This window comes from Daphnia pulicaria, chromosome 6 (assembly GCF_021234035.1).
Source record: "Daphnia pulicaria isolate SC F1-1A chromosome 6, SC_F0-13Bv2, whole genome shotgun sequence".
In the NCBI taxonomy this organism is placed as follows: Eukaryota; Metazoa; Arthropoda; class Branchiopoda; order Diplostraca; family Daphniidae; genus Daphnia; species Daphnia pulicaria.
In genome coordinates, this window is record NC_060918.1 from 15,511,343 (window position 1) to 15,653,713 (window position 142,371).

The following is a 142,371-nucleotide window of genomic DNA, read 5'->3' on the forward strand; positions in this document are numbered from 1 at the left end:
ATCGTACGAACCGCTGCATTTTGGACACGCTGAAGGCGCTTCAAGAGAGAAGATGGAAGATTAAGATAGAGAGAATTGCAGTATTCGAGGCGAGAAAGAACTAAAGCATTCACAACACATTTGACAGAGGGAAAATCGAGAAACCGACGGATCTTGTTTATCCTGCTGAGATGAAAGTTGGCGGCTCTGCTGGTCTTCTTGACTTGGGCTTCCATTGTCAGGTGAGTATCAATGATGACACCAAGGTTACAAGCCGTTGTGGACGGCTGTGCACAACGGCTTATAGAACCGCGCACAGGCCGGTTCTATAAGTGGACCAGCACTGTACTGCTATTGTGTGCGACATTATCCGCGTGTCCCCAGCAAAATCGTGTCCCCTCGACCCGATTCCAACATCGGCCCTGAAGAAAGTGCTTAGTGCCCTAGCTCCTTCGATTGCCAAAATTGCTAATCTTTCTATTTCATCCGGCCAATTCCCAGATACCATGAAGCGGGGCTTGATCACTCCTTTATTGAAGGACGACTCTCTCGATCGTGACGTTTTAGCCAACTACCGACCCGTTTCTGGCTTATCGTTCCTGTCTAAGACGTTGGAGCGGCTTGTCCTCTCCCAACTCAACGACCACATCGCTGCATTCGACCTTATCTCTCCTTGTCAATCCGCCTATAGAGCACACCATTCGACCGAGACGGCCCTTCTGTCGGTTGTTGATGACCATCTCCGAGCTTTTGGACGGTGGATGTGGAAACGCTCTTTTGTTGCTTGACCTCAGTGCCGCTTTCGACACAATTGATCATGCGACATTAGTCGATCGTCTCTCTGTATCTTTCGGTATTCGTGGGATGGCTCTCAATTGGTTTCGTTCCTACCTCAGTGGAAGAAAACAGTGTGTAGCGATCAACGGTGATTGCTCGCCTGACGTAGTGCTTACGACGGTGGTGCCGCAAGGTTCAGTGTTAGGCCCAGTCCTATTTACCACCTATGTGAATCCGGTACGAACGTTGGCTACTCCCTTTGGTGTGAAGATGCATCAGTTCTCCGACGATACTCAAGAGTACCTAAGCTTTCCAATTCTGCCTGACTTTCTTGGCCAAGTGAATGCTCTTACTGTCCCGGCCAACTGTGCTTCGTCCTCGACTGACTGGTTCACAAGGAATAAAGTAAAGCCTAACTCAAGTAAGAACCTTCTTCTCTACACATCTTCTCCTCACGCTGCGACCAAGATAGCGCCGATTCCTCTCGCCCTCGGTGACACCGTCATCTTGCCGTCCAACTCAGTTAAAAACCTGGGTGTTATTCTTGATAGCTCCATGGTGGCCCAAATTGGTCTGGTGTGCAAGATTGGCTTCTTCCAACTACGAACGATTGGAAAAATTCGGAAGTTCCTGACCACCTCAGCTGCAAAATGCCTCGTTAATGCATTGGTTTTATCGCATGTTGACTATGCCAACTCACTGCTCGTCAATCTACCAGAGAAGCTGATCGCTCGTCTTCAACGACTACAGAATGCTGCTGCTAAACTGGTCGTTGGCGCCCGCAAATTCGACCATGCAAAGCCGATCATCAGTCGCCTACGCTGGTTGCCTATTAAATTAAGAGTCCATTTCAAGCTGTGTGTCCTTACTTTCCGTTGCCTGAATGGTCTGGCCCCTGCCTATCTCTCCCGACGCATCGAACGTTCCATACCGACCAGAAACCTCCGTATATCTACATCGGGTAGGCTAGTTCAACGTACGGTTCTCGTCCATTCTCTCATGCAGCACCGGTTCTCTTGAACGGATTGCCCCAGGACATCAAGATTTCCACCGATCTCAGAACTTTTAAATTTAGACTCAGAAAACATTTACTCGATGTCGCGCTCAATGCATAATTTTTAATTTGACTATCTGTGATACTGTACCCAAAACCCAAGCGTCATTTGATCTATAATATTGAAAGTGCGCTATACAAATACAAATATAATAATAATAATAATTGCATTGTCTGAAAATTATTTTTAAGTTGTAAGGGGTAAGCTATTTTACGAGGAAAATTTTTGTTTTTTTTATTAAAATTTTATTTAATCAAGAATAACATCAATTATTTCTGTTTTAGTCAAATGATCTTTAGAGTTTAATGTAAGAAGCCAAAAAAGAAATTTAAAAAATTCAGACAAAGCCTTTTCAGAAGAATTACCTTGTTGTTTCGATTCGTTCTTTCGGTTGACGGTTCTCTATGGGAACCAAAAAACCGCCACTTTTTCATTATACAAATATTTTCAAAATGTTTATATATAAATAAGAAAAAAATATAAATAAAAAAATGTAATATGAAAACTGGTAAAACGTATTATATAAAGAATTATAATTTTCATGAAATTTTGACTTGTCTGATTCATGGCTACAAAAACATAGGTCAAAACAATATTTTATCCTTAATATAGATATACTTTAATGGGATGTGAACCATGATCCTCTTCATCATCAACCAGTGCTATAACCACTACATTAGTTCTTGTATCGTTACCGAACCTTGGCTTCACATACCCTTCCCCCACACGCAGATGATCACGAAAAACGATGTTGTTGAAAGGTGGGCTTGAACCACTTTCCTTTGTTTCACGAAGCCAGAGATATAGCTACTAAACCGACAGCAGTTTCCCTAAAGCAACCTTTGCATGAGTGCGATGGCCTCCGGCGGTAAATTTGGTTTTCACGCATAGCCTCCGGCGGTTTGTACGACAGAGTTTCACGCATGGCCTCCGGTGGTATATTTCCAGGATAGAGAACTCCCGTACACACAGTAACATGACCTTGACATGGAAAGTCTCTGTAAAAATCAAAACGAGAGAAGCTATTGTGGGAAGTGGAATTTAGACCTAAGGTGGAAAAGTTGTAGTCACAACCGCCAGATGTCACCAGTCGTTAAGCAATTATTTTAGCGGTTTTTCATTTTTTACGGGAGTACTAATTAAGAAAATTTATTTTTTTCTGGTCGCACCGCATATTTTTTGTCTAACTGTTAAGACGAAAAATCCGAAATCTGTCGTAAAACGCCCGAACTATGGAGCGTTACAGACAGACCTACCCTTCGGGCTCGCAAAAAAAACGAGCAAGCGCTTAAATAACGCTACTTAATGCGCCTCGCTCTTAATTATTATTTTTTTTTATTTAATGCGAAGAAAACGACTGCGGCTGACTGTGGCGAATGGTCAGACGAGTAACGCAAGCCTGTCCGTTTTTTCAGCGCTTATCGCTGGTCCGTCCGCTATTTAGCGCTATCGCCCGTCCACTGTTTTCGGTGGCTTATTATAAGCGAAAAATAATCCATTCAAATGTTTTGCGCTAGATCTAGCACTTTCTAAGCGCGCGTGCCGCTAATGATTGGTTTGCGATAAACTTGCGCGCGATGCGCTAAATATACATTTAGCACAATTTATTTCATTATATTATTTACGAAACACGCAAGCGCTTCGTTAATTTAAATAAACGACTGCGACAGGGAAAATGATTGCGGCGACTGAACAAGTAGCGCACACGCGTCCATAATTTTAGCGCTTGCCTCGAGTCCGTTTACAACTTACGAAAAGCGCAAGCGTTGAAATGAATGTTTAGCGCTTCTTGCGCGATTCGAGCGTATTATTTTATCATATATTTAAAAAGGCGCAAGCGCTTAAATAACGCTATAGGCCTACTTAATGCGAATCGCTCTGAATTAAATTTTTTTATTTAATGCAAAGGAAAACGACTGCGCTGACTGGTTAGACGAGTAATGCGAGCCCGTCCGCTATTTCCACTGGTCCTTCCGGTGTTTTCAGCGGCTTATTGTAAGCGAAACATGATTCATTCAAAAATTTTGCACTAGATCTAGCGCTATCTAAGCGCGCATGGCGCTAGCTATTGGTTTGCGATAAACTTGCTAAATTTAGCGCTATTTATTTCATTTTATTATTTAGGAATTCGGCAAGCAGTTCGTTAATTTTAATAAAATGTTGCGAAAGGGAAAACGATTGCGTCGAATGGAAGAGACGGGGCGAGAAGCACGCGCCAATCCTATACTATCCTATACTATAAACGAATAAGCCTCTTGGGCGGGGATAACAAATTTGTGCTCACGCGCTGATTGGCTCCCAGAGTTTCTACCTGTTTTGGGTTCTTTACCCTCAAGGGAAAATCCTCGAGTTGCAGAGGGGAGGCTGAGTCGCTGAAGGGGGGATCGAGCTAGGGGAGAAAATGTGGCGAAAGGAACACGGAAATTCGTTCGTGTTTTTTACTTACGATAGTTGTTAAGCGAAAATGACGTTTTGTAAAAAATGAATTTCATATTTAACACTAAGGGAAATGTGTTCACGAAATAATAAAGACTAAAATCGGCTTACTTCCATAGAAATAACGAGACGGCAGCATGTGAATTTCACTCACAACGGTTGGAGCTACGGCAAAGTAAATAAAGGGTGGCAGAAACATATTGAAATGACATTTTTCTTTCTCACAAGGAAATATAGTGGGAATGAATCAGTATTTATTTCAAAATTTTATATGGAGCTTAGAATTAGAACCCGTACGAAACTTTTAGCTAGTTCTGTACTAGAAATAGCTACGAAGTTAGGAGAATTTAGCTAGGAATTTTGAGATCAAAATTTTTAAATTCCACATTGGGAATTTTAGGGTAGTTTTAGCTATTTTTTTCTAACTGGGAATCTTATATTGAGGGTAGCTTGAAATTTTCACGCTAACGTAGAACTAAGAGAAAAAGATTCTTTGCGCGCGATTTCCATTTGTATGCAGGGTCACCCATCCATTTACTTCTCACGTCATATTTGCTGCACTTTCTTCCTTATGGTCGCTGGTTCTCCGGATCTGACCACTTCTGATATATATATTGTTAATAAATATTTGATCGTATTATAGTTGTGTTCATAATTCTTCACATATACTGGTGAATAAAACTAATGAAGAACTAAAATAAACAATTTTTAATTAAAAAAAGACATTTTCAAAATTTTTGAAATCTAGATTCTAGAAATTAAATTAATTATAAATTTTGGCCTACTTTTTATTTGGTTTCGTAATTAGTTCAAAATTCTATTTAAAAAAACTAAAACTAGCAAAATTGTTTGAAAGGAACACGGAAATTCGTTCGTTTTTTTTCCCTACGATAGCTGTAAAGCGAAAATTACGTTTGTAAAAAATGAACTTCATATTTAACACCAAGGAAAATGTGTTCACAAAAAATTAAAGACTAAAATCGGCTTACTAACTTATAAATAACGAGACGGCAGTATGTGAATTTCACTCACCACGGTTGGAGCTACGGCAAAGTATTTAAAAGGTGGCAGAAACAGTTTAAAGTGAAATTGCTCATTCTCACAAGGAAACATTTTTTGATTGAACAATTGTTTAATTTATAGTTCCTCATGGAACTTAGAATTAAAAGTGAGAAACTGAGAATAGGCCTGTATTCAGGGAGAAAGAAAATCGCTGAAATATATGTAAAAGAGTGTCTTCTTCGTCGGGTCGGGGGCTACTACATCTACTATATCGCGAAACATTTCGTTACCTAAAATTAATAATAAATATCTGAGAATTAACGGATAAAAAATTGAAGACAGTGAGTGACACGGGTAACTAATCAAAAGACAATAATACCAGTGTTAAAATTAATTATAAAAACACGAGAATTAACGTAAAGAAGAAAACAAAAACAGAAGAAAACGAATTTGATTCATGGTCAAACACAATGCAATTGACTAAATTGCTACTCGGAAAAACGTGAGTGACGGGGGTAACTTATCAAAAGACAACAATACCAGTCTTATTAAATTAAACTGTTTTAAAACGCATCCGCGACTAAAACAGACCAAGCTTTCAGGGAAAAGATGAATAGTTCTAACAAAATTAAGCGAGGGACAGAATATTCAGGCGACGAATCGACGGGCAGGTAACGAATATTAGGTAATAAATAAACTACGGACAAGAAATGAACAGGCTAATCAAGATATCACGCAATTCAAATAAATTGCAAATAAAAAAATCTTTACAACTTAAAAAGAAAAAAAGTGATAAAAAAACGAAAATTGTCTAGCAAGAAGAAAATTAACTGGCAACAAGGCGACAATTAGTTTGGCAGGCAAGATGTCAACAGGGGGGATTTAAATCACTCTGAATCAAAATAAAACATCAATCAAATCAATTGCAAATAAAAAATCTTGGCAAATTAAAATGAATAAATGAAAAAAGTGATCAAAAAACGAAAAAGGTCTAGCAAGAAGAAAATTAACAATGCATCAATTAGATTGACGGACCAGATGTCAACAGGGGAGAAAAATTTGCGAAGCAAGTACGGATATTTGTTAATTTTTCAAATTTACGACATCTCTGAAGTGAAAACGACATTTGTAAAAATGAACTTTGTGGTTAAGACCAAGAGGAATATGTTCATGAAATAATAAAAACGGGAATCGGCCAACTAACTTATAATTAACAAGCAGGCAATGTGTGAATTTCACTCATCTTTGTTTGAGCTAGGCAAAGTATATGAAGGCTGGCGGTGTTTGTCCTAACTAACCTCTTCTTCTCTGTTTCTTTGACGAAGAAATAGCTAATAGGGTCGCTTTGAATTTTTATATACAATTAGTTTATGTTGGGTCCTCCCTTTAGCAAAAAGAAAATTAACTGGCAAAAGGAGAACGACAAGGAGACAATGAGATTGACTGGCAATTCAACTGAAGGGCGGGGGGAATGCAATCATTCTGAATCAAAACGAATAAAACTAAGCTCCTAAATTGCAACATCGTCCAATCTGTAAAAAATAACTGGGCACCACTGACTTTGCCGATGCAATCGGCAGCTGAGCGGATGTAGAGAGGATACCGGAGGATACCTCCACCGGGACCCGAGCCCGCGGGGAGTAAGTTGTAGGTTTATTTTCGAAGTAATTTGGAACGACGGGAAAAGTAAAAGTCCAAATTGCTTACGGAAAACACGAATCCACGTTGCCTTGGGGAATGATTCATGCACCAAATTCTTATGTTTCCGTTACGTTAGCTTACAACTGGCACAAGATTACTAGTATATGCTATAAACCTTAAGTCTAAGAACCCCCTGTCCAAAAATCGTTTTCGTCCGACGAAAACTTGATTTTTGGCGAATTTTCAAAAAACCCGTTTTCCCATAAGCTTCTCTCAGCTGTGCGGAAACTTTATGTAGCTACTGTATATTATATGTCATTTAGTAATTATTATAGAAAAATGATAAAAATCTAAGCTAAGTTGAACCTCAAACAGGTTATAAAAATAATAATACCCGGGCGAAACCCTAGCTTAAAAATTTCATGATAGAATTAGCTGAAACAGTTAGGAAATATATTTAGGGGGACAAATTCAAGCTGATTTCAAGCTTTATTATTTCAAGCCAGATAAAAAGACTCCCTAGCTTGGAAAATAAAAGCTGATATCTGCTAAACAAAGTGGAGCGAAACCCTAGATTAAAATTTCCATACTGGAATAAGCTTACAGTTAGGAAATATATTTAGGGGGGAAAATTCAAGCTGGTTTAAAGGTTTATTTTTTCAAGCAAGAAAAGAAAACGCCCTAGCTTGGAAAAAAAAGCTTATATCTGCTAAAAAAAGGTGAATTATGTTAACTTGAATTATTTCGAGGTGATTGCAGCATGATAGCTGCTTTTATTTTTTAGCCTAGCACCGCGCGAGCTGTTATTAGCAAACAGTTCAAAATCTAAGCTAAAAGTTTCGTACGGGAAGGAGAATAGGCATGTTTTCAAGGATAAACTAAATCGCTTAAATATTTTTAAAGTGTGTCTTCTTTGACTTGGTCTAACACTACGGCTACTATATAAACTATTTCGCGAAAAATTTTACTTCTATATTTAATAATAAAAACCCTAGAATCAACGGATAATAAAAATAAAAGACAGAAGAAAACGAAAGTTTGATTCACGGTCAAACAGAATGAAATTGACTCAATTGCTACTAGGAAAAATGTTAGTGACGGGTAAAAAATCAAAAGGTAACAATACCAGTCTTCAAATTAATAATAAAACCCCGAGAAATAACATAGAAGAAAAAAAAATAGAAGAAAACGAATTTGATGGTCAAACACAATGCAATTGAATCAATTGAAACTCTGAAACGTGAGTGACGGGTAACTAATCAAAAGACAATAATACCATTCTTAAATTAAACCGTTTGATTATGCATCCACGACTAACACAATTTCGGGGAAAAGAAAAATAGCTCTAACACTAATATTAAGCGAGGGGAAGACAGAATATCAGGCTACGAATCGACGGGCAGGCAACGAATATTGGGTAATAAATAAACTACGGACAAGAAATGGACAGGCTAATCAAGATATTACGCAATTCAAATAAATTGCAAATAAAAAGTCTGTACAACTTAAAACGAATAAAAGAAAAAAAGTGATCAAAAAACGAAAATGGTCTAGCAAAAAGAAAATTAACTGGCAACAAGGTGACAATGAGTTTGACAGGCAAGATGTCAACAGGGGGAAAAAATTTAAATCACTCTGAATCAAAATAAAACATCAATCAAATCAATTGTTACTAAAAAATCTTCGCAACTTAAAATGAATAAATGAAAAAGGTGACCAAAAAACGAAAAAGGTCTAGCAAGAAGAAAACTAACAAGGCAACAATGAGATTGACTGGCAAGATGTCAACAGGGGAGAAAAATATAAAAAAAATGGCGAAGCACGCACGGAAATTTGTTAATTTTTAAAATTTACGACAGCTGTGAAGTGAAAACGACATTTGTAAAAAATGAACTTCATGGTCAAAACCAAGAGGAATATGTTCATGAAATAATAAATACGGGAATCGGAAAACTAACTTATAATTAACCAAACGGCAATGTGTGGATTTCACTCATGTTGATTTGAGCTAGGCAAAGTATATAGATCTTATTGCAATTCAAAAGTATGCGACACAGCCAAAAGTCGTGCTTAGCTTACGCCAATGCGCACCACTGTGGCCTATAGCCGAACTAGAAATTGTTTTATGCTTGACTAATAGTCTGCTCCCTCTCTCACCACGGAATTTCCGTGGTTATCCCCTAAGATATAAAAATCTGAAAAAAATCCAGGAAGTAGCCATGGCTTATGGCTACTTAAAAAAAAATTTCAAAACCCTCCGTCAAAAACCCGATTTTTGGAAACGCGGCGAAAATCGGCTTTTTACATAAGCTTCTCTCGCGCGTTTCCAATCTTCTGGTATGTTGCAGACGGCCCCGTCTGTCTCCTTACTCCACTTATGAGCCCCTTTCTGTATTGTTTGGGTGCCCTGAGGGCCCTTGTGATTGTGATTGTGACCGCCAGTGCGCGACTGTCATGTGACGGCCGGCGCACGAGAGAGTAGTAAGACCTGGTGTAGCAGTTGAGACAAGTGTGTCTCTGTAAGTCTTACTGCCGTAAGCAAGTTTAAGAGAGAGCTTTGGCTAATACCTGGCTCCCTCGCGTGTATCGTGTTCATTGTGAGTAATATATTCGTGTAAGCACCCTAGTTTATTTATCGTGTATTTATTTATTCGTGTAACGTAAACAATCTTATTAGTCGAATCCGCTCTCGGCTGAGCAGTTTTCAACATTTGGTGTCAGAAGTCGGGCATGGGCCATTGAACAGTTCTCATTTTGTTTGGTAGAATTTTTTTTTTGTGAGAACTGCCCGTGCGATATTCACGTAGTTTTTTCTTTTTCTTTTTTTTTTGTAAAGCCCACTTAAATTCTTTTCATTTTTAAGCTTAGTTAATTATTTCATTGTTTTTTTTTTTTGTTTTGTCTGGCATTTTCGTCTTGAAATTGACGATTAGCAGTCGTAAATTCGTCCCGGGCACTACCCGGGCACTACCACTACACATACAATACAGATCTCCTCCTACACAGCCGGCATTAGCTTAGCTCTAGTAAAAACGTACACAATGATGGTACTTCCATCCCCCTCCCTTGGGGCTTCTTCCACACAACACAACATTTACACTGCTCATACCATCGCCCAAAAATCAACAGACAAATATCTCGTCGGTTCAAGAGGGTCATCTTCATCTAGTTGAAGACCAGATGTCTGCTAAAAACATAGCAGACGCACCTAAATCCTACCAAAACCAAAACCAAAGTCGAAAATTCGTAATAACTTTTTTTTTGTCACGTCACCAGTCCCCCCTCCAATTTTTTTCACATTCTTTTTTTTCTCGTGTGGAAAACGCCCTAACCCCCCCCCCTAACTTTTCGCGCGTAAAACCACGTGGCCCGTCGAGGCGCTGGAATAATTCATTTATTTATTTGTGTGTGTGTGTGTGTGTGGCTTTTGGAATCTACGTGATAGCCGCCATTTCTTTTTTTTCTTTCGCGTTAATACGCTTTTTGCTTCAGTATTGAGCAGAATTAGTATTGTATTTTTCTTTTTTATTTTGCTCTGATATTGAGCAGAATTATTATCGTTTCTTTAATCTTTTTTTTGTCGAAAACGTCCAGTTGTCGTTTCGTAACGACGACCGCCACCCGTATCCGTATTTCGTTTATTTTTTTTTTGTGTGTGTGTATATTTAATCAACATTTGGTAGTGTGTTGACTGTTGAGTCCTATCGATACGTCGTGTGTTAATTATATGCCGCCTAAGCGTACAGATTCTTCAGTGCCATTTCAAATAGCAAAGCGTTCAAGTACCAGGACGACAGCCACGCCATTGACACCTACAAGAGTAGTAGTGCCGACCACCCAAGTACCGACACCGTCCCTTCGTGGTCTTGCGAGTAGGCTCACGTATAATTTGCCAGTTTCAGCAACTGCAGTTTCAAGGGTACCAGACATGGCGCTACCACAGGATCTCATTGATGCTCTGACAAATCTCGCCACGGCAATGGGCCAATTTCGAGCAGCTGCCCAAACTCAGTCGACAGCTCTTTTGAACGCGTTAAACATGCAGCGTCTACAATCAGTGAATTTGTTGCAACAGCTCTCGAACAACGCCGCGGTTGCCCCAGCAGCAGCAGTAGCCCGTGTAACAGCTCCAGCTGTCGACTCCATTCCATGCTTTGAAGGTAAGTTGATGGATTTTCCGCAAGATTTTATTGATTTCGTTGATAGAGTAGTCGTGGCCGAGGGCTGGACAGATGCGCAGCGCATTCAAGTAACAGCAAGGCGTCTGCTCAAAACAGCGTTAGATTGGCACATCCACATAGGCCACGCCCACGCAACTTGGAATGCTTGGTCGCTGGCATTCACGGCGAATTTTTCACCTCGATTGCACGTGAGTGAATGGCTACATCTAGTGAAAGATAGGCGACAGAAACATGGCGAGTCGGGTATAGAGTACGCTTTGGACAAGCATAAGGTATTGCGTGTTGCCCCTATCCTATAATGAAGAGAAGATGGTTGCATTTTTGATAAATGACCTCGCAAGCTGGCAACATGTGGCCGCGATGACAGCAAACCGTCCAGCCAACGTCACGGAGTTTATTCAGAGGATAAGAGAAATAGAAACTCTTGGCGTTGCGTCCCGCGTCGTACCTCCACCTACATAGACCAGTGGCGCCACCTTGGGCTCCACCAGTGGCTCCACCAGCGGCTCCGACAACAACCCCACAAGTGGCGCCACCTAGCGCTCCTGATTTAAACGCCACTCTAGCAACATTTGGCAACCAGCTGGCTAACCAACTGACTACACAGCTGAACAAGATGACGATTGGGAGTCGTGGAACCGGTAGTGGAGGAGGCGGAGGTGATCGCAGAGGAGGAGGATGGGTTGACCCAAGCAAGCGGAAATGCTACAGCTGCGACGCGATTGGACATATCACCCGTCACTGCCCAACAAAGTCGGGAAAAGGACCAACCGGAAGTTAGGAGAAAGGCCTATGCTCATCGGTTATTCACGCCTTCCTTGTCATCCCCAGCTTCCACTGGTTAAAGTATTCATAGAAAATATTGGTGAAGTGACTGGCCTGGTAGATTCAGGCGCTAGTATGTCTGCTATAAGACTTAGTTTAGTAGGGAATGTTTTGGATCCTAAGCGTGAAAAATCTTTTTTGAATCTATCAGGGTGCATGATAAAAAAGTCATTGTTGATTCTTTTTGTTCTTTCAGAGTAAATGGGAAAACAAAGTGGTTGAGTTAAATGAAGTAGCAGTAGTTAAAAATTGTCCATTTGCATTGCTTCTTGGGGTAGATTGGATTGTGAAAAATAAATTAAATTTGATTGTAGAAGATGGTAAAATTGTTTTAAAATCTCAGAATTCAAACCAACCAAAAGTTAAGAAAGTTCGTTTTGCTGGCATCGAAGAGCAAAATATTTGTAGTGAAGAGGACGATGAGAACGATTTTTTTTGTGTCTGACAAGCTGATTGATTCTTTAGAGGTAGAGAATAAAACAATGAGGTGCCCTTGTGTGATAGGCACAGAAGTAAAAATTGTGGAATCAGCTGCTATACCAGCAGAGTCTCTTTGTTTTGTAAAAGCTAAAATTTCTTAGAAAGCCACTGGTAATGTTATCGTCAGGCCAAATATGTGTGCTCATCCTGGAATGGAATGGGTTATTCCATCCTGTGTGGTAAAAGTGTCAGCCGGAAAACTTAAAATCCCCGTATTAAATATGAAAATGTCATCTCTTGTGTTACGTCGTAAAGATTTTATAGCGTATGTAGATACTGATTTCGATAACAACATGGTCGTCGTCGGACAAGAAGAGTAGCCAGAAAATCCCGTCTGCTCCTTCGTCGAAAATACTGTTGAATCCGAGGAGAAGCTGAAGATCCTGATGGACGCTCGCGTAGGCGAAATTTTGTCGGAAGAAGAGAGGGGTGCCGTTTTCGAGCTCTTGAGCAAGTATCTTCGGTGTTTTCCCTTAACAGATGGTGAACTGGGATTTACAAACATGGCGGAGCATTTCATCGACACTGGCGACGCTCAACCAATCAGCTGCGTCCCGTATCGCGTGTCAGCTATGGAACGAAGGATCATAATTGAAAAATTCGCCGATATGCTGAAACAAGGTATCATTCGTCCGTCATTTAGTCCGTGGGCAGCACCGGTAGTGCTGGTTAAAAAGAAATCGGGTGATTTTAGGTTCTGCATCGACTTTAGACGTTTAAACGCGGTGACAAAAAGAGACGTTTACCCTTTACCCCGATTGGATGACGTTTTTGATCGTCTTGCTGGGGCGAAATATTTTTCGAGTTTAGACTTAATGAGTGGCTATTGGCAGGTATCCGTTGCCTCCGCTGATACGTGTAAAACAGCGTTTGTCACTCCAGGTGGATTGTATGAGTTTATTCGTTTGCCGTTTGGACTGAATAATGCACCGTCCACATTTCAACGCTTGATGGATCGAGTGTTCCCAGCTAGCAGAGTATATTTCCCAAATATTGCTAAAATATTATATTCCTACAATTGAGATGTTGGTAAAATAATTTTTTTAAATATTTTTCCAATATATTTTTGCACCCAAATTTGTTGGCTCACAATATTTTTTCAACTTGTTTTACTTATTTTACTTTTATTGGTGAAATAACAGTTTTACTACTTTTAAAATTTTGACGGAAATCTGGTTGTTGTGTTTATGGTTATATAGTACAGCGTGGACAATTGTTCAACTTGTTATTAGACAAGTTCTTGTTTTTGGTGTTGAGTGAGTTTGAACCATCACACCTTGAGTCATCAATCCAATGCTGTAACCACTATACCAACAGCGATATTACAAATATTTTTCGACTTGAACCAATAAAAGTTTTTAACTTCTAGAAGCCACGTAAACAAGGGTTAAGAGGTGATTCTCTATAGGGGTTTGTCCCGACAGGCAATAGACAGATCCAGAGGATCTCGCCAAGGATGTCCCTACGGCCAGAAAAGAGATAAGTCTAGTCCCGTAATGTTAAATATTGTTTTCCGAGAATGTTCTTCGGTCGATAACCCACATATTGGTATAATATTAGATTATTACTTTGCTGCGTCAAGGTGGCTGTTAAATTGTTTTGTTGTTTTCCCAATGAATGACTATTATGAAAGATGAATAAATCAATATTACTTTTTGTTATTTTCCCAATAACGGACCATTAAAAAAGTAATAAATCCTTTTTTTATGAAAAAGCTATAGTCTTTTACATTTAACATGCGTTCAAAATCCTAAATGTTTTATATCGTATTCAATTCGTTAGTTTTGCATACAATTGCCTAAATGAACAATCCAATTGTCTTAAAATCCAAATCTTGCACAAGTCTCGAACAACTAACTTACGTACTTTGAAATTAAAACTCTACCTTCACGCTAACGTGATATAATTTATCTTAAACGTTAAGGAGATGAAATGTTAAAACTGCTATTAATATATATCTATGTAGGTAATTCTATGGAGGTTGGTTCAAACCCACTTTCAGCAAACAAATGACTTATGAAACAAATAGTCTCAATAATCATAAATTCCTACACTGATGTAATTAAATCGATTTTGCTCACGCTGGGCTATAACCATGACAATGTGTAAGTATGCACTATCCATCTGGTCACATCGGGACTTTATTATCATCTCCGTTGCTGGTGTAGTGGTTATAGCATTGGATTGATGACTCAAAAGATGATGGTTCAAACCCACTCTCGGCTATATAGGCAGCAGCTATCCAATCATTTGGGATTTTGAACGTGTGGTAAATGTAAAAGACTATAGCTTTTTCATAGAAAACGATGTATTCCTTATTTAATGATCCGTTATTGGGAAAATAAAAAAAAATTATATTAATTTATTCATCTTTGATAATAGTCATTTATTGGGAAAATAACAAAAAAATTTAACAGCCACCTTGTCGCAACAAAGTAATAACATAATATTATACCAATATGTGGGTTATCGATTGAAGAATATTGTCGGAAAAAAATATTTTACCAATAAAGACATGCTAGCTGGGTTAGCTCGCCTTAAATGGCAAATGTGTCTCGTTTATTTAGACGATGTGTTAGTTTTTGGAAGAACGTTCGACAAGCATCAGAAAAGACTTGAGTGTGTCCTAATGGCTTTGGTGGAAGCCGGATTAACCTTAAACGTGTCTAAATGTATTTGTGCGACAAACAGAATTTTTCATTTAGGTCACACCATCGATGAGTACGGAATCCGGCCAGATTCTGAAAAAAATTGTGCTCGAGTTAACTTTAAAATTAATAACGTTAAAACGTTGAGAGCCTTTTTAGGCCTCGCATCTTTCTATCGTCGTTTCGTTCCAGATTTTGCTACAATAGCACATCCGCTTCACAGCCTCCTGAAAAAGAATTCCGTATGGAGCTGGACGGAAGCCCAAGAGTCTGCAAACGCTGCGTTGATTGGCCGCTTGGTGTCGTCCCCTGTACTGGCGCACTTTGACCAAAACATCGATGTAGCTGTACAAACAGACGCCAGCCTGGTGGGCCTTGGAGTCGTTTTAATGCAAGATGCCGGAGATGGACCACGTCCAGTCGCGTTCATCAGCCGAAAACTTACCGACGCGGAAAGCAAGTATCATGCTAATGAGCTAGAATGTTTAGCAATTGTATGGACATTAAAAAAAATTACGTTCGTATGTGTATGGTAGACGATTTTCTGTCTGTACAGATAGCTCAAATGTTCGATGGCTATGGTCTAAGAAAGAGGTTACTGGCAAGTTCGCCAGATGGATTTTTGATCTGTAAGAGTACGACTTTGAAATTCGCCACATAAAAGGAGTAAATAATTTGGTGGCTGATGCCCTATCGCGAAACCCTGATGAATCCTGTATTGAAATCAGTGGCTCCGCGATCGGACATGTAGTTTGTGTACTTGACAGTAGATGGCCTGTGGGCATGAATAATACAGAATTGGCATTCCAACAGCAGCTGTATGGTCAATTGCGTCCCATTATCACCTGTCTTAATTCAAAAGTACCGGGTAAAATTGCAGAACAGTTTAAAATTCGCGGGAAAATTTTGTATAGGATAAATCCCACCCAGGGGCGTAAATTTTTGCTTTGTGTTCCGTCAATTTTAAGGAGAAAGATAATAGAGTTTTCGCATGATGACCCCTCCTCTAGCCATATGGGATTAGAAAAAACAATTGCAAGAGTGTCTGAACGTTATTGGTGGCCGAAGTTTCGGTCAAGTGTCCGTAAATATGTTATGTCTTGTAATTATTGCCAATTTCATAAATGTATCCCCGTATTTCCCGCTGGTCAACTCCAGCCCATACCACCGTCAGATGGACCATTTCACACCATCGGTATGGATCATCTTGGGCCATTTAAGGCAACGTCGGAAGGCAAGAAGCATATTATTATGGCTATCGATTATTTAACGAAATATGTAGAAGCAGCCGCAGTGGCCGACACGTCGACAGCATTGGTTGCGGACTTTGTGAGAGACCAAATCAACTTTCGCCATGATGGAACAACGCGCATAATCAGTGATCAAGGCACTGCCTTTTCCTCCCACCTGATGGAAGAGAAAGTCAACGAGTGGAAGATCCAGCACGTTTTTGCAACCGCAGAGCATCCACAAAAATCTGGACTCGTTGAGCGAGTCAACCGAACGATGACCCTTGCGCTAGCTGCCTACGTTAACACCGACCATGATGACTAGGATCGCCATTTGCCAGCAGCAATCTTCGGCATCAATACGGCAAGGAAAAGTACAACCGAGATATCGCCGTTCCAGTTGGTGTATGACCACTTGCCCTTCACTGCCCTAGAGAACGAGTTTCCGTGGCCAAAGGAACGACCAGAATCTTTCGACGTCTTCCTGTCTCGAGTCAAGGAGCTCTGAGAGAGACAGCCCGAATAAAGATAGTGAAAAAACAAGAAAAAGTGAAGTGCCTGGTGGATCTTTGACGCAGAGTAGTGAATGATCTCTGCCCAGGAGAGTTGGTGCTTGTTCGTAGGAAGTTGAAGAAGAAAAACAAAACTAAGAATGTATTACCAAAGTACGTTGGTCCTTATCAAGTCGTTAAAAAGGTGTGCCTGACTACATATTTGGTTGAAAACCTGCCGGCTCGGCGAAAAAAGAAGAAGTTTCGTCGTTTTAACGCGCATGTCGTCCAAATCCGTAAGTTCCACCCGAGAGAGGATCCTGAAAGGGACGATTGGCCAGACGAACCGGATGATCGGATGCCGGACGATCCAGATGAAAGCTTGGTCCAACAAGCCGCCGAAGAAGATGATGTGGTGACACCATCACCCACTAGTTCAACAATCGATCCTCCGGATGAAGTAGCGGCGCCACCTCCTCCAACGAAAACGAGAGCTGGAAGGCCCCTAGTTGGTTGAAAAATTGTGTAAAATAACTCCGAAGCATTTCATTTTTGTTTTCTTGGCTTTGACATTATTGTTTTTATTCTGTTTTGTTTGTTAGCTTAATAGCTTTTGACCGTCTATTTCTCCCCCCCCCCCCCATCAATCTCCAAAAGTTGAGTTCTTTTATATTAATTTTTTTGGGTGAGGTAGAAGCAGGGGAATGGAAAGGTTAGACTTAAGGTCCCCAATTGACTATTTATTTGTCTGTGTCGATTTGACAAGTTCCATGTGTCTTTTGTAAATAGTTATTGTTGTTGTCCTATTTTGAATATTTGTGTCAAATCGAGTCAGGAAGGGCCGAATGTTGCAGACGGCCCCGTCTGTCTCCTTACTCCACCTTTGAGCCCCTTTCTGTATTGTTTGGGTGCCCTGAGGCATAGCCTACTTTATTATAGGAAGCCCAATGGTTTGGGCTTTTTTTGGAAGCCAATTTGAGTTCCCTTCCTCTTATTTTGCTCCGCCCTAAGTGGACCCACGGGAGCCAATTTATCGTCTTGTGGCGATATTTGAAAACACGGATTTGTTTACGTTTCTATCGATATGATTTAATTCACGAAATCAGATTGAAAGGATTTGAATTGAATTTGAAGATTGTTTCATCCGCAGGTAACTGATGAAACAACATTTTTTTTTCTCCCTGTTTCTCCTTGTGATTACCGCAACCCTCAATTATACAAGTAATGGCCATTCTCTTAAAACGAGTCGTAGGAAAAAAAACTTTTATTGGACGTTGCACGTGTTAAATGGCTACGAAGGGTCATTCACTAAACAGTAATGTACACCGTTTCATGTAACATTGTCATGAAATCCCTCACGGCAACATATTAATGGAGCGTTCATAAATTACAGGGTAATCTATAAAACCATAACATTCGAAATTTAGGAGGTGTCATTATTTCGATCACCAGATGGCCCCCCTGGGTCCACTTGACGGATGGGAAATCGGAGGAAAGGTGAGCAAAGTAGGCTTCACTTTTCCAACACGCGAGGGATATCCTTCCTTTGGGCTTCCAATAATAAAGTAGGCTATGCCTGAGGGCCCCAAAATGGGACTTCGCGTCTAAGAATTTTTAGCAAGTCCCCTCTCTTTTTTTGCGTCATCTCCCAAGACGCGAAGTCCCATGGGGGTCGCGGCTTCTGTTATCCTCGAGTCACATGATCTGAAATTATTTTCCCGTGTTAACGGATACGGCCGAACTGGAAAATTTCAAATAATTATAACTAATTCACGCATACTTTGCCCACGCTGAAAATTTTAATGCTTATACAGACTATGGGTTCCTATATGAGTATTAAATTTCAGGTTTCTGCCTTGTGCGAGATTTTTGCTAGGGCCTTGAAAAGTTTTAATCTTTAACTTAACTTTATGGTAACAAATTAAAACAAAATCAAAGTTAAATACACCATTCGAAAGAGCGAATTTTTTCCTGTTTTTTCATTGATTTTGTTTTTCTTTGCCGTGAAAGGAAACGATAAAAAAAGGTGAAAATCGCGATTTCGGTATAAAATGTTATTGCTGAACCAGAAAATTTGAAGTTGATTTTCAGCTTCCAGTTTGTTTTTAAAAATCTGATATTTTACACAGTGCATAATTGATGTATCAGGAACACACTGTAAAAAATCAGACATTTCTATTTTTTTCCGCGACGAAAAAATTCGAGTTGGGATGGAATGACCCAGCTATCATTCAATGATCTTCTATCTAGATCATAATTAAGACACGAAAAGTAAAATACAATTAAAAACAACTACCGCTTGTCCAGCAGTAATAAATTAAATAAATCACACTCACCTTTATAACTTTAGAGTGATGGTAGAAATGAGTGTTGTTGTGCTGGTAACAAAGTCTACTTATCAGCCCTAGTCGATAACTATACCCAGGGACTTAAATGAAGGATTGGATTCATCACCCCAACACTATACGCAGCAACCTAGATGACAACAAGATCATTATGATGCAATAAAAATATGTTTTGAAATAACTTGAACTCACTTAGATCGTTTGTTCCAGTAATTATCATGGATTGATAAAATGTTGCCAGCCTAGATGACAACCAAAGACAACCATATTATGCAGTTGAAAAAATAATTGAAATAAACGGCCTATCCATTCAATTCGTTACACACTCACTCAAAATGAAGATTGATGATGTTTCTTAAAAACACCCAGTGACTTCTATCATTGAATGATTCTCCACCTAGATGATAACTTAAGACACAAAAAATACCATACAATAGAAATCGAGCAGCACTTAGTTATTTATTACGAAATAAAAACACTCACGTTCTGAACTATAACCGACAGAGAACGCAGTGTGACAGTACTACTACTTTGACTATCAATTTTATTTTATTATACGGGCTTCAACGCCTTCAAGTCGATTGTCACTATGTTTATATCCCTGTCGTCACGTTGCACGTTGCGTTCCTATTCCTGTCCAACATGGTCGCGCACTATCTCGTCTATGCTTTGCGACGAATCGCATCGTCACTTTTTCTATTGAGGAAAGTCGACTCTTATCGACTGTCTATAAGAGTCGACTTCTCCATTAGAGTGTGCCTTTTTGAATGCTAGCTTGTATTTTTGTAGATTATTGTATTTAATCGTTTGAATGTATGGTTTGAATGTAAAACGTTTGCAGAATAAATTTATTTCAAATTCTCGTGTGTATTTTTGATGAACGGTTGATTTTAAAGGTAAATTTTAAAAAGGTGATACTCTCACTTGGTGCTGGTGCTGGACTAGTGATACTTAGGATACATTACAAAAGTGGTACAGGAATATAAACAAGACCCTTCCAGGTTCGCCCTCGGGTATTAACGGTCATGAAATCAACAAATCAATTACTTGGCTTCTGAATTTTCAGAACAATTAAAATGAAGTAATTTGGAAGATTTTGTTTTATATTAATTTGCGTTTAATGCGTTCTTGATGCTTTTAATTTACGATAAATTGTGAAAACAATTATTTATCCGTGTCGATTTCGCCATGTAAAGTTTGTCTGTATTTTCAGTTTCAAAATATAGTTTAACAGTCAATGATTAAACTTGGTTACAAAAAACGTATTCTTTTTTGGTAATCTAATAAATAATAAATAAATAAATTGACATCGCGTCAAGCACAAGAACTAACCGGAAAAATCTTGATTGAGAATCTTTCAACGAAATTGTAAGATGAAAAATAAACACACAAACAAACAAAAAAAGGTACCATTCCTTTGCTACTCCGCAAGGCGCTTCAATAATTTCATGTACGACGAGAAAGAAAGAAACGCATAAAAAATTTCGATTATAATCTATGACAAGATGAAGTGTGTGTGCCCAACAACAATTTTCAAGTCAGATTGCGGCTCTTGTTACCACAAGTGAGTTTTGTTTTGAGGCATTTGACAAGGACCACACCACCGCCGAGCCGTCGATAATTCATGGTGACACACAGTCGCCATTGATTCTGCTCCGGATCGTAGACTTCAATCGACCTACTGCGTGTAGCTGTCCATTGAACACGGCAAGTTCGACCTACAGAAAGTCCGACAATATTTTATTAGTAAAGCTCCAATTCGCTTCATCGAAGGGCAACAAATCAAATGCAACTTACGCCACTCCTTCTTGAGCTCATTGCCAATATGGGACTGGCATGTGTTGGTGTTAGGATTGCAGCTCTCAGCTGACGAGAGTTCAGTGGCGTCGTCTCGTCCACCTACGGCATAGATTCAGTTGTTGTACACGGCGCAACCCAACTGTTTTTTTCTTGTACGACAACGACAACGACATTGGAGCAACCAAAGTCCATTTGTTCTGACGTGGATCATATTTTTCCACTGGAAATGAATAAATTTTAATAATAGCATTGTCGACAGGAAAATCAAGAGAAGAGATTAATTACTAGTTTTAAGAGGAATCTGGCCATCTGACCCACTCACACGTATCCACCCAGGACGGCAACAGCTACAACTAATCGACGAGTGTTCATAGAGGCGACTTTACTCCATTTATTTTCTTTTGGATCGTAGCGTTCAACATAGTTAAGACAACTGACGCCATCCTGGCCCCAACGGCATACATATAACCATAGAGAACAGCTACACCGACACACGTGCGCCATGTGGGCGCTACCTCAGACGACTAAATTGGTTTGAGGATCGAAGTGTTCTTTGCTATTTAGATATACGACTGACCGTCATGGCCACCAACGACATAGGCATAGCAATAAATCGCTAAGAACAGCAACACCAACGTCTAAAGAAAAAAACAGACATAAAAGGTCTCAGGAAACATGTTTGGAATGTGTTTTGACTCTTACCGCATCACCGCTTGGACATTGGCACAACCAACTTCCATTCGCCCGTTTGCGGATCGCTCGACCGAGGTGATAGCGTTGGAGGAACTGACTGAGTGCTGCGAAGTTTCTTTTCGATTGCAATGCAGCCACTCTCGGGTATGTCGGAATCCATCTAGAATCATACAGAATAAAAAATAATGCGCTTTTAAGTCTCTTTATCGAAAACAATTAATTTTCTACCAAGATTTATCTTGAGATAATCTTCGAATTTACTTCGTTCGTATTCTACACTACAGGCTGCGATACTGTATCGCATCACCGCATAGTCTTGCCATACTGTGAATAACTCTGCAAAATGAATTAAAATAACATAACATTCGAAATGGCCACATTATAATACAAATCAACGAAGACCTACATTCATGCAAATCTTGAGTTTCCGCTTCAATTTGTGGCCTTATCAGATCTGTGCACTGTGCCTAACTTATCCTTGATTTTTTTTAGAGTTCTGGTCTGATGGGGTAACAATAAGGACAGCAGCCACTAAATTATAATAAGTGTTTAGCATTAGAACTTTTATTCAAGAAGTAAAATGTATGTTAAAAGAGAGTAACCTAACTAACCTACTTCTTTGATTTCTTCAAGCAGTGTAAGGGCTTTCTCATATTTTGGAGGATCCTCTTCTTTCAGCAAATACCAAAAGGCTTTGTGTGCAGTTTCTTTTGTTGTTTTCTAAATACTGAAAGAGTCAAATATTATTTCACGTTGAACATATAAAATGTTTTAACCGATGTAGAACGTTTAAACGACGCACACCTCTAGTAAACAGACAGACACAGCAGAGAGCCACAGACTGTCAACAGACAACTAATAATGATGTTGTGGTGGTCCTAAGTCAGAAAAAGCTAACGACTAAATCCGCATAAAAATAAATAAAATTTAGTATTACCAAATGAATCGAAACTTACCTAAACGCTGAGACAAATTACCCTAAGTTTACACAAAAAGTTTGAAGAAAATCGATGCAGTAGTTTAGTTTTCTATAAATTTATTCTGATTCTGAATTAAAGGTTCTGGAAGCCTAGCCAGAACAGCGTACACTCCCCCACATCCCTCCCCCTCCTACACACCCAGACACCCGCATTTACTTTAATGCCTTCTGGTAGTACAAGTACTACCCTCAGGGATAACTGAAGCATTATTTAATTAAAACGTTAACAGAATTTGTTATTAAATATTTAGATCTGATTTAATCTAGATTGCGACGAATCGCACAGTCACTTTTTCTACTGAGGAAAGTCGATTCTTATCGACTAGTCTATGAGAGTCGACTAGTCCATTTGAGTGTGCCTTTTTGATAGCTAGTTTGTAATTATTATTGTATTAAATCGTTTGAATCCAGGGTTTAGATATAAAAACGTTTGCAAAATACTTTTATTCTTAATTTTTGTGTGTATAGTTGTACAATGTTGTTGGATAGAAAACTCGAACACAAGTTTTGCCGGCCAACTCTGCAGCAATCGCTGCACTGAATTGTATTCACAGCAAAAATACAATTAATCACGAACAGTACAAATCGATGGCTTCGGATGAAAGAAGCCGAAAACACACAATCAAATTCTGTCAAAGGACAGCACGAACAAACGAACAAAAATTGAAATAAACGACGACGATGAGGCTGACCATCCAATACGGCTGTTGCGGCCAGACTGGCGAAAACGAGGCGAAATTCCTTGGGCCTCGAATTAGGGGTAGGGTGACATAAACACAATAGAAAAGGGCGCGGGGGAAAGGGCGAGAAAAGCGCCACCTAGAACAAGTAAACGGGAGAGGGATGAGAAAACAAGTTTGGACTTGTCTTAATTTCCGGTCGAGACGAAAACGAAAAATAAACAAATGACGATCGGGCGCCAAACTTCAAATCACGACTCCGTCGTGAACAGCGGGGCCTGTTACTGATTATGAAACAACAGTCATTATCAGAAACACAAAGAACAAAAACAAAAAAAATAAATAAACAATCGAACGAATTTCAGTTTGACAAAATATAGACAAATTATTCTTCAGTGCTAGTTTCCAATAAACATAGCTTGGCCACCGGACGGTGATACTCTCCAGCGGATGTCTTGACGAACACCGAACGGACGACTCCATCAGGGCTGAGGACGACTCTGGTTACTCGGCCAATGGGCCAATGTCCTCGCGGAGAATTCGGAGTCACCACCAAGACGACGTCATCAACAGCTAAATTCTTCTTGTCAAAAAGCCATTTTCGACGATCGGTGATGGTTGGAAGGTACTCTTGAAGCCATCGACGCCAGAAGTGAGTCGACATGACCTGCATAGCCTCCCTATGCTTTCGCGAATATAATTCTTCATCTCCAATGACATCATCTTCGGAATTTGGAGATCCTTGAAGAAGTAAAAAATGATCCGGTGTGAGAGGTTCCGGATCACGAGGGTCCACGCTGACATGAGTGAGTGGACGTCCATTCAATAAGGACTCGGCTTGAATCACAAAACCGCGTAATAATTCTTCCGTGAGCGGCCGAGATTCCACGATGGCTTCTAACGCCACCTTTGCTGATTTCACCAAACTTTCCCAGACTCCGCCGAAATGTGGAGCCGATGGAGGCGAAAAGTGCCACTCAATTTCTTGCTTGATCATTTGGCCGACGACGTTTTGTTTTTTAAGACGCTCGATCCCTTGCTGAATTTCCTTGTTGCCGGCAACAATTTGGGTTCCGTTGTCACTGTAAACTACAGAAGGACGACCTCTGCGGGCCGAAAACGATGCGAAGGCGATCAAGAACGAAGATAAATCAAGCGACGCTGTCACTTCAAGATGCACTGCTCGAGTGTTGAGGCAAGTGAAGAGCAAGACGTAACGCTTTTCCTTGCGACGATAAATAGTGATGTTGCAAGGGCCGAAAAAATCCAAACCCACATACGTGAAGGGGCGATTGAAAGGAGCTAGACGATGTCTTGGAAGCGGGGCCATTAACGGAATGCAGGGCATCGCTCGATGACGCTTGCAGGTTAGACATTTGTATAAATATCGTTTGATGGCTACTCTTCCTTTGATGATCCAAAATCGAGATCTGATAGAGCTGAGAAGTCTTTCAGCTGACGGATGAACCAGTAGATCATGTTCTCTCATGATGATTAGCCGAGTGATTGGGTGTTCATGCGGGAGGATTTTTGGATGTTTAACATCATACGAAAAGGGGCCATTATCAAGCCTACCTCCAACGCGCATCACACCATCTTTATCGATAAACGGCGAAAGTTTCAATAACGGAGAACTGGATTTGAGAGAACGTTTCTTCTCCAGCGCCGCCATCTCTTCGGGATAACATTCCAATTGAGCTGACCGGATGCATTGATTTCCGGCTTGTTGAATAGCTTTGACGCTAAGAAAAGATCCGCGACGTTCTTTGGCTGATTTCAACCTGGAATTGAAGATAAAGCGGAGCATCCAAGCCACGACTCTCATGGCCAGGCCATAATCAGAGTATCTTTCCAATAGAGTGCGGAGCCTGTTTTCAGGAGCGGGGCCGTAGATGACTCCCACCCACTTGGTTGCAGAAACTTCCGGATCATCTTCATTATTGGGCTCCGGTAATTTGATAGGTTGAGGCCAATCGACATCTTCTTGTTTCAAGAAGGCGGGGCCGGTCAACCAACGATCGTTTTCCATTATTTCAGCAGGGAAGAGTCCTCTGCTGCATTCATCAGCAGGATTTTCGACGCCAGGAACATGCCGCCATTCGATCGGACGAGAATGCTCTAAAATTTCCGAAACACGATTAGCGACGAAAGTTTGAAAGCGGCAGGTTTTGGAGGCAATCCACTGAAGAACGGTTTTTGAATCAGACCAATAAAATACTTGGTTGATTGTTATGCGAAGCGAAGATTGAATGAATTCGACAAGTCGCAATGCCACTATTGCTCCTTGAAGCTCCAACTTCGGGACAGTAAGCGGACGAAGAGGTGCCACGCGGGACTTTGACGAGACGAAATTTACGGCGACGACATCAGTAGCGTAGGTGACTCGAAGATAAACAACGGATCCGAAACCAAGAGTTGAGGCATCGCAAAAAGCGTGAAGTTGAATATTCTTGATTTCGTTGCTTAATGTTAGCGCTCGAGGGACTTTAAAATTCTTCAAACAGTTGAGAGTTTCGGTCCATTGATTCCATTGTTGCATAATTGAATTTGGGATCGGCTGATCCCAGTCCACTCCAACTAGCCACAGCTCCTGAAGAATTCGTTTAGCGAGAAGAACGATAGGGGATAAAAATCCCAACGGATCGAAGAGAGTCGAAACAGCACTAAGAATTTGACGTTTTGTGTTGGCTTCCACATTACATTTAACATCGAAGATGAAGTGGTCGCTTTCACTGTCATATAAGACTCCCAAAGTTCTCTCAGTAGGCAGGTCATCAAGATCCAAGTTGAGACGAGGTTGATTGCGATCACATTCTGGAACGAGAGCTAAAACTTGACGAGATGACGAGAGCCACTGATTGAGATGGAAGCCTCCTTTTTTCAATAGTGCGGTGGAATCCTTTACGGCTTGAATTGCTTCTTCTTCCGTGTAAAAGGAATCTAAAAGATTACCGACGTAGAAGTTGGTGTAAATACGTTGGGCAGCTTCCGGAAATTGCTCCCTATAAAGATCGGCTACATGTCGAAGAACTTGCGAGCAGATAAAGGGGGAAGAAATCGATCCGAAGATTTGTCGCTGCATCTCGTATATCGTAGGCGGATTTCTATTTCCAGGAGGACGCCATAAGAAACGAAGAGCCGAACGATCTTCCTTTTTTACGCCAACTTGGAGAAACATTTGCTGGATATCTCCTGATAAAGAGAAAGTTTTTTCGCGAAATAGAAGAAGTGTAGTTCCTATGTCATTGACAAGACTAGGACCTTTCAACAGTACTTCATTCAGAGCCACTCCTTCATGTTTGGCTGATGCGTCGAAAACAACTCTCACTTTTCCTGGCTTCTGCGGGTTGACAACTCCATGATGAGGAAGGTACCAATTTCTTCCGAATGTACCGGTAAGTTCACTCTTCTTGAGCGGCTTGGCGAATCCTTTACTGATGTAGTCGTCAATCACAGCTGCATATTTCTCCGCAAAGGCGGAGTCACGACTAAATTTATGTTCGACGGAATAGAGACGACGAAGAACTGGCAAATAATTATCCGGAAGAGTCACCTTGTCTGAGATCCATGGCAGACCAACTTCAAATCTGGTACCGTCGAATTTGATGCTTGCGTCCAGCTTGTTTCTTGCCAGTTGATCTTCAGCCGATTCTAACGGTTTCACAGGGGTGACGATAGGAAAACTATCAGTTTCCCATAATTTCTCCACTTGACGGAGAAGGAGCTCTTCTGTAGGCGACTCTTGAATACTATAACAAAGTTTTTGAATAGGGAGCAGCGGTTTATCCGATCTGCATACGGTTGTTGCTTCTGATGGTGAAGTGAACTCTCCTACACACGTCCATCCGAACGGAGTGTGAATTCCAAAGGGTGCGTTGATTCCATCAGGAGGACGTCTTTCGTCCATTCGAAGATGAAGCCATTGATTTCCTCCGCCAATCAGAATAGTCGGCTCTCCTAGCGATGCAAGCTTGATGTCGCTTAGATGAGCATATCGTTCACGTACCTCCTTTAATTCTTCAATTGGGCGAGGCAGCTTTAAATACCCTTTCGGTACTGTTGAAACCTTTAGTAGTTCGGCTTCAAACGACCTATCGAGAGATTTGATTGTCACGCTGACTTTCATAGAATCAAACTCCGGATCAATACCATGAAATGTTCCGAAGGAAACTTTTTCCATTTTTCCTGAGCATTTTAACTTTTCTGCGATATCTTCACGCATTACGTTTACAGTTGCTCCAGGATCTAAAAAGGCGAATGTGGAGAAGTCGATCCGTTAGCTGAAATTATCACTGGAACGATGGCTAGTGATGTGTTGTCATCAGGCTCTTTATCAATTGTAGCCATCGCAACTGGCTTATGTTTTGCTGGCGGCTTGCTAGCAGGAGTAGTTGATGAAGACGTCGGGGGAGTCGCAGGAAAAACTCGAGGAGCCCCATGCAATAGAGGATGATGACGTTGAGTGCAGCCTGAAACATTACAAATCAAGGTAGACTCACATTCTGCAACACGATGCGCGCCATTTAAGCACCTAAAACATAGCCTTTTTTCTTTCACCCACTCTGCTCTAGCAGTTAAGTCAAGAGCTTTGAAAGTGTTGCACGATTTTAATGAATGCGCGGCTCCACAATACGCGCATTTTCTTAAGTTGCTTTTTCTCGAAACGGACGGGGATGACGGTGGAGAAGTTAGAATTTGATGAACTGGTGGTGGCGTGTTAGTATGAAACACGAGTGGCTTTTTTCCAAATAAAGATGCCGGTTTCTTCACAAAAGGGCTTCCTTCCGGTTTTCTTTCCTTGAAGGGCGATGCGTGTTTTGAAGAAGTGGGCCGGGTCATCAACTCGCCCATCACCATCTCATCTAACCATTTAGCTAAGTCTAAAAGAGTAGCTCGGTTGGGTGTCATACGATACACTTTTATTCCCCAACTGCTGCGCAGTCGCTGGGGTAGACGAGAAACTATATGCTCCAGCGTCATTCCGGATTCCAAATCTTGCTGGTAGCCGCCGGTTCTCAATGCGTGCATAGCACCGTGAAGAGTCCGGTTCAATTTGGCCAAGGCATGAGGATCGTCGTCGCGGATAACTGGGAGATTCATGAGCGCCATTAAATGGCTTCGAGCCACTACTTGAGGTTGCCCATAACGTTTCTTCAACTCTTCTAACGCGTCAAAATAAGTTGAAGGATCTTCCAAATATTCGGCTATATACGACCGAACTTCCGACGAAAGGAGTTGCTTTAAGAAAGCATGACGTTGTGCATCTGATGGCACTACGTTGTGTACCATATCTCGAAAAGACGATATAAAGGTTGGCCACTCCTTTGGATCTCCATTAAACGGCTCGATTTTTATCTGGGGTAACGCGTTCATTAACCAATTTGGACTAAATCCGCCCAATCCAGGTGTTCCAGCTCCTGGTGTTGGCAAACGCCGGTGAATCCAATCATCACTGCTACGTCGTCCAAGCGGCGGTGGTAGATGAGGAGTAAAACTCATCGGCGGCGTCACAGGCGGGTGGTTGAATCCGGGTTGGACTGGTGGAGGAGTATAGGGCCGCCCAAATGGCGTAGGAGTCGGGTGACCATTTCCTGGTTGTGGTTGATCCGCAGTATGAAATGAATCCTGATCTGGTATCGTCGATCGAACTGAAGAAGCGGGAGAATTTTGCCGTTGGCGAAGGTAATCATCAGCCAGTTTTGAACAATCCCTGGCGCGAATCTCAAATCCTATGATGTAGGCGTAAGGATTATCAAAAGGATCATTATTATCGTGCAAAGCCGTATTATGGTCTAAATGGGCCTGTCGAAGTTGTTCCATACGCCGACCAATTCCCACATTAAGATGGTTCACTATAGATCTCCTTCCTCTGTTAATGACGTAATTGGCAAGCTCTTCACATTGTTCTTCAAGGACTACGGCTAACGTATCCCGTTCAATCCGTGTGCGTTCGACTGCCATCAATCTTTCTTCCGGAGTTAAAGGATCTCTAACTGATTTTCGCGAACTGTGGTGGCTTCCGCCTAATCCAGTATCATCTGGTACTCCAGGGACTTGACCAGTTAAATTTGGCATAGTCCTACCAGTTGTCGATTCTGATGTAGCCATGATGAAGCCGAAAGGAAATTATTCAAGTTGACACTGCCAACAAAAGGCGGACAACTTTCGATGAAACGATGTAAATCGACGTGCCTGATAAGGTGTCGACGATTTATCTAAACGAAATGTAACGACGAACAAAATTTAAATCGACGCGCCTCAAAAGGTACCGACGATTCAATTAAAACGAAATACAACGATGAACGAAATTTAAATCGACGCGCCTCAAAAGGTACCGACGATTTAATCAACGCTAAGAGAGAAACGATGAACAAATTAGAATTTTAATTTCACTTTTATATTGATGACTTAATATCCATCAAAGGATAAATACATCAATCAGGAAAATTTATTTTCTGTTGACGATACGATGAGCCTTTTCGGGACGGAACACCTCGCTGGAAGCGACGTGACGGACGGCCTTGGTCTTCGTGTTTCGGATTCTCCAATTTCTTACTGGAGGTTCTTGTTCCTTCTCGACTTGGGGCTCTTCTTCCGGTTGATAGTCGCAATCACCAACTTCGCTGCGCACCGTGCAATCTTCTAATCGCGCAATGAACTCGTCCTCTTCGGATTCCGGATATCCAGGAGGTGTGATAGAGCGTTGCCGAAGACGAACTGGCCTGGGACTGTATGGATGATAAAAACGATCCTTTGGTGGAATGAATTCGGCAGGTTTCACGACGGCCGGACGAGACGAACGAGATGGAGGTTGCTTGTTGACAACCGGAATTCTGGATCTACTCTGACGATCTTGAGCTGGACGAGCTTTACAAAAGGAGATGAAATTTAAAAAACGCACGAAAATTTTAAATTTAGAAATTAAATACGATTAATTTCAGGATTCATTTTGGCAGCTTGTTGCCTTCTTTGTTCCACAATCCTGCGAGTGGTCTCTTCAGCTCGTTCATGAAAACCGACTTCTCTGTCAATTATGTGTTGACGTTGGAGAAGGGCTCGGCGGAATAGTTTTCTTCTAAGCTTCCACCTGGCCTTAGAGGCCGGACTGTTCTTCCCGCGAGGAATGGTGAAGCTGCAGATGGCTGGATGAAAAGGCGAAACCAAAAAATTCGATTAATTGACGGCCCTAAACAGGTATCGACAATTAACTGCACAAAAGAAACGATCCGAAGAAATGTAAATCGACGCGCCTAAAAAGGTTCCGACGATTTCATTTATAATAAACGAACGAAAAGATAATGCACGAACGAAACGATCCGAAGAAATGTAAATCGACGCGCCTAAAAAGGTTCCGACGATTTCATTTATAATATACGGACGAAAAATTAAGAATGACGATTCAAATCGACGTGCCAAAACAAGGTATCGACGATTTAATTGAATAATTACGAACTAGATCCGCTTTGCCGAAGCGATCTAGCAGAAAAAGACGCAATGACAAAATAGACGATCGATGAGTGAGCTGGATAGCTTTGTGTGGCGATCCAGCGACGAAAAGACGAGACGAATAATATACGAGGGACGATTATGAGCTGGGCAACTTTGCCGAAGCGATCCAGCAGCGAACGGACGAAACGAAAAGTAGACGAGGTACGATGATGAGCTGGATAGCTTTCGTGGCGATCCAGCGGTAAAAAGACGGAACGAAAAATATACGATGAACGATGACGAGCTGGACAACTTTGCCAAAGTGATCCAGCAGCAGACGGACGAGACGAAAGGTGGACGATTATCGATTATGAGCCGGACGGCTTTGCCGAAGCAATCCAGCAATAAACGGACGAAAGACGAGTCGAAGATTAACGATGAGTGAGCTGGACAGCTTGCCTTGTCGATCCAGCAGCACAAGAAGACGAATCGAAGGTATACGATGAACGATTACGAGCCGGACGGCTTTGCCGAAGCAATCCAGCAACAAACGGACGAAGCGAAAACGACGATGATGAGCTGGACAGCTTGCCGTGTCAATCCAGCATCAAAAAGGAAGAAACGAGAAGTAGACGCGCGATGATGAGTGAGCTGGACAGCTTGTTGTGGCGATCCAGCAGCAAAAAGGGACGAAAAGTCGGCGCGCGCGATGGAAAAAATGAAAGATTACGATGTGAACCACTTTGCCGTAGCGGTTCAACAGCAAAAAATATAAAACAAAAGTCGATGAACGATGATAAGCTGGATAGCTTTGCCAAAACGCTCCAGCAGAAAACGGACGATGGAAGACGCGAATGATGAAAAATTGAAGATTACGGCGTGAACGACTTTGCCGTAGCGGTTCAGCAAAAAGACACAGAAATTACGGGAAAATTACGGCCTGGCTCTTCTTTGCCGTAGCAAAAATGCAAAACAAAATTTACGGAAATGGTGATAACGGCCTGGCTCTTCTTTGCCGTAGCAGTACAGCAAAACACACACAAATTTGGGCAAATAAGAAGAAAGACGAGAAATGACCTTGGAATCGACGCGCCTAAAAGGTACCGACGATCCCACGACTGACCAACCTCAACAGATCGGACAAATCAGCCAAACGGATACTCACAAATAAATGAAGAAAAAATAGGCGGCACGGCCACCAAGATTCACGGCAACCGGATGATATGGGCCGATCAGATGCGCGAACACGGCCACAGGGATGACAACGGCCGTACAGCAAAAAACGACCGCGGGGATGGTGTCGGCCGAACAGCAACGCAGAAACCGGCCACGAGGGAAGATATCGGATGAACAGCAACGCAGAAACCGGCCAGGAGGGATGATAACGGCCGTACAGCAACGCGAAAAACCGACCGCGTGGAAGATATCGGCCGAACAGCAAAACGGGAACACGGGAACACGGCAGAAAAAACAGGAAACGGCACGGAAAGTTACCAGGCTGGTGATGACGATGAAATGACGGCAAGCACGATGGGAAGGCTTTCCCGGTCGATGCACCATAAAATGTTGGATAGAAAACTCGAACACAAGTTTTGCCGGCCAACTCTGCAGCAATCGCTGCACTGAATTGTATTCACAGCAAAAATACAATTAATCACGAACAGTACAAATCGATGGCTTCGGATGAAAGAAGCCGAAAACACACAATCAAATTCTGTCAAAGGACAGCACGAACAAACGAACAAAAATTGAAATAAACGACGACGATGAGGCTGACCATCCAATACGGCTGTTGCGGCCAGACTGGCGAAAACGAGGCGAAATTCCTTGGGCCTCGAATTAGGGGTAGGGTGACATAAACACAATAGAAAAGGGCGCGGGGGAAAGGGCGAGAAAAGCGCCACCTAGAACAAGTAAACGGGAGAGGGATGGGAAAACAAGTTTGGACTTGTCTTGATTTCCGGTCGAGACGAAAACGAAAAATAAACAAATGACGATCGGGCGCCAAACTTCAAATCACGACTCCGTCGTGAACAAATGTGGTACAACTTGTTATTCTCAACGCTATATAAGTAATTGATCGCCCCGCCCCCCCTCCCCGCAGTTAAATACATATGCGTGTGTTCATATTTCGCTTATTCTGACTTTAAATTTTGATTCAGCAAAAAAAGTTGACTTGTAATTTGAATTGTAATTTTCATTAATTTTCGTGGTTCAGCCGCATAGAAACGTGCGTGAAAGTAAAAATTCGTTCGCAGTTAATTACACATGCGTGTGTTCATTTTAGGCAAATTCTGACCCGATATTTCGATTCAGCGTCAAAAGTTGATTTAGATGTGTAATTTTCATTCATTTTGGTAGTAGCCTGCGGGATTTGGTTTTTAGCGATCAAATTTTTTTCTGAAAAAAGTCCGCCCTGTTACAGTAAGCCAGTTACTGCGCTTTTTTTTCTATAAAAAAAGTGTCGTAAACCAATAACTCCCGCAGGCTACCACCAATATAAATGAAAATAACAAATCTTAATCAACTTTTTACGCTGAATCGAAATATCAGGTCAGAATTTGCCTAAAATAAACACACGCATAAGTTATTAACTGCGAACGAATTTTTACTTTCACGCACGCTTCTATGCGGCTGAACCACGAAAATTAATTAAAATTACAACTTTTTACGCTGAATCGAAATTCGAAGTCAGAATAAGCGTAATATGAACATACGCATGTGTATTCAACTGCGAACGAATTTTGATTTTCACGCACGCTACTATGCGGCTGCACCACGAAAATTAATGAAAACTACGATTCTAAGTCAACTTTTTTCGCTGAATCGAAATTTAAAGTCGAATAAGCGAAATATGAACACACGCATGTGTATTTAACTGCAGGGAGGGGGAAAGGGCGATCAATTACTTATATAGCGTTGAGAATAACAAGTTGTACCACATTGTACAACTATACACACAAAAATTAAGAATAAAAGTATTTTGCAAACGTTTTTATATCTAAACCCTGGATTCAAACGATTTAATACAATAATAATTACAAACTAGCTATCAAAAAGGCACACTCAAATGGACTAGTCGACTCTCATAGACTAGTCGATAAGAATCGACTTTCCTCAGTAGAAAAAGTGACTGTGCGATTCGTCGCAATCTAGATTAAATCAGATCTAAAAATTTATTAACAAATGCTGTTAACGTTTTAATTAAATAATGCTTCAGTTATGTATATTCCTGTACCACTTTTGTAATGTATCCTAAGTATCACTAGTCCAGCAACCAGCACCAAGTGAGAGTATCACCTTTTTTAAATTTACCTTTAAAATCAACCGTTCATCAAAAATACACACGAGAATTTGAAATAAATTTATTCTGCAAACGTTTAAAATTCAAACCATACATTGAAACGATTAAATACAATAATCTACAAAAATACAAGCTAGCATTCAAAAAGGCACACTCTAAAGGAGAAGTCGACTCTTATAGACAGTCGATAAGAGTCGACTTTCCTCAGTAGAAAAAGCGACGGTGCGATTCGTCGAAAAGCATAGACGAGATAGTGTGCGACCAGCCTGTTCCTGTCACATATCTCTGTATTACCGTCTGCTGTAAATAACAGCTATTGAAATTCTGTCAAAAAGTAACAAGAACTCCGTTTGATCAAACGCCTGAATCGATTGCAGCCAAATTTTCAGAAAAAGATGTAAAAAATTGTAAGCTACCGATTACATCCATTGAAATGCAATTAAATTGTTGATTACAATCAATAATTGCAAAAAACTAGTGCATCCATCTATGTAGTGTTACGATAACTGCAAAAAGCCATCTGTGTAGTGTTACGAGAACTGCAAAAAGCCATCTGTGTAGTGTTACGAGAAAACTGAGGGTGCCCATGTAAAAACCATACCAATGTATACCACCATACTGTAAACGAAACTTTGACCAGTAAGGTTAGATCTATTGCCACGACATATGTCTTGGCGCGACGGTCGAAGCTGTCTATTGCCACGAAATCTGTCGTGGCAATAAAGAGAAAATTGTCTACTGTAGGCAGCGTACGTACGCCGCAAGGTACCCGAAGGGGATGTTAAGGGTACTAGTTGGTATATAGTAGTATTGGTATAGTTTTATAAAGGCAGCGGCTCTTCCCTAGCAAGACAAGTTTTCTGCTATCGAAAAACGGTTGATACAAGGTTGTAGATCTTTTTACGCTGATCATTTTTCATGTATGGTTTAGGGTGTGCAAATGAGCGGGAGTGCCCGTAAAACGCGTTCAAAGTTTCGAGTTTTACGGGGCTGACGCGCAGCCCACGCCGGCCAGAAAGGGGGTCGAGCGGGGGGGGGGGGGGTGGCGCGTACCCATGGCAGAGGGGTGAGTGAAGGGGGGTATACCTGGGCCATACTATAGGAAAACATGTTTCCCCATCTGCTCCCATGTCACCGGTGGTCTAATGGTCAGCAGCCAGGGCTGATATGTCGAAGGACCGAGGATCGAATCTCGGCCAAGTCAAAAAGAGAATTTCAAAAAGATTGAAGTTTTGAAATTTTAAAATGGGAATAGCATCAGTCACTGCTATATCATGCGGTCACATGTTGCATTACACAAAGCTATGTTTGTGGGGAGCTACCATACGGCTCATGCTTACCCTCATTTCACACATGTCAACGGTAGCCTTATGGTCAGCGACCCTTGCTGCCATGCTAAAGGTCCGGGATTCAAAACTCGGTTGGACTAATTCGATTTTTAATAAATTAAATTTAAAAAGCTTCCGGAGTTGATGGAAGTGGAAGATCGGAGTAACAAAGTACCGAGGATCGAATCACGACCAAGTCAAAAAATAAATTTTTAAAAAATTTTAATTTTTAAATTTTAAAAAGACAATAGCACCTGTCACTGCTATATCGTGCGGTCACATGTTCAATTGCATAAGTCAATGTCTTAGGTAATGGACGGCAAGCTATCATATGGCTCATGCTTTCCGTTTCGATATGTCACTGGTAGTCTATTGGTCACCAACCCGGATTGATGTTTCAAAGGATCGAGGTTCGTATCCCGGTCAAGTCGGTTAGGAAAACTAAGTTCAATTTTTGAAAAATTTAACTTGAAAAGCTTCCGGAGTTGGTAGATTGGAAGATAGATTGGTGAAGATAGGTATCTTCCACTTCCATTAACTCCGGTATCATGGTAACTCATGGTAACTCATCTGCATGGTATATCATGCATCATGGTAACTCTTCACGACCGCGAAAATATCGTGATGACTGTGGAGAGGACAATGGAAGAAAGTAGGAATGACGAAGAGCTTTTTAAGTTAAATTTGTCAAAAATAGAATTTGGTTTCATTTTGTGTGATTGTTTCGACCGGGATTCGAACATCGGTCCTTTAGCATGGCAACTCGGATTGCTGTCCATTAGACTACTGTTGAGATATATAGTCGAAGGGAATGCATGAACCGTATGGTAGCTAGCCATCGATAAGCTAAGACATTGGCTAATGAAATGCAACATGTGACCGCATGATATAGAAGTGACTGATGCAGTTGTCTTTATAAAATTTCAAAATTCAATTATTATGAAATATCTATTTCGACTTGTCGTTCCTCAAGAGAATGATATAGCAGTGACTGATGCTATTCCCATTTTAAAATTTCAAAACTTCAATTTTTTTGAAAATCACTTTTCGACTTGGCCGAGATTCGAACCTCGGCCCTTCGACATATCAGCCCGGGAAACATGGGCTAGTATAGTATGGCCCAGGCCGCCCAGGTATACCCCCCTTCACTGACCCCTCTCCCATGGGTACGCGCCACCCCCCTCCCCCGCTCGACCCCCTTTCTGGCCGGCGTGGGCTGCGCGTCAGCCCCGTAAAACTCGAAACTTTGAACGCGTTTTACGGGCACTTCCGTTCATTTGCACACCCTAAACCATGTATGAAAAATGATCAGCGTAAAAAGATCTACACCCCTGTATTAATCGTTTTACGATAGCAGAAAACTTGTCTTGCTAGGGAAGATGCCCTTAGTTTCCGGAAGAATGTAATAGGCAGAAATCGAGAAAGAGATGAAAAGCATATTTCCGCATGTTTCTATCCAAACATTGAATACAAATTCAATTCCAAAAAACCTAATATGATATGGCGCGGCGTAAGGGTAAGGCGTGACTTTGGTGCGGCGGAGGCTTCGCCCCGCCACCCCACGTCACACCGGATCTTGTTAAAATTAAATGTAAGTAACTACCTATCAGCACTTCTTTTACTGGAGATTGATAGCGTTCGGTGATAACATACAGTGACTTCTATTCTATCCTACAATATTACTCCAACAGGATGATAATTCTGAAAAGAAAAATAAGACAAGCTAGAGATGGTCCAACAATCAACGGCGGTACTATATGCTTTTTCTTCGATCCTGGGTCATTCTGGTCATATTCAATAGAGACGATGCTGTCTCCTACAGGAGTATTAGAACTAAAATTTTGATAATTAAAAAAATATGACATATGTTGGTTATTCAGCTGCATGTATTAAAATTTTTCTTGTTAACCTTCGACTTTCTTCCATCAGAACTGTGGGTAATCTAGTCGAAGAAGCTTCACTGTTCGATAGACTGGCTAAAGACGGTCCAACAATGAACGATGGCACGCTTTTTCTTCAAATTTGCGGCGTTTTCGTCATATTCTATAGAGACGCTGCTGTCCCAAAAGAGTTCCAGAACTAAAAGTGTTATTAATTACAATCAGTAAATTATCCAGCATGATGCCTTATCATTTGTCTTGTTAACCTGTGACTATCTTCAATCGTAACTGTGGGTCGTCGAAGAAGCATCAATATTCGATAGACAGGCTACAGATGGCCCAACAATCAACGAAAGATATGGCACTCAGACGTTTTTTTTCGTTCTCATATTCAGTAGAGACAATACTGTCTTCTATAGGAGTATCAGAACTAAAAATAAGTGTTAAAAGAGTCCGTGAAACAACTAAATTCATGACTTATTAGTTGTCAAATTACCTTCTAGCTTCTACTGGTTTCAGTGACTAGTAGGTTTTTTACAGGTTCTCCCATAAGTTCGTTTAACTGATGACAGCGTTAGCTGCGAAACGCCAGCTGGGACTGGGAGATCCTGTTGAAATCGATTAACGATAATTAGACAAATTATTATTGAAAAAAAATAACTATAGAAATAATACCCAATCGACTTTCAAATCTCTTAAACGCTGAGACCTTTTTTTCAGAACTAGGTAGTGAGTTCTTAATTGGAGTAGCTACTTCAATTTGAAGCGGTACAACCCGCGGGCGGTGGCCTACATATTTATGGAAGCGAGTGTACTACTACTTTGACTATCAATTTTATTTTATCATACGGGCTTCAAGTCGATTGTCACGTTACGTTTATATCCCTGTCAGCTGTCACATGTCTCTGTATCATCGTCTGCTGTAACAGCTATTGAAATTCTGTCAAAAAGTAACAAGAACTCCGTTTGATCAAACGCCTTAATGGATATCAGCCAAATTTTCAGAAAAGATTTAAAATATCCTCAGCTACGTAGTAGAGTTATTGAAATGTAATAAAAATGTTGATTACAATCAATAATTGCAAAAAACTAGTGCATCCATCTATGTAGTGTTACGATAACTGCAAAAAGCCATCTGTTTAGTGTTACGAGAACTGAGGGTGCCCATGTAAAAACCATACCAATGTAAACCATACTGCAAACGAAACTTTGACCAGTAACCCTTCGGGTAATTGCCACGATACGCCTATACTTCCTCTCTGATCTCTCATATCGCGGCAATAACACGAATTTTGTCTATTGTCACGACATGCGTTTTCGTACTAAGTTCCACAGAAGATGTTTAGGAAAACTACTAAATAGGGTAAAACTACATGTGCATAATTCCCGCATCATTTTTCTTGTCAATTATCCCGTGAAACTCAACCTTTGTTGTAATCTCCAAATAAAAAATTATCCTCTCGACGGAGAATCGAACGCCATGCTATCGCATGGTGGCATTCATCGCTGCCCATTCGGTTATCACTGCTGGACAATATCTGTAAAAAACTTGACATAAATAACCTAACCTAACCTAACCTAACTTAACCTAACCTAACTTAACCTAACCTAACCTAACCTAACCTAACCTAACCTAACCTAACATGCGTGAATGTCTAATTTAAAAAAAAATTATGTCGTGGCAATAGACAAATTTCATGTTATTGCCACGATATGAGAGTTCAGAGAGGAAGTATAGGCGTATCGTGGCGTGTCGTGGCAATAGACAATTTTATGAGTCATAGTTTCGACCGTATTGCCACGACATCATGTCGTGGCAATAGATTTGGTAACCCTTTTTCGGGTAACACGACATTAAATAAGAACTTTGGGTGTTTGGTTGATAGATGGTATATGAGTCAAGTCGGCTTTATTCCCCTTCTCCGAAAATTAAAATAAAACTTAAATCTTTTTTCATTCTAAGTTTCGTTACAAATGCTTTACGTAGTTGGAATCGCCTTTGAAAGCTCTATTTAACGGTCTATTTTTACTGAATGTTTCTGTAAAAAAGCCCACCTGACAGCCTTTAACACGGCGAGATTGGACTGAGTCCTTAATAATTAATATAAAGTAGTCCAAGGTAGTGGTGAGTGCCCGGGTGTGGGAGCAGGAAATTTATATGAGGTAAAAAAATTTAAAATATGATCAGCTAGTAAACATTTATTTTTTTTTACGCGTTCATGCACACCGTGTTTTCTCATACTCTTGCAAATATTCTGAGACACTTGGTAGTGCCACTAAACGCTTATTATTACCGTCAATATTTAAAATACCGTCTAGAAGTAATGAGCTTAAGTTTAGAGGAGATAACTCAGAGACAAGGAAAAAGGTGATAAAAGTTGTGTCTAGCGGAGTTAAGCAAACTGCAATCGTTTCGAGAATTGAACGTTTTATTGTTTGGTGTTTTGTGAATATAAAGAAAATGTCTTCGATAATAGTTGAGAGGGAACCAAGAATATAGCATTTTGAAAGCTTCACCCAACAAAATATAGTTCGACCAAAAATGTCTCACTGATCAGGACAGGGTGTTGTACGAAGATAGCCTTTGCCAGACGGTAAGGTTTGTTGTTCCACCCCTGCGGGAAAGAGTTCAGCTAAATCCTCGTCTTTAACCGTGGGCAATACCATACAATATGTCCCATGCTGTTCACATTTTTCGGAAGATAAACAATGGTTAATTTTCCAAACATAGTCATAAAACATACCATATCATAAAACAATTTTTAATCGTACTTTCCAGTCAGCCGGAGTAGCAACTTTATACTTGGCCGTAAGCTGCACAGAATCAATCACGCGTAAAATTTCGCTGTAATAAAAAATCAACATGACCTTATTAATAAATGAATACATAATTTCAAATATTTTAACAGTAGCTTTAGTCTTTACTCAAAGTTGCGGCCAGTTGTAGCAGGATAGAGCAAGGATAGTTTCAGTCTTTTGTCAGGTCCAAGAAGGAATACAGCACGACAAGTCAAAGGCATTCCAGTGGCATCTTTTTCATCTGGATCAATCATTCCAAATTGTATAGCTAACTCTCTTTTTTCATCAGCAATTATTGGGAAAGTAAATTTGTCCACTTTGGAATGTGCTCTAATATCTTCTATCCATTTCAAGTGAGATTCAACACCATCACATGAAAGAGCAATCAGCTTAACATTTCTTTCTTCAAATTTGTCTTGAAGCTGGGCAAATCTACCAAGCTCTGTAGTACAGACAGGTGTAAAATCAGCAGGATGGGAAAAAAGAAGGCCCCAGCTGTTGAAAAATTAAAATTATTGCAAATTTAAATACTCAATGTATAATATGCTCTAATTTTACGAATCTCCAAGCCACTCATGAAATTGGACTTGTCCTTGAGTAGTTTCAGCTTCAAAGTCAGGGAATACGTCTCCCAAATTTACCATTTTAAATAAATAGCTGTATTTAAAAAAGACTTTAGATTTACTCACATTTTGAAACAGATGTCATTATGACACAATATTTGGGATTTAATTAATTTTTCTTTACCTAATTGTTAGCCGTAAATTAAAGTTCGATACAGCGATAAGGATAAGTGATCGAAATAGTGTAGACGTGTGAAAAGGAAATGAATGAAAAGGAAAATCAGGAACACTAAACAGGCTGTGTTGCGTTGTGATCGTTGTGACAGAGACTACGAATGTAAAGACTGAAGTCGGTCCCATAAGCCTGAGAGGAACAGCTTGGGCGATGCCTGAGCTTGCCGCTAGGGCGCAGGTCAATAGAGCTGGAGAATAGGCCCCGTTTCCCTACTGATTACGTGCTTCACACACACGGGATTTGCGAATGTTCTATTATTATTATCCATTGCCCTTCACGATGACCCGTGAATTATTTCATAATATTTGAAGAATTTGAGGGTTAGTTTTTCCAAGACCGGTTTTTGAAATGGACGGTGGGCGGGCTGTCCTGCCCGAGCTCTGGTGAAAAGCCGGCGACCCTCAACTAACCCTCAAATTCTTCAAAAATTATGAAATAATTCACGGGTCATCGTGAAGGGCAATGGATAATAATAATAGAACATTCGCAAATCCCGTGTGTGTGAAGCACGTAATCAGTAGGGAAACGGGGCCTATTCTCCAGCTCTATTGACCTGCGCCCTAGCGGCAAGCTCAGGCATCGCCCAAGCTGTTCCTCTCAGGCTTATGGGACCGACTTCAGTCTTTACATTCGTAGTTTCTGATAATACGGATAATATATGGAGAGACGTTGTCGACTCGTTGGATCGTCGCTGTATTTTCTGTTTTCTGTTTTTTTTTTATTAACCTAACCCAGCAGCAAATGACCTTCAGAGATGTTGCCACAATGCTTTCATTAGGCATTCATTTATAATTAGTTCACTGACGGCATGCTGACGCAGTGACATTAAATCTAAGAACGACGCACGTATAAACCTTTAAAATAATAACAAAGACAACCATGAACCATCATATTAATGGATCGCGTCACCGATCAAATTTAACAGACCACGAAATCACTAGATTAGTAGATTCGTTCGTAGCTTATTAATGTTCTATGCGTGCAGTTACTTCATTGCACAAAACCTGCTTTTAACAATCCAAAACAAATGGTAGATAATAAATTTATATTTTTTGCTTATTAACTGTAACCACTAAGTGCTGTAGTAGAAGAGAAACACAAAAACAAGACATTCTGCATTAACTTATCAAGATCAGTAAATGGGGAAGCTGAAATTTATATTAAAAATATCGGTGCTACGTGTTTTACGTTCGATTTTGTGACTATGTCAGTGATAAACTTCAAGCCAAATTGCAAACCTATAGGCAAAACTATAAGGCCGATGAGGTAAACAAAGTATGAATAAGGTGGAGTGGAACCAATTGGGCAGATCCAAATTCCATGTCTGTATCCATCCCTCCAATGATGAGTCCAAGTAGCAGTAACAATAATTACAGACATTTTGAGAAGACAGATGGAATGAATTATGATGGAAAGTAAGGCCAATAGTAGAGCAACAACTGTAAACAGACTTGTGCAATGTAAAACTGGTCTGTGAGGCAGAGATGTAGCTTCCTGTAGAAAATGGGATTTACTCAGATTAAAAAACTTAAACTGGAATTTGTATGAATATTTACTTCAAGACTGGTAGTTCCAACAGCCAAAAAATGATCAATATCAATTGAAGAAGCCATTGATCCGCATATAATAATGGCAACAAAATTAATTCTTTTATTGAATGACACATTGTCTACATAATTCCACGAAAGTGATGCTATAAGGAAATGAGTGGCACTATCAGTTATGCATTTAAGTAGTAACGATATGTAGGGGTACATGTACTGGGTGATAGTATCCCCAGCTATAGCTGTAACTGGTATTACAAAAAGGTTAATCCTTTTATAATGCTTCATTTTCTTCATTTTACTCTTCATTTTTCCCGACACAAAATTTAACGGAATTCTTATGGAAAACTGGTTGCCATATAAATTAAGTTTAAACAAAAATTACGTCTCACTTTAAGGCATAATATATACAGATAGCAAAGCAAATTGGGCACTTCTGTTTACGATTTCCCGATTTAATTTTTCTTTATTAATAATGGTTAGAGACGGTATATTATATTTGTTTTGCTGGTTTGTTTTGAAAAGACGGGCAGTTGCCATATTGCCCCTAAAGGCTAAATTATACTATCTTTATTTTATTCGTAAAATAATTTTGATACATGTCAATTTAAACTTCTTTAAAAATTGTAATTATTTTAATTAAATTTTTGGAAGTTAGATATTAACGATTTCTGACTTTATATCTTTTTATTTGTTTCTGACTTCATTGCGCGATTGCATCTATTTTGAAATTATGCAACGTTTTAACAATAGGCTTCTCCAAAAAACTGCACTGAAAGTTTTCCGAGAAAACAAACCTGGATGCGAATTTAAAGATTTTAAAACAACGTTCCAAGACAGAAACAAAAATGGTTAGTTAATTTGAAACAAAAACGCTTCCTGCTGTTGGAATTGATAAGTTAATGTATTTTTCCTATACCACATTTTTAGTCTCACACGATCTTACTAGTCCAGCCCGGACCCAAGCCGGAGACGAGAACGTATTCTGATTATGAATCAGTAAACGAATGTATGGAAGGTGTTTGTAAAATCTACGAAGAGCATTTAAAAAGACTGAATCCAAACACTCCTAGCATCACATATGATATCAGCCAATTGTTTGACTTCATTGATCAGTTGACCGATCTCTCCTGCCTAGTGTAAGGGCTCATTTTATATTATTGAAAAGACACCTTTTGAATTAATGATTAACCCTTAAAAAAATATAATTTTCAATTATTTATTTCATTTCATTGATTTAAATTCTTAAAGGGAACTAATTCCATGTTTATTTTTATTTCAGGTACCAGAAGATCAGCAATACTTATGCTCCATACAATAAGGACTGGATTAAAGAAAAAATCTACATTTTGTTGAGACGTCAAGCAGCTAAAGCTCCTTAATGGGAAATTTCATTCATCTTTCCGTTTATACTTCTGTTTTTCTCTTAACCCCGAAATTGTGACGTTCAATAAAATGTTTCTGACAAAGAGGCAGAACAATCTTAAAACTGTAAATGTGTTGGAAATTGCAATGATTAATTTTATTTCTCCAACTTGTTTTGAAACAGGTTAAACCTCTTTTATCACATTTTATAATATTAAGCTAAGGCCTAAGGCACGGATATGCGTCATTCGGACGTCATTTTCGTCATTCAGTCTAAGGGTCTAAATAAATGAATGTCGCAAATCCTACCAAGTACAAGTAAATAAATATGTTAATTGTTTTTTTTATTTGTATGATGATGTTTTGTTGAACTTTATTACTTAGGCAGAGATCATTTAAAGGGGACAATGATGTCCATGAAATAATTCTCTAGAAACAGTGAAACTTACATGGAAGACCATCTAGAAAGCTTAAAGAGAGTAATGAAACATCTGTTGTGTCGGCTGCAATGGTGTGTGCTGTACATGTGTGCATCGTGCATCCAGCTTATTTATAGGTATAAAATTGAGCAAGTTTAATTTACTTCCTATAAGAAGCAACCAATTCAACATGGAACGATTTCTCGTAATGAAGTCGCTGAAATTATTTAGTCGTGCAATATCGACAGTTTCAAAACCAGAGACAATCACAATGCCAAGAAAATGGCACAAAAAAATGGTAAAGGATTTAAACGAAAGACAAGAACAGGATAAATTGAATAAATCTTACAAAGGAAATCTCAAGGTTGGTTCAAAAATTTAAAAATGTTATGAATTTGTTCACTTTGATTTAATTTATTTATTCTTAGGTATGTATAGTTTCTTGCAAAGATGCCAATTTAAACCATTATTCAGGACAATCTTATGGGTATTATAAATTGTTGATTGAATGTAAATAAAATAGTATGTTTATTCTTAGTTATCTCCATGTTGCAGGAAATTTGATAAAGTTCCTTTGACATCAAGAAGTTGGGGTCATCGTAAAACAAATGGAGATCACTTTGTCATCAACAGTCAAGGGCCAAATCCTTCTATACTTAGAGATGAAGAAAGTGATTTCAGCAAACTTCTTATCAGTGAATTACTTACTGAAAACTTGACAAAGATGGGTTGCACTAAACCTACTGTTGTACAGAAGTTAGCAATTAAATCAGGTTATAAATTATGATATATTAAGTTTTATATGTGATAATAACTTTTTTTCGTTCAGTTTACAGAGGTGAAAACACATTGATAGCTGCCGAAACAGGCAGTGGAAAAACCCTTAGCTATCTAGCTCCAGTCATCCAAAAGATTTTGGACTACAAAATGTCAAAAAATGTTGTTGAAGGATCTTCAGCAAAGCCACTTAACGCCCCTTTGGGTCTTGTAATAACCCCAGGTCGAGAATTGTGTGAGCAAATCAGTAAGGTTTGTCAGTCTTTAATCGAAAATCTACCTATCAAAGCACAGTGCGTCACTGGAGGACGACTCAAAAGAGACATGTTGAACGCCGAATTCGCAGAGGTTGACATATTATTTTCCACCATTGGCGCCATCAGCAAGTTGACAACCAACCACATTGTCCGTCTGGATCAGCTGAAGCATTTGGTGCTTGATGAAGCCGACACTCTACTAGACGATTCCTTTAATGAGAAAGTTTCCCACTTTCTCCGCAAATGTCCACTGCAAATTACTCGTCCGACTGAGGGAGTGTACCAAGGTGTACAGGTGGTGATGGCCAGCGCAACAATTCCTCGCAGCGCCGAAGAAATTTTGTCCCAGGTCATTCCTTTCAGCAGTTTCAACAAAGTTACCACCCAACAACTCCACCGTCTCTTGCCTCATGTTCCACAAAAATTCGTTCGGATCTCTCATTTAGATAAGCCGGCTCGTCTCTTGGAACTAGTTAAGAAGGATGTTTCGCGGAATCTTCCCGTTATCGTTTTTAGTAACAGATCGGACCGTTGCGACTGGGTGTCAATGTTTTTGAATGAAAACGGAGTTTCATGTGTCAATCTCAACGGTAACATGGCGCAACATTTCCGGGTTGGCCGATTCGAAGAATTTCTGACTGGCAAACAAATGGTGCTCAGCTGTACAGACGTTGTGTCCCGCGGATTAGACACTACAAATGCCCACCATGTAGTCAATTACGACGTTCCAAATAATATCAGCGACTATATCCACCGATGCGGCCGCGTTGGACGCGTGGGCCGCCCTTCCACTGGAATAGTGACCACTTTCGTTTGCCATCCAACTGAAGCTGAACTCGTACAGAAAATCGAATATGCAGCGCGAAAAACCCACGAAGACGAACTACCAAACGTCAACGCAAACATTAAGCGTCTCATTAATAGCCAAGTGTTGAAAAAACACGATAAATCTTTGCTTGTCTGATTTTTAGATTGAATTAAGCGTTTATCCGATGAATACATTGTGATGTTTTTCAACAGATATCTTGTTTGTTTCTCTTTTTTTTTCGTTTGCTCTGGTATTATTCCGTTTTTTTTTAATTATTATTATTATTAATATTATTCGTTTGCTCTGGTTTTATTTCAACAAAATTCGTTTTCTATGTGAAAAGGTCTTCGTTAGATGTCTCTTCTCATTTCATTGGACAAGGTCCGAAGTCTTCTGCTCGCTGCTCAGTCACGACCGTCACACACGTGTGCATCAGTCTTCGTTTAGACGTTAACCTAGGGCGTACCAAAATACTTTAGAATTTTTAAGTTCGTGGTTGGTATCTATTTAGTTTGAGAGATATTTTTTTAAAATGCATTTAAAACATTTATTGGATAATTTAGATGGCGAAACGAATGATTGTTGATTGCGACGCCGGAATGGATGATGCGAGTGCTTTGTTTTTAGCGACCAAAGCTCATAAAGTTGGAGTCGTCGAGCTTGTTGCCATAACAACGACGCACGGGAACACCACCCTGTATATACGTTTAAAAGCTATTTTTATTCTTTTTCGTTCGTACGCAAATATTCTTGAACTATTTTCGTTCATCACAGTAATAATGTTGTAAAAAATGTATCGAGGACTTTAGCAGCTGCAAACCTGAATCAAGTGAGAATTTATATATTTTAACAACTTAAGTGTATATGTTTACATGTGTTAGGTGATATTTTCAACGTGGTCAGATTCCGATTTATAAGGGTGCGCACACGTCCCTTGTTGAACCCATTGACCTGGACGATCCATATCACGGGAACGATGGATTCGGTGACAGCAATCACGACGAGGAACCTGATCTGCGGAACGTCCAGCAAGAACACGCTGTAAATGCTCTCGTTCGTATGGTTAGGGAGAATCCAAGTAAACAAAATAGGTTATTGTGCTCATACTGCACTGGACAGTTTCAACCAAATTTCAACAATTTTCTTTTTTTTTTTTTTTCTTTTTACAGATGAAATTTCACTCGTCGCTTTGGGTCCACTTACTAATTTAGCGTTAGCTATGCGTCTCGATGATCAATTTGCTTCCAACTTGAAGGAATTATACATAATGGGGGGCAATGTTGAGGGTAAGGTTGTGCGGAGATGCGTACCCGAGTTACAAGAATAATTCTGAAATCAATTCGAATGAACAGGAATCGGCAATATCACCGTGTCTGCTGAATTTAATTTCCATTGCGATCCAGAGGCCGCATACGTCGTTTTACAGAACACCAAATGCCCGACTTACATTGCTTCCTGGGAACTCTGCTTACACAGGGCAAAGCTGGATTGGGTATGGGAAATCGTTCTTCAATTTTGTTGATCAATTATAATTTGTATTTACAATTTTTTAGGATTGGCGGATGAATGTTTACGGAAAAGTAGATAGTCCTCAGTGTCGGCTGATGAATAAGATCGAAGCGCAATCTATCGCCCAGAAATACTTCGACACTTATATGTAAATCAATGATAAGCAAGCCTTCTTAATCGAATTCGGTATTAGCTTTTTGTTGTTTGTTTGTTTATTTTAGTGTTTGCGATCAGCTGGCCGTGGCTGCCGTCATCGACCCCCGTTATGTGACACAAAAATCGCTCCATTACGCCACGGTTGAGCTGAGTGGGAACTTCACTCGCGGGCAAATGGTCGTCGATTATGGGAAAAAGATTGTCGGAAAGACACCCAACGTGTACTTGATAGATCGCGTGGATATCGAACTCTTCAAGAAAATGATGCTTTGGTCCCTGGACGCCCCCAGTGTCGATTACACGCCACCACCAGCAACTGAGTGAACGATGTGCCACTGTCTTTTAACATCATTTCAAATTTATTCTGTATACTGTTACAATATATGAGTATCAGACCGAATAGCCTATCGGAACTATCTTGCAATCGTAAGATGCAAGATAGTAGATCGTTGTGCACTTACGATTGCACTATTCTTGTCCTTCGAGAGAAGATGGTAGTTGAATGCAGTATAGCCGTCATATATGACTGTCGTGAACCACAGAAATCTGAATCACACCAAGCAACGAATTGGGTAATTGAAATTAAATCTGTATGGTTGTGCGCAACAGGTGGGCATTGTGTACAACGAGAGCTCTTTTGTTATATTGAAGTTCCGTTCGCTTTCAGATTAATGGGTTCCGCTCTTTCTTGATGAAGAAGTAGGTTACCGGTAGTCAATGCTGACATTGTGGCCTTGATTATTCTAAATAGGAATTTGCCATACTTAGTCTTCAACACTGGAACCGGTCGGTGCAAACAAAATCTTAAATGAAATATGGCCTGCCTATGAACAAGCAATATTTTGTAAACAGCTAGGTGAAGGACAGCAGGGCTTGTCCTTTGTTACTAAAGTTCCTGATTGACTAATGGAATGCACTTGACAGGAAATCCAGGAGAAAACACACACACACACACAAAATGAGCTGACTCTTGGAGAGAAAAAAAAGGAGTCATATAGCTTCCTATAGCTATGGTGAAGTAAAGGACCAAACAAATCAGCTTTTCTCAAGATTATTGTAATCCATTTTAGAAGGATTTTTAGCTTTCGGTGGACATAACATAGTGTATAGCGCGTTTCACTAGTAGGCTAGTAGTAGCAGTGGGAAAGTAAAACCTTTTTGGTATACACGCACTGGTCGCCATCACTACATAGCTACATTTATATGATAAGATCTCTATGGTAAATGGTTGCCAGTTGCCTGGATTGCTGGCTTATTGGGGGAACTATACTATAGGCTACATTGTTGATTACATTTCCCAAGACATTTTCAGGATTCTATTTTTTTTTCTTCTGATATGTGCGGGTTGTCTGCAGATGGTGTAAGCTCTTTAGAAGCTGACTGGGCAATTTGTGGCAAGTGAAATTCTACACCTATAAAGGTGGCTGGTGTTTGAACCAAGAGACACTTTTTGTTGTTCCACAAGAGTTGTTTGTTGGTCGCTTCCGTAGTAATTACATATATTGAGTGATGTCGCAACCAACCGTTTCAATTATGAATAACGGGGAAGAAAAAGCAGACAACCATGCACGTCCGCAGAGTAGGCAACGATATCCAAAGCAAATATTGCATTGCGCCCGTTGATCCTTTTTGGCACGGATCATCAACCTACACTCCTACAGCTGCTGTGGTTCACTGTGCCACGATTGACTCGACAGTTTCCGAAGTGATTTTTCAATATTAATCCGCGGTTGTGTGTGTTATCCGATGTTCTTCCTTTTCTCCCCAAAACTGTTCCGCACCCAGCGACACGAAACAGTGGGGGCAGACAGATAATAAATGTTTTATGCCGGTCATAAGTCATTTCGTGAAATATAGATATTTATTTCTTCTCTGCTGTGTATAGACGCTAGATGCCTCCAACAGCAATACTATAGATGAAGGAGGGGGAAAAAAGGAGCTTAAAGCTAAAAGGAATGTCGTCGTTTTGTTTCCCGTGGATTGACAGTCGTGTCGCCTTGGAACGCGGAACGTGATGAATGTCGTTTTTTTTCTTATTCTTTCCCGTGTGTCGTCTACAGCTATAGGTTTTTTTTTTTCTTTCTTTTTCTTTTTTGGCTTTTGCCTATTTTCTTATTAAGCCGTTTTCTTCTTTTTATTTTGTCCTTTTTCTGCCTCTGTCTTGGTTGCTGTTCCTTCCGTCCAAGCATCGCGATTCGCTGTTCTGGAGCGAATAATAACGCGTCGGCTGTTGCGGACGTCAAGCAATAAATCGTTCGTGACAACAGCGGAAAACTCCCGCAACCATTAATATTTATCGGCGCGTCTCTTTTCTCCCCCCCCCCCCCCCTCCCCTCCACCCTCAGAAAAAGAAAAGGGTGGTGGCGAGATGGTGCGGTGGGAGGTATATAGAGGCTAAAATGGATAAATAGGGAGGAAGAACTAGATGGATGTAGTTGTGATTCCGGCTCCAACAAGAAAAAGAAGAAGAAAGAAAAAGAGGGGAAGAAAAAAAATAATTCCGCGGTCGGTGGCGCGCGCGTTCATTCTTCCGGAACGCCGGAACGAAATGGCTGAAAGCTCTGAAAAGCTGAAAACCAGCGTCAGCCGTTGGTGGTTGGCTGCTGGCTGGCTCAAATCCTTCACTTATTTTACGGCACATCCTTGATGGAACGACAGGCAACATCAGCATTCAGCAATCTCAGCGCGGTCCTCAAAGAGTTAGGCCCGGTTCTCGTTGTCAATAGATACAAGGCGTAATGATCTGATGACGAGCTCAAAAGAACATCGTCATTCATCAATGTCCCAACCGAAAACATTCATCCTTCCAACGTGATGCCCTCCCACCACCATCACCTCCTACATACTCTTATTTTATATTATTATTTTTTTACTTTGTACGTGTATTTATCGATTAGGTGCACTCCATGTGTGCGGTCGTTTCAATAATCCTTTATTCCTCTCTCGCCAAGCAGATTGGCAGCCAAAATTTGTTATATAAATTTTACTATTAATGCCCGCGCGATAAATACCAATGAATCTGAATTTTAAATTCCGTTTTTATCAAGTCGCCTTTCGACGGTATACTGTGTGACTCGAGCGCAAGTATCATTACAAGTCGACGACGTTATGAGGGTGCAAATGACCTTTCATTAACCCTTTTTCACATTCATCCAACATATTGGATGGCCCTTCTCACGGACCCATCCTGCATGGAGAGGCCTGCTCACGAGCGAACCTCTAGGGCTCTTTGATGAATGTGAACTCATTACAGGCCCTTTTGCTTTGATAAACGGATCGAGTGAGGGAATTAAACAAAACAAAACAAAAAGAAAAAGAAAAATGAAATTTCCGGGTAACAGATTGTTGAATCAGAAAACTTCTCCGTCAGCCCAGAAGGTCTCGAAAGGTAATACGCCAGGAAGGCAACACGACACAAGAAAAAGACGAAGAAGACGGACGACAAAGGAGATGAAGAAGAAAAGGTGCAGCAAGACAAATGAGAGGCCATTAAGAAAGCCCGAAAGAGCTCGCAGGGATGGCCGTGAATTATTCCAAAGTCGCTTTCCTCATTTATATCTATGAAGTGTTTTAGAAGAAAGAAGAAGAAGAAGAAAAAGAAGGAAAAACAAAACAGAATGGCCGTGTTGTTGAGGAATGCGACCCTAAACTTATTTTCAACTCGGCTGCTGGTTGCATCAAATAAGGGAAATCCGTACGATTCGAATAGAAATAGCCACCGATTTCAATTCTTTTTTCCGTTTGGTCTTTATATTTCGCTCAAAATGGTAATGGAACGAGACCCGAGTAAACAAGGTAAACATTCCCATTGCAGGATATGTTCACTATAGACTTGTGTACACAATCCGTGCCATAGAAATGTTTCGACTATATATTCAGCCCATTTGGCATCTTTCTTCTATCAAAAATACGCCAGATTTATTCCTTTTTTTCTCTTGTTTTGTTTTTGTTTGGTTTTTTGTCTATTGTGAATGACTCGTACTGCGATTAGCTATTATGCAATCCACGTCGTTTGTTATTACCTATTAACATTATCAAACCTGATTTTTAGTTTTGAAAGAAAGGGAATTGCTTATCCTTATATTGCGAAGAAAAGTAAATGTAATGGCTATCAAGTGAAGTTGCGGGTAAAAGTACGAACGATCACAAACCGCAAAGGGCGGATGAACGTGGAAGTATAAGAAATCGTAAATCACGTACACTACACCGAGTCACCTCTCTCTCTCTCTCTCTGTATGAAAGATGATACTCTTTTCTCCATGACGACCATCTCCAGCAGCAGCACTGTGATAGAGGAGGTGGAAAGGAAGTACTTGGGAAATCATTCATCAAGAAGAGACGCCATTACTCCATCCATTAACGGTAAAAAATTTTCAAAAATATCATAGAAATAGTATACGTATAGAAGTATATATATTCGCTTGGTGTTTATTTTATTAGTTTTTTTTTTCGCTGGCGTGATAAATCATCCCGTATAGCTAGTTGCTGTGCGTATACACTTTTGGGGGAAAATTACACAGTTTGTGATGGGGGCTGCAGCTGGAGTGGTTAAGAGGGATCAAGGGAATAAAGCCAGACACACACACACATATATATAGAAAGTGGGCGTAGGAGAAAACAACAAATTAAATTCGTAAAAAAGAAAAAAAAAAGGGAAAAGCGACGATCGCAATGCCCTCCCACACACCAGCCCCCGGAAAAAGTTCAAAGATGAAAAAGAATCCTTAGCAGTGGTGGGCCATCATCTTCTTCGGTTGCCATCCGATCGATTGGGCGAAATCAATGGATCAACAGTAGCAGAATAAAAAGAGGAGGCGTACATATATATATTCCGGTGTAGTAGAAATGAAGAAGCCTTACTGTTGGGAAAAGCAGCAGCCCGCCCTTTAAATGACGTCGAAGTCCTTGCAGTGCATTTTTTTTTTTTTGGGGGGGGGGGGGGGGGGGGGCGGCTGATTGAGGTCCCGACTTTAGTGACTCGGCGTTCACCGCTGAGGCGACACACCATCAGTAAGACTTTGAACCGATCGATGGCACGCGAAACCCCGCGCCCTAAACGGCCCAAAAGTTCATGCCGACCAATCCCCAAGGTACGGATTTGTAACCGACATTTTCTTTTTTCTTTTTTTTTTTTTTTAGTTCGCCCAACCCACCCCTCACACCCAACGACCTATTTTAGTCTGCGTAATAATAATAATAACAGAGAGATCATCTTCTTCGGCCATCATTTAATAGCCGTAGTGCTGTACACGTCTTGATGGACGGGCGCAAAGTCAAAAGTTCTTGGGCTGGCCCGTCACCACCACCACCACCACGGCGACCCCTCTCTTGCCCTCTCTTCTCTTTCTTGTTGTTTGTTATTATTCCGTCCGCAACTCTCCCCCCAAAAGTTTAAGGGCTTTTCTTCTTTCTTCTTCTTTATGTAACTCTATGAATAATTCAAATGATTTGGACTCCCAAAAGACGCGCGGAGGCCAATAGCTGCTGTTGTAGCAGCAACTAAAGAAAAAGAGTGTCGTCGCTGGTTGCCTGACTGATGGCCCCATCGCCCTTGAACTTTTCCTCTTGTCACAGGCCAAAAAGGACGAAGGCGGACGAAGGGAATCTACACAACAACATTGGACACCCCCCTCCAATAGACACACACACGGGCGGGACAAATGGAATACATGCAGTCCCCAACGAGGAAAGATCGAACCAGATAAACGACTCAGAGCTCCTGGGTTCTCTTACTGCTGGCCCAGCTCCTCTCTATAGCATCTTGTCTACACCTCCTCGACTAACAAATTCTGGCCGTTTTTGATCTGCTAGTCTTACGCGCCACTTTCTACAACGGGGAAAAGTTGGAATTTTTCGCCAGTTTTCTTTTTTTTTTTCCCTCAAACGGTTGACGTGCAATCACCGGGGACCGGCGTGATAATGGTGAGGGTTGTGTGTACAGCGGACGGATAATAGACGGACAAAATCCACAAGAGAGAGCCAATAAATATCGCTAAGAGTATATATACGATCCAAGCAGAGACCGATCCATCACAACCAAAGTATACTATACAATTTCTATTATGTATGAATGCGTTAAACACATAGGGACGGGACACGGAGAGTTAGACGAAGAATTTTTAATGAATAGGTTCGGTGTTGCTGTGTATATACCGGTTCGGGCATGTTGTTGAATTTAATTTAAAAAAAAAGAAAGAGAATCAAAAGGGAATAATCATTCAAGAAAAAATAAAAGTAAAATTGGTATTTTCTGTAGAAATAAAAGAAATGAGGGAAACGACGACGTAACTGTATAGCGCGGTAGGCGTAACCGATCCTCGGGTCTCTTTTCTTTTCTTCTCTCTTTGGCGTTTTGTTTGAGCAACGCCGAATGAATAGCCCGAGAGCTTCTTTGCTGCTTCGCCGGCCGTTCGTGTGTCGTGTGTGAAGAAGAAGAAAAAATATTTTTTCCCCCCATCATACTGATAGGTTCTTTTCGTTTCGTTTTTTTTTTTTTTTTCTTCTCTCTCTAGAAAAGTTCGTGACGGAGCGGGATTTTCTGTTTATTCATAAGAAACTTTTCTCTTCTTTGACATAACAGGGGAGAATCTCAGCCTCCACCAAAGTGGGAGAGAGAGTGCCCAAGTCATCATCGACACTGCCGTACACTATCACCACCACTACAACTATATAACCGCACCACTTTGGCTTTGCTATTTAAGAAAATAATGCCGGGCTTTATTTCTTCTTCTTCTTCTTCTCCCTCGTCCGCTTTTCCTTGTGTTATTATATATATCAAAGTTTGGCCAGGAGCCGGATGGTGTTGACAGGTCAGACAATTTCCTTAGCCAAAAAGGAGAGCAAAAAAATAAATAAATAAATAAAAAAAAATAAAAAAGAGAAGGAAAGCCAACAGCCAATAGATGTGTGTATGTACACATTGAGCTGTAATGTCTATAAGAAAAAGGCCGAAAAAAACGCCGTCGGTGATAGATCAGTAATGAGCCTGTTTATAAAGGCGTCGCCAACAGAGTAGAGCGCCCATACATCGCAACGACAGCTGGTGATGAGATATGGATAGAACGCGTGAACTGACGTCAGCCCTTCATCACGCACTCAGGATTAAAGAAAAGAGAAGCTAATGGCCAAGAAAGGATAAAGTAATACGTACCTAGTAACTTTATTCGATGAAATCGTAATGTTTTGTCTCAAGAAAAAATAAAATAATAATTTAAGATGGAAGTGAAGGAAATGGTTCGTTGAATATTGATTCCCTCTCTGGGTCGTGCTGAATGTCTTTGGGATGGTGGAAATAAAAGAGGGAAATGCCGAAATGCCAGCGGTCAATAGAAGTATATACTGTACAACATATATATGTGCGTGTGTGTGTATACGAGTTGTTTGGCCTTTGTCCAGTCCAGAGTCCAGAAGAATGTGATATGTAGACGGAGGCCGCTGTAAGTGAGAGAAAAGAGGGCCACGATAAAAGCCCCAGATAAAAGGAATGCTCATATCTATCAGAATGTTTCCTCTTGTGTGTTTCTCTCCCCTTACGTTTCTTCTCCTTTCTCATCATTGTTCTTTCCCTGCGTTGGACGATGAAAGGGAAAGAAGACCGGAATTGCGTCCGGAAGATGTAGACATTATATACCCCATAGGCTATATAGCTAGGCTAGCAGCTAGCAGCTAGCTCTCTTCTCTCTCTCTTGTATTACTTGTTCTATATATCGTCGCTGCCTGCTGGTATGTATACGTGTAGACCCCCTCGCGTCTCATGAATTCAAATCTGACCCACACTTGCATATTGTTTCGTGTGTGTCATGCAGGATATGCGAGTCCCTTCCAATGTATCCGGTTTCTCACTCCGTGTCTATCGCTTTAATTTTGTTGTTGTTACCGGCAATTCTTGTCTGTCAAACGTTCAGGTTATATCGGACGTTGTACTGGGAAGGGCTTCGATTCAGCAACCACTCATCTTTCGGATCGCTAGGACAATCCTGGGGCAATCCTTTAGAAAGAGAAGTCACAACCCTAACAAGTAAATACGACGAATTGTTGGATAAGAAATGAGGAAAAATATATTAGTTACGTTGTTATTTGTTTTTGCTTCAGATGTTGCAGGAACAACACAACCAACAGACAGAGAAATGCTCACCAGCTTGGAGATATTATGAAAAACTACGGCACTCTCATCGAAACTCGTCTTTTTTTTCTCTCTCTTCTTCTTCTTCTTCTTCTTCTTCTTTCAGAGCTCGCAGATATATCAGTTTTTGTCTCGAGGGCAATATGTAGCAACAGCCGTTCTTCTCTCTCTCTCTCTCTCTCTCTCTCTCGTCTTTTGCTATTGCTCGCAATCCGCGACTAATATTGTTTATTTTATCCGCCCCACTATGAAAAGAGAAAGAGACTGGGGGAAGAAGAAGAAAAAAGAGTAGTAGGAATAATAAATAAAATAAAGCATCAAAGGCAAAAATATACTATGGAGAAAGAAAAGAAAGAAGAAGAAGAAGAAATCTTTATCCTCCTATAAACAACGTGCTGCACTTTTTTGCGCTGGATGCAACGAGCGACGAGAGGCTCTCTTATATTTACCGTCTAAAATACAAGGCGTAATGCGATTGCGCCACCTTTGTGAAAAACTTGTCATACGGGACTCCGGCAAAGTAAAGAAAAGCGCCAGATTCCAATCGATGAATTTCCCTTTTTTATTTCTTCCTCCCTCTCGTCTTTTGTTGTCGGCAGCAGTTCAGTTCGGCGCGTATTTATGCAGACATGGTGCACGGCCCCATTTCAAATCTCTTTTTCAACAACAGTTTTGTTCGCAACAACAACAACAAAGGAAACTATTAGATCGCTTTCTGGGGGGGGGGGGGGGATCCCTGCAGCTGATAGGTCCATTACAAAGAGAGTCATATTGATACGTTGACAGCCTCATCATCATCTCCCCCGAAAAAATAATAGAAAAGAAAAACAACAGAAAAAAACAAAAAAAAAAACACTTTCGATTTTTCAATCGCCGGATCATTCCGCCGATAAACGGTGGAGCAGCTCTATATGAAAGAGATAGCGCGCAGGGACTAATAATAATATTACGCTCTTACATGTATGTATATAAACTGAGCTATAGAGAGAGAGAGAGAGAGAGGGAGATAAAGTTCAAGTGGCTCATATTGTGGGAAAAGCAAAGTTTCATTGGGCCTATCGATTTCCCACATCGAGCTCTTAAACATCAGAGAATCGGTGACGCATATCTCTATATACTGCTATACACTCTTATACCGTACTCTCTTGAACGAAACGATATTGCCGAGGCGCGTCTGTATTTGATGGATATTTTGAGTTGTAGATTCTGTGGTGGGGAAAGAGGTCGTATAGAAGGCAAATGGTCCTGTGTAGCCGGCCGCCCTATAAAAGAGACACAGCGACTCATTAATCTGTAAGTTGATGGATCGATGATTCGCGAGAGGGACGACGACGAGAGTATATACGAGTATATAGGGCCCGTGCCTATATAGACGTAACACGGATGTATAGGGGTTACAACAGCCAAACTCTCGCTGCTGCTGATCGCATTAAGAAAGAAGAGCAAGGGCAGAGCAGCGAGTCGAGCTCCAGTGGGCTGTGTGTGCGGGAGGTACGGGACGTATTTTGGAACTGGCGGACGAGTAGCAGAGAGTGCACCATTCGCGACTGATGGGCGGGGACGGAAAGGCTTAAGTACTAAATACTGTACTACGATCAAGACTACGATAGATATATACAGTACATCAACACAACTTTTCTTTCTCGAGTCTCCTTTGTATGAGACTTGTTCTCCCTATAGTGACTCTATACATAAAAGAATCTCAAACTCAATTGAAAAATGGCTGGTGCAAGGCAGCTCGGTCGATGGCGATCTCAAGATGAATTTTTCACTGTGTGCTTCTCCTGGCTGCTGCTGCTCACTCGGCAATTGTATCTGACACGATCCAGCTCTCAACGCGGATACTCTGCTGACTCGACTCCGTCCCCCCTTCTTCCTTTTTTTGTGTTCTCCTCAATTGTTTTCTGCCCAGCCATCAACTTCAACAGAGTTGTATCCATTCTTCTATATTTTTTTTTTATTTTTTTTTTATTTTTTTCCGGGAATAATTAAAAGAAAAATGAGCCCAAGAGGAAATGTATAAATCATACAGAGAGACGCAGTGTTATAATATATTAAGATTCTCTCATTCATTCCCGGGTGAAGTAGCCCATGTAATATGGATGCTGTTATAAATAGAGGATGCAACCCTTGATGGATGGCCTAATGAAGCAATCTACGAGCTTTCTTAATCAGATCGCGCATCTGATGACTGGGATCTCTCAGATGGACCACCCGTGATAGTCTCCAAAAAAGAATAGCTTTATTTATTTCCTCGGCGTTGTATCTTGTCTTGTGTAGTATGCTGTATGCCTATAATAATACAGACGAGGGTGATTATATGATTCAAGATGTCTTTCCGGTTATCATCGTTGCCTTGTTTAACAGCTGCTTCCTCCACTAATCACAAGAAAGAATAATAAGAAAAGAGTGTAGTCGAGTGTTAGGGCGTCAAATGAAAACTAAATGGGTTGTAGCCCACTTTTGCAACCGATTTCTCATTGCCCTCAACAACCGGTAGGACTCCCGCCTTAACCTCTTCATCTTTTAAAATGAAAATGAGTTTTTTTTTCTTCTTCTTCTTCTTCTTCTTCTGGTTAACAAATGAGTTTTCACACCTCAGGGGCATACATACAAGTCCAGCAGCAGCCAGTCCAGGGGAGTTGAGAGAGAATCATAAAAACGTCATATCCAACTAGCCAGCTGACTGCTGACTTTAGAAGACTTCATTAGTTCTTCTACGCTTGATAATGGGCCAAAGGTTTTTTTTTATTTTTTTGGGGTTGCAAAGTAAAAAAAAGTAAAAAAAAAAAAACTGGAAAATAAAAGAAGATAAGGAATAAAGAAGGAAACGTCAAAAGAGCGGAGGGAGGGTTGACCATTGGAGCGTACAGTAATTTACTGCTGTACAGGAACTATCTTGTCGACGACGTGTCTTTGCGCATTTCAGGTAACACAATGCCCTGCTGGGGTTGTTATTCATTCTTCTTACTTTTGGTTTCTTGTATTGTTGCTTTGTTCTTATCTACGTGTGTGTGTGATATGCCCGGAGGGACGTGGAAGTATAACAACATATCGAGTTTAAACTCCGAAAAGGTGAGAGTCAATTAATGTGAAAACACGCCACACTGCCACACCGGTGGAGGGAAAAAGAAATAACGAAATATGTTACTTGAACTGTGGGAGAAAAGGAAATATCACCATTATGTCGTGACCATCATTTTCGTGTTTCTCTTTATTTCTATCCCCCCCCCCCCTACCTACTGACAAAAGCTCTCGCCATTGCGGTTCATTCGTTTTGAAGGTTTTCTCACATGACGTCAATCAGAGAAAACCCCGGAATGCGCCGCTCGTTTGTTCACCTATTGAAAGACACGACCGTATACGTATACTATACAGCTAGCTCCAGAGAAAAGTATAGAGGCATAAAAAGGCGCTCATCATCTTTAATTAACGATCTGCGGATACAGAACCACCCAACTGAACTTGTTATCTCTTTTGGGGTTCTGTTCTGATCGACCTCTTCCGGTTTCCTCGAGCTCAACTTTAGAATAATAATATCGGCTGGCCGTCCAGGTGATGTCTTGATTTCCTGGGCAAAGCCGCTCATTATATCTGCATTCCCCCTTGTGTACTGTCCATCACACAACACACATGTGCAATGTCGGTCAGGTATAAAGACCTTTTCATACGTCACAAAAGCGGACAGGTGTTGGCGGCTGACGTCATTCTCAATGAGACCGGCTCTTTTCTTCCGGATCATTAAAGTATCATCACCGTCCGGCCCGGTCTCTCTCTCTGTGTGCTGCGCTGCCGCCTATAATAGCCCCCCTTAGAGACAGTTCTTCTTTCTCCCTTCATCTTTTGTCGAAAATTTATCATCTTGTAGATATTTTTCTTTTCCCCCGTCCCTGTGCGCTGTACTACTACATGCATGAAATGTGTCCAGGTGGTTCCGCCACATTGGTCATCGTGACTCGATACATAGTTGCTGCACTGCCTCTGCGGCCTTCCCAGTCAAAAGAAGATATCCGAAATGGAGGGGGGGGGGGATGGGAAGAAGAAGATGAAAGAAGAAGCAAAAGATAACTCCCTTTCCCGCGCTCGGGAATCTTTTTTAAAAAGTCAAAGAGGCTCCGAAAAAAATAAAATAAAAAAGAATTTTTTCAAATTTTTCTCTGCAAAGAAGAGGGGGTCGAACCGAGTCGCCAAAGTCTATTCATTTGATTTGTGACGTGCATTACTGTATCTATTTTTAATGACGGCCGGTTCGGTTGTCGTTGGCGCTGCTGGACGCGTGAGCTGCAGTGTGAGCTGCTGTGAGCGCCATCTGAATGACAAATCGTGTCTCGAGTGTGTGTCTTCGCCTTTTGTTGGTCCCATTGAGGAATCAAAGAAGAGACTGGCGGCCGGGAGTTATATTGCATCATCATCCACTCGATTTCCATTTCGTGTACTACGTCTATTGTGAAGTCGATGTAAATTTAGAAGAAGATCCGCACCAACGCCATCACCATTTATTTACACAAGTCCGACATACACAAGTCCTCCATTCTCTACTCTTTACTCTTGTCCAGCGGTCGTGACAGGTGTATCGGGATACAGAATCGTAGCGTGACACTTTTTTTTCTATTTGGGAAAAAAAAATTTATAATTTTCAAATTTCTCTTTCTCTCGAATTTCGAGTGTTTATTTCATATCTAGCTATGCTATATTGAAAAGATCAAGAAAGAAAGAAAAAAGTGTACGTCGCAAACGGAAAAATCTCTCCCGCGGCCCCATGGTCGACGGAGCATCGGGCGGGATTACGTGTCGTCGTCGTCGACCGAAGAATGAAAAATAAAGAGAAACATAAATCCGTGGACTTGTCGAGTGTTGTATATTTTGTATTTATTATTTTCCTCTTTTTCTTCTTCTTCTTCTTCTCCTTCTGCTTGGCCTTTACTGTTGTCACGGTGTTACATTCATCAAGATATGAGAAAAAAGAGGAGGACAAATAAAAAAGACGACGAAGAACCAAGAAAGACGAAGAAGAAAGTTATTTTGTCAAAAGTTGTTTGAAGAGGAGGGAAATAGAGTTGGCGGTGGTTAAGGTTTCTTCGAGTAGGTACGTATACCGTACCTACTACTAGACGCTCGACGGTAGAAAACCAGCAACTGAAAACGGAGATGAAAAATAAATAAATCTTTTTTGAGTACACCCACCATTTTGACGATGATCAATATCACCCGGCAACGCCAGAAAGTCACGAGAGACGAGCAGCATGCACGGGCAGAGAGCAAATGTGAGAGGGAGTACAAGACTTATTGCCGTCTATTTGGTTGGGACTATCGTCGGTTGTTACGCAACGCTGCGCTGTAGCGACACCACACAACTCGTTATGTTATATATCTTGGCGGAAGCCGTAAAGGGGCGGATGAAATTCACAAAATTGCTCACTGCCGCGCTATATATCCTAGTAGTACACAACACCATGCAAGGCAGGAAGAGAAAAAGAGATGAAGAGAGAATCCCACCTCAACGAAGAAATCAATAATTCAAATGCTCCCGCTGCATGCGTGTGTGCGGGGGTGCCGATATGATGTCTTTCTATCCTATAATAAAACCCTTCGCACTTCTTTTTTCCCCCAAAAAGTCTGCTACCTTGTAGCTCCTTTTATAACAAAAATAAGCCTAAACCGTTTTGCGAGTCAGCTGTAGCTACTTACACTGCATGCTACCCCGTTGGCAAAAGTCATCAGGTACGCCAACGAATAGGCGAGAGATTATGTATGTAAAAGAAGAGCTGTTGAACTAAGTAGGAGAACCAACAGGTGAAACAGACGAGCTGGAGTTGCTGGTTGGAGGTGTTCAATGTCTTTGCTCCGACGATATACAAATGGGTTCTAATCAAATGTTACACTCGATCAAGATTAGAATGGGACACACACACACACACGGCATCAGTGCACGAGCAGCAAACGGGAGGCGAATTATATAGCGACACACAATATCCCCATAGGAGGCTGATCATTGATATCTTGACGTAGATAGAATCAGCCTCCTTAAAAAAAGCCAACGGGAAATGTTTACCTATTATTCTGATTCTGCGGGGGGAACAGAGACGGATGCCCTGGCCTTATAGAAGGAAGAGGCGGGCCAGGAGGCGGGTCACTATGCACATATAGCCCAACAGCTTTAACAGTGTAGTTAAAGGGTCAGGGCTTCTATAAGGGTCTCCTGGTTCTCTCAAACAAAAAAAAAACAAAAACAAAATTGTTCGAGGAAGTTTTTCTAAAAATCGAAATAATTAGAATTATAAGAAAAATAGCTGTTGCTGGAGATTGTCACGGACAGGTGTGTGTGCTGCTGCACCGGATATTGTGTTTCTTAGACGTTCTTCTCGTGTTCTGGATGTATAACATGTCAATTAAAATATTTTGCGTCTTCGTTTTTTCGTCGTTAGTTTCTGAAGCAAAAAAAAAAAGGTTTTCTCTTTCCTTATTTTGTATTTTCCGTTCAAGTTGTGAGCCGCCAACTACTCTAGTTCCACACGTCCCGTGGCACGTATGTCTCCCATGCCACTACTATTGCATACGTTGTGTATACGCAGTAAAGGAGACATTCATTAAAAAGTACCGACACTTGAGTGTAGTGAGCAGAGACGGGTGGGTAATGAGTTTCCATCAGCTGATGCGGACGTTCACTCGCTCTATCCTCCTCCTCCACCGGCTGTATGTACAGCACAGTACGTATATATACATACATGTATGTGTGTATACTTTCTACTTCAGTACGCTCAGTCTACAAGGCAAGTTGAGTTTGGCAAAACTCGACTCAAACTTTATGTACATCCCGCTAGTTGCTGCCGATCCTGCTGCCCTTGCGTCAATGCAAATAATAGCCACCAAACTCACATCCTATTGCTATCTCTCAGTTTCTATTGCGTCTACATTAGTTGGAACTATTTCTCATTCTATGTGTATATCCGGGAATAAACCCCAAAGTATATTTCATGGCTTACTTGCCGCTTGTGTAGTACGTGATATGCCCTGCCGGTAATAATCCTCTAATAGATAAACAATGGCAACTCCAACTCTATACGACCACTCAATAAACTAAACGTTGGTTTGAAACATTTAGACTCAACTTTTCCCTCGCTTACTTTTTTTCCGGGAGGGGGGAACAGAGGTTTTGTTTTGTTTTCTTATTTATTTTGGCCTAACTCTCGCTCCGAAAGACTAAAACGTCTATAGCTGGCCAACCCCGGCTGCTGGAAGATGGAAAGTTGCGTCTACATAATAATGTATGTATACAACGGCGTCCGCGGACGACATATGCTGCCGTTCTTTAGCCTCTTTGCGTCACGGCTATTTCTTTTTCTTTTCTTTTTTCCTTTTTTTTTGCTTGTATTATAAAACTCGACTCTTCTTCGGGTGCTGCAGGACCTCCCTTTTCTGTGAAATGGCAACGGCTTCACGGCAGCAGCAGCAAGCAACGGTACTACATACTACATTTTTTTCCTTTTTTCTTTCGGAGCTGCTATCATCCATCTCTCCTCTTTTGATGGGGTGAGGGTTTCCACCTTGTATTATCTTCGACTGGAACAGCGGTGGCGGATCAACAAACTAATAAATCCTCTCTGCTGGTATAGTCCTCTAGCGTATAGGGGTAAGTGGATAGGTTTTTTTGGGAGAAAAGAAATAAAAATATTTCAAATGGAAATTTAAAAAAAAAAAAAAAAAAATCATTTTTAAACAAATCTTCCATCTCAGTGCGTGTGTCAAATCGCCAGAGCAGCGTGTCATTAAAAAAGCTCCTCCCCCACAAACAAAAAATAAAAACTTGTGCTGACGGTGCGGATGGTACACACACAAACACTCGGGCGACCTATTATTAATCCGCCAAAGTTTCCGGTTATTATCTATTTTGTTTTATTTCAGAAAAAAGGAGGAAGAGAGAGAAGAGAATTAAAGCCAGCCATGGCGTGCGCGTTTCCTCAACCGCAAAAGCCAGCACAGATCTGAACAAGTAGATGGTCTGGAGATAAATAGAGACGAGATAGAGAGACAGCTAGAGACTGCAAATGTACATATGTACAAATCTTTTTTTTCACAGGATATACAAATTGGTTGAATGGTCGTATTTAGCTGGCGGTATGCACGGTGGTATCTGCCCGTGTTTGTCGATCGAGCGATTCCCACCCCGATTGTGATAATCCAAGCGAGAGATGGACAAGATGATTATAATATGTATGTGAATAGGAGAGCGGAAGAAGAAGAAGAAGAAGTGCGTTAAATCCGGTTAAAAAATGAAAAATGCTGGAAAAATGAAAAAAATATGATCGGTTCTGTTTGTTTTTTTCTTTGACGGAACCTTTTTTTGTTGTTGGCTGTGCAGCTTATTCCATTTGCCAACCATTTTGTACTTTGAAAATTGGAAGACAAAAAAGGTAAAACGGGCAAAGAAACACCCACTGCTGGATAAAAAGAAGAAGAAGGAAACAAAAAACAAGGAGATATAGAAAACCGATGCTGTCAGAACGGATAGCAATCGGCTTATTGTCTTCCGCACCGAGAACGAGAGAATTGTCACATAGAGCGATAGGAAAAAGACGATCGTTTTTGGCACCGCCTTATAGCAGTAGTATAGCTATTGGCCATACACTCCGTCCTTGCACTAGTCTTTTAGAATTTAGTGTACGGGCTTTTTAACCTAGCCAAAGCACACACACACACACACACACACACTCATCTGGCTGCTGCGGGGCTTCAGTAGAGAGAGAGAGACTCTCCTATATACTGCTGGTGCGCTCTTTTCCTCTCGCTTTAGTCTAGTAGTGGGTTTTACTATTGACCGAGCACGGCTGGCCTGGAACAGTCAGTCGGCACCGAGCCGTTGTCGAGTGAGGGTCGTGTCTATAACTTCTATCTCGTGCCATCCCTCTTTTATTCTCTCTCTGACATTTTACCAAGTTACACAACAATCATTTTGACCAACACAACAAAAAGTTAAAACAATTTTTCGGACATTGTCAATTGGTTCGTCTGAAAGTTGTCGATCAATCCGTGAGTTCTTTCCATCGATAAAACATTCGCACAAGGAGTGTGACTCTGTTTTTTTCAACCGTTCTGTTTCTTTTTATTGAAATTTGTTTCTCGCCAAGATTTTTACCGCTTATGTGGTTCGACCATGCCAATAGTCGATGACTGGCCCGTTCGGGATTGAAAAAAGTTCGTTTTTTTTTTTTTGTTTTGTTTTTCGTTTGGTTCCGGCGTGTGTGTTTTTTAGTGTGTGAGTGTGGCCGTGTTGTGCACCGTGAATTTTAAGGAAGGGCAAGACACCGGCAATATTATACAACAACTACCACCATCATCTCGTCCAGACTCTTCATAATTCCGATTCAAAGGTGAGTCTCTCTCGTTACTGTTAAATACCTGCGATATCATCGGGACGGAAAATCGTGCCGGCACCGCGTCTAGGCAGTTTGTTGGGTTTGATTAGAAGTTATAAGGCCGACAGGGATGAAATAAGCAAAACAAAAGGGAATCTCTGCATTTTGTATTTAAAAAGAAAAAAAGTCCAAACGATTTTTTTTTTTTTTTAAAGAGACTTTTTCGTTCATTATTTATTGGATTTTTTTGAAATTTTAACGTTGGGACTAATGAAGCGCGGTCGATTGAGTTACCTGTTTCGACCCTTTTTTTTTTTTGTTGTCCGACCTTAATTTTCTTTTTTTCTTCTTTTCTGATATCTCCTGTGGTTTGGAATGGGATATCTAAAGTGAGAGAGAGAGGCTGGTCGTCTCCTGTTTTATCTATTTGGATTTCCTCGTATATGCCACGGTGGCGTGGGCACAGGCACACCAGCGCGTGTGTACCGTTATAAGGTTGTCTCCTTGTTACAAATTCATGATTGATGTTGGTCCGTCGCCTTTTTTCTCTCGTGCGCATCTCACCTGCTGGCCCCGCTCTCTCTCTCCCGTCTTCTTTTGTTTCTTTTTTCTCTCATTTGATTCCTCGTCGACTTTTAACTCTCTTTCGTGAGTCTATCACATCCAATCAAATTCAAAGCGAGAAAAACCAAGTGGAGGAAAAATACTCAATCCTCCAGGGTTTCAACTTTGATACGTTCGCCCGTTTGTCAGCCAAGACAAAAAGTTAAAAAGGTGTGGAAAACGGCCGTGATATGTACAACTTCTCTTTGCTTTGTGTTTTCTGTACTACTCGAAAAAGAAAACTGGCCTGCAATCGGCTGAAGGTTACAAGGCCGGCAGGCTCACGCAGGTGGACACTCCCCTCCGCCCAGAACAAACACACAAACACTCTCACACGTACACGTAAACGTGAAGAATAAAACAAGTGCCATGAATAAATGTCGTACTCAATTCTTCAAAAAGTTCTTTCTCATCATCATCCCAAAGTCTTTTTCTCTTTCTCTCTCTCTCTCTCTCTAAAAAAAAAAAAAAAAAAAAAAAAAACTGGGGGAAACGAATTGTTTACATTCGGTGTCTTTTACGACCGCCAATTTCGGCCATTATCTTTCTAAATCCTCGACCAGAGCAAAGCCGCTCGTCATCGCTGGCACCGTGCGATGCAATCGTGTGGGAAAACTCCGTTTTTTTTTCAATTGCTCATGTAGGTCCATCCGTCGTTTTTCTTCTTCGCATGAAGTACACAATTGAGCCGGCCAAGAGAAAACCTTTTGATTTTTGGGTTGTTTTCCTTTTCTCATCATATTTTTGTGAAATGAAGAGAGAAAAAAATGGGGGTTATAACACACAGCGTAGATTGAGGGGGGGGGGGGTGTCGGGGGGTGGAGGCGTGTCTTGTGGAAGAGGAAGTGTCTGTTGGTTTTGATAGAGAGAGAGCGAAACGATGATATCAAGTTACCCACACAGACACGTATAAAACCAGGAAAAGAGAGGGTTGAAATGCGATCGCCCAACGCCATCTTGGTTGCTGCTGGTTTGAGGGGACAAACCAAAACCACATCACGGTCACTCTCTACGTGGGCTTTTGACAAATACGAACAAACAAAAAAGAAGGAGGAGGAAAAAAGAAAGAAAAAAGGGAGAGAAAAAAAAGAAGCGACATCATCAAGGTAAACAGAGCGGACCATCCATCAAAAGATCAAAACCTCAACGACAACAGACGTATAGAGTCTATACTGTGTGGCTGCTATAGTGGGCCTCTCGGTGTGTGTGCCTAGCGTGCCTCACCCACATCTCGTTCACGCTCCAAGATTCCAATCGGGAACTTTCTCCGTGGAAAAAAAAAGAGGATAGAATAATAGGAAAAATAAAGAAGAAAAAAACCCAAAATATTTTTCTTTTCCTTTTTTCTTCTTCTTTTATTTGTGTTTTTTCTTCTTTTTTGTTGTTGGCTGTCGTTGTGTTTAATAATAAAAGGGCCAAGCTGTAGATCGAGAAAACCTTGCGGTCCGGTCGGGAATGAAGTCGTCAACCGCGAAAGTAAGAGACGTAACAACCTTAATTATTCAAGAAAATGGAGAAGAAAAAAAAAAGAGAGGGAAAGGTGTACGACTTTTTTCTTCTTCTTCTTCTGTACGCGGCCAGCAGACGGGAATGAGGGGAGGTGATGAAGACATTCCGCAGCCCAAACAGTCGATTACCATACTTAACACGCGGGCCATATTCAATAGGGCCATTCACACTTCTTCCTCTTCTTCTTTCTTTTCTTTCCTTCTTTTTCTTTCTTTCTTTCTACCCGGTTTGAAACGGCTAGACGCTCAAGATTTTTATAGATACAGTCACTATGTATATATCTACGTATACATATAGAATATTATTATAATATTTATACCGTGGACGGACGACGACGAGGACCCAGAAAGCGGACCCAGAGAGCGGAGGAACATATTGTACAACTTGTATTGCCCGTTTGCGATGGGAAAGGTTGTTGTGTGTCTGCATGCATAATAGCATCATCTCGACAACACAAGAGTGGAAAAAAGGAAAAAATAAAGTCCCTTAAATAAATTCGTTGGTTTTTCTTCTTTTTCTTCTTCTTCTTTTACGGCGTTCGGTGTGGCGCGCCGCGTGGCGTCCTCCGACACTTTTGGACGGACCGAAAATGTTCTTCCCTTTTTTTTTTCTTTTTTTGGTCCGTGTCAGTAATAAACAGGATGGACAGCGGACACACGGAGAGAAGAAAAAGCGAATCGGCTGGGATGGCAAGCGTCCCGAATCATTTGTTTGCTTATTTATACAAGACGACGGACAGAGACAGTGCCAGGGGACGGACGGCTGCCGAGCTGGACTGACTTGTCTTTTCGAACAGCAGAGCTTCGTCGAAGCGGATCTAATTTGCAACGCGTGTTTGTTACCGTTAGCGAATTAATATTCGGCGGATGGCCCAGTCCCGTTAGATGAATGTGGCCATCTCCATCCATCCATTCGTCCGGCCTTGTTTCTCCTAGGTAAACTCGCGCGTGTATAGACGACGAGGAAGGAGGAAAAAAAGAAGAGAGACTGATGCATCTTCCAGCAAAGAAGAAACAAACAAAAGCAGCGGACACCAGCTGAATTGTTCGTGTCGTGACGCACGACATCGGCAATCCGTTCTCGGCAACTTTCTTACTTTTTTATTATTGGGGCTAGATAGACTCGCGAGTCGACTAGCGTCTGACTCTCTCCATCTCACCGTGTATTTTCTATAACCTAGCTACGATTGATTCCGTCTATCAATGTCTCGTCTTTTTTCCCCCCTTACTTCCTCGTCACACTCTCGTCTCCCTCTCTCTTTCTCTCTTTCTCTCTTTCGCCCGTTAATGAATGTAAGTCGCTGATTAGATTCGCCTGCTGCAGCGACACCAAAAGATTCACCGACACTTCACAGTTGGCTGAACTTCTCGACGCCCAAAAATTCGTAAAAGGGAAGGAGGAGGGAGGAGAGAAGAAGAAGAAGAAATAGTTGAAAAGAAATCGTCGATCATCAAACGATTTACAGACACTCGATCTCGTTGCCAGTGAGACACTGGACAAGGACTGCGGAGGCGATCTTTGATGTGTGCGTACAGCGCCGAATGGAATTCAGCAGAAGGAAATATTCTTTGAGAATGGGACTGAGTGTTTGTGTGTGAGAGTGATATAGTGGTGTTGTGTGAGCGCACCTGACTTTATTACCGGACCGTGTCAATGGGCACGCTGCCCTCCAAGCCCCGCCAATTATGCACATTTGTAGGTAAAAGAAGGGAGACGAGAAGGAGAGAAAAAATTATTGGTACGCCGCCTTCTTCTTATTTTCTGTCTACTATCCATCTATTTGAAATGAGACAGCCTCCCTTTAGCGCCCGGGCAGAGAAGAAGGAGATGAAGAAACACAAGGGATCAAATGAAAAAAAAAGAAAAAGAAAAAGAAAAAGGTTCTTCGAAGTTAAAATAAGAAGAAGATGCGGAGGCAATTGGCTTTTATACGCATTTTTCACGGTTGGACACGGGAGGGGGAGAGAGTGAGGAGAAAGGAGAAACAAGGAAAAGATGGATGGATGGATGAGTCTCTCGACCAGCAATAAGGAGAGGGGCCTCGTCTTTTTCTATCTCTGTTTTTGTTTCAGGAGCTCAGGTATGTCGAGGAGGCCCAAATAGCCAGGAGCAAGCGGAACATTGGGAGAAGAGAGAGAGAGAAGGAAAGAAGAAGAAGAAGAAGGAGGAGAGAGAAATTATACACCTCGTGTTATACCTGTTACATGGACATTTTACCTTTATTTTTCTCCCCATTTCTTTTCTTTCTTTTTTCTTCCTTCTTTTGTGGGTCGACACAGGGAAGAAGAAGAAGAAATGGAGGAGAGCTCCTCCTACCCTCTGACTACCTTAACCTAATACCTCCCTCCCCTTCTTCCTTATGGACCCAATTGATCGACCAGCAGAGAGTGGAGGAGGAAAAACTTAAGAGAGAGAGAGAGAGAGAATTGTGTTCCAGCAGGTATATAATATCTATATCTATCTGTCTTTGACACCGGTGACCATATCGCTGGCCGCTACTACAAACCTGACGGGCTGCTGCTGCACAGGTTGACTGACTCTCGTTTCATTTATACCTGGGTGCGCTCGCCCTCATCTCCTCCAGCCCGATGGGTTGTTATAAAAACGGACAGCCGAAAAGCGTTGAGACGACGGGCCGTGTGATTTTTTTGTTCCCCTTTTTTTTTACAAACTTCAATAAGGTACCGACTAAACATAAAAGAGGAGGGTAAAAAACCAATTGCACACGTCAATCGATTGGCTTGTTTACCGACAAGGGTTATACGGTCTCCTCGTTTGATTTTGGTTCCCCTTCCGAAAGGATTAGACGCGGATAAACAATAAAGATATACACCAGAGTCAAATAACACCACAGAGTTTAAGAGCTAGGGCGCTTAAAGCTGGGGCGCTTTAATTGCGATGTATACGAGAATAAATAGGGAGTGCCCCTGGATATGTTAGACCCATAGAGTGAAACAATTAAAAAAGAAAGAAAAAGACACTCAATCTAGCAGCTTGGGTAATGACCTTATACAACAAATAGATGGTATGGGTCGCTTCTCTATTCAACTGGTTCTTTTATTCTTCTTCGTCTTCGTCTTGTTCGTCTTGTTGTTCTCTTTTACGATGTTTACAGTTGCGCAGGTTTTGATGACTCACTCGTAACTCGTGTGCGCTTCTTATTTTCTACCCGCCTGAAAAAAAGAAACAAAATTTCCTACCCCGAAATAGGTTTATAATTTCGGCCGACCTCAAACTCGTTCGAATCGTTAAAAAGAAGAAGAAGAAATCTACATAAAATTGTTGTTGCTCTTCTCCAAACAGCCAAGTCGTAAAAGAAAAAAGATAGAGAGAGAGGGAAAAGAAAAACAGGCAGTGCTACTAACTTCCCGAAACAATTTCCCGCTTCGTAAACTCTTTGGCATCTGGTTGTGCGCACTGATTGAGTTATCATCTCCCGCGTCAATCAAAAATACACCTTTTTTAAATTTTTTACCACATTCTTTTTTGACGATTCAAAGTTCTTCTTTACAAAAAAAAAAATAAGGAAGAAGAACGGCGGCAATGTGTAGCGACACAAAGTGTCTTTTGTGATGTTTGACACCTTTGGAAGGTGCACTGCATATTAATCAAAAGGCCCATGAAAAAAAAAAATAATCATAAAAACAGGTGAAAAATCAAAAAAAGCCACTCAGATTGACCTGTTTCTCGTTTTTGATATTTTGATACTTTTAGACACACATTTTCGTCTTGGGTTGTTTCGTTTCGGAAGAATTTCAACCCCCTGTATGTGTATTAAAAAAAAGGAGGTGTAAATGGTATTCCGCCAAGGACCAACTGCAGCAGCAGCCTCGGCCGGCCATCACAGCTCGGGAGAGATAAAAGGTGTCAGGTGTATATTTATACCTCTTGTGCGGATGAAGAGCTATATTTCATCCGTATAGGCCCTAGAGGCCTCTCTAGAACTATGGCGCGGGGTTTTCAAAACGACTAGGCTGAATAACACGAGAGGAAGAGAGAATGAGAGAGAGAGGGAATGAAAATTGCTGTTGGAACTTGAAAATGGTGTAGTGGCTGGTGTTGTGCTGTATCGTTTGTCGGCTCTCCAACTGCTCTCATCCACACTGGCTGCTGGCCGACAAGAAGGAAAAAGAAAAAAATGAAAATTGATGCGGGCCAGAGATGATACCGTGTTCTTGTTGTGTAGTTGTTTTTGTTGTTTTATCTCCACTCGACTGCCATCTCCTCGGGCCCTGCAATTTCCAACATCTTGATCTTGCCTTTAATGCATTCGGTGAACGGTTTCACGCAAACCCCTCCCGGCTTGATTCAACGTGAACATCTCTCTCATCTGGCCCGTCGCCCGGAGAGAGGGAGAGTCAGTTGAGCGGGCGAAAGAAGAACAAGTGGGGGGGGGGGGGGTTGGAGGAGAGAAGAAGACCTTGACTCTCAAGCGCCGGCCCAATTAGTAACGTACACAGTGGCCCGTTTCTCTCTCTCTCTCTCTCTCTTTCTCTTGATTATATTGCTGGGGTCCTTTGGGGCCTTTGCTTTCTTACTGTTATACACCACATTCCCCCCATCATCAGAGCTCTCGAGAACCCGCTGGCCAGCAGTGATGGTAATTTTTTTTTCTTTTTCGGCCACGAAACGGACAACAGTCCAGTCAGCCGGGGCCATTTTCGTGTCTCCAAAAGTCTCGGGAATCCCAATGTCACTGGGTCAGCTGTGCAGATAACGGAGTGCTGGGATATTATTGTTGTTACAAGTCTTGTTCCGTTGGATTCTGCCATGCTTTTCATACACCAAATATCTCTCTGGCTGGTGGTACATAGCTATATCGTGTTTCTTCCGTGTCGAGATCCATCAGAGCCATACACCAGGGGAGTAGAGAGAGAGAGAGAGACGGAACAGAGCGGAACATTGGGAAGGTACACACAGTGGTCAAAGTGCAATTTGCCCAGGTAGACAGGGCCCCTGCTGGACGCATCTCTTATACTCCTGACATCTCATTCTCTCCGCCTTTCTTCGACTGTCAAAGCAATAAAAAATCCACGACCCCCAAAACATGAGAGAGGAAGGTCAAAAAGAAGAGGAAAAAGAAAAAAAAAAAAAAAAACGGTGAGAAAATAAGAGAGAAGAAGAAGAAGAATAAAAAGATGTTTTAATTATTTCACGGCCCGCGAGCCTGTGGTTTACCATAGAAGAGGAAGAGGGCCGTTTTTCTTTTCTCCTCCATCCCCATGCTGCCTTGTTTTTCATCTCTTCACGGAATTGTTCAGACACCCCCCTCTGATGAAGTTGTTTAGTCTCTATACATTCCTGAATCGGAATGAAGCCCATCGACTCCGCCCGCGCCGCCCGTCTCTTCCAACCCCCAAGGAAATTGGGGTCTCGTGTCGAGGTGCTAAAATAAAAAATAAAAAATAAAAAAATGAAAAAAAGGGGGGAACCCAAAAGGTGGAATGGTGTGTGCCTTGTTCTGCTCCATTCAAAACGATGTCTTGATGGATCTCTTCTTCTTCTTCTCTTGTCTTATATTCCGGACCGGAGTCAATCTCACCACACCAGTTCACAGTGCACCACCATCGGCATTAGCATCTTTTGGGATTTTTGTTTTTTTCTTTTTTCTTACTTCAGAAATATGTGCTGTTGTTGGCGGGGCTGGGCCGATTGAGTCGTCGTCCCAGCTGGGCGGTATAAACGACACACAGAAGAAACTACATAAAAAAAAGGGCCAAACTAGGAGGACACACTTTGTGTCCCTCCTCAATTTTCTATAGTAAATCTATAATGCAATATAATATAATACAATCTAAAAGAGGAGCTCTCCCACTTGGGGGCCCCTGTGAGAGTGCGCATCTTCGGGCCGCCGGGATATGCACGAGGGCCCCCCTCCTGACGGCCGATGACTTTGTAGAAAGCAAATCACCACACACACAAGACCAAAAAGAACAAAATTCGAAGAAGAAGATTGGAAAAAACCCTCCTGCGAAGAATAATTTATTGAGAAAACCCAAAGTTCTTATCTTTCACTCTCTCGCTGTGTGTTACCAACAAGTTTATCAACCGGGAATAACAAAGAAGCTAAAGGGAAAAGCAGAAGAAGAAGAAGAAGAAGAAGAAGATTAGGCAGAGAAATGTTAACGGTGCGCCACACACATCGGCCGAAACCGGACTTGGATCAATTGCGAAATTATGCCGTTTTCCCTCCATTTTTCTCTGACCATCACAGCGATATATGCATGGCGCAAAAAAGCAATCTAAAGATTCTTTTTCGTTTCGGCAATTCCCTTGTTTGACCGCATTTGGCAAGGGTTTGCCTTTTGTTATTTTACTGCACATCTCCTTCAAATTCCACCGTCTTGGGTTTCTTTTGTTTTACGGCGTAAAAAGCTTCTCTTTCGTTTGACTCATCCTCGCATATGTGTACATAGTTAATACACACACACACGCCGAACGAAGTTGCCTTTATATGCTACACACAAGGCTTCTAGCGCATTTATATCCAAAGGGGGAAAAAGAAGTTATCTCTTTTGTTTTGTTTTTTCGTTTTTTTTTTGTCCCGGACTTTTGATAATGGCAACAACACCTTTCGGCACCTCTTCACGTTAACGAAGCCATCTCCTTATATTTCTTCGTTTTGTTGCGCAACTTGATAGAGAGACTCTCGCTAACAAATTCGTGAAAATCTTTTCCAACTTTTCCGGGACTTTTCTTTCCAAACTTCTCCTTCTTCTCCAACACGTCGCTCTTTTGGATTATTTTTTTTTTCTTTCCGACTTTTCTTACGTAACGCTCGCTGTCGGGGGCTCTGGCCGTGTTAAGTTCTTTTCTCTTCATCCGCTGTATTCTAAGCGATTCTGGATGCGCCTAGCAGAGGTAAAAACGTAAAACAGGGTGTCGGGGTCCTTCTCTTTGAACTCATTTGCATTGGAATTTTCTCACTCTGTTCTCCAAAAAGCCAAACTCGCCTTTATTCTTCTTGTTCTTCTCCAATCTTTTTATAGCAGTAGGACTCGTTGTTTTGGTTTCGCCGCACCAACGAGGAGGAATTCCGCGCTCGTTTTCACATTCTCCTTCGTATTTTTATACACACATGCCTTTTTTTGTGTGTTGGTGGGTTGTATAATAATAATAACGATTTATTTATACGCTAAAGGATCAGCAGAAGGAGAAAAAGAAAAAGAAAAAAAAAAGAGATGAGGGTCCTCGTACGAGTGGGTAGTCGTAATGACGCGGAACAATAGCCGTGGAAAAAGAGAGACAAGTTGCGTGTCCCATTGAACCGTGTCGTTTTTTTTCTCTCTCTCTCTCTCTCCACTTTTTTCCATTTCTATTTTTCTTGTCTTATTTCTGCCCGCAGTCATGATGAAGTCAAATCGATAAATTGTTTCGGTCGGCCCCCTCGCCGTGCGACTCCAATTACACGCACCGCAGACGCGACGAGATCTTTGCAACAAACACAAAACACAAAAGTCGGCCTCTTCCGAAGAAGAAACAGGGCCGGCCGTGTGCGTCCGTGTCTGCCGCGTGAATTTCTCATCATTCCCGAAAGAAAATATAAAAAATAAGAAAAAAAAAATAAGAAAAGAAAATTTGAATGGAGCGGAGAGATCCCCCGTTGATTTTCGGCTTATTGCGATCCCGCAGTTGGATGATGAACAAGAAGGGGAGGGTCAATAATGGTTGGATATATCAAATGACCGACACAGAGAATCTCCGGGAAAAATAAGGGGAAAACGCAACTCATTGCCGCGGTGCACACAGCAATCATCTTCCCACCTATTTCCCCGAATCGAAACAGGGCGACTACGTAACAGCTATATGAGTGTGTGTCCTAGAGAGAGAAGCCCTGCCTCTTGTTCACAAGGGGATAGGAAGATAGAAAACTTGCCATGCAGCATTAACTAATCAGATGTGAGCTATACAAGAGGAAGAGAGAGAGAATAAATCAAAAGGACGAGATAGCCGAGTAGCGCGGCAATGAATTCGAAAACAGGAATCAAAAGGAAAAAATATGATAGAAAAAGAAGAGACTTATTCTTTTTTTTCTTATGTAAAGAGCTGACTGACTACTTCCAGATATGGAGACATGTCATCTTTTGATCTCCCTCTCGTTCGTCATCTTATATCTCTTAAGAGAGAGAGAGAGAGAGATACCCTATACACTAGCCTACATTTGATTGGCCAGTGAACCTGCCCAGGTGATGTGATCTCTTTTCCCTTTCTACATATTTCATTTTTTTTTTCTTGTGCTTCTTTCGAAATTGCCGGCTTTATTTCGTTGAACGCAGTTATTCAGTTTTCTCATCAGTTTCTCAACGACCGACGTTACCCGGGCAACGTCGCATTTCAAAAAATATGGAAGCGGGAAAAAAATAGACTCGATCCGCCCTCTCCAGTCTCCGGAGGAGCATAAATTAAAAAGGCAACGATGAAGTGACGAGGGGTTATAAACGGTCACACAAAAATAAAGTGTAAGGCAATCAAAAAATGCTGGCAGTTTCTCTATCGACGCGGAAACTTATATCCAATTCAAACGTACATGTGTAGCTACAACATGGGTTCCCCCTTTCTCTCTATTGTGTCGCCCGCAATGAAATGAATGGATCCGCTTGCCGGTCTGTGTGGCGGGTTGGTCTCTTCATTCCGCAGCCAGGTATATACACACACTCAGATATATAGGTGTATTCGTTGCTGGTGGGTGGTGGGACGGGGAGGGGGGACAATCATAAATTGTGTGTCGCAGTCGTCTTCCCCCCCTATGGGTTGTGGAAGAAACTTGTCGACTTGTTCTCGCTGGGCGCTTTTTTGGCCTTTAGACCTTTTTTGATTTTTTTCCACTCGGCCGGTGAATTGCTCACTTAAATATTTTTCTCTTTTTGCTCGTCGTGGGGGGAGAGATATAGAATATAGGAACGGTCTCTCTCTCTTTGGGCTTTCCATAGTCTTCACCATCTCAATGGGCGGTGGATGGAAACCCCTCTAGCGCTCGCGTCGTCGCAAAGTGAGTTGTCAAATCTTTCGGTGCTGTGAAGAATATAAGAAAGAACGGAGAACGAAGAAAACGGGTCTTTGAAGTGGAAATGTAATATGTATTTATAGAGACGACGACGTCGTATAGGCCGGCCGGCCACCCTTTTTGTCCTCCTCCCCTCTCTCGCCAGACGGGCAGCACTAGGACATATAAACGCTCAGCACGCATGGACGTAGATTTCCTTTCTTCAAATATGACTAGATTTTTATTATTTTTTAGTGTGTGTTGGCTGGACCCGACGATATTTCCCCATTCTTCCCTGTTGATTTTTCTTCAGAAGAGTAAAAAGAAAAAAAGGAGAAAAATGGTGGGAAAATCATAAAAATGCGCGCATCCATACTTTGATTGATCATCTTGTTGCTCTTAATCACGTAACTAACGACCGCCGGTATAAATCAACGGGACGGCGGCTCGTCTATAACCAACATCCTTCATCCCATACACAATCGTTTTATTCTCTTCATTCGTTTTTTGGGGAGGAATAGAACCTGTTTTTTTTTATTTATTTTATTTTTCTCGTCTTCTGGTTATATTCCTTTGGTTTCTATTCGATTCGACTCATTTTTCATGCTGGGAATCGTGTCGTGCGAAAACTCTGAAAGAATGAGGACGAATTGAAATTCAAAGCATCTCCTTTGATATTCACATAGCTCGGGTTGTTATTGTTGTTGCTGTATATATAGGCCCGGTTGTACTACTACCGCTGCCGTATATACAAGTAAACACCGCGCAGTCTGGCACAGACTTTGCAGCTGTATCCGTCCGTCGTCATCATCTTCTTTTTTCTTTTTTCTTTTTCTTTTTCTTATTCCTATTTTTTTTCGCTATCTCCTGCTGGTGGCATTATATAAGGAATAAAAGAGCGGTGAATGGTTCTACAAAGTTCATTTTCCAGCTGAAGGAAGAGAGCAGCAGCTAGCGGAGAGTCTCTCTCGTCTATAGGGAGAACGAGGGAAAAGAGGCGGACTTGACAGGCCGTGTCAGGATCGGTTGGACTCGTTGCGAGTTGAAGTTGACGTGGCGGAAGAGAAGGAAAAGAGACAGAGAGAACACGTCGTCTAGTCTTTTTCTTCTTTCTTTTTTCCCCTTCTTTGTTTTGAAGACCAGCGGTGCTGTCACGTCAGTCTTGTTCCCCTTTTGGTTTTTATTTACCAAAAGAAGTAAGGAAGAAAGAAGAAAAAGGAAAAAACAAAATTCCCTTTTTTATTTCATTTCTTTGATTCCATGCGCGCCTTATTCAAATTGGTCATGGTGTGCGCTTGATGGCCGAGGAAACTGGTGTGACTGTGAAGAGAGTAAAAGTGCGAAGAGGAGAAGAAGAAAAGGAGATCGCGCCCCGATTTTATTTTTGTGGCCAGCTCGTCTTATGTATTCCTCCCTTTTTTTTTATTCGATACATTTGACGATATCCATATAAAAGAATGAATAAAGAAGAAAATGAAATGTGTCAATGCATCAAAGATGTCGTCTGCACGGTTGGTGGAAGAGCGGGACAAATTGGTTGGCAGTGGTCGGTATCACGCAACTCGTCACGAAGCACGTCTCCGCTTGAAAAAAAAAAGAAAAAAAAAGTCTTTCATCTTCTTTGTATAATATCAAATGGAGAAAAAAATGGGGGGGGGAGGGGAAAGAAATAAGAAAGAAAAAACTGGATTTTTCTTCTGTGTATAGGTTTCCTTCCTTCTTCTTCTTCTTGGTCGCAACCCTCCTGGTAGTAGAGGCCTTGCCTCTACTGCTGCACAGATGTTATCACCAGGTTGTAGCAGTGACACTCTTCAGTGTATTGTTTATTCAACCGCGCTCTTCTCTCCCGTTCCTGTCTCTTATTCCTTTTTCTTCCATTCGATGTTGTGTGTATACGTTGCGATCTAATCGCCTTCGTCGTCCGTCTCTCCCCCCCCCCCTCTCTCCCCGTCTGTGTCTCTTCCACGTATTCGCCTATCGCTGAACAGCAGGTTCGACCGAGCATGGAATAAAACCTACTACCTTAGAGTCGACTAAGGTATACTAAATACCTTCAGAGAGTTGAAACACATGTTCCGCGGTACCTGTTTTCTGTTTTCTTGTTCTTTTTAAACCCAAAAATAAATTCAAATGTCTATACAAGTAGAAAAGAAAGAAAAGGAAAACTTTGTGCGCTTTGGAATCCGAGTTGAAATGTGTCACACGGCCCAGACGTGGGATTGTTGCTGGGCCCCTCTCAAACGGATCAGAAGAGGATTTCTGTCATCTTTTTTCCTTTTCCTTTTCGCCTTCACAACTGACGTTTGCTCTTTGACGTGAAGACGACCAGAAAACTGATCCAAGTGACAATCAAAATCGTGGCAAAACTGGTTACAATGGCCATTTTTTCTTAGACACAAATTCCCCAACTGAAACATTTGTCTTATCCAAAGCTCCTTTGACTCTCTGATTTCCGTGTGACTCATTCCACCGCCGCGAAATCAAACAGAAAAAAAAGGAAATAAATAAATAAATTTATTTGTTTTTTTTTGCATTCGAGCGATTGCGTAATGGATTTGAATTTTACTGAGTGGGTCTTGTTCGTCTAGTCGGTATACATGCCTTGTCTCTTTCGATATGTGCTGTCTGCTGCCGGGCATTAGCAAAGCAGCGAGTTCCACATATTAAAGAGTCGCACATGTACACGCCGCGCAAAGTGGCCCTCCGGAAATTCTCTCTTTGAGCAGCTCCTGCTGGCTCCTGCAGCTCCCAGCGCAACTGCTGTTCGCTTGCAAATGGAGAGGGGGAGGCCGGTGATCGATGATGATGGTGAAAGACGATACTGCAACTAACACATACAAGTCTATATAGGAGGAGTATAGCCAGTTGGGATGGAGTAGCAGTTTGCTCTGGAGTGACGATGATGGCCGTGCCCGGTGGCGCCCGGACGAGGGAAATGCACGCAAACATCAAGTTGCGATCCATACAGATAGCTATATACATAGCGAGAGAGAGATGAGAGGAACTAGACGGAAGGAAGAAGAAGATAGGGGAGAGAGAGAGGAGAAAGAACTGTCCTAATATTTTCCCTCACATCAGTCCCTCGGCTCCAGCGTATAACGAGCACCAGTCAATTTTGTGTTTTGCCTGCTGTGGTGCTCATCAAGCAACATCATTTGGACACCATCAGTTAGGGGCGGAGAGGGGGGGGGGCTAGCAGAGAGGTCTGTATACACTTATTATTACACATACCACGAAGAGACAGCGGGGCCAGCGAGGAGTTATCTGACCAGTGTATCATCATCATCATATACTATATATAATACTAGTAGTAGTAGATATATATATAGGCAACTTCTTTTTTTCCCTTTTCTCTGAAAAGACACACAGTCAAGAAGATGAGAGCAATGTGAGGGCGAGCGGAAGTTGCTATATCCGCATAAAATGCAGTGCCATCAGCTTTGAGTTAGGCCAGCCTCCTCCTCTTCCATCTCTGGGAAAAAAGAAGTACAGCCGGCCGACCAACCAAACTGTAGCGGATCAATGCACTGGCCATCGTGGTCATCATCATCGTCTTAGAAAAGACGAAAGGGGAATGTGTAGTAAGAAGAAGAGATCCCAACTAAGCAAGGGCTGGGCTTCGCCAATGTTATCATTCGATTCAGAGCTCTTCGCTTTTTTTTTTTTCCTTTTTTCCCCCTTTTTATTCTTTTTATTCTTTTTCTTCTTGTACTGTACCCAAGAGCCTATTCGATCGAGTATCGACATATCTATACAATCCCCTAGTGAGCGATTTTATTTTATTTTTATTTTTTCTTGAACAAACGACACAAGTTTGGTCACGCTTTGAATCTTTCAATCTCTTCAAAACTCGCAGAGAAAGAAAAAAGGAAAAGAACCTGTCCGTGTGTACGAGCAATTTCGATACAATCGAGATGTTCACCAACTGATTACCTTGTACACTGTGACAATTCTCAAACTGGCGTGTCCGGTTCTGATCGATTGTCGCGCCCAGTTATTTTCTTTTTTCTTTTTCTTTTTCTTTTTTTCCTCTGCTGCTGGCAATTTTTTGGGTGTCCGTCTCTCTCTTGTAGCCGTGGATCTAGTATTGGTCACTGAATAAAAAGTCGATTCGATGGGCACCGCAACACCACAAGGCGAGAGATGAACGTCCTTTCAGACCCTCTCTATCTGCCCTAATAACACAAATAAAAGAAATATAAGAAGAAGAAGAAGAAGAAGAAGAAGAAGAAGAAAAAAGAGTCGTCTCCTAAAAGCTGCGAGACGACGACGGAGAAATAAAAAAATAAAAAAATAAAAAAAAGTGTCGACGAAAGCAAGGAGCAGCTTTCGCCTTTGAGGCTTTGGATTTATTTCTCTGTAAAAGAACGGAAAATGGGTGAAAGACAGCAATTCGGTGGCAACTCGACGAGAGAAATATATATCAAAGAGAGAAAAGAAGAAATCTGCGCTCGCTCACACAACGACACCCACAAGCGCCAGCGAGATGCACCCGCAGCACGGGCCATTGAACGTTTGCGCTGTGTGTCGCCGGCGTCGACGTGTTGGGGAGAGAAGAAGAGAAGAAAAAGAGAATAAGAAACGGGCCAGCCAGCGCGGAACTAATTCGAACCAGAAGATATCTACCGCACAGACATCCCCCCAACACCCACCCACTCCTCAGTAGTATATACGTACGTAGTACAGAGAGAACAGACCCGTTTCCTTTTCTTTCAATCACCCACAAGGGGATAGTTTTTGATGCCAAAGGTTCTTCTTTTCATTTCTATTGGGACTCCTTATCGCCCTCCACCACTAGGATATTTATACCTTCAGACCGCCATGACGACTCTACAACAGCGTAAAGTGAAAAAAAAGTAAAAAAAATAAAAAATTAAGCACCTGGCCCTACACATCGTTGCTTATAAAATATCAAACGCTTTCCTTTTATTGTGAAACACTTATAAGGAAACATATGCACTTACAATGATCAAAATGTCTGTTGTGTCCTTGCAGGATCTCCGCTCCTATTGTGTTGCCTTCGCTGCGGCTTTCGCTTATTATCCGCTACATTCTTTTTCATTTACACTACACACAGCGCTGCTGCTGTCCGTCCACTCGGACTGAGGGTGGTGCTGTCGTCATAATCACTTCAATCACGCTTCGATTGAGAATATATAAGAGACGATAATACCTAACGGTCGATGCGCCGCACTTTGAACATTTCCTTTTTTTATATACTACATTCAAACGCCGCCGCCACCGCCGCTGCGATGATTCACATTTTTGAGAGACATATGTATATAAAAGGCGACGCTTCTTGTGGCCTACATTCAAGGATGACCACCGCTATATATATATATGTATATTGTACACACGTGTAGATGATCCATTTGTGTAGCGACGTTATTTTCTTTTTCTTTTTCTTAAGTGGGTGTTGCGCTGGTTGGGTTAGTGTTTGCGGCAGATGTTGTTGACTCTTTTCAGTCAAATGGCTGTGTGGCGGGCGGCAGAGAAGCCGTGGCTTTTCTGATTTCTTTCTGCGTGTGTAACCATGCGGCGTAACGTATAAATAGGACCCGCTGTGGTTTGACTCGTCCTGGTGGGTCTCCAACTCCACCAGAGAAAATCCTGTCACTTTTCTCTCCGCTGCTTTCCACTCGAAAATGTCCACATTTTCTTTTTTTTTCTCTTTCTCCCTTCTTCCTTTTCTTTCTGGAAGTTTAAAAAAAAAAAAGTTGACATTTTTCCAGCGGTATAGAGTTGCGCATCGTTAGTGTTGTCAACGGCAAATCAGATAGCGGATAGAGTGACTGAGAGAGGAGAGCGACGAGGGCGGAATATAGAGAGAAGAGAGAAGGAACCAGGATAACTTGTGCTAGGGTATAGTTTACCCCAGGGTTCAAAGTTGATAGACGTCACTCTATGTATATGTGTTGTGTATAGAGCCGGTGATGTCTATAAGGGTGTCGAAAGAAAAACGAGAATGCCAAAGGAAAGCAATTAAAAGAGCCCAACCAACCGGCTAAAGGCCACAGCCGACACACGTCAAATTGCTATTATTTGCTTTAAGGCCTGCGATAATGATTTCTCGCCCGTCGCTCTCTTAATATCCGGGATTTTGTTCAATAGCACTTCTCCAGTGTTTGACACATATACACACAGCACACACAAGAGGCAAGAGAAGAGCTTCTTCCTATATTACCCTGTCGACCAATCAAAAAGTTTTTCTTTTTCGGCTGCTGCTGCTGGGGGGGAAGAAGGAAACTTCCTCGTTTCTCTTTGAGATTCTACGACCGACAAGTCGCTCGGAATTTCTTTTTAAGGGGGCGGATGTAAAGGACACACAGAGTCGCCACTGAGATTCTCTCCATTTTCGGTAGGCCATCGTCTGTGCAAAGGTTTTTTCTTCTTTTTCTTTTTCTTTTTCTACGGAGATCGTGAAGAGTTGACATGGGCGGTCCGTCTTGTTCCGTCTTTTTTTCTTCTTCTTCTTCTTCTCTTAGAGCTCAGGGGCCTCATAAGTATGAGAGTCATGTGTTTGTGTGTGTGTGTGTGTGTGCGAGCGCGCGCGCCCGTTGCACGGCCCGTGGGGTTCTTGCAGCTGTCAACATGTTCCTCTTGACAAACGTTAGACGACGATCTCTCGCAGCGGCTGCGGCCCGCCCGCCAGTTTCCTCCCTCGGCTCGGCTCGGCTCGGCTCGGCTCGGAGAAATGATCATCATTTCAGAAATGAAGAGAGGCGATAGCGCATGAAAATCATGTGGTATGGAATCGAATCGCGCGCGGCACTAAATCATCAGCAGCCGTGGTGTCTGCATGTGTCTAGGAGATTCTCCCTGTGTATGTACGTCGAGCGCGTGGGACGCAATCAGGAGACGGCCAATACGCCAAAACACGGAGAGAGAGAGAGAGAGAGAGAGAGAGAGCCAAAGTCAAAGCAAAAGCAAAAGAGCCTCACGAAATACATATAAATATAATCTAAAGGGGGGAAGCGGAGAAGACAAACAGATGAACGCCGATGATAACGCTTCTTCTCTTTTCTCTTATACGTACAGTATAGTAGAGAGATGCAGCTGCTGCTGCTGCTGCTGGGGCCCCTTCTTTCTTCTTCTTCTTCTTCTTATATTTTTCTGTTTAGACTTTGGCTGGGCAGCAAGTTGATTTATTCCAAGTGTCAGACTACAAGAAATCTCCTTATGTATCCGACCCGTAGAAATCGTATAGATATTTGAGCCTTTTCGTCTTTTTGTCTTTTTGTCTTTTTGTCTTGCCACCTTCCAACCTTACCCCCGCGAGTCCTTTAGGGAAGGAATCGAAATGACGAGGAGACAAAACACAAGAGAGAAAAATGCACGCAGTCCTCGACGTGCGTTCTATTCATTCATCTCAGGTGGCGGCCGTGGAAAAACGGTGGAATGTCGAGTGACACTCCTTCCATTTGTCTTTTTTTTCCTTTTCTCCCTTCTTTTCTCCCTTTTTCTTCTTTCTCCCGGTTGTTTGTTCTTCGTCAAAAAGCAGCGGCTTATCCACTTTGGAGATCTCGATTCAAATCGTCTCTAATTTCCACCAGCAACAGTTTCCCTAATACCGTCAACATCGCCAGGATTTCGGGGTTGATGGTTTCGTTGACATCCAATTTCTCATTGGATGTAAATAACGTCGCCCATCAGTTGCAATAGGAAAACACAAAACACAAATAATATAATATCCCGTAAGGATACTGGGTGTTGATGGGATATGGGTGATGACCTGGATATATACTGTATAGTATAGCTATTCACCGGATAGGTTAGCCAGTTGAACGAATGTTTTGTTTCTTTTCGGGGCTTGTTGTTGTTGCTGTTGTTGTAATACAGTCATTATGACGTGACACACGGAGGTGAATCTTGTGCGCAGAAAATGTATTCATCATCGTCTTGATTCTTTGGATTTCTCCTTTTTTTGGGAGGGGGGGGGGGAGGAATAAAAAGAGTCTGGCGTCCGTGTTGGTATCGTTTGCGGCGTTGCCCTATGATTAATGACGGAATGATTGGGCTCGTCTTTGCTCACGAACTTGCACCCTTCATCAGGTTTCCAACCTCTTGCGGGGACTGCATATGTACACACAGCCAGACCTGGCCTATACCTTTATATACCCACCTCTCTCTCTCTCTCTCTCTTTGCCGTTAACTCTCTGTATAGCGTGCCGTGCCGCTTTGGGCGTCGTGTTAACGTTCACGCCACCTGCCTTCCCTTTTCGTTCCGTTTTTTTTTCTCTCTCTCTCTCTCTTTCTTCTGATTCTTTTGATTCTTTTACTCATCTCGATTCTGCAGCTGTGCCACGACGTGAAGAATAACCGTCGTGAACATCTCGTTTATTTTATTCCATCTTGGATGCTGTAGCTATAGCGCCTATATAGGAGCCGAGCAAGTCTCCGCCTGGAGGCAAATAGCCGACTTGGCTTAATATTCAACAGTCTGAGTCTCTGAGAGAGCGGGATGGAACGGGATCGAAATCAGGGCAAAATTGGAATCTCCCGCGTTACTCGATATTGCTCTTATACGACTGACTGACTTTTCGGGCCGTGTTTACGCAGTGACTACTAAACCGTGTAATTGCTTTAGATATCTTTTTTTCCCCTTCGTTGTTGTTGTTGTTGTTTCTGTTGTTGTTTTTGTTGTTGTTGCCTCCTTGTTTTGGCAACAGCTTTGCGGACTGGCGTTGGCTCCCACAGTGTCAAATTCGGCTGAGCTGCGCTCTGCGCACGATCGTGATACGAGTTACGAAATTATTAATAAAAACCGTTTTTCACACGCCGCAGAGCACAAGAGCAGCAGAGAGTCTCTTAATCTCTCGTTGCACAGCGATAGACACTCTGTATACTGACTAGAATATATATTTAAAAAGCCATTATGAATTAGGAACAACTGGCAATTCGGTCGTCGTGTCCCTTTTGCGCCTTTTGATTGCCATTAGACGCGCCATTATGAGGTGTTGCCTCCGCGTTTTGTGTGTGTGTGTGTGTGTGTGTGTGTCTATTATTTGGGGTGGTGATTGCAAGTTTCAGTATTGTGTTGTCTTGTTCTTTTTTATTTTCGACTCAAGTTGAGAGTTTCGTGTGCACAGGCGGCGTCGTCCTGATCATCAGCGGGGGTTGCTTTCTTGTTTTTCTTTTATTTTGTTTTTCAAATCGTGAGTTGTTATTCAAACCGCTGCCGTGATGATGATGTACGAACAAACATTGGGGGAAACCGAAAGAGAAAGAAAAAACAAAGAAAAAAACAAAACACGTAAGGATGTGGTTGATGCATCTTTTTCTCTTCTTTCCTGTGCGATAGAGCTTCGCCGCTATACTAGACGTATAGTTGTAGTAGTAGTAGCTAGTATCTCTCGTCTCTCTATCTCGTCTCTCTAAAGATGTTCGATTGGCCACGAGTTATTCTCTCTCCTCTCAACAGAGGCAACGTGATTATCGTCTGACTCGCTACTACTATAAGAGAGGCCAAGCTGATGGAGGGAGAGCAAGGAAGCCGAGGCGGATAGAGAAAATGAGATTCCGCATGGAATAAAAGCGTCGCTCCTACTCAATCGACTTTCCTTTGCCGCCGATCGTCTAGATACCCCGGACCGGCCCCACCAAGGCCTGCCGCAGACTCTCTTCTCTATTCTTTCGTTAGATAGATATTCACATTGAGGCCGGAGCCGGCGGAGTGACGTCCGGATGCGTTTCGATAGATAGATATATATATATGTGTACACACACAGCAGACTCACTCTATTCACTGGATTGGATCCATCGAACGCAATAGTGTCGAGCGCTAGTCGAAAGAGAAAGAGGGAGAGAGGGAGAAAAGTGGCAACTAATTGTCTGTGCCAGCCGCTGCACGACCCAAAGAGAAAAGAGCTTCTTCTTCCCTATATACACTCTGTGAAAACGGGCGTTTCCTCCTATTGCGAGTGGGGGGGTTCTCGGTGCGCAACGTTTATTGAATCAGTTGTCGACACAACGGAGACCAGCGCCAGACCAGCTAGAGACGGGCCGTCACCCCCATCTCTTTCATTCCCTTTTTGTGCGGAGGGAGGATGATATTATTTCGACAATTTCACATCGGAATAATTTCCAGTTCCGGCGCCCCCCCCCCCCCCAAAAAAAAAAAACATGTAAAAGACGAGTTTACGTTTCAAGGCGTCGCATAACAAAGTTTTGTCGGTTTCGATTGAATAGATGGAAGAAGAAGAAGAAGAAGAAAAAAAGATGAAAAGGTCTGAAGATCAATCGAGTTGAGAGGTTTGGTTGTTGATCCACTTCTTTTTCCTTTTTTTTCCTCGTTGAAATATGGAGTAGTTGTTGGGTAGTGGTGGGTGGACGAATCCACACGAACTCGTCTACTGAGGAGATGTGATGGATGTTGTCTTTCCTATTACATAACTACGTTGAAGTGACGCAGAGAAAGACGCAGAGAGAGGGGAAAAAGGAAGAACAAGTCTGGGGTGGGAGAGTCTATGCTGAGAGGATTGCTACTGTACACGGCTTGCATCTCCAAACGGGGATTATACATATACGAGAGAGTTTGTATCCTATTTATATATATATACATCAAGGGAAAAGGAATAGATGGTGGGAGGGGGGAAACCATAGAGATCGTTTCATTAATACTAGTTTGCCCTAATATCTTTGACCCTCCTCCTCTCGTCTCTCCCTCTCTCTTTCTATGAGTCTCCTGGCAGACACGTGATTCTTTTTCACAACCTAGAGTAGCTGCTGACCGGGGGTAGTTATTATAGACACAAGTATTGACTACGCACGCCAAAGTGTGGACACGGCCGACTCTCTGAGCCATGGGGGGAATAGTGCACGACGCGGTGCGGATCGTCTTTCGCTTTCAATCAAAGCTCGGCCGAATGGAAAAAAGAAGAAAAAAAAGAACCCGATCCGATTGATCCTTTCCCTAGACGAGATGAAATAGTCAACTCATAAATCAAAGTGAGCTTCGAGCTATTGTCGGGCCATCATTATACACACAGTGTCCTAGTTACACTATACATACTATATAGGTATATATTTCTTCTAATAAATGTTTGCCACACCGTGAACTTTTCACGACCTAACCAATAATACGCAGTAAATGGCGTACACACGTCTATGGCCGGCAAACTCCCACACCACCGCCCACTCTTATTTTATGCCGTCATTTTGTAGATGAGGTTTTATGGACGGGCTTTGCGCAAGCTGCTCTGCTGTGTGTGTTGAGGCAGCAGCAAGGGACTGCGGCCGAAAGGGGATTGCGATGAAAGGAGAGAAAATATACAGCCTCACGACGCCAGCACAGACGGCGCGTGTATAGTATATATAACGCGGCGGCCGAGAATCTGTCTTGCTTTTGTTTTTCTTCTTCTTTTTTTCTTTTTTCCTTTTTTCGGCTTTTTTCCTCCTGATGTATAGAGGATATAACATCCATGCCTTGTTGCTGTTGGTCGCTCCTTGCGGCTCGATAAAGTAGCGAGAGAGGCTCTACGCACACACATTACATAACGTCGAGTAATATATAGAGTAGGCCTATATGAACACAACAACGGCGGAACAAGAAGAAGAAGTAAGAAGTAAGAAATAAGAAATAAGAAAAGGGAGAAGCCTTTTCTTCCTTGTTAATGTCAATTAGTCGGCCGCAGCAGCTCGGGCGCGATCCATTAAAAGCTTCTCTCTCTCGCGCTCGTTGTCGACTTGTCGTCCGCCGACTTGCGGCTCAGTTGCGCCCGCCTTATATATTTCCCCAGTTTTCTTGATTCTATTTTACGAGAGCCACGATTTCAACCCGTCGACGGGACCCACAACGCCGCTGGATGACTTCCTGCTGAGCCGAGGGCAAAAGAGCGACGGCCTCCCCTTTTTTCTCCCTAGAAAAGAAGAGAAAAGAAGAGAAAAGAACCATTTGATTTCATTAGAGCGAAGTGGATCAAGTCTAAGAAAAAAAAGGGAGTCCTCTATAACTGTTCAAGGGTTAGCTAGCTGTTGGAACTCTCTTTTTCTATGACGTGTCTGTGACTTTGTATACATCTTTTTCCATCGTTCTCTTTTTTTTCCTATATCCTAAAAGAATGAAAGAAAGTGGGAGAGTATTTCAATTTATTGTTACGACGGGCCCTAGACTGCGCCTCATCTCGCGAAGTTGGCCGTTTCATTGCCGGCCGTATCGCACTATATAGTACTGCATCGGAGCGCAGTTGTACTAGCGGTGATGGTTGCAGCAGCAGTATTATAGAGTGGGAGAAACTATAACAGAATGAGGGTGTCGGTCGACATCGAGAGCGTCGACGTCTCTCTCCCTCCCCCCCAAAAGTCGTCGACAACGGCCCCCCCCCCCCCTCTCCGCCCGCGATCTCGGGGGAAATTGCTCCGCACAAGTGAATGATCAATACTAGTACTACTACTACTACATCTATATACTATATACTATACCGCCTCTCTCTCTCTCTCTCTATCTGCCAGCCTCTCCTATATATCTATATATATATATGTGTGTGTGTGTGTGTGTACTGTACACTACTCAACGAGTCTCTCTTGTATATATAACTTCCTACTATGGCCGCCGGTCGGTCCAATCTCGTGGGAAACTTTTCACAAGCGAATTCCGATTATCTTGAAAGCCTCCGCGTTTTTCTCCTTCTCTTATTATTCTGCTGCAGCCCTTTTCTGTTTTTCCCTATTGTTGAAAGACGGGCGTAAAGATTATGAGATCCGGGTCATGTAGTCAGTCAGTCACAGTTTTTCTTTCTTCTTCTTCTTCTTCTTCTTCCACAGTTGTGTTCGAATTTCATCCGTTTTTTTTCTTCTTATATTTGTGTGTTTTCACCATAGAAAAATCAAAATGGGAAGAAACAGATGATGATGAAGACGACGGGCTCGAACGGCCCCTCAGAAAAAGAAACTGGCAAAGATGCGTATACATTATTCAATCTGTGTCTGTGCTGTATATATCCTATGCTATGGGCCGCGCGTTATATCTGTGTGAGCTGGCCATGTCAGGCTCGAGCTCGACTCCAGCCAACAGAGTTCATGAATATTCAACTCTCTCGGAAAAGAGAAGAGAACTAGCATCTCGGTTATTTATGACAGTGAAAACGTTCAACTTTTTTCTTCTTCTTCTTCTTCTTCTTCTTCTTCTTCTTCTGCTTGTGTTTTTCTTCCTCTTCTCTATTCGGTTGGGCTCTCCGCTCTCCCCTTATATATACATATAAATATTCCCACCCGCGGAATAAATCAAAATACTATTCTCTTTATTACATTCTTTTTCCTCCGCCATATAATCATATGAAATAGGATAGGATATACTTAGCGGCCTGGCATTCAGAAATCGATTTGAAACCCCGAAATTTTCCAGCATTTTAATCATCGTCTTATTCCCTTGTTTGGATTCCTGTCTTTATATAGATGGCAACAGTTTGGCAGAGGCGTCAAAGATGTCGTGCCGTCTTGCACTTGAGCTGGCTAATCCTGCTGATCGCCCGGCCGTGCCTGGCCGCCGTGTCCGTCCAAACGACGTCGTCCGTCCTGGAGGAAGTCCTGGAACACGGGCCGCTGTTTGACGAAATGGAAGACGAGGCCTGGTGGAGCGGCGTCGACGTCGTGGACACAGCCTTGCGGTCGTGGCCGGAACCCGGTCCAATATCCGATCCGTCTGGATTGCTGGCCGTCTCAACGAGTGCACCGATGGAAGAGGAGGATTTCTGCCGCTTCTGGCAGGGCCACGGCCGTCCTGAATCATCGGGGTCCTGGCTCCCAGCGGACGCCTGTTCATTGATGAACAGGGCGCTGGCCGTTGACCTTTCGGGCGGATCCAGCTCCATGTTGTTGCTGCCCCGATTGCCTCCCCCGCCGCCCGTCCCGCCCACTCTGACTGATCTGGTCAAGCAGCTCAATCAGCTCAGTCAACTCCAACAGGAGCAGTCGCAGTCCCAGCAGCCGACCAACGTCGGCAACAATGACAGTGAGTGCCTGCTCTGTCAATGGGCCACGCTCAATGGCACCATCGATCTTCTGCCCAATTCAGGTAAGGCACCCCTTCTCCATCATTCCAGCAATGAAGTGTGTCAATCTCCTCCCACTAGAGTCCTACAGACTTATTGGGGACGGACACATACGTAGAGAGAAAAGACAAAGATTAACTAGACCTTATACATCACCAATATATATATAGCTGGGCAGAGTGGGTGCATGTATAAAGGTGTAGCTAGTACACTCTTCTCTATCTCTATCTGTGCGTGGATGGGATACACGTGATGAGGTCCTTTGTTCTGTGAACAGTCAATATTTGAACTAAGTGCCGGACGGACGGAGATGGGGAAATGGGCCCCCCGCCTAGCCGGCTAGCCCAGACGCATCGGTCACAAAAGCTCAAAAAGGTTTGGACGACCGGACAGAGAGAGGAATAAGACAAGTTGCCCGCCCTAAACTATATGGTGACCATGTCTCGTGTCAAACCGGAATCAAAGGCTCTTTATGCATATGGCTTATGTCTCTTTTGATACCAGGCACTTTCTTTTCAACCACTGAGGCCAGCACGATCCATCTCGTCTCTCTAGAAGTGGGCGGGAAACCAAAAATGAAGAAAAAAAAAGGAAAATGGGAGAAAATGACTAGATTTTCTGCTGGGCGCGAGAGTTTTGGCTGGGATATAGAAGGGAGGATAGTGTAACAACGTGGCACGGTTTTTTCGTTTTTGTTGTTCAAGAAAAACGAAAAAATAAAAAAAGAGTCGACTGTCACGCTAGAGGTGTTGCTCCGGCTGACCCCGCCGCTTCCCGTCTCTTTTCTTTTCCAGAAAAAAAATAAGAAACAAACTCTATATCAAGCAATTTTAGGGAAAATTACCGCGTGCCGGCCCAGTCTCTCTCCGTTGCGGTAGTTTTTTTTTCCTCTCTCCCGGCAGTTGCGTGCCCAACTCGAAAAAATATAAAATATAAAAAAATATTACCCTCAATCAGAGTTGTACGCGCGGCTCCATGCCGTGCGCGCCCTTTTGAATGAAAACGGTGGGCAAGGACGGGCAGGATAAATTTTTCTCCTTCAGATTTATTTTGACTTCTTTTTTTTTTTTCTCTTTATTTCTGTACAGTATTTATATAAACATCAGCGTACGTACTTCATCATCTGTGTATAGTAGCAACCGGCCATTCTCTCTCTCTCTCTCCATCATTCGTTATTTTCCTACAACCGCTGGATAGCTCCTTGTTGTGAATACATACCGACGTGCCGGTTTTTCCCTCTGTCGCGCCTTGTTAGCTCCCGCACAACAGCGCTGGCTGGCTGATCCGGCGAACAAGAGCCGGCAATTAAAGCTACACATTCAATACTAGTATACCGGCAACTTTCTATCCTTCGTCTGATGTTAGATCTCCTTTGAAATATTAATAACGGCCATTTTGTTCTCTTTTTTCGATTATTGCGTCCGTTCCGTGTTGACTTGAAATCTTTTTTTCTCAAAAGGAAGCCAACAAGCTTCTGGTTTTGATTCACTCTTGTCTGTTGTATAATAAATAAAAAAAAGGAGCTGCGCTGGAAAAGAAGCGACAAATCATCGGCGGGGTAGAAACAAATAAAAACTAAGGAGCCAAAAAAACATTCCAATTGGGTTTTTCTGGCTGGGAGAAAAATAACAAGGGCGTTTATCTGAAAAGCTATAGGGAAAGGCAGGGTGCTTGGCACGTCTCCTTGCGGTTCCTCAAGGGACATTAGGAGGGAGATATCAGCTCAATATGATACATCTCTTTTTTCCGTCTGGTCTAATAGAACCAACGCGTATAAATATCAAGTCTGCGGGTGTAATAATCCAATGATTAGAAACAAGGAAAAAAGAAAAAATCAAGCAGCGAAAAGGCGCATCTCTCAAGACCGAAAGGGAGGGATTCGACGCAACACGCATCGAGGCGTTGTTTTAGATCTTGGTCTAAATTTTGACCAGAAATGAAAAAGAAAAAAAAAGGGTCGGCAATCAAAAAACATCCGGCTCAATTTAAATTGAGTCCACTCCGCTTCTATAAAGCGGCTCACGCGATATTTTTTCACCCCCACTGTTGTTTTTTCTTCGAGAAATTAAAAAAAAAAAAAAAAAAAATTATGTTGTTGGATCAGGTGTGTTAATGACCGGTTTCTATATAGCGCAATTTTTTAAATTTCTTTTTGCTAATTTAACGATGCGCTAATAACCGACATTCAACCGCTCTTCTATTAACGACTTCTTAATTACCCAACGAAATGGATCCCCCGGCTCTTTTTTATTTAAAAAAAATACAACAAAAACGTTCCAATGGAAATTTGAAATAAAAAGAGAAAAAGAGCCCGCCATTTCCTTTAATTCATAAATATCCCCACCCCGGTTTTATAGTCGTGAGTGTACCTATAAAAAGGGGAATTGATTTGATATCGAACATATCGAATCGGCTTCCATCGAACATGCGACAACTGAATCCAAAGTCAACAGGGCGCAGAGCTAAAAAAGGAGCTGGAGGAAATGGGAGGGATGATTTCGTGAGCTGAGGACGACAGCCATTTCCTCATCTCTTTTGGATTTCTTCTGGCCCAGCCAAATCTATCTGTCGGCTAGAATGTCTTTCTTCCTTCTATATTTGTGCTCCCACCACTTATATAACGTATATTTGCACTGGGCTGAGCGACAGCAGCTGCAGCAGCGGTGCAACATCGACACGACACCGGCGTCAACAACCCAAACAGGGGCGTTCAACAAAAGAATCTCAGAAGAGGCCAAAATAATACAAAAAGAAAAAAGAAAAAACAAACAGCAGAGACGATCTCGCCGCCGCTCTATTTCGTGTGTGTGTGTGTGTGTAGCGCATCGAAAAGGCGCCTCCAGATTCCGGCCGAGCGCGGCTGAGATGAATCAAAAAGAAGAAAGAAAAGAAAGAAACAATTCTTGGCTTGGCTTTTTGCTCTCCTTCCAAGGATTGCTGCGCCTCCCTTCGACGGTGATGGATGGCCTTTGATTCTTGTTTTTTGTTTTGTTTTTTTCTCTCCTCTCTTTTTTCTCCGTTCGTGTTATTGTGTGTGTGTGTGTGTGCTGCGTGTGTCCCATCAGAGTCGCACACAGTCCAAAATAGATGAGAGAAAATGCTCCACTACGCCGCTCGTCCTGCATGGTCTATCTTTTGATCCCCTCGTTTCTATACAACATCATCCCCGACATTCATTATATTCCCAATACACGGGACGAATATTACGATTTGTATCCTCTATACAGTATATCCTATCTCTCACTCTCTCTGGCGCAGTTGTAGGGCTGTAGGCCTGCTGCTGCTGGCCGGCTACGGATGAGAGGGGGCTCAGCAGATAGTGGATATAATAGACTGCCGGCCTCGTCGTAGGAGAGCGAAAAGGGATGATCCTGATCAATTTTTTCTTGTTGCCCCCGCTGTGCGCGGCTGCATACTATAAATACATCGTCGAGAGCTATAAGCCTCTATGTATATAAATATATATAAGTTATACATCACAAATAAATAAAGAAGAAGACGGATCCAAGAAAGAACTTTATCGAATATAACTAGGTTTTCTGCCTACACATACTGCTGGTTTTGTAGCTCGGAGAGTTTATCGTCTTCTCTCGCTATCGATAGGCTATATGCGGCTATATGCGGCTATATGGGACGGACGACGTGTATTATGCGGTATAGACCCGAATCACGCACAGCCCAACTCGATAGACTTTCTGGGGCGAAGAGAAATATATAGATGGGAGCCCAAAAGAGACTCGATAAGAGGATGATGCGCACGCTGTTATTTATAATTCACGCACACACAGTGCATGTTGTTCGGATCGGTTGGGATGAAGACGTGAAACGTTAGATCGCTAGAAGCGCATCTTTCCTTTTTGCCTTCCAACTATCATCATGTCCTGTGTGTGTGTGTCTATAGCCTTCTTCTTCTTCTCCTAACACAAGTTCAGCCAAAAAGATTTCGGTTTCTCTCTCTCTTCTATTTTTATTTCTCATCTCTCTCTCTCTCTCTTTTTATTTATTTCTTCTTTTTCTTCTTCTTCTTCTTCGGAGTTTTTTTTTCTTCTTTTATTTTTAATACTTGTTGGGGAGTTTGAGACTCTTGGGCTGGCCTCTTTGTTTAGAGCCGGGCGCCGCCGACGCGCATCACGCCAGGTAAAATAACACCACGCACACATCACCCGAAGCGATTGTATACACACATTATAATACATCCCCCCTTATTCAACAAAAAGAGAAAAGAAGAAAGAAGAAAGAAGACCTTTTTTTTCTTTCCTTTTTCCATCTTTCGTTCTTATACAGCAGATGAGGGAGGACTGCATAAGAAACTGTTGCAGGAGATGATGATGATGACGATGATGATGATGATGATGAAAAAAAAAAGAGTTGGGAGAAACAGAGACCCGAGACACACACACACACGGACACACAGAAAACAGAAAAAGAAAAACGATGATGAAGACCAAAAGGAAAGACGAAACGGCGCAAGTGTGTTTTCCAAAGTTATATATTTCCCTCCCCTCCTTCTTCTTTTTCTTGCGTTCTTTCACGAATTATTTGTTTGAGAAGGAGAGAAGAATAGAGACACTTGAGAGTCACCATCGTCCATCCCCCATTTTCCTTTATATTCCTTTTTTTTTTCTTTATTTATTTAAAAAAAAAATAAGAAGGAAAGAAAAATCTTTGACAGCTTTGGTGTTTATATGCTGACCAGCCCCGGGAAATCTGAACTCAAACGGCTATGGGCCGGCCACCTCCTCCTTTTCCTCTTCTGCATCCATCCCACCTCCTTCTCTATCCACCTTTCTCCCTTAAAAGGTGCGATAGGGGCTCTATTGCTCTTGTGTGTACAGCTGCTGAAACTCGATGGCTGCTTCTTCGTCTATTCTATTCCATTCCATTCCATTCTTTTCTGTATCTCAGCTAACGCCCAGCCAATGTATTATTATACACGTTATTATTATCATTATGATTCACATTACTGAGAATGTGGAAAGAATCATCTGATCCACATCCTCCGAGAAAAAGAGAAACGATCGAGATGAAAAGGCGAATCAAAGTCAAAAGCACAAAATAACAAGAGCCAACAGATAAGCAGTTTAGGACACACAAACAAGTTGAGATGTTATAAAAGAAAAAAGAATAGGACGAGAGGTGGATGAAGGATACACAGGGACACTGGAGGCATCACGAAACAATCGGCTGGGCGTCTGTATTTATAGAAGAACCGATAATAATTTTCGGTCCTTGTCAGGAAACGTGATCCCGGCTTGTTACCGCATCCCTAATAAAGGTTGTGGCCAAATTCGGATCAACTCCGTGCCTCTGCCCTTAACCCTTTTAACCGGTTCAGATCTAATTTTCTTCTACCCCACTGAATAAATAAATCAAAATAGAGTTTTATTTTTTTCTAAAGAAAAAGACAGCCCAACATTGTCTGTACTGAAAGGAAAAAAGCAAATGAGGGCCAACCAAGAGTTCAAACAACGCAGTTGATTACTCTGAAACAATTTGACCTGATGGGCTTGGCTGCAGACTGCAGAGCGGTTAGCTATGGCATCAGCGACTCTGCACAGAGTTTTAGTTAGTTAGTCAGTGTAAAAAGATTTGAAAAAAAGGGAAAAAGAGAGATGATGAAGATACTACAGGAGCGAGACTGTCGGTCTGTTGTGTGATGATGGCCGGTGCAAGTGTTTTTGGTACGAGTCGAGTGTGGCTGGAGCCGAAGAAGAAGTCGCGGCCTGCAGGCGATGATGTGTCAATTACGGCTCCCAACGAGGCGTCTTAATGGCCACTTGAGATAATACCAGGGCGAGTGGTTTCTTGGTTGAAGGTGATTTTCTTCTTCTTCCATTTTTTTTCGCTCCTTTTCACCTAGCCCGCCACTTCTCGCTCCATCTTTTTTATTTTTTTTTAAGACTTGCGCCTCCATCACCTCTAAAGTTTCTTATAACACAACGCCGGGATGGGTACGAACAACAACAACACCGCCTCCGGATGGAAGAAAAACAGAGGGAAAAAAAAATTAAATAAGAGCCAGACGAAATGACGTCAAAAATATTAAGAAAGAAAAGAGTTTAACAAAATGAGAAAAGTGGCTATGAAAATGGAACCCGCCATCGGCCATCATCACACAACTGCCCAGCACTCTATCGGCCCATCATCATCTTGGGAGAGCAGCGCAGTATATATGCATATACGATCCGATAGTTAACAACTGAGCTCACAATAAACAAATCGCCCATATTTGGCAGTGAGTCAGAGCTCAGCAACTTTGCGTGGAAAAAAGGAAGAAAACCAGCGCACAGTTCTGAGGTAAAGAAATAACAAACGGAAGATGCAGCAGGTTGGGCAACAACAACCGCCAAGAGCTCTGCTGGTTCTGTTTGTTCAAGAGTCTCTCTCTCTCTCTCTCTCTCTCTCATTGCCAGTCATATATATTTAAATATAGAACATGGCATTTTTGGTATCCAGCGAGAAAGAGAGAAAAGAACACGCACAAACGCTTTCTGAATGCCCAATGAGGTGATTTGTGGAGGGGTTAGATCGTACCTTCATCTTCTTCTTTTTCGGGGTTGCCAACGTTGTTTGGAATATTTCGAAAGTCGCGGTCGTAAAGAAATAAGATCATCATTCCAATTCCTATGGCGGCGGCCCTATATCTCGTTTTGTTGTTGGCTTGTATTTTCGCTGGTTGTTGCGCCGTTGCAAAACCGACCGGAATGTGTCTCGGGTGTTCCCGCCTCTTGATTGGCTCGTGCTCCAGGTGTGTGCAAGACACACACAAAAAAGAAAAAAAAAGAAAAGAAAAAAAAAGGAAAAAAGAAACGAGATGCGGCTAGACCGCACCTCGGCGTTGCGTGACCCGCCAACTTGCATGGTCCTTTTTTTTTCTTCTTTTCTTTTCTTCACGTTTTATTTTTATTCCTCTCATTTTATGAGGCACTCTCGACCTTTACTCCTCAGTCGTTGGCAGGCGAGAGTCGCCATCCAACTGACGAGAGTTCCGTGCATAGTGCCGGAGTCTATCCTCCTTCGCCTAATGTCCGTGTAAGTGACGACGGTCTGGCAAGCTAAGAAAACCTAACAACCAACACAAAAAAAGGAACCTTAAGCTAATAAGAGTTGAAGATTGAGAAATATACGCAGTCTAAGTGCTTGGCGTCGAATTGAAAGGCAAACTAGAGGTTCTCTTTCTCTGCTTTGGCTTTGGGTTGAAATGGTTTTTGATGAAATAGTTGTTGAGAGGCTACAGGTGGCGCCACGGGACCAACCCCTTTTCTGCATGCGATTGCACAATGGACGCCCTTCGGTTGGCTCCTTATTATTCCCAGTTTTCCAATCCAATCATCGCCAACAAGATGAAGCCATTGAGATGATGATTGCTGCCTCTCATTTAACCTGTCCTTATTCTCTCTCTCGATCCTCCGCTGCTGCTGCTCCCCCCCTCCCCCGTCCTCCTTCAGACATCAGACTATATTTGAAGAGCGGGAAACAAGCCGGTCTCGGCGTTTGTGCAGCGCGTTCAATTGAGTTTGATGGAGAGATTGGAATCGTCTGAAATGCAAACAAGCGAGAGAAGAAGAGAGAGAGCGGGGTAGTAGTAGAGCTAGGCTAGTATACATCGCCCATTAGCGGAGTATTTCCCCCCTCGAACCAGAGCGGCTTGTTCATTTAAAATTTTATTTTTATTTATTTTTTCGATTTGGTTTTCCCACCACGTCGGTTGGAAGTCCATGTCCTCTCTTCATTTTGGACACACAACAGCAGCAGAGCAGGACCAGTCGACACTGGCGGATGATGAGGTGATGACGTTTTTGATACCCTCCACTTGGGTCCTTGGGTCCCCTCCATTTTCCCTATTCTCCTTTTTGTTCCTTCAGCTCTTAACTATTATTATACAGGACGTATCTACCAATCTATCCATCTACCTATAGAATATACGTCGACTATCTGCTTTTTAGATATTTTTTCGCCTCCTCCTCCTCCTCCTCTTTTCCCCTCTTCTTCTTTATCCCCGTCCGGCCCGTCTGGCTGTTGCCCGGTACCCCGATGACTATCTCAAAGATTGAACTGTCAGAGCCGATGGGAGTGATCAGCCCCCTCGTGCTGCTTAGCCATTCACTCCACGTAATTAGTTATTAACCCAACTGTCTGTTTGCATTCCTCCTCGTATGGTGTGGAAAGAGCCGAAACCCCCCCCCTCTCCCGACTTCCTTTTCCATCCATTCGCCATCTTTTTTCTTTGCCCCCAATTAAAAAACAATTGAAACAAAAGAGGACGGAAAAAAAACGAAAAATTCTCCCATGAAAGAAAAATGTCACGAAAATGAGTCGCTTGATCTCGACCTCTTTCGACACTTTGTGTATTGATTGTAATACAATCTCGCATGGAACACCAGCTGATGGATGAGAGAAGACGCTTCTAGGGTTTGTGAAAGAGACCAAGGAAATGACCAACAGGGCAAATCGAAATATTAAAGGTCTATATTGGCCAGGTGTTTGCGAGACAAGGAGAAAAAGAAGCCCAGGAGAAAGTGGGCGTTGTCCGCCTTGTCTGTCAACCTTCTCTTATGATAGTCACTGACGCGCACTCACACCCCCTCTTCTCTCGGGTTTCATATGGAAAAAAAGAAAAAGAAAACGGCAGCCAGCCAGCAGCAGGTATGTAGATGGGCCGTGTGTTTTCTTTGGCGTGAACGTGTACAACTGTACACATAGTCGAATGAGAACTGAGAATCCCGGGCGACCGCGAACAAACAAGCGACGACAGTTTGTGTGGGGGTGAACCGGTGGGTGGATGGAAGAAAAAGTGACACTGCTGCCCTTGTCACAGCGCAAACAGAGTCGCCATTCCGTTTGAATGCGCTCGCCCGGCAGAGCTTCCCTTTTAGATTAAGAGACAGAGAGAGAGAGAGAGAGAGAGAGAGAGGTGTACAATAACGGGCGTGGTCACAGTAGTAGAACTCTCATCTCTCTCCCAAGACCCCCGAAACTTTTGAAACGCACAAGTTTTTACCAAGATAAACAAAACGTCGCCTGGTGATGATGGATGCATCTTTCTTTTCTATACTCGTTTTTTTTCCTTATTTTTCTGTCACCACATCATTTTTTTCTTCTTTTTTCTTCTCTATTCTTTTCAATTCAGCCAAGTTCCCCTTTTGGGTGTTGAGATATGACGATCAGCCTGGCTTCGCCTGGCTTTTTTCAATAGTCTACAAAACAAGTAAACGTATAGAAAAGGATCGAGTCACCTCGAAACGATTGTATTTTTAACAAATAGAAAGATATACAGACCGGTTTATAGTTAAGGGAGTCGCGCCCTTTTCCGGTTTGCATCACTCGGCAAACGCGGGCAAACGTCATTGAATCAACCGAGATTGCGATATGTGGAAATATCCATCGATGGAAGTGAAGAAATGCAAACTATTTTAGATTCTATGCTAGAAAGTAGAAACAAACAAAACAAAATATAAAAATTAAAACAAAAAAAAAACGGAATAAGAGAGCTTTATGCGACATGATCCGCATCACGTAATGTAATGCATTAAGAGAGTCATTCCTGGTTTTCATCATCCGTTTGTTGCGTCAGACACTTACGAAACCAACGCGGCAAATACGAACCGGTATAATACCCTCCCGAAAAAGAAAGAAAAGAAAGAAAGAAAGAGACTTCATCACATCTGGGTATAGAATAGACTATAAAAGAGATGAGAGATAGTATCCGTCGCGAATTTGCCAAAAGGAGAGATTATTAGATCTCATCCGCACACACACAACATCCAAGAAGAGGACGAGTAAAAGGACGAAAGATGTAGTCATGTTGAAACAATCTTTTTTGTGTCCGTGTGAATGGAACGAGGCTCGACTATGTGGGCGCATCCATCTTTTTTTCTTCTTCTTCTTCTTCTTCTTCTTTCTTTTGAGACGCTCTTGTCGGCACGGTAGACGCAAACAAAAGAGGCCAAAAGGATTTCGGGCTTGTTCCCGTCTCTCTCTCTCTATGGTGTGTCTATGCGCATTACCTGAAAATTTCCCATCCGTTTTTGTGTATTATCATTTCACTTGTGTTTTTGTTCTCTTGTTGCTGTTGTTGTTGTTGCTCCGTACGACCAGATGGAACGAAATTCAACGTCTCTTCTTCTTCTTCTTCTTGTCGGAACTGTTACACGCTTGATTAGATCACGTTCGCTTCGCTCTCGAGGGCCTCATAGTTTTTTTTTTGTTTTTTTTTTCTTCCTTTTATTTTTCCCGTGGAACAAAAAGGAGAGAAACTGTGTGAAAGAGAGAAATGCGCATATCTCTCAGCCATCGTCGGTTATGTGTTTATACTCTCTCTCGGCCGTCGTCGTCTTTTATATTATATCCACCCTCGACGGCTCGACGCGCTATATGGTTAGAGTCTTCTCTCTCATCTTATTCATCTATTATTCATCGATGCCGCACCGGCCCTTCTCTCTATCTCTCATTCTCTCTCTATTGCCGAGATAGAATAAGAATACCTTTTTTTTACTTACCTATTACAGCTCTCGGCAGCGAGTCTCTATCTGGCCATTGATATACGTCGACATAGTATGGATTATAGCTGCCAGAGACATGTTATGTACAAACACACGACGAAACGATCGACCCCTGGTGGATAATTGCTTCATCCGACGGGCGGTGGTGTGTGTGGTGATGGCCGGGCGCTTAGATTATTCCGCTTCATTGTATGCGATCCAGCGCGTAGATATATCCATACACTATACTGGAGCTTTGGTGTTTTCTCTTTATTTTTCCAGCCCGTATTTATATATTGATACTTTTGGTAGAGCACAATAGAAATAGTTTATACGTTTTGACGATTCCATTGGCGTGGTTTTTAAGTTGGGCTATCATCGGCTATCTTTATTGTTATGATTCTTGACTTTATTTGGGGGTCCCCTCGCGGCGGGAATGTGTCCTCTTAACGGCCCGATATTAGATGCGCTGCTTGGCTCTGCCGCGGCCATTGTCTCTTTATTGGAGACGTGGTAGTAGGTACCATACGCCGGCCAATAATGTGGCGTCCGCGAAACGAGAAATCCGCGACAGATTCTCATCTATTCCTCCTTGTTTGTATAATGTATATTCGTTTATGGAGATTCGCCTTCCTGCCTTTTTGATTCTTTTATTATTTTCTTTTTCTTAGTCTACTAGTCTACTAGCTAGCCACCAATAAAAGGTCGGAGGAGAGAAAGAAGGAAAGGAAAGATAGAACATGGCCGCTCTCTCGCTGGGGCTATTCATCACGAGCTTAATTGGTTCGTTATTTACGATGCATAAAAAAGGAGGGAAGAAGAAAAGAAATAAGAATAAGACGTGGCTGGGGTGATATTGTGATGTCTATACAAGCTTTTAGACGAGTTCACCAGGGGTTATGCCTTGTTGTAGATTTCCTCCGTTGATTGAACTTGCGTTCCTCTCTCTCTCTCTTTCTCTCTCCCCTAAACCCCCCCCCCCCTCCACCCCAACATCTTTTTCCTTTAATTTTATTTCTTTGATGATGAGAGAGCCGCGCGCAGGGATTTTCTTTTTCATTCATAACTCGCCTCGTCTGCAGTCTTAAGCACAGGTAATATATAATGCAGAGCAGCATATATTTATACACGTATAAAAATCTCCCCTCAAAACCCCCCAGCTCTCTCCATTCCCCGTGACCTTATACACGTTTGACCATATTTCGAATAACAGCCCAAGAGTTTCTTCTTTCTTTTTTTGGATTTCATTTCCTTTATTCTTTCATCAAAAATTGAAGAAGAAGGAGAACTCGTGTGTTGTTTATTTGGTTGCGCTCCATTAAGACGAACTTGAGCTAGGCTCTTGTGTCTTTTCTTCTGTGTTCTTGTTTGTACCTGGGAACTCAACCGTCCACTCGTTTGTCTCTATCCGCCTGTCCATAGTCCATTCTTTTCCCTCATCATCTTTTGATTCTTTTTTCTTCTTCTGCTTTCCTTCTCTCAACAATCGAAAGAGAAAACTTGATTAGCTATCCAATATTGGCCTTTCCTTTTACAAAGAAGTGAGGAGGGGGGCTCAGGTACAGCAGGAGTGCAGGACTATATGGCAGATCGCAATAAAGACAGCTCACAGCTGGGCCCGGCCAACTCAGCGGGAAATTCTACGGCTCCGATCTAATTGCATTAAACGTCGTCGCAGTCCCTTCAATCACACACAAGGCAGTGCAGCAGTCGATATATTGAAGGCTTTCTTCTCTCTCTCTCTCTCTCTCTCTCTCTCTCTCTCTCTGCTTCTCTCCTCAATTTGTTGTGTCTGGTATATACACAGGAGCCTTTGCCCAAACTATTCGTCCTTGTTAGTGTCAATATAAAAGGAGTAGCGAAACTTTTTTGTGTGTTCAATGCACCCCCCGTCCCGACTCCTTTAATATGATGAGTGAAGAGGGGAGTGAACAGAGAAATTGGACGAGAGAGAGAAGTAAACAACCTCGTCTATTGATGAGTCTATAGACGTATGTACGTGTGTATATAGTATATACGGGGATGGATAGAGTGGTTCTCTGCTAGCTGGCTCTCCTCGGTTCACTTGTTGTTCAACGCTGGAATCTCGACAGTTGTACCCTTTTATTTCATCCCCCTCACGTTCGAAATGTTCCAGTCTTTTTCATTCAGTTGTACATTTACACACGTCCACATAAAGTTTCCTTGTTGTTGTCCGGCTCTTTCTCTCTTTCCATCTGGTAATAATGCGATCTAACTCAGGCCACCCTCTTTTATTCGTCTTCAATCAACCCTAAATACCCCATCCGTATAGGTTGTTGTGCTGGAAAAGAGAGAAAAAAAATAAGTAGTATTGTCCGTCCCCCCTCCCCCCGCACCTTTGGCCTCTCTTGTTGTCGTTCGTTCCAGCCGATAGATATTTTGGCCGTTCCTTTGGTAAACACGCACCCCCTTTCGCCCGGACTGGTGCTGGTGGTGTACTGGTGTAGTATAATATTTGAATAGGTGCGCTGCTGCTGCTGCTGCTATGGCTGCCCGGCATTGCACACGGCTACTCCTGCTGCGTTCCATTTCTTTCTCTTCCGTTGTTCCTCTTGTTGTCAATGCGGCGGATTCTTTTGGGTTCTTTCGTTTTTCGTTTTTTACGACCCATTGAATGCGTGCGCTTACACAGAGAAAATAAAAGAAATAAAAAAAGGTGCTTTTTGGTTTCCCCAATCCCTCGTCCACCCCCTCAAACCTAAAGCAGACGACTTTTCATGGCTTCCACCAACCAATATACATGCGAGGACATAAACAGCAGCTCCGCCAAAACGAACAGCAGACTTCAAAATTGTTATTTATTTATTTACTTTTTTCAGGGTTTTTACCTAAAAAAAAAAATGTTTTGATGAACGTCACTAATATTATATGGGTTTTTCTTGTTTTTTTTTCCCGGATATTTTTTTATTGTTAAGTCGGGAGAGAAGAAGAGATGGGTGGGTCATAAACGGATGTCACCGACTGGGACCCCAATAGATTTTTTTAAGATTTTCTCCTTTGGGAAGGTCCTCTCTTTGCTGTCGTTGTTGTTGTTGTTGGGATGAGCGATCACTCAAGATAACACACGCTATTCTTTATATAGCGGAATATCTATCTAGAAATAAGGAAAAAGAAAGAAAAAATGGAAAAAAAACCTTTTACAGTAAATTTAACTTTTTTTTCTTTTATTCCTGTTTATATTTGTTTATGAAATGTTATATGCGCTGGCGCGACACTGACCTGGAATATACAGAACTGAGCAGCGAAAATACCTGGGTCCCGATGCTCGTCGTTGTGGCACTTGTCTCCGCCATGTTGGGCGCCGTCCTGATGATCACCGCCCTAAAATGCCGCCGGTAAGTTCCTTTAAAAAAAAAAATATGTATGACTTTTTTTTATTTTTGGTAAGTTTTGGCGATGACTGAATTAGGAATAGCGCGGCTAGTGCAGGCGGTACATAGTAACAATTTACAATAAAAATGCAGACATCTTTTTATGTATGTAATTTATTTTTTCATTTTTATATATTTATTTATATGCGAGTTGGATGCGCCGGATCAATCTCGTTTTTATTCCCTTTTTTGTTCGTTCGATCCAATCGGCTGGTTGAAAAAAGAAAAAAAAATATTATTTTTTGTCTAACAAATTTTCCTGGAAATCCAATCAAAGGGCGGGGTCTGAATAATTTGGTTGTCGGGCCATTTTGTTCTTTTCTTTTTGGTCCCTTTTTGTTTTGACGGTGCGCGGCGGCAAAGCAAAAAAAAAAAAAATAAATAAATAAAAAAAGCCGAGCGCTAGAGCTGCTTCTCATCCGCGTTCTGTGATGTGTGATGGCGACGCGCCCCCATTGACACATCACCCCAAATAGGTCTCACGCGCCATGCCCCAATCAGCCGGAGCCTGTTTTTTCCGTTGTGTAACGACCACTACTACAAGACTACGGTTGATTATAGAATGCAAATCAGTTGGCATGCGCGTATATGTTTATACGCTGCACGGCCCGTTTTTATTCGGCTTCCGACTCGATCGGCACGAAAGAAAACCTAAAGCCATTGTCGTCGCTCGCATCATTTCCCACTAAAATCAAATGTTTTCTGATCCCTTGTTAATCAAATTATTCCGCGCTCTTTTGCTCCAATATTTAAAGAGAGAGAAAAAAGGAAGAACCGGGCTTGATAATTATGCGTTCTGATTTGATATTCTGGGACCGCTCTCGTTATTTTCTGGTTAGATATTTTTAGTTATTTACACAAGGGGGGAAGATAGCCATCGCCCCCGTAAGAAAGAAAGAAAAAAATAAATGTTATCCAAAATAGCAAAAGGGCGCGGTCCGATTTCATCATTTATGTTTCGTTCTCCGAACAAAGTTGTTGTTTTTTTCTCTCAAATATATGCAACAGATGAAGAAAGAAAAACAAAAGACTATATAAAAAGCTCAAAAGAACTTTTTTAAATGACGAAAGAAAGAATGAGACAAAAAGAGAGCAGTTGCAGCAGCAGTTGGAAAGTTAATAGGAAAGAAATATAATAAGACCCTGAGTTGTTGACATTCATTAGAATACAAGGGCTTGTTACTGGGTTGTGTTCTCTTTCTTTCCTTTTTTCTTTTTCGTTCGTTCATACATTTCGCTTTGGCTCACTCCTCTTCTGTGGAGATATATAATGCGATATACTATCCAGCCCACTCCCCATTTGCAAGGGCACGAGGCTCCGTCTCTATCAAACACAAAGCACAAACGGTTTGGCATGAGCCTAAACCTCGTGTGAGCTACGGTCATTAGCGGAACAGGCAGTCGGAAAAAAGAAGAAAAACCCATTAAAGAGCTGCACCGCCTTTATGGCCAATATCGGCCTTCTTTTTTTTATCCCATTTTCTTTTCACGTTGAAGGGGGGGGGTGCTGTCAGCCACGCACGGTAGTCCTTATAGGTAGCCGTCGACGTTGGCTGGGTCGTGGCAACCAGCTATTTTGGATATAGGCCAGTTAGGCCTACATCACGCCATATCAATCCCATTAGGCAAGGCTAAGAGTCGACGTGAACACAGGGCCTTGTTATCTATTCAGACTTGGTATATCCGTACACATTGTACTGGAGTTCTATCTAAAATAAGAGAGACTGGATGCCGCACTAGCTGCTCCAGTGAGGTCATAGACCGTCAGCGAACATCCTGTTTTAATCCCCCATACGCCTCTCTATCTCTGTGGCAGTTTCGGTGGGATAGACACACAAGGGGGTGGGTGGGAAGGGGGGGGGGGAGACGTGATTCTAATGCGTACGATCTAATCCGCGTAACCCCTTTGCTGCCTATATAGCTTCCGTGCATGTGACGGGCATAAAGGCAATGGCCATGACGCCTCATCTCCACGGAGACATTATTGGATATGTCGATGGCGTGCAGCGGATGTGCTTCTACACGGTTGACCCATTCCGGCTCCCATCTGTGCGCACGAATTATTTCTCAAAAATCATTTTAACGAAATGATTCGCCATTCTTATTGCTCTCCGTACGGACACATCCAGCCGTAGTCTCATTTGAGATGACGTTCGGCTGGAAGACTCCCGAAAACGTCTGGTGCGTGACACATGAGACGGTGATGCATACGTAATGCGCGAGTATATATACTGTATGTATATAAATAGCTCGAAGGAGATGCGGTATATGCAGTGCTGTAGAGTTGTGAAGCTCATAAGAGGATTTGGATGTCACTTTTCGTCGCATAAGCGAAAAACAGGCTGGAAAATCGTCTATTCCTTTTGGGCGCCCATTCGAATTTCTTTTATTCTTTTCTTCTTCTTCTTCTTCTTGAAATTTCTTCTTTTTGTGTGTATATGTCTGTGACTGTTGCCTCTGCGTGGGGTAATCATCAGACATAACGTCCGGCTCTCTCTCTCTTCAGTCTCGTCAGCAGTTGCGTCCCCTCTAATCCCAGAAAGCCGTCCCATCATTTCATCCATTGTAAATCGAAATAATAATCCGGACATTGTGTTGTTGGCTGAATGCTATACAGCCACCAGCTTATATACACACACACACACAATTCTATGTAGAATCATGTAAATGAAAGCCCGTATGTATATATATGCGTACACACATATGTGAACGAAATAAGACCCAAATATTATAAGTAATAATTCTACCGTCTCTTCTTCTTGATCCCCTCAAAGACAAATTTTCTTCCTTTCAAAATCTAATTCTTCTTTTTTTTCCCTTTTTTTCCTTGTTAATATGTGATGCGGCCGTCCCCATTCGTTGTGTCTCTTCGTCGGGATTGATCCAGGTTCAAGGTTCTGCCACGCGGAGGTGAGATTGATTAGTTTGACGTTAATCTTGATCGAAAGGAGCCAAATTTGACAATAACCTCAAAATTTTTCTTTTGAAATGAAAAGGATCGTGCCCAACTCTTCCTGTTGGCTACATGGTGGGCGAAGGTAAAGAGGGCGTTGTCCAGACCAGCACGACCGAACTGGCTGGAATGGAGACGCTGCCGAAGAATTACACGGTGCGACAGCCGGGCGAGTCGAACGGGACGATGACGTCGACTCTGGGGCGTCCGAGATTGGAGACGCCGACGATGAACGTCATGTCGGATTTGGCCGGCCAGTCGCACCAACTGCAGCATCTCCAGCAGCTCCAGCAACTGCAGAAGCAGATGGCCGGAGTCAATAATAACAAGTCGCGGGCGGCCGAGACGGGCACCGGATGGCGGGTGAAACTCTGGCGCAAGATGACAGGAGGATCGGCCGGGGATTCCGCCTCGGATTACTGCCAAGATCCTTACATGGCAGGTGTGGATCACTCGGACGACATTAGCGCCGTTTACGCCGAGTTGAACAGCGTGGCCGGGTCGACGGGAGTCCACCGGCCTTCGCCCATTTACCACTTGAACACGTACTCGGAGATCCGTGAGCCGCACCACATGATGATGCCACCTCCGCCGACTCATCCATCGCAGCACCAGCAGCAGCATCTGCAGCCGCAGGCCTCCTCTTCCCTGGCGGCCACCCTTCACCTGAGGCGTCTGCTGAGTGACGGGACCTACGAGAACGCCGGATACGCGCTGGAGCGGGGCGTGGTCCTCATGGAGCACTTGGACGCCGTCAGCAACAGCAACTGCAGCGCCTCGACGCCCAGCAGCGCCTACTACTCAGACCTGTCCAATTCGGACCGGAGCGGCTCGCTGCACCACCAGCAGCAGCACCAGCTGCTGCAATGGGCGACGGGAAGTGGGCAGGCTGGGCGAGGAGGCCGTCCGAGGGTCGGGAGCGAGAGTCACGGCTCGTCGCACAGTTTACCGCCTCACCAGCACTGCTGCCACCACCAGCACCACGTCCACCAGCACCACTGCCATCACCAGCACTCGAGGAGTCTGCAGGAGCAGCAGATGATCCGGGCGATCCCCCGCGATCTGATGCCCATCGCCCTCCAGGTCATTCCGGACAACCAGCAGACCGTGCCGGTTCTGCACTACCTGCCGGACGAGGTGGCCGCCGCCCACCACCACCACCTGCTGACGGCCACCTTCTCGCGCGGCGGAGTTTCTGCCTCGATGAGAGACGACGGGTCGACGGGGTCGTGCAAGCGGCCGCTGCCGCCGCTGCCGTCGCGACAGCAGCAGCGACCTCAGCGTCGCTACGCCTACGCCGTCGATCACCAGGCCAATCATTCGCCCGGCAACGAGTCGCCACCTCACGATCCCGCCTCCGTCGGCGGAGGAGAATCACCGGCGCTCTCTTGCGTCCCATCTGAATACGTGTAAAACAAATTTGCTTGTAAAGAAGAAGAAAAAAAGAAGAAGAAAACAATGTGAAAAAAACTCTTCCAGCTGTCTTGAAAGTCGATGCTCCAGTAAAAATTTGAAAAATAAATGATGTAATAATCGACAGATAATTATATACATCGTCCGCGTGTTTCCCCGTGCCAAAAGCCAACAAGCAAAAGAAAAATATTTTCAAATGATCAACAGCAAGTGAACATATCCAGCAGAACATTAGAATGAGCATAAAAAAGAAAAAAGAAAAAAAAGTATATTGTGTGCAACCGTCTTCCGACAAATGGGATGGAATCCTAGTCATGATTCGATTCCGGTCCCTTATTTTTCACCGAGGGTGGATGCGTCGCTTTTGGTTATCATCATATCATGTTCCAGGTAAATCTTGATTTTTATTATTTGCTCCTTCCTTCTCTTAAAATGTCAAGTGAACGGGGAATGATCCCTGTCTTTCGCCTTTTGTGTGGGCATTATATATTTTACGTTCGTCATTTTCATTGTGCCGCGACTCTTTTCCCATTTGTAGGATTTAAAATGGGCAAATGTCGAGAGCGATGTCACGCAATGTCGGTTAGATTCCATAAAGTACTAGGTCGTGATAGTTAGACAGACGGTGGGTTATTATCATGATTGGGATGATTATCCCGTTTTCCGTTTGTTGGTTGTTGTTGTTGTTGTCGGGGCGAATAAGGTAGGGGAAGAGTAAGACGGGTGGAGGAGGGGGTGAAGAATCGCCCTGTTGGTTTGTGTCAGGTGGATTTTATCGTTCCAGAGCGTTATATTTCCCTCTCTTTCAAAAGTTAAGTTAGAGGGGCCTCCAGCAGTGAAACAGGTGGGCCTCTCTGTTGGCTGGTCTATTCTTTGGGTTGTTGTTGTTGCTGCTGCTGCTGCTGGATGCAAAGGAAGAACCAGGATCCGTCTTCTTCTTCTTCTTCTTCTTCTTCTTCTTCTTCTTCTTCTTCTTCTTGTAGTTATTCTTCGAAGGTCAAAGACATCACGCCGCAGCTCTCTGTACATTCACACAGAGTTACACATACACTGTGTCTTTCTCTCTTTCTTGTATAGTTTCTCTTGTTGTGCTCGAAAAACCTCCCCGTCCAGCAGTTCTGGCAGGATGACTCGTCGCAATTTCTATTTTTTCCCTATAGTATACATGTCTGTCCATGTGTACGTACGTTTCTTCTCTCATCGGCCCCGCCGGCCAACTTGGGAAATCAGAAAAGAAACCGACCGATGCAATAACATTCACGGACGTAACGGCCCACCAATCGACAATGGAGAGTCCTCCTGTCTCTCTCTCTCTCACTTAATGTTATTTTCTTATTTTGGCTGGTGTCTCACTTGAGCGGGGGGTCTTTTTTTTTCTATCACTTCTTCTTCTTCTTTTCCTCTTCTTCTTTTGGGCAGCGCAGCACCGCAAGCAGAAGCAACAAGTCCAAGGAGAAGAAGAGAAGGTACCCAGCCGAGCATTATTCATTGGAATAACATTCGTTCATTCACTCAATCCAATTATGAGGATGACTTTTGGCGGCGTTTGACCACAATGATTTGTGAGAATGAAGAGAATAGCAGAAGACGGCCACATAAGGACTAGTATTAATAATACGAGAAAAAGTGAGAGAAATGAACAAGAGGGCGACAGAGGATTCTCTTATTATTTTTATTGATGGAAATATAATTGCCGCAGAGAAGTTACAAAATTCAAAAGAAATCGAGTCAGAGACGCGACCGCGCGGCGAAAGCAACCGGTTGCAGCAGCACGCTCTGCCACATTCTTCCGAGTCGATTTCCCGTTGAGCAGGTGTCTCGTTCTATTCCATCTATTCTCTGTTTCTATTTCTCTTCTTTTTAATGTGTAGCCTATTCTGATTTCGACTCTCCTGGCAATGGCTGATGTGCGTCTGCTTTTTCTTTCAGTTGAGCTCGGAAAATTCATCCGTAAAATTTCCTGAAAATTCCGAGCGTCATTTCATTCGTTATTTCCTCGGCTGTCGCTTGTGCATGGGAACCGAGAGAGAATTTTTGTGTCGTTTCATTGTGATGCGCCTCTAGAAACAAGTTGCTCTTCCTTTCTTTGGATTCCTTTTCATTTCGAATGAAACGGCGTTGCGCTGGTCCCATCACTCGAAAAGGGAAACGTAGGGCCGTATAAGGTCGTTGGGAGGAGCTGCAGGGAGTTCTGATGGGAGAACCGCTGGAGCTATTTGCGTACAGAGAGAAAGAGAAATGATCGAATTGTCATTGAATTTGTATTGACGGGGGTTACATCAGCGCCCGAGCTCGGAGCCTCGAACGAATTCAATTAGACACCGTGACGCCATTTCTCCGGCATTCCCGTCGCTCGTTTTTCCACTTCTTTTTATTTTTATTTTTATTTATTTTTTTATTCTTCATTTTTCTTCTTGCCTTTTTTTCCCTCATTCGATTCGATCGGACGAGACGCCGCTTCCTCGTCGTCATTGCCCCCTCCACCGTCCGCTGTGTGTGTCTTCCTTTCTTTTCATTTTTGCCGTTTCAAGGAAGAATGAAAAGGAGCGACATAATAGAGGATAGGGGATGGACAAGACTACAAGAATGAATAAAAGAAACGGAATAAAGAAAGAAAAGTATATAACCGACTTATACACAGTCGGTTTTGGGACGATTCGACTGTAATAATCGAACGTCACCCTGGCCACTCTCTCTCGATCTCTCCCTATCTCCCGAGTGTGTGTCTGATGGCAGTAGAAGTCAAAAGCGGACAAACCGCGCGCTTCCTTTCAACTTGACAACAAATCAAGAAGGTAGAAAAATGTCGAGAGACCTCAAAGAGAAAGAGAGAGAGTCTACCTAGCTCTCCCTATCTTTTCTTCTTCCAACATATATTTTTATTTTCTGGCCGAGCTGCTGTCCGTCTCTTATTTTCTCTGTCTTTCGGTGGCGGGTGGCCGCATTGAAAAGTATTTCTGTCATTTCACCTACCCCGCTGTGAGATAAACGACTTTAAAAAGAAAAGAAAATGGATAAGAGAAAAGAATAGACATCAAGCTGACGCTGACCGTGTATATATCTACTTACTTACTATACACATCTCGGGAGCGCGTATATGAAATTAAAATAAAAAAACTCGAAATCGAAATGAGATCGCTCTCGATGTAGCATTACGTTGCGTTGTTGTTGCTGGTGAGAGTGAAGAGGAAAAAAAGCCCAGTGTGTTGCTCACCCTTGTCCAGTTTTCTAGGACTGCTTGTGGATCGCAGCATTCACTTTGGCTCTATTGTATTGTCGACGGAAATGTTCTTATTATAATACGATTCGGCATGCATGAAAAGAAAAACAACTTTGCGTTCAGTCAATTAACCCTTGCATTTTTCTCTCTCTCTCTTTTTCTTGATAGTCGAAACGCTATTTTGCAGATGAACACAAAGTCCTGACCAGCTGGACGTCCCTTTTCTCTCTCTCACTCCGTGGCCCACGAAGTCCGACGAAGGGAAAAAAATACGAAAAAAGAGAAAAGAAAAATGAAGCAGCGGGTGGCACCATGCCGGCGAAGATGCTTTAACATTTCTATATCTGGATTTGGGTTTCTCTGTTTCGCCAAAACTCCACAGGCCTCTGCAATCCTCATCCTGGAATAAAATAGAAAAAAAGATTGAAAGGAAAGAATAAAAAAGACAAAAAAATATATATATATTTTTGTGCATCTGATGGAACCCAACAACAGCAAAATAAAGGAGATAAAACTGTCAGCGCTACAGTTGCGGATGTAATGTTCACTATCACCAACAGCGCTGCTCACATCATAGCCATCATTGAAGAACATTTAGATATAAATGGCCTGTTAATTTCTCCGTTTATTCACTGTCAATGTGTATACAGATGACGTCCTGCGTTTTGGAATTCCCTTTGAGCATTTCTTAATTCTCCGTGTGTAATATGTATATGTACTGTATGTATTTCTCTCCCTCTCCCTTTCAGTCCTTTTTCATCAAAACGTGTTGAATTATGTTCATACTGTACATAGATATCACAAATATCGGACGGCCAACAGGGGCGGAAAACCAGTTGGACGGCCAAGAATAAACTAATATTCATGAATTCTTGATTTATCAATGTTGTGTGCCGCCTGTGTGATGGAGCTTGCCGCTACTATAAAATACAACCCTCTAACTATATTGGAAATCTGTTATCATTGTCATTTATTGTAGCTACTGTTATATGTTATATTTTTCACTGGTCGTTCTGGAAACGCGAGGGTCTCATTGCGAGAACCCGCCATGTATCGATTTGTCGAGAAGGGCGTGTATACGACAACATTAACGCGTGAGACGGTTGCAGTTTTCCTGTTTTTTTTATCTCCTCTATATATAGCTGCGAAAAAGACTGGCGCGCTCTCTTTTGATTCAAAGAAAAAGGAAAAATGTCAACTTCATTACTGTCCCATGCATTTGATGGGGTCGCACTCGGTTAACTGGGTTCTCTAGCTCGATCCAATTCAGACTTTTTTACGTTTATGATCCTTCGCATTGATGATGTCGTCGAGCAGCCGGTTATATTCCGATCGTTATCGTGTCACGTCTGTCCCGCTGACCGATTGCTATAGCAGTCACACATTGTTCTGTCTCTCGCACGTCTTGTTCTATATAGCTGCTCTAGTGTTGATCCTGCATACAGATTCAATTCAACTATAGCGAGTCTTCTTCGAATCCAATTCTAGTGTCGCATTATTATCCAGCACGGGATCAGAATTTTTATCTATCTCCTCGGGGATAGACTTATACCGATCGAGCAAGCTCCTGCAAGTCTTCCCGTATTCTTCTGTCCCTTTGGATTATGCCCTCAAATGCATCTTGCCAGCTCGTCGGTCCCCGATGGTCACCAACTTCTACAAACTGTGAAATTCAAATTCACTGGAAATGGAAGCCAAATAGCAACAGAAAAACACATGTAAATAAGAATATGAATTTAGGTCTGGTTTCTTACTTACTTGTCAGATTAACGTGCCACATTCAATCATAAACTATTGGTCTCTTGCATGTTGCATCACATCAAGCAACAGCAAACTTTCGTGTTACTATAATACTGTAACTAAGAACTATGAGAAAGAGTCCAGCTATATTGGATATGATGAAAACACAGGCGAGTATAGGATGGGCGGAGGGGCAACATGTCCAAATTTAATAACTGATCCAAAATAATAACTGTCCCAAACGGTTTGGGATCCAATTTTATAATACAAGCCCAGAAGTTGAACGAATTCATTCACTTTGACTCTGAAACAACATTCGTCGAGTTTTTTTCAACGCATATTTGGTCTTATACGACTGGCGACATTCACGACATTCTTGATACCTTTACTCTCGCCTTTACTTTGATATTAAGCTGCGAGAGTTGTTGTATGTATGCTATGGAATGTTCTGTTAGAACGGTGGTATTCGCAGCCAATTAAACAGTTTTCCAAGAAGTGTAACGTAATACGCCGGTGCCAAATGAGCCTAAAATATACATGAATACATTCCAAAGCGTCAGTTTCCATTCCGATGTATTTTCTTTTGTTATTCTATTGTGCTAATAATCCTTTCGGTAAAATTAGTTAATGATCTCTTTCGAAATAATAATAATAAAAAAAATGTCACTGCGGATGAAAAAAAAAAAAAAACTGAAATTTTTGTTGTGAAATGAATGCTGTTTAATCAAGCCGATATGATGTATTGATACGTAAAAAAAAATAAAAGTAGTTATCACTGTTGTTTGTCTAGAAAGTGGAGACGACATTCTCTTCAGCCGGAAAGTGCTACGGTATCTGATATTGCAGCATTGTCTGTCTGATTGCGACAAGGATACCGGGTATCTGTTAGAATGGGCAGTAGCAGCAAGTCTCTCTCTCTCTCTCTCTCTCTTCCGGAATTTAATTAGACGTGTCCTTTGTCATGAAGCCTGGAAATCCTGTTTAGACGGCAGCTTATTCTCTCTCTCCCTCCGTTTGTTGTGCACTAATACTGCTAAATCAATCTTCCGTGATCGCGACGGAAACATACCTACACACAGCAGCCACCACCACCGCCGTCCTTTTGAGCGTGCGCGCCTTTTGAACACGATGAGCTTGAATGTTGAGGAGAAGGAGAACAAGACATGCTGGCTAGTTTCCTTTGAACATTAGCATCCCGGACATCAGCGACGATCCTAGTCTTAAATCTCGATCGGCACCGGCACCAGAATCAACAACGAGTCTGAAAATGATTAGACGTCTACGGCAACAGTAGTCTTACTTTGGCCGCGTATAGCAAAGAACAAAGTTTTCTTCCTTTTCTCAACTTTCATCTGTAGTCTTATGTCGGCCCTTAGTTATATACGAAACTTTCAACCAGCCGGCAGACAAGTGTATGTTGTAAATTTCACGGAACTTCTGGCTGATTATATCGCCGATTGAGTCTTTATGTATACCAACTGTTCCACTGCTTCCCGTTTCTTCTTGTCCAACTTTTTAACTTCTCCTTCGATTGCTCGCTGCTACGACCCCAATGTGCGTTCGGTTGCCTTTACTTCCATTAATTCGCTTGGCTGAGTGGGCCACAAACTGACTTATTATGCCTTTCTTTCTGCGTGTGTACTGTATACTGCCGTACGGTACGTCGTTTCTGCGTCGCGATTTTCTTTGTCTCTTGCATGTTCCCCCGTTTGCCAGTGTATTGCGCACAATCAAACAATAAGGCGATCGACAAACTGGTTTTTCTTCTTTTTATATTTGCATTTTTCAAATATGCAAATACGGGAGTGGCAGCAGCTTTTGAGCTTTCATGATTTTTTCGTCTTTTTCCCTTTTTTCTTTATCTTCAGCTACTGGCAGAGTGGTAGATATGCAAAAGTCGATGACCATCTGCGGTAAACCGCCCCCTCATTCTCTCGTCTCCATTTGATGCTTTGATATTTTGCCACTTGTCCACTTGGTATTCAGTTGAAGTGGCTCGTATTCTTGTGGAAAATAAGGGCGAGCTCGAGAAACTTTAAATGTCTGCCCGTCGCTGCTGCCGATCGTCCTTGCAGAATGCTAATGAACCTGCTGGCGTGTTTCAACAGTGCAAAGAAGGAGCGCGCTGCCAAGACGTCAGTCATCGATGCAGAAATCTACAAATTACAAGATCATGTCTAGTGTACTGTGTATAAGAGAGCACCTCACGTGGGATGGTAACAGGGATAAGATTAGATGAAGCATCCATATTTAGCCGATGAAGATCTAAAGCATGATACCCGCAAAAATAAAAAAAAATAAAATATGAACCTTATGACATTCGAAGTAATCGTAGAATCCACCATCGGTTGTTTTCTTCCGCAATTTCCGATTGCAATGTGCTGTCAAAGAAAATGATTTTGTTTGTAGTGTGTTATGGCGCACCGTCCACGGCACCACCGTCACTATACACACTACAAACAAAATCAGCACGTCGGGGACGAATGCACCACTAAAAAATATTGTAAAAAGAACTATTACGTTACACCATCTAGCGGTAAAATAATAAAAAAACTGTTTGTACAATTTTGTGAGACGTATTCAGACGTGATAGTAAGGGAACCGTCTAAATGGCGGAAGCGGGATTAGTATGGTCAAATTGAGCCACATTGGGGGGGGGGGGGGGTCTACCCAAAAAAAATTGTTAAAAGCTATTTTTTTAATGAGCTTTATTTATAACAATGTTTACTTACTCTATGTAAAACCCGCCCACGAAAAAATAAAGGGATGATATAAAAAAATGTGTTTAAAAATTAACTTTTCGCTAAATGGCGTCTTTTTATTAAACATTTTTTATTTGAAAAATACAGGGTTAAAGAAAATTGCAAGATTAACTTAAGTTCCAATTTTTGTTTAATTACAATGTTATTTAGTATTAAAAAAAATTAAAATCTATTGAAAAATCGGTGAGCCGTCGAAAATTTTTTTGCGCGTTTTAACATGGCGCTTACGGGGAAACGAAAAGTTTTTAAATCTCTCCCATTTGTAACCTAATCGATCTAAAAATACGATCTTAGTCTCATTAAATTCCTTGTTTCATCTACTTTAAGTCGATATTATTTTTTTGAAGGCGGGACCGATTTTTCTGTAAGTTATTCATATTTTTATAGAATCGCCCCCAATCGTCAATTCCGTTTTAGTAATCAACACACCCGCTGGGGGGCTTCTTGTCATAACCGCTGCAACTTTTGTTCGACATAGCCATCGACATATGATGTTTATGAAATAGAAACAAGAAGAAATTCTTCCACCACAGCACAGCACAGCACAGCACAGCACAGCACAGCACAGCACAGCACAGCACAGCGACTTGGGGGTCGGCGGCCTTGCTTGAAAAATACCCTTCTTCAGCCGGGTGACTACGGGATGTTTTACGATTTCTTCGCGGTTGATGTTATGAGTAGAAGAGAGCATAGATCTGGATACATTAATAGAGCTATAGCTCATACCCGCTCCAAAAATTCCGGCTAGATAGCAGAGCACCTCCTTCACACCACCAGACATGGGATGGACGTTCCGTGCGTGGCACCAATTATTCCAATTTTTCCACGCTGACTGGTATGCAGCGTTTGTGTTCTTTCTCGTTGCTGAAAGGAGAAGTTCGATAACCTCTGGCGGAAACCCTCGGCTATCGAGACAACTCCCGATAGCCTCCAGGCGACAAGCCGTATTGAGCGGCTGGCTGTCAGTTGATGGAATTCCCCCAACGGGGATGTCAACAGCTCCTGTTCCGGGTAGAACATTCGGGGTAAATCCACCGCCAACTCAAGCAGGATCGGGAACCACGACTGTGTGGGTCAGAGCGGCGTGATCATCACGGTTGTTGCCTGGTCCTGCATAAGCTTTGAAAGGCAACGTGGGATGAGACTGAACTGAGGGAAGGAGTAGCTCCTGACGTATTTCCAGTTCAGCGTGAATGCGTCTGTCTTCCAGGCTCCAGGCTGGGGAAGCCAGCTTATGAAAATCGGAAGCTGTGTATTCCACGAACTCGCGAAAATGTCGACCTTCATTTGCCACAATTGGTGAATCTTTACGAAGGCTGAGGTTGAGAACTTCCACTCCCCCGTTTAGAGTTGCTTGCGTGATTCTGCGTCGGCAACGAAATTTGATTTACCCGGCAAATACGTTGCATATAAATCAATTTTCCGCTCTTCACACCAATTGTTGATTTCAAGTGCGACGGAACAGAGAGGGCTAGACTTTGTTCCCCCTTTTTTGTTAATATATGCGACGGCAGTGGTATTGTCAATATTTATTTCTACCGTACTTCGGAATGCCGATGACGCAAAGCATTTCAGACCATTAAACGCCGCTAATAATTCCAATTCATTAATATGACGATTGGTATCCGCCGTGATCCATGGTCCGCCTGTCTTATTTACATCTTCGCTCACCGCCCCCAACCCGATAGTGAAGCATCAGAAAAGATCGAGATAGAGGGAGTGGAGATTTGCCTGGTTGATCCACCAAAATAAATCGGATTTGACCTCCCGCGAAAGAGAAACGGAGAGAGAAAGGTCACCCTTTGCTGATTTTGATTGTTGCGTGTAGAGAGTTTGTAAATTTCAATAATGCGCCGGGGCGTAATCTACAGATTGGGTTGCCCAGTTTAAAATGCCCAAAAGAGATGCCATTTCTCTAAGTGATAATGACATTGACTTTCTTCTTTTGAAGAAGACAAAAATTCATAGAGTTTGTATCGATGACGAGACCAATATATTCGAGTACCTGTGAAGGCTCCAATATTGATTTTTCGCCTTGGATAACAAAACCTAAAGATTCGAAAAAGTTGACTACCAATTTGACCGCTTCCCGTGTCGATTCCTCAGAATGACCAATAATCAAAATATCATCAAGATATACCACCAAACGGAGTCCTTGTTTACGGAGAAAACCAACGATACGTTTTAAAAGTTTTGTAAAGACCCTGGGAGCCGAGACCAAACGGCATTGAAATGTACTGAAAAATCTCTCCTTCCCATTTGAAACAAAAAAACTTTCTTTGTGAAGGGTTTAAGGCCACGGAGAAATACGCATCTTTCAAATCCACTATGGTTAACCAGTCCTTCTGTCTAATTGTGACGCACTGTATTAACGCCCTCCATTTTAAAGTGCAGGTGGGGTATGAAAAGGTTTAAGGCTTTCAGGTTGATAATAGGACGCCACCCCCCTGATGCTTTCGGTACCAGAAAGAAACCACTTGTAAAACTACAATCGACTGCCCGTGTTATCGCTCCCTTTCTTAACAAGGATTTTACTTCTGCATTACAAAGCTCAATTTGGTCGGCACTCATAACGGCGTTATGTGGGATTTTTTGTTGAGTTGGTGGGGACATAAAATCCAGCGTAAGACCTTTTTCAACAGTCTCCAAAATCCATGGGTCACTCGTAATCGTTCGCCACATGTCAATATAACGAGAGATTCGACCACCAAAAGAACAAGGCGAGATTGTTACGTACCCTCTTTGCGATGCTGGATTAGAGTAGTCGATTGGTTTTTTCTGTTGGCTGGCGGAAGCTGGTTGGTCCTTTGAGTGACTAGGTGTTTTCTTCTTGGATATCGATGCTAAGGTGGCTTGGGATTTTGCTTCTTCCACGAGATGCTTCAGGAATTTTCGGCCAAAGAGATTATCGCCGTCGGACCAGATATCGTCTCGTTCCAATAGGCCCAAGTATTCAGGATACACTTGAGAAAGGATGTTGTGACGTCTAGATCTGATAATGTCACGAAACAAAGTGGCCCATAGCCTGACCGCGATCTTGACTGCATTACCGTCGCTCTTCGATTTTCTTTTCGATTTTTCGCGGCTAGCAAGGAACAACAGTGGCTTGACCAAATCCAAGACTTTAAAAGACAGCTTCTTAAGGGCTTTTTCCGTCGGGTCTATGTTGGCTTTGGTGGCGTTCGAGCCTTTCGCGGCCTTAAGACGGATGTAAATAGATTCGTCCAAGGTGGGATTTGTCAGCAAATCGGCTTTTCTTTTCAGCGTGGGTTTGTAGATATCTCTACATTTTTTGACTTTCTCCTCGCTGATACCAGTGACAACCCAGCGGGAAAAAACTGGTAGACTTTGACTTGGAAACTTGAAACTTACGGCTAGAACTTTTGAGAATAGAAGAGTCACTATTATCGGAAGACCTAGAAGAGTTAGAGCTAGAGTCTAACGAGCTACCGTCAGACGACATTCTTGCTTGAAAGCTAAAAAAGATCTGAGGTATGTAAGGGTATACGCTCACCACCTAAATGTTTTTCCGCTTTTAAGTAGCTAAATACAAAGGTCAACACATAGGTAGTTGATGCGAGACCAATTTATAACAATTATCGCCTAAGATGTTAAACCACACGAATGACATGGTTTTGTATTAAAGTTACTTTTGATTAGTTTCCAAAGTGACTCATGTTGCTTTTTTTTAGGTGATCTTCAAAAACGATAATCTGATCAAACTATTCTTTTGTAGAAATATTTCTGAGTGCTTACCAAACTAGTGCTGCATCGACCGGGAACCGAACCCGGGCCACCGACTTGACAAGCGAGCATTCTACCACTGAACCATCGATGAGACATTGCTCAAGTCTACTGTGCACAAAACAATTTTTAGAAAATACATTGCATCATCAAAAAAACATTTGTCTAGCAGAGCGTAGTTTCGATCTACCGACCTCTGGGTTAGGGGCCCGGTATGCTTCCGCTGCGCCACTCTGCTTATGTTTATTCTTTCAAAAATAGAAACTCATTCCAAAAAATTTGAACTTCTGTTGATCATTGGCGATTCCAATTTTCATAATTATCGCTTAAGATGTTAACCCACACGATTGACATGGTTTTATATTAAAGTTACCTTTGATTAGATTCCTAAGTGACTCACGAGCTTTATGTTGCTTTGTTTCTTGGTGATCTTCAAATACGAGAATATTATCAAACTACTCTTTTGCAGAAATATTTCTGAGTTCTAACCAAACTAGTACTGCATCGTCCGGGAATCGATCCCGGGCCGCCCACGTGACAAGCGAGCATTCTACCTCTGAACCATCGATGGGACATTTCACAAGTCTACTGTGCACAATAAAATTTTTAGAAAATACATTGCATCATCAAAAAAACATTTGTCTAGCAGAGCGTAGTTTCTATCTACGGAACTCTGGGTTATGGGCCCAACACGCTTCCGCTGCGCCACTCTGCTTATGTTTATTCTTTCAAAAATAGAAACTCATTCCAAAAAAATTGTACTTCTGTTGATCATTGGCGATTCCAATTTTCATAATTATCGCCTAAGATGTTAACCCACACGATTGACATGGTTTTGTATTAAAGTTACTTTTGATTAGATTCCTTAGTGACTCACGAGCTTTATGTTGCTTTGTTTTTATGTGATCTTCAAATTAAAGAATCTAATCAGACTACTCTTTTGAAGAATTATTTCTGAATTCTTACCAAACTAGTACTGCATCGACCGGGAATCGAACCCGGGCCGCCCACGTGGCAAGCGAGCATTCTACCACTGAACCATCGATGCGATATTGCTCAAGTCTACTGCGCACAAAGAAATTTTTAGAAAATACATTGCATCATAAAAAAAAATTTGTCTAGCAGGGCATAGTTTCGATATACGGATCTCTGGGTTATGGGCCCAGCACGCTTCGGCTTCGCCACTCTGCTTGGGTCTACTTTTTCAAAAATAGAAACTCATTCCAAAAAATTTGTACTTCTGTTGATCATTGGCGATTCAAATTTTCATAATTATCGCCTGGTCTCGATAGGCTTGCCCCTATGAAGACTAAGATGTGCATTGTACGACCATCCAGTCCGTGGTTTAGTGGAGAAATCTCTGCCGCAAGGCGTCGGTGTCGGATGCTGGAACGGGTTTGGCGAAGACGGCGATTGACGATCGATAAAGACATCCTCCTCCACCATATTCGTCAATTGAGAAAATTGATGAACGACACGAAGGCCTCGTTCTTCAAATCGAAGATTGATGAAATGGGTAACGGCAGGCGTAGCTTATTCCAGCTACTGGACAAATGTCTATCGAGAGACAAAGTGTCGAAGCTTCCTGTGCATGCTGATCCGGCCACCATGGCTGACCGGTTTGGACGATACTTCGATGAAAAAATTGTCAACATTTGTGCAAACCCGGATGCCAAGAATGTCCCTTCAGTCGACTCGTCTTCATCTGCCCCGAACACTTTCTTATCCGTGTTTGAGTTGGTTTTACCCGCCGAGATCTGTGAAATTGGTGACAAATGTCCGGCCAAGTCTTCCTTTGTCGATCCCGTTCCCACCAATATTCCGAAGAAGATTATTCATGTTCTTGCTAAACCTTTTGCTAGCCTTATCAATCTCTCATTGTCTAGTGGTGTCTTCCCTGACTCTATGAAACTTGCCTCGATTACTCCACTGCTGAAGAAAGCTTATTTGAACCCGGAGGAGCTTTCTAATTTTCGTCCTGTTTCTGGTCTCTCATTTTTGTCTAAACTTCTTGAGCGAGTTGTGCTCAAAAGGTTAACATCTCATATGTTATCGCTCGACTTGATGGTGCCAGTTCAATCGGCATATCGGGCTAACCACTCAACAGAGACGGCTCTACTGCGAGTTATGAACGATCTTCTGCTGGCGGTCGACGAAGGGGATGGTGCAGCATTGGTGTTTTTGGATTTAAGTGCGGCGTTCGACACCATCGATCATTCTGTGCTACTGAGCTGCTTAGAGTGCCGTTTTGGGCTCAATGGTGTGGTTCTTGACTGGTTTCGCTCTTACCTCTCTAATCGGAAGCAATCAGTCCGCATCAGTGGGAAGTCTTCAACACCATCTCCTTTACTATTCGGCGTCCCACAAGGATCAGTTCTTGGCCCAGTTTTATTCACTATGTATCTCAGCCCACTTGACGACATTGTCTCCCTGTTTGAGGTGCTGCGCCATTACTTTGCGGATGACACCCAACTTTACAAATAATTTCGGATCTTGGCCGACGGTTCTGCTCAGCGTGCTGCTTTTTCCTGCCTGTCTGACTGTGTTAAGTCCACAAATTCATGGATGGTTAGAAACAAACTCCAGCTGAACGCCGGTAAGACGGACGTACTGATTGCTTCCTCTGCCCGATCCAGAAAATCCAAACCAGTATCGTCGCCCCTGGACATTTGTGATGAGCCGATCACTCCCTCTCCGTTTGTGAAAAACTTGGGCGTGATTGTCGACTCCTATTTAAACATGGAGCGCCAGGTGAACACTGCTTGCCGAAATGCGTACTATCATCTCCGTCGCATTTCACGCATTCGAAAATTTCTGGGTGCAGCCGCCTGTAACCAGCTTGTTTGTGCCCTCGTCATCCCGCATCTTGACTACGGAAACTCCCTCTTCTATGGCCTTCCGGATTACCTTCTTGACAAACTACAACTAGTGCAGAATGCAGCTGTCCGTCTGGTAACTCAGACTAAGAAGCGTGAGCACATTACGTGCAAGCTGAAAGTCTTCATTGGCTCCCGATTCGTCAGCGTGTGATGTACAAAATTGCTGTCTTGGCCTATCAATGTGTTAATGGTACTGCCCCATCGTATCTATGTTAACTTGTATCCCCAAGGTCTGTTAATCGTCGCCCAGGAGTTATAGTGAGATCTCACGCGATTTGGGGGTTCCGGTGAAGCTACCGGGGGCGTACGGGTCTCGTAGTTACTTATGCAGCGCCCCAGATTTGGAACAGCCTCCCCATTGATCTAAAAATGTCTCCCTCCATCGAGAACTTCCGAGCCTGAAGACCCATCTATTTAAACTTGCTTACACCGACTGATGATTGTAATCCCTGCCTTTGATCAGCGCTTTTGAGCATAATTGATTGGAAAAAGCGCTTTATAAATGCAAACTATTATTATTATTATTATTAAGATGTTAACCCACACGATTTTTTTGTAATGCCTAAAGAATTCATTATATTCCATGTCTCATCTAACTTGGGGAGCAAAAATAAAATTACGCCATGCCAACAGCATCCCGTATTCCCAAGCGGTCACCCTTCCAAGTACTTTTTTTCATCTTCCTAATTCATTTCTTCTTCCTAATTCATTTCATCTCCCTAATTCATTTCATCTTCCTAATTCATTTAATCTTCCTAATTCTTTTCATCTTTGAACTTTTCCTGACTGAACTTTACCCGGACTAAACTTCCATGGGACTGAACTCCCCTGCTTATGTTTTTTTACGTTATAAATTTAAAAACTGTTTTTTTTTTTTAAATTTGGGTGCTGTTGTATATTTCTTTCTGATTTTTAGAGTGAATTCATAAAGTGCATAATAAAATTGGCTTTTTTCCTTTTTTCCAGACAATTAGACTTATATTTGCTGCTAAGAATATTGCCTGGTTCTGACTGGTTTTAGGGTTTGAAGGAAAGTCAAGTAAATAAATTTGTTGGGTCGTTGGATTAAAAGTTTGTTGGTAATAGTTTGATATTCTTTTTTAAATAAAATTTACTGCTGGTTTTGTTATTCTGCATTCAAATAAGTGATTTACGTTTTCAATTTCATTACATTGGTCACATTTTGGGCTGATGTCTTGCTTGCAGTTAATTAGCCTGTCCTTTATTGTAAGAGCTTTATGTATTTGTTAAAAACAAATGTTCTTTTAGGTAAGGAGATAAATATGGTTTTGTTGTTGCTATAAATTCAGGTTTAAAATTTGTGTTTGGATATTTTAAAAAGATTTTAGGTATTTTTTGCTCTTCTGCAATGAGTAAAGTATAAATTTCTTTGGATGTTATAATCTGGGTTTTGTTTCTTTTCTCATTTAATTTTTTAATTCTTTCTTCTACATTTGCTAAAAATTTAGGTGTATTTTCACAATTTGGGCTTTTCCTTACTGGGAATATTTTTCTTAGTCTCAGGCCTAGCCAATAATACATCATTTTTCCATTTTCACTGGGATTTTCCTCGGTTAGGTTATTTAGAATAGTTCTTAAAAACAGTGATTGCTATTTGGTTTTAGCATTTGTAAAATTCAATCCTCCTTCATGTATTGGGAGGTACAGTTCATTTTTTGCTAAACTTTCTAGTCTGTGTTTTCAAATAAAATGATGTCCTAATTGCTGTATTTTGTCTGTGTGTGTTTTGGGAATTGGCAAAATCTTTGCTATTTGTGAAAATTTTGTTACAATAAAACTATTGAAGAAAATGACTTTTTGTTGGATGGTGAGGAGGCGGTTGAAAGTATTTATAATGCTTTTTTCCATTTTTTCAATAATTTTCGTGCAGTTTTTGTCGATTGTTGTTAAAATATCTTCATACCAGTGTATTCCAAGCATTTTTATTGATTCTTGAGATGTTATCCATGTAACTGGCCACTGGGTTTCAGTTTTCCATGCTCCCAATTTTAAAAGATATGATTTTGTTCTATTAACTTTCGAGTTTGTTGCTTTCTCAAATATTTCTATACAATTTTCAAGTTTTCTGATGTCTGTAAGGTTTTGAATAAAAATTTATACATCATCCACAAAAGCATTGATTTGATGACTAGATTGTGATATTTGCGTTGAATTGATCTTCTTTTTTATGAATTTTAAAAAGGGGTCTATAAAAAGTATGTATAAATACATAGATAAAGGGCATCCTTGTCTAACTCCCATTTTTAAATAAATGTTTTCTCCGAATTCGTTGTTGATAAAAACTTTGCTGTTTGCATTTTCATAAAATGTCTTAATATAATTGATAAAAGTTTCTTCAAAGCCTAGTTTCCTGAGGACTTCAAATAAAAATGTTCTATCGACCATGTCATATGCTTTTTCGAAATCTAGACTCACAATTGCTGCCCCTCTGTTTTATACCTCTTAAATTCTGAGATCTCTTCATATTTCTTATAGTGATTCTCCCAGGTAGCACACAGAGCTGTTACAGACTGATGTAACCGATCTGTTTCACATACTTGTGAAACAGGTCCGTATCAGGCTTGTTACATCTCTGTTTTACAGGAAATTTGTCTGGAATTGCTCTGTTTTACAGGATTTGGTAAAAGTTTGTTTCACAGATCTGGAACAGATCTGTTATCTTTCTGTAATACATAAATCTGGTTTTTAACTGTACTACAGACCTGTTACAGATCTGTTTTTTACTTGAGAAAATTGTTTCTGATTTAGCTCTGTTTCCCATGTTTGTCACTTGTCTGTTTTTACTCTGTATTACCGAGTACAATATGTTTCTGTTCTGTGTCTGTACTCCAGGTCTGGTACGGGTCTGTATTTCCCTTGTAAGACATAAGTCAGTAATCATCTGTTCTGAGTCTGTACCCCAGGTATGGTACAGGTCTGTATTTTCTATGTAAAACTGAGTTCAATGATTATCTGTTCTGTGTTTGTACCCCAGGTATGGTACAGGTCTGTATTTTCTATGTAAAACTTAGTTCAGTGATTATCTGTTCTGTGTTTGTGCCCCAGGTATGTATGGGTCTTTATTTCCCTTGTAACACCTATAAGTCAGTAATCATCGTATCTGTGTCTGTATCCCAAGTATGGTACATGTTTGGATCCCAATGGAAAACTGAATTAAACGTTTTCTTATATGTGTAATATCACTGCAATACCATGCAGTAAGAAGTTACACTCTAATAGTCAATGCAGCTAATGGCTATGAGTTTAGTTCAGTAGGCCTACTCGAACAACAACAATAGTTGTTTATCCACCGGACGGAGAAGTATTATTATACCTAAATAGGTATAATAAAGACTTGTAATTGGTGTGGGGCCAATCTTGGTCTTGTTACTATCGGAAGAGACCAGTGGTAGTCATATGTAGCAATCAGTTTCGTGAGAGAGACATGTCAAACTGTTTGTTGAATGTACAAGTGTACAACTGTGAAATATAGATCATTATGAAATATATCTACAAACTTATATCGAATTATGGTGTAGTGGTTAGCGTACTGGCTTGTGAACTCAAAGGTTGATGGTTCGATTCCAGAAGGAGGCAAATCTTTTTTTTTCTTGAAAATCTGTTTTTGGTCTGTAAATCGTGATCCCGTTTTACGGATCTGTCACAGACCTGTATGACAGTCTGTAAAAGTGTGCCACTCCAAACAATTTACAGACTCTCAAAAACAGATCTGTAACAGACCTGAAACAGAGTCTGTGTGCTACCTGGGCTGTGATGAAAAATATTCTATAATGTTTCTATACGTTATAAGATTTTGGGTAATGTCTCTATTTTGGATTCCTCTCGTCTGTTCTTCACTAATTATGTCAGGTAATATGTTTTTGAGTCTTATGGTTAACATTTTTGCTAAAATTTTATAGTCAGAACATAAGAGGCTTATTGGTCTCCAATTTCCCAACTTTTCCTTGGATCCTCCTTTGTATAACAGTGTTATAATTCCTGATGATTGTGTATTACTAAGGTTTTGAAATTAAAAAATATGTCTGTACATGTTTGTAATTTCTTGTTTTAAAAATGGCCAAGCCTTTTTATAAAATTCTATTAGTAGGCCATCTATAACTGGGGATTTACCTTCTTGAAAAGATTTGATAGCATCCCATACTTCTTCTTCGGTAAGATTTTTTGTAAGTTTATCATTCATTTCTGTGTTTATCATTTTGCCAATGTATTCTAAAATTTCATTTCTTTTTAATAGGTCATGGTTGTTAAGAGAGTATAAATTGTTGTAAAATGAATGAATAACTTTATGTACATCTGGGTTAAGTTTTCCATTTTCTTCAAATTTTTCAATTCTTCTGCTTTATCCATTTGATTTTTCTTTTATTAGATTTGCTATTGTACAAATTTCATTATTCACTGGGTAGTTCAATATCCATCTTATTTGTTTTCCTTCTTCTTCTTTGTTATGAATAGCTTTTAATTTATTTTTAAAATAATATTATTCATCCATTCCTTTTTTACCCTCATCAATTTCTTTTTTTACTTGTTCTAAACACTTGTTTAAGAATTTTTTAACTGAGTTATTTTTTTATCGTTATTTTTTTTCTTGCAGTATCCTTGGGTATTACTAAAATGCGCGGGCGCGCGCGCGCGTTGCGCGGACACTAAAATGCGCGAATCACGTGCGCGACCAAATAATTTTAGGTTAGGTTAGGTTAGGTTAGGTTAGGTTAGGTTAGGTTAGGTTAGGTAAGGTTAGGTTAGGTTAGGTTAGGTTAGGTTAAGTTAGGTTAGGTTAGGTTAGGTTAGGTTAGGTTAGGTTAGGTTAGGTTAGGTTAGGTTAGGTTAGGTTAGGTGTGTTTTGTGATAGGCGCGCAGGTGATTCGCGCATTTTAGTGTCCACGCGCGCGCATCCGCGCTTCGCGCATTTTAGTCACACCCAGTATCCTTGACTTAAAATTTTAAAATTGTCCTCTATTTCTTTTTCCCACCATTCTACTATATTGGTGTATTGTGGTAGAAGTTGTTTTGCTTTTAAAATGAACAATTTTATCTCCTCCTGAAATTCTGGGTCTTCTAATATACTGGTGTTTAATTTCCAAATATTCTTTCTATTAAGTGAATGAAGGTTGCTGTCTTTCAATCCCTGGTAGCACACTTACATCCATCGTCTATCATATAGATGTCTTAATGTATAAATCTTATCTAGCTACAACCTAAATTGGATATCACATGGATAATCAATTTACTACGGCCTTATGCTATCTTCGTATAGATGTACTATAGATAAACGTTTCTCATACGATCACGGACATCCATTTGTACTAGAAATCAGACGCTTAACAGACAGACGTAACGTGACGTCTGTGAGATGTCCAAATTATCTGTCCACAGGATAGCTGAGGAAGACAAGGACTTTAAATTTTCATAATTTTAACTGCTAATATTAATTTAGACCAGTTGAACCAAATACAATTGCGAAGTAACAGTGAGTGGTGAAGTGGGTAGAGCACTGGAGTACCACTATAAAGAACATGGTTTCGCGCCCATCGAGGAACGCTTCTTTTTTCTTTTTTTTTGCTTAAATTTGAGTATTTTGAAGACGGCTGTAAGCCGTACCCATTTGGATGTCTTACAGCGCGACATTAGTATAGACATAGGCAATCCTATGGACGTCGGGTTAAGATATCTCACTCGGCTGAAAAGATGTGCGAAGTATATCCTATAGACAGAGGCGTGCTACCAGGGATTCTAGTAAAACTGCATTGTGATCACTGTAAGGAAAATTTAGATGCATACATTTTTGAATTTGATTTTTATTTACTTCACGAGTGTATATTCGATCTATTCTAGATATTCCATTTGGGCTTATGTAGGTAAAGGAGATTATATCTTCATATTTTGTTCTGAATGCATCAATTAATTTTAGTTTTTCAATCAAACTTTTTAGTTGGTAATTGATTTTTTTTCGAAGTCCTTCTCTGTCTCTTGAATCTATAATGCTGTTAAAATCTTCTAATAAAATTAAATTTTGGTCACTTGCTTTCAGGAATTCGGGTAAAGTGTGAAGAAAGAATAAGTGCCTGTTTTCTGCCTTTTCGTTTTGTGTTGGTGCATAAATGTTTACGATGATAAAATCTTTAAATTTGCTCTGATGATCCTTCCATCTTCAGCTTTTTCGGTGGAAATCATTTCTGGTCTTTCTTGTATATAATAATTGTTCCAAATCTGTAGTTTTCAACATTATTATTAATAATTATATTGTAATCTACGTGTAAAGTTCAAAATTCATTGATGTTTGTTTCTTGTAAGGCTAAAATATCTGGTTTATTTTGACTTATAAATGTGTTTAAAAATTCTTGTTTTGTGTTTGTTTTTATTCCATTGATATTTAATGTGATAATTTTTACCATATTTTTGTGTGTGATGTTGAGATTCTATAATTACTGGTTTTGTTTGTATAAGTTTGTAAGTAAGATGTAAGGTTGTATAAGTAATATGCGGTTTATATTTTAGGAGGGGTGTTGTCCTCCTCGGCTGATTTTTCTTTATTATTTCTATGATACTCTGACATTTCCCTTCTTTTCTTCTTTTCGTTTTCTTCATTTTCCTCCTCCTCAGTTGAGTTCTCCCCATCATCTTCCACTGTGACAATTTTTTGTTTGACTGAAGTTTTAGAAGGCCTTTTCTTATCTGGCCATTCTTCGTTTAAAACGGATTCCATTTCCATTTCATCACATTTATCCAGATCCTGAGTACCTGGAATCGTTTGGGAATCTGGCCATTCATTGTTCATGGCTTCTTTAGAAGGGGTTCCAAAATCAAGTATTGGATTGCTCCCTTTCTCTAATAATCCATTTTCCCCGCTGCATTTTTCAGTGGCATCATCTTGATCGCCTATTTTTTCCCCTGAAACCCTTTCTCTTTCAGCATTTAAGTTTGGTTTTAAATTATGAAGTGTTTTGTATTTTTCCATGCTTTGAAAGCTTGGTTTAATTTTTCCTGATCTTCTGATTCCTTATCTTTTCTTGGGATTTCTTCCCTGTTCTTCTGACTCTTTCTTTTTTTCCTTTCTTTAGTTGTCAATTTCCCTTCTGGGTCTGTTTCTTCGCCATCAGTTTCCACCATTGAAACTTTTCCTTCGTGTTCCTCAATCAAATTTTTCAATTGCTCAAGTGCCGAATTTGCTGCAGAGTTCATTTCTACTGCCTGACTGTATGATTTCCTTCCTGCCTCACAGTTTCTGGCTTCACGTCCCTCTAGATCACAACGGGAACAAGTTTTTATTTGTCCTGAATATGAGACAGAGTATCTGTTACCCATAACCGTAATAAATGATGGGATGTTTTTTTCGATTATCATTTCTACACAAAGTTTTTCTCTCTTTGTTTTGAGTAACTCAAATATTGGAACTTCAAATTGAACACTTTTTATTTTTCCATATAGAGTTGATTTCATTTCGTTAAGATCAGTTTCGTCTGGCAAATATTTTAATAGACCTTTTTCACAATGCGGAAAGTCGGGATTTTCCAATCCAGCAACGCCGTAATCGGCAATTTTAGTTCCCATTATTTTTTCCCTGTGTAAATTCCCATAAGGAATCGGGGTACCTTTAGTTTTAATTCATTTTTTAATTATTGGTTTCTTACAGCCAATTTATTTTTCATCGATCGTGTTCCCCGATGAATTGGTAACATTTTCATAAATGGTATATTTTACTCGCGGTTTATACTAATTATGTAATTCGAACTTTTTTAGGTTGTTTTGATTCTGGTATGTCAAAACAGACATGTTATGTGCTTGGCTGCGGGGTCAATCCATGCGAAATCGACCAAAGCGGGTTGCGACCAAGACGCCGATTTTGTTTAAAATTTTACCAGTTATAGGTCTATATGTTAAGTTTAATATGTGTAAAGGATTTTTTTTTCATTAAATACAACAAAAGTTACGGAATATTTAATTTTTAATGTTTTTATTTTTCCGCGTTTTGCGCGTTTTCTTTTTTTCAGTTTTTTCACGGCCATTTTTCCTAGAGTACGCGTCATCAAATACCGCCAAGGGCATAAAAGGGGGAAAGTGATAGAAGGGTGCGTCCATTCAAAGATTAGCAATTTTTAGGATTGTTTCGTCTTTTCACGGCCATTTTTCCTAGAGTGCGCGTCATCAAATACCGCCAAGGGCATAAAAGGGGGAAAGTGATAGATGGACGCACCCTTCTATCACTTTCCCCCTTTTATGCCCTTGGCGGTATTTGATGACGCGCACTCTAGAAGCGCGAAAAATGGCCGTGAAAAGACGAAACAATCCTAAAAATTGCTAATCTTTGAATGGACACAGCATGATCAATTTAAAAAAAACCTCGGCGAATCTTTCAAGGAAGATAGTTGACGATATCAACTTTCATTTCGCATAATCGGATCTCTTAAATTCCAGGGGGGTTTCTAGCAATCTAAATTACACTTAAGGGCCCATTTTACACTTAATTCTTAAAAAAAAACTTAATTGTAATTAAATTTTTTGTTTTAAAAAGTGAACATTGTTTCTTACACTACAACTTCACTTTCAACAAATTTTTAAAAATATATGACGATAATTGAGGAAATTAAACTGAAGAAAAGAAAACGCGCAAAACGCGGAAAAATAAAAACATTAAAAATTAAATATTCCGTAACTTTTGTTGTATTTAATGAAAAAAAAAAAATCCTTTACAAATATTAAACTTAACATATAGACCTATAACTGGTAAAATTTTAAACAAAATCGGCGACTTGGTCGCAACCCGCTTTGGTCGATTTCGCATGGATTGACCCTGCGGTGCTGAAACTTTTGCTTCCCAAAAGTGAATGTTAATGGACATCTAGAATATGGGGTTTCAAAAAGTAGGAGACAGGTATATGGCTGCTGAAAAGAACAAATTTGAGAGAAGAAGGTTTATAAAACTATACAGCAGAGTATGCAGTCAACATTTTACTTCTGGTAACATGGTAAATTTTTTAAAGTAATTCATATGATTGAGTCGTGTTGGAAATATTTCTCTGAAATAATGAACTAAGTAACATGTTTTTAACTGCACCAATACATAATAATGAGCAAAATTCCATTGGGATTGCTAATGTTGAAAGAATTAGTCGCTCTCTAAGAAGGCAGATTGCTGGGACATGTTCAACGATGTAAGAGGATGGTATTTTATTTATATTGATTATGTCATTTATAACATTACTTAACATATCTCATCATTTTCTTCCATAGACACACATTCCACAAGACGTAGTTACTGATTTCATGAAAGATACAACTGTACCTGAGGGTACAATGCAGAACACGAATGATGAACACATCAACACATTGGTGAATCAAGTAACATTCCGAATCCATCTACCTGCAAAACAGGCATTGGTTCTTCGAATAAAAAGTATTGAAAAAGGAGAAATAATTACTAGTTGAAGCAGTGTCACGTCACGTCTTCAGTATTTTTATTAAAAACTTTATGTCATGTTTAATACAATGTTTCACTCGAAAAAAGAACTGTGAGTTTTCTTAAAATAATAACGAAATAAAGATAATGAATCAGGTAATATGGTGAAAAACGTCAGAGTATGGAACAAAATGTTGAAGAAATCACAGTTGAATGAGTACATTTTAAACTAGTTTACCCTAAATACTTTTAAGGGAATTTTTAAGTCCCTCTTTCGGATTAAACTTAACAATAGACAAAAATTAATGCGTAAATCAATTGAAAATTGAAGATGCCCTCATCAGGAACTGAATCAAAACAAACAACTTCAAGTCCTGATATTATAATAAGTAGTTAATGTTAAAATGTATTGATAAATATGAAAATGTTACCAATTCATCGGGGAACACAATCGATGAAAAATAAATTGGCTGTAAGAAACCAATAATTAAAAAATTAATTTAAACTAAAGGTACCCCGATTCTTTATGGGAATTTACATAGGGAAAAAATAATGGGAACTAAAATTGCCGATTACGGCGTTGCCGGATTGGAAAATCCCTACTTTCCACATTGTGAAAAAGGTCTATTGCACTTTCTTCCAAGGACTGCCAGCAATTGATACTGGTATGACATGTATTTTTCCATATTTCTCAAAAGGTATTCCATGGGAATGTCTTTTGAAGAAATTTTCGAAATGTTGCTGTTCTTTAAATTTTGCAACAACATTTTTCGTGTGAAAGTGGAAATCAATAACAGTAAGTTGGTCTTCAATAATTCCTAGCTTCATAAAAAATCTATGTATTTCGATTTCAAGAGGAAAGAATTCCAAGTCCTTGAAACTGAAAAACATAGTTCTTTCTCTTTTGCATTCCATTTTAAATATATTAGACGACAAAAATTGTGCATATGCAGATTTTTTTTTGTTTTGTTTTGTTTTTGTTTTTTTTTGTGCAAAAAAAGCCCACACGATTGACATGGTTTTTTATTAAAGTTACTTTTGATTAGATTCCTTAGTGATTCACGAGTTTTATGTTGCTTAGTTTTTATGTGATTTTAAAATACTATTTCTGATATATCTACTCTTTAGCAGAAATTTTCTGAGATCTTACGTAACTAGTACTGCATCGACCGGGAATTGAACTCGCGCCGCAAACGTGGCAAGCAAGTATTCTAAAACTGTACCATCAATGCGAAATTGCTCAAAACTACTGTGCAAAAAGAAATTTTTAGAAAATACATTGCATCATCAAAAAAACATTTGTCTAGCAGAGTGTAGTTTCGATCTACGATCCTATGGGTTATGGGCCCAGCACGCTTCCGCTGCGCCGCTCTTCATATTTCTACTCTTTCAAAAATAGAGACTCATTCCAAAAAATTTGTACTTCTGTTGATCATTGGCGATTTCAATTTTCATAATTATCGCCTAAGATGTTAACCCACACGATTGACATGGTTTTTTATTAAAGTTACTTTTGATTAGATTCCTTAGTGACTCACGAGCTTTATGTTGCTTTGTTTTTAGGTGATCTTCAAATACGAGAATCTGACAAGCCCCTTTGTGGCACCCTCGAGATTTTAAAAGTCTCCTTTCGATTAGGAAATTTAAAAATTTAGTTTTCGTATTTATGACAAGCTCCTGCTATGACATCACTTAAGGTGACATGTAAATCGACTGGCAACTGTTGTCATCTTCAAGACAAAACTTTCTGAAAATGAAATGCGTCTGATGATGAATGTAATCTGCAAATAATTTTGTGGTTTAGTTTTCATCATACAGAAAGATTAATGTTACGTTCGACGAGACTTCGTAAGGAGAAACAAATGTATTCTAGGTCTCAAGAACTGCAAGTGCCTTGTACAAAGCGTAAACTGAAACTGAAGGGCTTCGATGGGCCGTCGTCTCACTCTCACCGCCGGAAGCCGCTTGCGCGCTCCCATCTAGCGGAGGGATACATAACAACCCTTTTCCAAGCGGCGACATCCACATAAATAACAAACGGACGGCGCCGCTTAACACACAAAATGGAATTAACGGGAAAAAAACTGATTGCATAATACGGGAACATAAATTAAAGGGAGCAGAAAAAACTTATTACACACTATGGGGGCGTAATATAGGCCTGTTGAGGCGGGGACTGTCCTACATGTCCATCATCAGCCGAGGCCGTCGAATCCTCCCGCTCCGTCGCGGTTTGGTCGGTACCGGAACGGGTTCCGGTCTTGTCTGGCTAGCTGCTGTTTCCGGTAATCCGTCGACGTTGCTGTCGGTTGGCGGCGTCGTTGCGTCTCCTTCGATGCCAGGAATCTGTTGCTCGTCCTTGTCGTCGGATAATAACGGGCGGAGGTGGCGTCGGTTTCGCCACAATACACTTCCGCTTGCAAATTTTACTCGATATGACCGGTATTTCCCGATACTGACGATTTGACCAGCTCTATCCCATAGCAAGGAATGGGGATCTTGGATTCGTACGTGAGAGCCGATGGTCAGTGGTGAAAGCGGGCGTGCCCGTTCGTCGTAACGCTTTTTCACTCCGCCATCCAAGGCCTGTTGACGGTCTCGTGCGTTCATGATGTCCTTCCAGCGTGGAGCAAAAGAAGTGCGATGGGCTGGCAATATCGAACGTAGCTGGCTGCCGAACACCATCTCCGCCGGGGACATTCCGTTTTCGCGGGGCGTATTACGGAATTCAAGAAGACCTTGCATGAATGCGTCGGATGTGAGGTCTCCTGCGGGTGCGATTTTCAAAACGAGCCGCTTCATAGCGTCGACTGCCGCCTCTGCATGACCGTTGCTCTGCGCGTAGTATGGAGATGAATTTCCCCACACTACCCCCCATTTCTGTAGCGCTTGCTGGAATGCTCCGGCTCCAAACTGAGGGCCGCCGTCGGTGCGTATACGGATGGGCACCCCGAGATCGACAAAATTTTCTGTGATCGCTTGAATCAATTCTCTGGCTGAAGGGGCATGATACCATCGGTGGATCACCGGCCATCCGGATAGGCGGTCCGTGTACACGAGAACATGCAGTCGCCCGGATTCGAACAAATCCGCCGATACCTCCTCGAAGACGCGCTCAGGTAAAACGTCGCGTAGTAGGGGCTCTTGTTGTTGGGACGGCTGAAGTTCTTGACATACCTGGCAATTATCAACAAACGCGACGATGTCGTTGCTCAGTCCTGGCCAGTATACGGTTTGGCGGGCCCGCCGCTTCATGCGGACGATCCCTTGGTGAGCCGCTTCATGCGGACGATCCCTTGGTGAGCCGCTTCATGCGGACGATCCCTTGGTGAGCCGCATGTAAATTTAGAAGGACGTCGCGTCGGTAACTTTGCGGGATAACAATCCGGCAGCCGAAGAGAACCAGTCCGTCGTCCACCGACAGCTCGTCCCGGATTTTCCAAAATTGATGAACGGCCGGCGCCATTAAATCCCGTCTAGTGGTGAATCCCGTTTCAATGGCCTTGATAAGAGCGGAATATGAAGCGTCTTTCGACGCAGCTATCTTGAGTTTTTCCAACACTGGGTCCACAAGATGATCTGGCTCATCCGGAATTTCCTCCTCGTCTGTGGACGGTGGTGCTGCCTCCTGGTGTGACTCCTTCACTGGCGTGGAGTTGATGTGGGCGTAGCGGACCGGCTTAGGATATTCGGCGTGTAGAATACCGAGGGATATGCAGTCATACCAAGAGATTAATAGGCCCGATATTTCTGGACTGATGACTATGGTAAGAGTGGTGGTAGTGCCTTCATATTCCGTCACAATGGTGACCTGCCCGATCACAAGTAGTGGCGTTGTTTTATCGGCCATTACCAAATCGAATGATGATGTGTCTAAGTCCTTCTCTGTCATGCCAATAGCCGTTAAAATATCTAGGCCGCCGACAGACACTTCCGCTCCGCCATCCGGTATGACTTTGTTGATGGTCGAAAGGAACTGGCCTTTGTCGTCTAAGACGCGGAGAGAAACGGTGGGTGCCCGCCGCCATCGACGAGGATTCCGGATCGATCCGACAACGATTCGGGCGATTTTTCCTTTCGTGCGTGGTCCAGATGGGAATCCGCCCGTGCTGCTACCACCGGAACCAGGTTGCGCCCCCTCACTCTTGCCGGTGCCGCCTCCACTCTGGCCTGTATGACTACTTCTCCGGGGTTTTGGACAGCGCGGGGAAAAATGATTACTTCCTCCGCAATTATGACATGTTTTTCCGGTAGCCGGACAAGCTTCTCCGGGGCGATGAATGTTGTGACCGCATGAGCCACACGATGCTGCATTTGCGTCGTTACGCTGGTGTGGACGCACGTGGTTGATTGACGACTGATTGCTTAACGCACGTTCATTCATCCTCGCCGCTTCCTCGCTCCTACACATATTGATCGCCTGTTGAGCTGAAGGGAATGGTGTAAGTGCTAGAAGTTTCCTTTTCGTTTCTGTGTCGCGGATTCCCGCCATAATCCGGGTGGCCACTCGAGCGTCGACACAAGTTGCGCAGAGATCTGCTGCATCTGCCAACCTCCGCAGCCGGATGTAAAAATCTTCAAAAGATTCCGTGTTGGATTGGTGGCATTCTTCGAATGCCACTCTATCGAGGGCAATGTTTCGTTTGGCCCGCACGTAGTCTGCGATTTGGTCTAAAATTTCATCGGGTGTTAGTAGCGTCGTGGGTAAAATATTCAGAGCCACCTCCACCACTTGCTGCATGGATGGATCCAAAGCCATTCGTAGAGCCGCCGTCTGTTCATTAGCCGGGTACGTCGCTAATTGGTTTAATTGGCAAAAATCGTTCCATCGGTTACGCCACGTCCGTAATTGAGGTAGCTGTACATCGCCCTGCAATTTCTCCAGGCCCGATGGATCAATTCGTCGTCGTTGATTAGCCGCGATTGGTGGAACGACTAATCCACCTCCGCCGCCACCACCCCCGCCACCTCCGCCGCCGCCACCGCCGCCACCTCCGCCGCCGCCACCGCCGCTGCCACCGGGAGGTGGTGGGGCGCCGATCAGAGCCGCCAATTGTTGCGTGATATTTGCCAGCTGCGTCGTCATATTGGTTTGGCCCGCTTCCATAAGGTCGATTCGGTTGCCCACTGCCGTCACCGCGTCGAGAGCATCCTGTGCGGTCGCCATTGTGCGGCCGGAACGAACGCGAGGGGGTCGGGAAGAGCTACGATGACGTGGTTGGCGCTTGCGCAAATGATACTCGTGATTCATGCACGATTGTCGGACGGTATGGGACCAATGATTGATGACGCGGAGATAGAGATGAGTTGACGGAAGAACGGGTATATTGAAATAGACACAACGAGTAACACATTACACTATAGACTGAGTGTAACACTCCGACCGAATGGCCCCAGTGGGCTCACGACCAGGAGATGTGTAAATTATTCGTTGACTGTGGACTCTTCGTCAATTTCGAGTTGCAGGACGTCTTCGGCCGGCTCTTCTTCTGGGTGGATGGATGGGATGCGTCTGGCCGTGGCTAGGCTATGTGCGACTGCACCAGCGTCGTGAGAGAAAGTTGCTAGTCCTGGGCGCTGTGCAGTAGGCTCATCCGCCCGTAGAGGAGGGGGCGGCACGGAATCAGTGACCAGCTGGGGTTGGTATTCCGGACTGACGTATGGTACAACTGGTGGAGCCTCGGTCTCTCGGGGTGTGGGTGGGACGGCCTGGCGAAATGCCACTCGCCGATATGGTTCCTGATGCGCGACCCGTCTGCGTTGTCTTGCTAACTCTCGTTCGATTGTTGCAGCTAGCTGTCTCTCCTCCAGCATGGAGCGTCGTAGCTCTCGGCTCAACTCGCTGTTGCGACTGCGGGGCATGGAATCAGAGACACGATCTGCCAACGAATTAGTGAGCGGCCCACAATATTCCGGACGAAATGGCTCAAAGAGCTGCGACCATGAACATTAAATCGGGACCGGCATCAATGAGACTGTAAAGCGGGTCCAGCTAAATGTGAGCCCGTGGGGAAACAAAATTAGCCAACGATCAATGAATGGCCCACAATATTCCGGACGAAATGGCTCAAAGAGCTACGACCATGAATATTTTAATCGGGACCAGCGCCAATTAGACTTGTGTGTCTGACGTGATTATGATCTTGTAAGCCAACAAAATTATCCAACAATCCCTTAGTGGTCCACAATATTCCGGACGAAATGGCTCAAAGAGCTACGACCATGAATATTAAATCGGGACCGGCATCAATGAGACTGTAAAGCGGGGCCAACTAAATGTGAGCCCGTGGGGAAACAAAATTAGCCAACGATCAATGAATGGCCCACAATATTCCGGACGAAATGGCTCAAAGAGCTACGACCATGAATATTTTAATCGGGACCAGCGCCAATTAGACTTGTGTGTCTGACGTGATTATGATCTCGTAAGCCAACAAAATTATCCAACAATCACCTAGTGGTCCACAATATTCCGGACGAAATGGCTCAAAGAGCTACGACCATGAATATTAAATTCGGGACCACCTCCACTTGATATGTGAATCAGTAAATATGCAATGATGGACCGAAAGGCGAATGTCTCTGTCCTACAATGGCTAAGATGGCGGCGCCACGCGAGAAATCTAGCCAGAACAAAGGAGACAAAATGGCGGCTCCCACACAGCTAGGCGAGAAACGAATCAAGTGAATTTTGGCGTTAAATTAAAGCCACACTGGGGGAATTCGCACAGAACTTTTCGAGTCGAGGGTTTTAAAAGGCAAGTTTGACCAACTGCGCCATGTTACGTTCGACGAGACTTCGTAAGGAGAAACAAATGTATTCTAGGTCTCAAGAACTGCAAGTGCCTTGTACAAAGCGTAAACTGAAACTAAAGGGCTTCGATGGGCCGTCATCTCACTCTCACCGCCGGAAGCCGCTTGTGCGCTCCCATCTAGCGGAGGGATACATAACAATTAATGAATAATCAATACAACCTGTCAATTCTATTTTCCACAGCTGCAGCTTTCATTTGTCTTCATTACAAAATTGCAACCATTAAATCATGCATGCCTTTTAAATGAGGGAAATTTTTTTTGCATCCGAATAAAGTCTGGTATGCAATGATATCACTTAAGGTGACATGTAAACAGTAAATCAATTTCCAACTTGTCATGTTTACGATAAAATTTTCTGAAATGGAGGTATGCCTGATGATAAATGTAATCTGCAAATAATTGTGTTGATTAGTGTTCATCACACAGAAAGATAAGTGAAAAAAATGAACACATACTCTCAATTCCCTTTTTTTGAACGTTTTCCAGTTGATTCAGCACCTACATGTGAACCCTCTGCCAATGTGGTACAGATTTGATAGGTAAAGGAACCATCAAATGTGACACAAGAGGCATTTTTTTCTTTCCTATTATAATGCTGCAATAGTTAAAATTTTAAATATAAACACAGTGCTTCACAAGATGAAATCAATCACAAACATTCAAACGATCAAATTTAAATACCCACAGTAGGCCATGCCACATTCCACAAGCAGACTGGCTGTTGCAAATTGACGTCGTCTGCTAGTCAGCACACAATCAACTAAAAGTCAATCTGTGTATCTTTTTCTTGGTCAAATATCTCGCGAACCAAAAATAACACAATGTAAATTTAGTCTTTTCCGTTAAATGAAAGGTTCATCTTTCAATTAGAGGTGGTTGCATCCTCTAATTTTAGAAGACATTTTTTTCCTATATTTTAGAAGTTTCCCCTTTTTTTCCCCTTTTTGCTCCCAATCTCTCGTTAATTTCGTTGATACTTAAAAAATTTAGTCATTACCTGTGTAAAAAGTCATTCTACATCGAATGGGATTAGTTGCGTCGCGATCGGAGCAGCATGAACGCGTCACGGTCCCGAAAACCCCTTCGACCAATCACGAATTGCCCCAATTCCCCAGGGACCTCTCATGGTTAATGGTATTTGGAGGGCTGTCGGAACTTTTGTTTCTTCAAATCTCTCACCCTTAAAAGGCGGTGAGCCTTCGGCTTTTTAAAATAAGAATTTTAAAAATCTCTCAGGGATCAAACTACTCTTTTACAAATATATTTCTGAGTTCTTACCAACTTCGACCGGGAATCGAACCCGGGCCGCCCACGTGGCAAGCGGGTATTCTACCACTGAACCATCGATTCGACATTGCTCAAGTCTACTGTGCACAAAGCAATTTTTAGAAAATACATTGCATCATCAAAAAACATTTGTCTAGCAGAGCGTAGTTTCGATCTACGGACCTCTGGGTTATGGGCCCAGCACGCTTCCGCTGCGCCACTCTGCTTATGTTAAATCTTTCAAAAATAGAAACTGATTCCAAAAAATTTGTACTTCTGTTGAACATTGGCGATTTAAATTTTCATAATTTTCGCCTAAGATGTCAAACCCACACGATTGACATGATTTTTTTATTAAAGTTACTTTTGACTAGATTCCTTAGTGACTCACGAGCTTTATGTTGCTTTGTTTTTAGATGATCTTCAAATACGAGAATCTGATCAAACTACTCTTTTGCAGAAATATTTCTGAGTTCTTACCAAACTAGTACTGCAACGACCGGGAAACGAACCCGGGCCGCCCACGTGGCAAACGAGCATTCTACCACTGAACCATCGATACGACATTGTTCAAGTCTACTGTGCACAAAGAAATTTTTAGAAAATACATTGCATCATCAAAAAAACATTTGTCTAGCAGAGCGTAGTTTCGATCTACGGACCTCTGGGTTATGGGCCTCTGCTTATGTTTATTCTTTAAAAAATAGAAACTGATTCCAAAAAATTTGTACTTCTGTTGAACATTGGCGATTTCAATTTTCATAATTATCGCTCTTGCACAAAGAAATTTTTAGAAAATACATTGCATCATAGAAAAAACATTTGTCTAGCAGAGCGTAGTTTCGATCTACGGACCTCTGGGTCATGGGCCCAGCACGTTTCCGCTGCGCCACTCTGCTTATGTTAATTCTTTAAAAAATAGAAACTGATTCCAAAAAATGTGTACTTCTGTTGAACATTGGCGATTTCAATTTTCATAATTATCGCTCTTGCACAAAGAAATTTTTAGAAAATACATTGCATCATCAAAAAAACATTTGTCTAGCAGAGCGTAGTTTCGATCTACGGACCTCTGGGTTATGGGCCCAGCACGCTTCCGCTGCGCCACTCTGTTTATGTTTATTCTTTAAAAAATAGAAACTGATTCAAAAAAATTTGTACTTCTGTTGAACATTGGCGATTTCAATTTTCATAATTATCGCCTAAGATGTTAAACCCACACGATTGACATGGTTTTTTATTAAAGTTACTTTTGATTTGATTCCTTAGTGACTCACGAGCTTTATGTCGCTTTGTTTTTAGGTGATCTTCACACACGAGAATCTTATAAAACTACTCTTTTACAGATATATTTCTGAGTTCTCACCAAACTAGTACTGCATCGACCGGAAAACGAACCCGGGCCGCCCACGTGGCAAACGAGCATTCTACCACTGAACCATCGATGCGACATTGTTCAAGTCTACTGTGCACAAAGCAATTTTTAGAAAATACATTGCATCATCAAAAAAACATTTGTCTAGCAGAGCGTAGTTTCGACCTACGGACCTCTGGGTTATGGGCCCAGCACGCTTCTGCTGCGCCACTCTGCTTATGTTTATTCTTGAAAAAATAGAAACTGATTCCAAAAAATGTGTACTTCTGTTGTACATTGGCGATTTCAATTTTCATAATTATCGCCTAAGATGTTAAACCCACACGATTGACATGGTTTTTTTATTAAAGTTACTTTTGACTAGATTCCTTAGTGACTCACGAGCTTTATGTCGCTTTGTTTTTAGGTGATCTTCACACACGAGAATCTTATAAAACTACTCTTTTACAGATATATTTCTGAGTACTTACCAAACTAGTACTGCATCGACCGGAAAACGAACCCGGGCCGCCCACGTGGCAAACGAACATTCTACCACTGAACCATCGATGCGACATTGTTCAAGTCTACTGTGCACAAAGAAATTTTTAGAAAATACATTGCATCATCAAAAAAACATTTGTCTAGCAGAGCGTAGTTTCAATCTACGGACCTCTGGGTTATGGGCCCAGCACGCTTCCGCTGCGCCACTCTGCTTATGTTTATTTTTAAAAAATAGAAACTGATTCCAAAAAATTTGTTCTT

At 41.9% G+C, this 142,371-nt stretch overlaps 7 protein-coding genes, 6 long non-coding RNA genes and 2 other non-coding genes across 26 annotated transcripts; 4 read left to right on the top strand and 11 right to left on the bottom strand.

Moving 5' to 3' along the window:
* Window positions 1–18,839: 18,839 nt before the first annotated feature.
* On the bottom strand, window positions 18,840–19,722 carry LOC124341855. Its single transcript, XR_006918633.1, has 5 exons — window positions 19,573–19,722; window positions 19,420–19,497; window positions 19,282–19,331; window positions 19,081–19,219; window positions 18,840–18,990 (listed from the first exon to the last, which is right to left on the bottom strand). It is a non-coding gene; the product is annotated as an uncharacterized LOC124341855 (long non-coding RNA).
* Window positions 19,723–20,077: 355 nt separating this feature from the next.
* Window positions 20,078–22,711, bottom strand: LOC124344313. Of its 9 annotated transcripts, XR_006919666.1 has the most exons (9): window positions 22,539–22,710; window positions 22,387–22,460; window positions 22,194–22,309; window positions 21,989–22,113; window positions 21,811–21,918; window positions 21,592–21,742; window positions 21,175–21,527; window positions 20,887–21,109; window positions 20,078–20,807 (listed from the first exon to the last, which is right to left on the bottom strand). It is a non-coding gene; the product is annotated as an uncharacterized LOC124344313 (long non-coding RNA). The 9 variants fall into 9 exon arrangements; XR_006919662.1 differs by having other exon boundaries at window positions 22,194–22,460; window positions 22,539–22,711; XR_006919663.1 differs by having other exon boundaries at window positions 20,079–20,807; window positions 22,387–22,707.
* Window positions 22,712–23,626: 915 nt separating this feature from the next.
* Window positions 23,627–27,463, bottom strand: LOC124342110. Its single transcript, XM_046795080.1, has one exon. The coding sequence runs from the start codon at window positions 27,461–27,463 to the stop codon at window positions 23,627–23,629; it is 3,837 nt and encodes a 1,278-aa protein (XP_046651036.1).
* Window positions 27,464–30,063: 2,600 nt separating this feature from the next.
* Window positions 30,064–31,892, bottom strand: LOC124341803. Its single transcript, XR_006918614.1, has 3 exons — window positions 31,835–31,892; window positions 30,171–30,383; window positions 30,064–30,108 (listed from the first exon to the last, which is right to left on the bottom strand). It is a non-coding gene; the product is annotated as an uncharacterized LOC124341803 (long non-coding RNA).
* Window positions 31,893–36,820: 4,928 nt separating this feature from the next.
* LOC124341679 lies at window positions 36,821–38,044 on the bottom strand. Of its 2 annotated transcripts, none has more exons than XR_006918566.1 (5): window positions 37,857–38,044; window positions 37,678–37,789; window positions 37,448–37,594; window positions 37,211–37,380; window positions 36,821–37,134 (listed from the first exon to the last, which is right to left on the bottom strand). It is a non-coding gene; the product is annotated as an uncharacterized LOC124341679 (long non-coding RNA). The 2 variants fall into 2 exon arrangements; XR_006918565.1 differs by having other exon boundaries at window positions 37,448–37,611; window positions 37,857–38,042.
* A 1,548-nt stretch (window positions 38,045–39,592) lies between these two features.
* Window positions 39,593–40,918, bottom strand: LOC124341878 (peroxiredoxin-6-like). Of its 2 annotated transcripts, none has more exons than XM_046794831.1 (5): window positions 40,728–40,918; window positions 40,539–40,637; window positions 40,107–40,475; window positions 39,954–40,026; window positions 39,593–39,863 (listed from the first exon to the last, which is right to left on the bottom strand). In XM_046794831.1, the coding sequence occupies exons 1-5, from the start codon at window positions 40,901–40,903 to the stop codon at window positions 39,729–39,731; spliced, it is 852 nt and encodes a 283-aa protein (XP_046650787.1). In that variant the 5' UTR covers window positions 40,904–40,918; the 3' UTR covers window positions 39,593–39,728. The 2 variants fall into 2 exon arrangements, with proteins under 2 accessions (XP_046650787.1, XP_046650788.1); XM_046794832.1 differs by having other exon boundaries at window positions 40,539–40,653; window positions 40,728–40,862.
* Window positions 40,919–41,809: 891 nt separating this feature from the next.
* LOC124344574 (transmembrane protein 267-like) lies at window positions 41,810–44,228 on the bottom strand. The gene is made up of 3 exons (XM_046798164.1): window positions 44,137–44,228; window positions 42,335–42,341; window positions 41,810–42,272 (listed from the first exon to the last, which is right to left on the bottom strand). Exons 1-3 carry the CDS (start codon window positions 44,226–44,228, stop codon window positions 41,934–41,936), a joined length of 438 nt encoding a protein of 145 aa, XP_046654120.1. The 3' UTR covers window positions 41,810–41,933.
* Window positions 43,070–43,818, top strand: LOC124344575 (enhancer of rudimentary homolog). The gene is made up of 3 exons (XM_046798166.1): window positions 43,070–43,173; window positions 43,253–43,461; window positions 43,605–43,818. The coding sequence occupies exons 1-3, from the start codon at window positions 43,171–43,173 to the stop codon at window positions 43,702–43,704; spliced, it is 312 nt and encodes a 103-aa protein (XP_046654122.1). The 5' UTR covers window positions 43,070–43,170; the 3' UTR covers window positions 43,705–43,818.
* On the top strand, window positions 44,192–46,161 carry LOC124344573 (probable ATP-dependent RNA helicase DDX28). Its single transcript, XM_046798163.1, has 4 exons — window positions 44,192–44,470; window positions 44,535–44,593; window positions 44,662–44,879; window positions 44,936–46,161. The coding sequence occupies exons 1-4, from the start codon at window positions 44,297–44,299 to the stop codon at window positions 46,102–46,104; spliced, it is 1,620 nt and encodes a 539-aa protein (XP_046654119.1). The 5' UTR covers window positions 44,192–44,296; the 3' UTR covers window positions 46,105–46,161.
* A 156-nt stretch (window positions 46,162–46,317) lies between these two features.
* Window positions 46,318–48,013, top strand: LOC124344058 (inosine-uridine preferring nucleoside hydrolase-like). The gene is made up of 8 exons (XM_046797454.1): window positions 46,318–46,443; window positions 46,512–46,645; window positions 46,723–46,777; window positions 46,852–47,026; window positions 47,118–47,234; window positions 47,301–47,440; window positions 47,502–47,605; window positions 47,679–48,013. Exons 2-8 carry the CDS (start codon window positions 46,512–46,514, stop codon window positions 47,935–47,937), a joined length of 984 nt encoding a protein of 327 aa, XP_046653410.1. The 5' UTR covers window positions 46,318–46,443; the 3' UTR covers window positions 47,938–48,013.
* A 16,527-nt stretch (window positions 48,014–64,540) lies between these two features.
* On the top strand, window positions 64,541–112,583 carry LOC124343481. Its single transcript, XM_046796802.1, has 6 exons — window positions 64,541–65,103; window positions 89,576–90,194; window positions 103,906–104,008; window positions 106,932–106,954; window positions 107,041–108,800; window positions 111,799–112,583. Exons 2-5 carry the CDS (start codon window positions 89,576–89,578, stop codon window positions 108,408–108,410), a joined length of 2,115 nt encoding a protein of 704 aa, XP_046652758.1. The 5' UTR covers window positions 64,541–65,103; the 3' UTR covers window positions 108,411–108,800; window positions 111,799–112,583.
* Window positions 112,584–114,045: 1,462 nt separating this feature from the next.
* Window positions 114,046–115,849, bottom strand: LOC124343482. The gene is made up of 2 exons (XR_006919268.1): window positions 115,681–115,849; window positions 114,046–115,526 (listed from the first exon to the last, which is right to left on the bottom strand). It is a non-coding gene; the product is annotated as an uncharacterized LOC124343482 (long non-coding RNA).
* Window positions 115,850–120,853: 5,004 nt separating this feature from the next.
* Window positions 120,854–120,924, bottom strand: Trnag-gcc. Its single transcript has one exon. It is a non-coding gene; the product is annotated as a tRNA-Gly (tRNA).
* A 12,917-nt stretch (window positions 120,925–133,841) lies between these two features.
* On the bottom strand, window positions 133,842–139,763 carry LOC124343478. Of its 2 annotated transcripts, XR_006919265.1 has the most exons (4): window positions 139,672–139,763; window positions 139,442–139,581; window positions 139,146–139,375; window positions 133,842–133,951 (listed from the first exon to the last, which is right to left on the bottom strand). It is a non-coding gene; the product is annotated as an uncharacterized LOC124343478 (long non-coding RNA). The 2 variants fall into 2 exon arrangements; XR_006919264.1 differs by having other exon boundaries at window positions 139,442–139,725.
* Window positions 139,764–140,407: 644 nt separating this feature from the next.
* Window positions 140,408–140,479, bottom strand: Trnam-cau. The gene has a single exon. It is a non-coding gene; the product is annotated as a tRNA-Met (tRNA).
* Window positions 140,480–142,371: the final 1,892 nt, after the last annotated feature.

Coding starts and splice junctions, on each gene's coding strand:
- LOC124342110 (XM_046795080.1), bottom strand. CDS start 27,463: ATGCGTGAAGATATCGCAGAAAAGTTAAAATGCTCAGGAAAAATGGAA.
- LOC124341878 (XM_046794831.1), bottom strand. CDS start 40,903: ATGGGACCGACTTCAGTCTTTACATTCGTAGTCTCTGTCACAACGATC. Junction 40,638..40,727: donor AATTTACGGCTAACAATTAG/GTAAAGAAAAAT, acceptor TTTTAAATACAG/CTATTTATTTAAAATGGTAA. Junction 40,027..40,106: donor ACAACTGGCCGCAACTTTGA/GTAAAGACTAAA, acceptor TTTTTATTACAG/CGAAATTTTACGCGTGATTG.
- LOC124344575 (XM_046798166.1), top strand. Junction 43,462..43,604: donor ACCGATCTCTCCTGCCTAGT/GTAAGGGCTCAT, acceptor TTTTTATTTCAG/GTACCAGAAGATCAGCAATA.
- LOC124344574 (XM_046798164.1), bottom strand. CDS start 44,228: ATGCACGATGCACACATGTACAGCACACACCATTGCAGCCGACACAAC.
- LOC124344573 (XM_046798163.1), top strand. CDS start 44,297: ATGGAACGATTTCTCGTAATGAAGTCGCTGAAATTATTTAGTCGTGCA. Junction 44,594..44,661: donor TATTCAGGACAATCTTATGG/GTATTATAAATT, acceptor TCCATGTTGCAG/GAAATTTGATAAAGTTCCTT. Junction 44,880..44,935: donor GAAGTTAGCAATTAAATCAG/GTTATAAATTAT, acceptor TTTTTCGTTCAG/TTTACAGAGGTGAAAACACA.
- LOC124344058 (XM_046797454.1), top strand. CDS start 46,512: ATGGCGAAACGAATGATTGTTGATTGCGACGCCGGAATGGATGATGCG. Junction 46,646..46,722: donor ACGCACGGGAACACCACCCT/GTATATACGTTT, acceptor CGTTCATCACAG/TAATAATGTTGTAAAAAATG. Junction 47,235..47,300: donor AATGGGGGGCAATGTTGAGG/GTAAGGTTGTGC, acceptor TCGAATGAACAG/GAATCGGCAATATCACCGTG.
- LOC124343481 (XM_046796802.1), top strand. CDS start 89,576: ATGGCAACAGTTTGGCAGAGGCGTCAAAGATGTCGTGCCGTCTTGCAC. Junction 90,195..103,905: donor CGATCTTCTGCCCAATTCAG/GTAAGGCACCCC, acceptor TGGAATATACAG/AACTGAGCAGCGAAAATACC. Junction 106,955..107,040: donor CAAGGTTCTGCCACGCGGAG/GTGAGATTGATT, acceptor TGAAATGAAAAG/GATCGTGCCCAACTCTTCCT.